Here is a 137,452-nt window from a genome sequence, read left to right on the forward strand (position 1 = left end):
AGTTTTTGTAATCAAACCCATGTAAATAAGACCGTACATATTTAATACAGTGCGTTACCCCTGTACAAATGGAAAAAAAATTAAGTTTAACATTTCTAGACCAATATGGCTGTTAATTTCTGTACAATGCCAACTCACACTACAAGTGGGATACTTTTTTCCAAAGTTGACATCACAGCTAAAGTTTCCAAAAAATTCAAATTATATATATATTTATATAAAAAGATAACCAATAGCAATTCACTAGGCATCAATAGCAGCAACAGCCTTTCCAGCTTCTGCAGTCATTTGAACAAAATTATACACATTAGACTTTCAACTCACTCTTCCTTCCAAAAAAAAAAAAAAAAGTAGAAAAAAAAAATCCCAGAAAAAAACCAGCAAATTCTGCTACTGATGTGGTACCTGGTGCTTTTTATTAGCTTTTTTCAATCATTGTCTGGAAAAAAACCTCTAGAATAACATTATTAAAAACAGCTCCAGTATAGCACAGTCACTACTACATATCATAAGCAGGTACAGGATATCTTACATTCACAGAAGTATCATACAGTACTGTCCTACAGCTATAATACTAGAGGATACAATTAAAAAGGCATTTATTTGACTTGATTCTACTTTCCAGCACACTGTGGGCAAGGAGGTGGTGCGACGCAGCTCTGATATAAAGAATGCACCTTTTGAGATAAAACTCTCTTTAATCCAGTAAGGTTTCTTTTATTCTCGTGGCACGGTTCTAAGTGCTCGTTGCTGTATACAGACATAAGCTGGAAACCGTTTAAAGATCACTCGGCATCATATAAAGATAGCGGGACAGAGGTGAACGGAACAAATTTCGACTATTGATGCAACGAACCTTTCAACTCCTGAGGTGAACGGCTGAGGGGGGAGCGGGTGCAGAGAACACGGGTGGCCAAGTAGCGTTTTCAGACGGTGATCTAAATACAGTATGTCGTCACCCAAAAAGCAGCAGCCAGCAAAAGCACTGCCTTCAGAGGGAAATTCATCATCATCGGCGTTACTCTCTGTGCCGCGTTAGGTTAGGTGTCACACAGCAAAGGTAATTTTGCCAGCTACACGAATCCCTCGGCTTATTACAAGATAGAAGCTTCTTAAGTCACTAAAAACTTAACACACATTACTTGGCCCAGCACCAGCTTCAGATCTGCACGTTCTCATACTCATGGGTTTATAAAAAGATAAATAGCAGCTGAAGATCAGAGCCTGAAGAAAATAAGAGTATTCGTCTTGTCAGCTAGGAACATCCCTCCCCGACCACCTTCTTCCCCGGCATTGCTATTTCTCAATTTATTTTTTCCCCACTTGGAGAAGCATACAGGTGTGCAAGCCACAACACGCGCACACGCGTAGAACGTGCACACACCAAAAGCAGCCTTCATGCTGTTAGAGAAGATAGAAGCCCAAAGAGCCTAGAAGCTCAGCTGGATACGCAGCAGTTCGCATCCCTAACTGCTGATAGCTTCCGTGTCCCTTTACGCTGAGCCCCGCAGGGAGAGAAGACCGTTGCGTCTTGTCCTTCGGGCTACAAATTCATGCTGCTGTAAATCTCACCCGCCCTCCCCTCCTTCCCCCACCTCCACGGAAACGCAGCCTTTAAGATTTTGTTTCTTCGGTTTTGATTGCCTGAGGTTTGATTGGTCCAGTTCTAACAGGTTTTGTTGCGGTGGCAGGCGCAGGGGTAGGCTTTTCCTCAGTTTTGTCCTGGCAGACTCCCGAAGAGTCAGCAATCGCCTCGGCGGGTTTGCTCCCGTTCTCCTCCACTTTCTGCGCTTTGCCTCCTATGGGTTTGCTCTGCTGCTGCTGCTGCTCAGAAAAGAATCTCTGGGTGGACTGAAGTACCTCTGCTCTCTGCTTTGCCTTAAGAAAGGGAGAAAATATGTTCACTGAAGAGAGGGCATTGGAATAAGAGTGACTTCACTAAAGTATTTCCAAAACGAAAGAGGAAGGACTGACCGCAGGGGCCAGACTTTCCTAGAAAGGCAGTCTCCGTCCAGTTGCTCCCCAGGTGTCACCGCATCTGGGTGCTCAGCTCCTCGGTAGCAGTTTAACATCATGCCCAGGTTTCCCTTTGCTCTTCCTAATCCTCACCCCGGGAAACAGGATCAAGGACGACAGTTTCAAGCATTACCCAACATCTTTTTATGCCACGATTATTGCAGAGCTCAGAGAGCAAACACGCCACCTACAGAAGGCTCAGACTGAAGCTTCGCTCCTCAGTGAGAGCCAGACACGACCCGAAGGCCTGCGTGCCTGCACGCTGCCTGCACCCGACACTACCCCAGCTACGCAAGCACTGTCGGCACCGAGGGCCACACTGGCTCTCGTTTCTCCTGCGTCATGATCCGGACTTCTTGAGCGCAAGGGCTGTATCACAGGAGCAGAATGTAGTCTGAGCACCCAGTTTCTGCCCCCCCTCTTGTCCAGACGTCAGAGTCTGCAATGGCAATGCAAGTGAACCCAGTTCAAGGTTGTGTTCTATGTAAGCTGAAGCCTTATCTGCTTCCCACTCAAAGCAGGGGCTCATTCCAAGAAGCACAAACTCCTGCCTGGCTTCCTTCGAATCCCTCCTCTGAATCCTACCTGTAACCTTGTCTTGCACCAGGGAAATTCAGCCTTTGTGCCTGTGTGTTTCAGTTAGTTTTACACTGCACTTGAAATTCGCCAGTGAAGCTTGGGGCAGACCAGGTGCTTCAGACTGAGCACTTGGCCTTCCAAGTCCAAATTCAGTCAAAGCGGGAGTCACATTAAGAGTTCAATCTTTTGGAAGCAGCAGCATCAAGCCCAATGCAGTCAAACACCTTTTTTAAAATTAAAAAGGTCTGTCTTACTCAAGGAATCCCAACTACAATACAGACACTAAGCCTCCATGTACCTCTCCAAGTATTTTATGCTTTTTTTACAGAAAATGAGGCTGGGGGCTGTGTGTGGGTACACGGGAACAACACAACAGGGGAGAGAGACAAAACAGCAAATGCCTGAACAAGAGGTCTTGGCTTTAGTACTGTGTAGTTCCTCCAAGTAACTCAACCAGGAACAGAACAGAAAACAAAGCTATGGACTGTGGTGTGCAGGACTGCAACAACAGTCTCAATTTACTGGAGCCAGATGGACACCTGGAATCTTTTGCACAGATTTCAGCCATCCCCTGAGGTTAAGGCTAGAAGGCTGAATGGCTTGATCACGAGTAACCAAGCGTGACAGAATCACTCACATTCTTCTGAACAGTGTTTGTAAGGAGATTCTGAAACCCAGGACTGCATATTTGTACTTGCTATGACTGGCTAGATTCAATTCATAACACAGACTGAAGACAATACGCTAAGCATCAGCTGGTAAGTCTACAGCTAGCATAAGCTAGTGGTAGAAAACTAAACAGACCAAATATCTAGAACTTAAGGGGTAAACAATTCTGCTACAACCAGAAATCACAAGGAAAAGCACTTTCTTTTGCTCAGTGCATGGGTTATGGTGAATGACGGCAGATGAAGGAGGTGCTCAGTACCACCTATCTGTACAACCAGCTTATTCTGCAGAGAACAGGCTCAGCGTAGAACGATGTCCCTACGCAGATGCCCTGTACTGCAGTCCCTGCCTTGGTAAGAAGAGTTTGCCTTATCCTGAAGGGTCCCAAAGTGCTTTAACACGTTAGAGGACTCTCATCGCTTGCTACTGAAGCGCAGCCATCTCTTCTGGGGAGCGTACCGTGTTACCGCATTCTACCACAAAGAACCATCACAGGCGTTTCAAACCGCTGGGAAATGAATCTCCAGGTTCACCAAGGAGCGAGGCTAGCAGGAACATGAGGGTTCACACTGTGGCTCAGAGCCGGGGAGGAAGATGTGCAATGACAGCTAACAGCCAGGTTTGTAGGCTGCTTGACTCATTCAAAAAGTCCAGGCTCTCGACACCTAGCTGTCAGATTGCCTTCGACAGCAGTGGCAGCTCTACAATCACCGACTGCAAGACCACTTGAGAAAGGAAGCTCCCTACCGATTTTTCGGTCTTGAGTCCTTATAAAAAAAAAAAAAAAGGACTTAGAGAAAGGCTGTGTTCAGCTGTTAAAGACCCAGCTACTGGCTTTGGGTCCAGAGGCATTTTAGTTAAGACGCCATTCTTAACATCTTTCCTGCATTCCTGCCGTGCAAGCTGTCAAGACTGACCTGGTGTTAACAGCGCTGCTGTTCAAATACTAACCTTTTTTTCTCGTTCAACCTTCATCGCTGCCTGGGCCTGATTGCCTCTGGCTCCAGGTACTGATCCACAAAGACCTCTGGCCACATGCGGTAAGTGAGGGTGGCTCATAAGGCCTGTGGTCATCTGAGGCGGCATCTGACTATGCAGTACTATTGGCAGCCTCTGAACAGGCGCTGGGAAGGTGTTAGTATATGGGGCTCTTACCAATGGAGGGAGCGGGTTAGGCTGAGAGAGGATCTAAGTGGAGGAAAAAACAACAAAAAGAGACATTTCACAATTAGAAAAATTGCCAACTAGATTGTATGTTGGCATTACCTTAACGGTGAAAAAAAAATTGCTGCTCTGCTGTCACACTGATGTCAAGAAAATAGGCTTTTATGTTAAAAGGTCACGCGTGAACTGCAGAAAGAGCCATCCGTATAGTGCTGCTGCGTCTGAAAGTAGTACCAACAACTTAAAACCAGCATGTAATAAGGGAAGAGGCCTGTACAAGGCAGTGGAAGAGTCCCTAGTGAAACGCAGCCCTGAAAAGGCTAGTGGCAATCCAAAAATCAAATCTCAAGTCCTGCAGTCAAACACTCTAAATGCTACGAGAAAGAAATACCTTCCATTTCTAGAGAGGCTACACTTCCCTAGCAGCCTGGCTACAGTCACCTTCATAAGCTGTGCTCCCTGGAACGCCAGAAGCAAACCAAACCCTCTGCCATCAGCTCCGCTTTGTATGGACTGTGACCTCCAGAGATCCTTTCCAACCTGAACTGCTCCATCAGTACCTCAGAGCCGCATCTCAGACAAACTACAAATCTGCCTTGTCTTTAAACATTTAAAATACGCACTGGGACCCTTCTGAGACACAAAGCTTCTCCCCTTCCCCAACCAAGGGATGTGTTTTTGCAGGGTGAGGTGCATTACAGCTGCACGGGGAAGCCAGCAGAACAATTGCCCGTTCTATATCATTCACAACTTGTATTAAATTCCTCAGCCTCCACAGAACTCTTCAAAATCAAACACACCACAAAATCCGCACTACTAGTTAGCAAGATCAGGGAGGGGTTTTTTTCTTGAAATCGGTTTTCTCACGCCATGTCATTTTAAGGATTCCAGTTTGTACCTCCCCATGATAAAGCCTGAGGAAACACAGCCGGGTTACCAAGTCAGCAGGGTCATACAGAGAAAGAGATTTGTTTGTAGGAAGCCACCAGTCACCTACCTGTGGTGCAAACTGTGCAGGAAACGGCTGTGTCATCCTCACAGCAGCAGATGCTGACTGAAACTGCTTCTGGTAGACAATGCTGTTCATTTTATTGGACTGATTGTTAGGACTTGTAGAACTGGCCCTAAAGAAAAGAACACCAGTTAGAATCACACTGCCCTCATCCAGAGGATGTTTGTGCCTTGAGTTACAACTTAACTAGAAATTCAGCATTGGATGGGGAAAAATAATCTCTTAGAGAAGCTAGTGTCAGATATCCTTCTGGATCTACCATCAGTTTCAAACGCAAACAAACTCCTAACTTAAGAATACAAAAGAGAAAAGATAATCAGAAATATTTAGGATATGGAAAGATTCCAGGGTAAAGTCCGTATGAAAGTGGCCTTTCCCAAAAGTATTGTTAATGCAAATACTGATAGTAAAAGCGTGTTCCCCTTCCCATCCCTGCTACCTTATGTTCAGTCCTACCCCTTTACACTGTTTGCTCTACCGTGTCAAGTTCAGAGCTTGTCACAACAGGCATTAAGCACGCATGGGAGAAGCTGCAATGTGCAGCTGCTTCCACTCTAACCCTGTTGTCAAATGTTTCAAAGTGTGCTTGAGCAGATTTCAAGAATTCACAGAGAACGGTCTCCCCGTTTCATTTGGTTAAGAATGTACCTCTCCGTTAAAACTTTCAAGAGGTGTTGAATCACCATGAATTAAGTGAAGCCTGCAAGACTGTGTGGGGGAAGGGCACCAAAGAGCCCTTGGAAAAAGAGAAAAGAATGAACAGCCTTCTTTAGGAAATGGAGCTCGATGTGCAGAGTTCTCATGCTGAGTGTGTGGGTGATAGCGCTTACTCAATGTAAAATGAGCAGTGGGGCACCAGCGGCAAAGGAAGCCAGCTAAACTCAACACGCCCCATCATTTTGTAAGCTTTAGAAGTCTCTGTTCAGTTTTCACTTTGAACTCTTGAGATCTATTACGCTTTTGTCGATCTTCCCAGTATCTCTACACTTACAAGCAAAAGCCTATGATAAGCCCTGTTTTGGTTGCTAGGAGAAGAGACATTTTGTGTAGAACCTCTAAGATATACAACATCGAGTCAATTGTCCTAAATGCCGACTAGCTTGCAAATTCAAATGTTTCTTTTTCCTCATCCCTTCACTTTTTTCTTAGGTGAAGTATTGGTGGCATGACTTCAGCACTGCATGCAGGAGGTCAAACTCTCATTTCTACTTCACTAGAAAAGCCTGAACACCATCAGTCTGCAATAGTGAAAACCACCAATTATTATGCACAGGAGCGCAGCTTGCAAGAACAAAACTATCTTGAAGCAAAGTTCCATTTCCAAGTTCTTTCAGCCCACTAACAACTTCACCCACAAGCAGTCCAATAGGTTTACCATGAAGTGCATCTGCATGTGAGCAAGATTCTGTTAATTCTGCCAATTAACCAAGCAAACCTGCAAACAGCTTACTGATTTCCCTTGTGAGCAGCTTATAGACCTTGCACCAATTCTTTATCTCATCTACCCTGCCACTTCTGTGCTTTCCTGGTACAATCCCGGGTCATTTTACGTGACTTGATTAGTTTCATTTAATCAAAAAAATCCCAAATTTTTAATGTTTCATTTCAGAGCTAGATACTTCTGGCCAACTACAGCAGATCTGTTGACCTGACATTCCAGTAGGAATGCTGCTTTTAAGCTGAGATTAAGCATTGTGTTTCATATTAGTAGCCCCTCACCTCGTACCTTTCAGAATTGGCTGCTCATGCATTACTAGGTACATTTTCTAGCTCTGATTTCAAGGAATTTTGAGCTCAAGAGAGATTTACCGGAAGGGACTGGAGGTTGGAGTAGTACTTCTACCAGTAACTGGTGGTGTTCCAGGTTTGACATCAATGCCGCCTCCAAAGGCCTTCAGGTCCATTTCTGATATCTGAAAAACGCAGCAATTGACAAGTTAGTTCTAACTCAAAGAAAAGTTACATTTACTAAGTAACTGTTAGCTTACCTCACATTTTCCTCAATGAAAATAGGTCACTTAAGTGAAGCCAGAGTGTGCCAAGTGAAGGAAGTGAAAGCCAGATTGTGAAACAGTTTCTTATAATTAGGACAACCCCAGCACCATAAGCACCTCTGTGTACAAATTTCCTGCGCTGTGTACAAATTCAGCACTTTCAGCAATGGTATTGGATTTCTAACTTGATCTTCTTGCATAATGAAAGGAGATTCATGACTCATTTCACGTATATGAACCATAACGGCAACAATAAATCAGTTAAAAGTGAGTGGCTGTTCTAAGTTGACTTCCTTCAGCAGGAACATAACGGAACCCTTAACACAGGGCAGGAAAGTCGCCTAAGGCCATCATCCCACTGTAGGTCTTCCTCATTTCTTGTTGAAATGAGCAATCATTTTCCAACCTCAACTGTAGCAAGAAACACGCTGCTTCTTGGAAAATGGGCTCATAAACATTACAAGGGTGAAAATGCGTGGCCAGATCATATGAAGCTAGAAAATAGCATGGTGCTAAAATCACCATATATTCTCTTTGGTGAGTGACAGGATGAAAACTTGATCTAGGTGATCTGTAATTCCAGCTGCCATTACTGTCCAAGACACGGAATTAACTCCTGAGAGAGATTTTTCTAATCACAGTTGTAAGGCCATTGGGACAGCAGGGCCATTTTATACTCAAAAGCATCCTAAAATCTAGGCCACAAGCGGTAAGGATTTCCAGTACAGCTCCAGAGCTAGGTAACTCCCTGCTCTGAGGAAAGACCTTGCTGCACCTGACAGAAAGCTTAGCTGTGTTCATGTCCAGTGTTATCACCCACTGCTCACCTGAAAGTATGCTGCAACTGCGCTGTGCTGCACACTATCCGAAAATCCCCGGTGCCTGTAAATCTGTGATTCCATCTAAGACAAGAGACCTTGTGATTGGAAGCCAGCTCCACACATCCCCTCGTTAGCAATTACCACAGCAGTTCCAGATAAAGGAGATTCCTTCCTAGGTATTCAAGTTTCTTGCACTATTTCAGGATTATCTCCTTACTGGAGCTGTCACTCAAGGAGAGTTGTCTTCAGCTGCGCTATTCAGAAAAGCAGACTCCCAGCAACATTAGTAGATTTTAATTCTGGCTTAAGGTCGCAGCTGATACAGATTTCACCAAGTCCCTAAAACTCCAGTTTGTTGCACTGGAAAGATCGGATCCCTTGACATACACTCTTAGATTCAAGTTTCAGCACAGAACAGAACAGGTTTTAATGTCCACACAAATGTGAGGACAAGGGATAACTTCCCTTCTCAGGAGTCATCTACACAAAGATGCATAAATTTGTCTCTTGCAGTGTTTTTCAGCCTGGCTACCTGACTGGAATTCTCCAGGACGCTCACCAATCTGGAGGACAGGGCAGTATGAGTAAAGATTAGATCTACTCTGAACGGCAGGCATTCCCTATTTGACAGTACAACAGGTATACTGCCGAACAGACACGTACAGCAGGAGGCGGCACTGCAGATGTGGTTGGTGCACTTGGTGGTTTGGAAGCATGTGAGTGAAATCTTACAACTTGTTTCTGGTCTCATACTGGAGCAAAATGTCAACTGCATTCATGACCAGAATCAGAAACCAGGCCTGGCACTGTAATGTTGTTCGCCTGCTGCTCTTCTTTTCTACACAGCTTCTACATGAAATACCCTACTAGTCCATGACTAATCTTCACAGGCTTATCTATCTTCCTCTCCCTACCTTTTAAGGTCAAGGCAGGTTTTCAGATGCAAGAGTCAACACAGGTTGCTGTGCCGGTTCTAAAAAACAGCAAGCAGCTGTGCTTCGTATTCATTTTTGTACTGTAGATGTACCAACATTGTTACCTTTCCAGTTGCAGCAATCATGCTGTGTTGAGTTCCTGCTGGGATTAATCCTCTGAAAGGCTGGGTTACTTGTGCAGGCCTGCTTAGATTTTGAGCCTGCGCTTGTGGTGGTGTGTGCTGTAGTGGTGGTTGCAAAGATTGGGGTAGGGCAATAAGTGGCTGTGCTGTGGATCCAAAGTTGGGCAGAGAAATTTGTGATCCTGGCAAAGGTACCGTCACCTGGAAAAAAAATAAACACAAGATCACCAGTAACATATACACAAGGACCTTTATTTACTTTCTTTACTAGCTCTATAACTTAATCTGCTTTCAAAGTAAATGGCTTAATGAGTTCATACATTTACCCAGACAGCTGCAAGCAAATAACTGAATGTAATTGTTTAGCCTGTCTTCATAATCAGTTCTAATACCATTTGCATTTTTGCTCTTCAGAAACAAAGTTGCATGCTAGCTACTAACTCCATCATTCAACTGACTTCATTGTATAAAGAAGTAAATTTAACTCAACTCAGAAAATAAAACTAGAATGAAACAGCTAGTTAGGTTTTTTTTTTTAAATTAAATTTTTAGTATGTTTTTTAACTTCAAATAATTTTACTCATCATAAGGACACTGCTTGGGATAAAAACTAGATTTCACTTTCCAGGAGTCCCATCAGCCAGCATTTCTAAGCTTAAAAAAGACCCAGAACACCAGAACAGCTGCGGCCAATCCCTTGTTTGGATTAACAGGGAGTGCTGTGGGCTGAAAACACCACAGAATGGTAGTGATAAATGTGAAAATAACCACAGCAGTGACCTGACTGGCAGGAGGTGCTGCATTTCCTAGTCTGACCATCAACCCACAGCTTGCAAAATTGTATTTTGAGTGTGACTAGAAGAATGATATATTTTCCAGATGTGAAAAGACTTACTAAGGTTCTGCTCTGAAGGATAACATAGATTAAAAGTACAGAGGCAGCGAAGCTTGAACACATTAAGAACGCTAACCCTTCTAAAAGGGTCCTTAAAACTTTATGCTATATTTTTAACAGATGAGATCCATTTTTTTAAGACTCTTCTAGACACCAGTCTGGACAACTTTTCATGCGTAAGAAGTAGTCTATTATAATAAACTAGCCCATCATAACAATTAAAAAATTTAACCAGATTATTAAAACCACTAGAGAGCAACCTGTAAATACAATGGAATGCTTGCACAAAGCAAATTAACAGATCTTTCACAAAATAATTCAAAAACTGTCAAATAGCTTGAGTTATTTTACAAGCCTCCTAATATAGGTTACTGTTTGCTGACTTGGTTGTCCTGTTTGTCTGTATAATCATTTATCTGCTGACTTCTCATATGTTTTCTATGTATTTGATATTGCTGACATACATAGCAGCTCTGAGGTTTCATCTCAATGAGATTTGGTGTTAACAATTAGGCTGCACTAAGCACCTGGAGTTTGTCTCTCTCCACCATCACTAACTGATACCCGCCCCCCAGGAAAGGCAGCATATGCTGTGATCAACTAGCAATATCACTGTGCCAACTAAATCTTTGCCTTTCACCGGAAAATGAACTATTTAAGAGAAGGATGCCAGAGACAAACGATCAACATGAACTTGTAGGCCATCCAAATTCTCAGCAGTTCAGTTTTTCAGCGCTGCTGCAGTAGCTCTGCTTTGCTATCGATTTTCAATTGTTGCATCTTAGAAGAATTTAAGATTGTCTCAGCCCTCACCTCCACTCCCACCCCACAAAACACACCAACAACAACACACTTTTAAGAAGAATACAATTTAGGAAATTTACCATGCCATAGTTTACCTGCTGGAGAGCACTGGGAGACTGGGCAGTGTTGTAGAAATTGCTCTGGCCAGGCTGTTGAACTTGTCCAGAGTACAGATTTGAAGCCTGGGTGAGCGTAGCTCTGGCCTAGGAAGAGTTAAAGACACCATTACATTAAGATGTCTTAGAAGAGCGGTTCAGAGACAGCTTGGCATGTTATTCTGTATTTCAACCAGTACAGTAGAAACCACAACAGAGGAAGCTGACAACCTGAAGGTTCCAGCCTGTGACAAAGCTCTCATTTGCAAGCAGTAGAATAGCCCTTTATCACCTACTATAATAGAAATTAAACCTGTAGCTCCAGTTAAGAGACAGAAGTGCAAGGAGCTCTGTAGTTTGGGGAACAATCCTCAATTCAGAATATGCTAACGTACCTTTATGAAATTAAAGAACATTTTCTTCCAAGTGTCATAAGTTTCCTGCCACCTTACTATCATGCAATTATCACAGAGGTGGGCTTACCCCAAGCTGAGCAATGCTTGATTTATTATTGCATTATCTGTATGAAACCATTGCAGAAGTTTTGCATTTTGGAGCATCTCCTACCTGGAGAATGTGTGTATCAATAAGCTGAGAGCCTCCCAGTCCTGAAGCTTGACTAAGTTGATGTTCGTATAAGATAGGAATAGGCTGTGTATTAGAAGTCTGCTGAAACGCCAGGCTTGACTGTGCCTTAGCAAGCTCCTGGTGTTGTACTGCTGGGAAGTTGTGTAAGGCTGTGCCAGACAGAACTACTGGTGATGGCTGAGACAAACCACTTTGCATAAAAGCTTGCTGGGATCTGCAAGAGATTGAAGCATTGTACATAAAAATGCAGGCAGAGCTCAACAATGAGCCACCAAAAATTAAAAACACAAGTTATATTCGTTAAACGGAGCTGAACGGTTAGCTCCATTGAACAGATTTTCACTTGAAAAAGGTGGATTTTTCTATTTACTCTGCACACAACAAAATAAAGGCTACTAAAGGCCACAGGAAAAAGAAGCTTAAAGTACATGTAGCTATTTAGATGTGTGTGCTAAAATAGTTTCTGCATAACTTAAATGTAACATACAGAAGCTACCAGTTCTTAGTTCCTGTGCTATAACGCAGGACAGCAGGGAAGCACCACATGCAAGTAGTTCCACTTAGTCATGAAGCAAACTGCTTTGTTCTCTTGGCTTCACAGATCTCCGTAGTCCAACTTACAACACTTACAAGGTTAAATCACTGGATGCTGACAATTGTAGCTTCCAAATTAATGTTTTGGCTTCAAAATAGCAATACAGACACCACAGCCTTTAATTTTAACTAGATATTCAATTCCCTTGTCACCACTATGGGGAAGTTGCAGTTTGTTTAAAAAACAAAGACCGAAATCAGTTACAGCACAGCACCACAGACAGGCTGCTATAGTCCATCAGGAGTATTTATCCAAACATTTCCATTAAGAGACTGCTGAATAGCCACCTTCAGACTAAAGAACCTGAGCTTTTAAAAAAATGCCCCTCTCAAAGCTCTTCAGCTCAAAGGAGAATTGTTTTGATGTAAAAATACTTTTTACTTTATCCCTTGGTCGGTATGTACCAGCATAGCACTGGTCCTCTTAATCCATTAATGTAGTGGTCGTGTGCTTGCCTGACAGAACACCCAGGTTAGCTTTCTTCTGTACCTTTCCTTAACTGCAAAACATTCTTACAGTTGCAGGGTTTTTTTTGTTGTTTGTTTGTTGGTTTTTTTTAAACCAGTAACCTGCACATCTCAAAGCTTATCCTCCTCTGCACCTTTAAAGATGTGGGAAAAGTATTCATACTCTTACAATAAAATAGCACAACCCAAAACTCCATTAATACTGGGTTTGTGCATGACCAGATCAGCCAGAAGCCTTTATTTAATCTGGACTGCATGCCAGACTGATTGTGCTTCTGCAACTAGCCAACTGTTCACAACAACTTTCGTCAGCTGTGGCAGGACAAGCCATATTTGGTCCAACAAAGTCAGCCAAGCACAAAGTCAGGATACACATGTAGTCAATTAAATCTTCTGTGGCTTCAGCCTCCTACATTGCAACAAGCAGGTTTTCCTACAGCACATGCAAAACCCTGTAATTAAATTTCCAAAGAGACTTTGTCAAAGTGGAACTAACAAAATTTGTCAGAATTACACCACTGTGAATCAGTTTTGAAATAGAATGCAAGGAAGCTTTGGAAAGGCTTACAGTGGAAATTTGTCTGGCTATCAATGCCATTTGAGAGATACACTGGTCTTCCCATTGTCTTTTGCAGTAAACAGGAAGCATTTGTTCTAAAACATATCCTGCTATCCCTATGCCTCTGAAATTAAGTTTCTAGCACCTATGGGGTTCAAACTAGGATTTCGAAGTGTTTCAAGACTCCAGTGTTGGTTTGATTAGAAAATAAATTCCGCCACTCAAAACCCCAAGAAATTTGCATACGCTACCTACCTATAAGGTTGTAAGGAGGAGTTGAACAACTCTTGGGCTTGTGAAACTGCTGGTGCTGCTCCTAAACTCAGCTGGGCTTGATGCTGTCCTTGCAGAGGTGCATAGATGGGGATGGGGATCTGCTGAACTGAAGCAGGCTGCGTAAAAAAGAAACCATTAAATATCCAAGGACAAGAGTAACACAGAAAAGCTACAGTTAAATGCCTACCAGAATTTGCATAACATTATAAAAAGTAAACAAAGAACGTCAACTCCCAAGGCTGCACACAGAGCTGGTATTGCTCCAATTCAGAAAATCACTGTCTAGTTGAATTTTACACTTTTCCTGCAAATAACCAGCAGAATCTGAATGAATCATTTAGATTTGCGTACAAAACAACTGCACAAAACTGCATACAATTTTGTACTACAAAAGTTGAATAGGCCTGCACTAACATGGCTACAAAAATACCTCCTGTGAATACATACTTTTACATCAAGTATATTTGTGAGTGAAAGCTTATTCTCTCAACTTTCATGACAAATGCTTTCATTCTCAGGAACTCTAGAGATCAAACACCACCTGCATGCACCAGAATGAAATAGCAAGGGCAGGTATGACCTCATTTTTGCACAGCCTTTAGTCTCACTCTCCCCTGCCCCTGTTAGCTCACTAGTAGAGCTTTAGAGGGAATATGGACAGGGAGGGGGGAAAGAAAGAAAGAAAGATAAAAAAAAAAAGAAATCCCCAAATACCTGAGAAAGCCCTGGTTGAAAGCCTTGCTGTTGGGCCAGAGAAGGTGGTGCCAAACGTGCATGTTGGGTATTGAACAGATGACTTGTATCCATGTAAAATGCTGGGATCTGAGCTGCAGTACCTCAGGAAGAGCAATACAATTAGTACCCGATTCCAAACATCTCCCTGCTACAAAGGTTTTCATCAAGAGTTGGGGATGCAGCCACTGCCAGTACTTCCCAGTGTGACAGCTACCAGAGAGACTGGGAGAAGAAACAGGACGGAAGAGCCGGGTGCCTAACCAGCTTTGGTATCTTTTCCAATTCATCCCCAGAGTCTCTCAGTTTTGCATATGCATCTTCAGTCCCATGAAATTCTTGGGGGACAAGCAACAGATTCTGGCCAAAACAGGCATTTGGGTGAAGGAAGGGGAAGAAGATGCTATACTATCATGCAATTTAGGTTAACTATACATAGGGTTTTCTTTAAAGAAAAACGCAATGATTCTAAACTATTGTAGCACTTTAAGAAATCAAGACTAAGTCATTCTTGGATTTAAAGTGATTTACAATTCTGCAACAGAAAAATGGTGTATTGAGAGATTCAAACTTACTTTCCTCAATAAACTAACAACACAGAATTATACTTACTGATAGAAACTTGCATACCTAGAGCAAGACACAATTAGTGAATATTTGCTTACAGAATGCTCTCCATCATTCTGTCTTTACTGCAGATAAAACGAGAACTGAATTAAAGTCTCCAGCTTCTAAAAAAGCAGACACATGGCTTCTCAGCCACAAACACTATTACCTGCTGCAGACTGAGACACATAGACCTGGGGACTTTGCTGTTGCTGGGCAATGAGGGATGGCATGCAGCTCATCTGGGAAAAGTGACTGGCAGAAGCCAGGCTGCTCGTCTGCAACTGCTGTGGTTTCACTTTACATATGTTAGGAGGGTCTGAGGTGCTTGCAGTCTTCGTACTCAGTGAAGAGGTTGTGTATGTTCCAGCTCCTAGGACAGAGGCAAGTCATACATCGTGAAACAGCTAAAGATATTTCAAAGCCTCATCTTTCAGCGGTCAATGTTTTGGGACAGCTATGCAAGCACAGCTACAGCTGGTTAAGAACACTGAAACCTAATGCAGCTGTTTCCATCAAGGTAAGATGGACAGGGAAGACAATTCTGTTAATTTCACTATAGGAAGTACTGCAAACATAATACATCTCCTTTCTCAAGTACAGGAGTGTATAAAAATACTGAAGCAGACATCTTAGTTATGTAACAAAATACAGCAATGCACAGTGGTTGTGCCTCTCATGGTTGAGAGGTGGGTTCCAAAGAAAGGTCTTTTTCAAGCACTTCAGCTGAGATTTGGGCATATATTCTGATATTCCAAGGTGTGAAGATTTAATCAGATATAGCACTGTTTATTTGCTGCAAGTAACCAAGGTGGAAACCAGCACTGTTTCTGAAGAGCAGCTGGACATTTGCTCTGCCTAGTGTGAGGGGGGTCTTGGTTTGAGCTCTTGAAGCTTTGACTCCAAAAGCAAGAGCACATATAAAAGTTAAGACTGCACTAGCTGGATATCAGAACTACTATCTGCTCCAAAATCTACTTGCTTGCCTTCATTGAGCTGAACAAAATGAAACCACTAAGGCAGCCAACAGAAGTTCAACTCTTTCAAGTCCATATAAGTAGCGTAGGCAGAGAGATGTCATCTTAATATTCTTTCAACTGACTGAAGTGAAACAGGCGAAGTATCTCCTTGTTAATTCGAAGGTGTTTGGGAAGCTGCTGTTTAGACCTGACATTTCATACTAGCATAAGACTTCTGTTAGCTTTGTATTAAACATAACTCCAAAGGGAATCTAATCTCTTAAAAAACATAACCAAGGAACGATACAACAGGTTACTACAATCTTGACATATCGTACCTGATAGCGAAGTTGTCGGTGTAACTGAGGCCACAGGAATAGGAGGCATTGAAGCACTAGAGAAAGAGCTGTAAGTACCACTGCTTGGCCCAGTGTTGCTGCTGCTGCTGCTACTGCCGCTGCCACCAGCAATGGGAGATGCTGCTGAGGTCACTGGTGAACTCTTCTCCCCCATGTTTGGGGAATTCTCCCATGCTTTGCGTGCAGACTCCATCTATTTAAAAGAAAACAAAATTTCCTCATCTATTAGGAAGTTTCCACTAGTCAGTTTTCCTCTTTTAACAGTTCTTTTTAGTTCAAAAGGCAATTCAGGCTTCATGCGAGCCTCTTTTTTAAAAGTCACCATAATCGTGCAACTCTGTTCATGCAAAAAGCATACAGCCTTAAGTTGGAGCGTCTTATCTGTTCCAACTGCATACGTGCACAGTTCATCATCTTAACATTCAATGCTCAAAAGAGAATTCACTCACGCTAATTTGGCTTGGTTTTGTTTGACATGAAGAGCAAAAGACATGGTGAGCAAAAGAAAGGTAAAAAACCCCCCTAAATATTTCCATGAAGTCCTTTACTTACAAGTTATTTGGGCCATTTAAATGAAACAGCCCCTTGCTTTCTTGGTAAATCATCTACTTTGAGTGACCACCCAAAATACCTAGTGCACACTTCAGTAAACATGAGTAGTCAAGTTTAGATTTCCAAAGCAAGTGCATTCAACTTGTGCAATCACGAGCCGACACAGCTTCTGCACACTGCTTTACATTAATGCTAGAAATGCTTCATGCTCCTCTATTTCTATAATAATTATCAGTTTAAGTCTTGCACAGCAAAGAAGATGAAACTTTATTTTAAATATTGTATACACAATTCTCTTCCACCCAAAGTGGAAAGAACTATTGTTTTACTGCACTCAATAACAATGTAATTATTGCTACATTAGACACGCAGTGCCAAATCTTTGAACTGATACGCTTTTAAGGGACTGTAGAAAAGGAAATATTAATGCTCAGACTACACCCACTAATTTAAAGGCTCACATGCAGCCCATGGATTTCCCTACACCCTTCAGCTGTCCTCAGTTGAAACAAAGACTTTGCTAGCAGAGCTGGATGCCACAGGCTGAAATTGCTCAGCTGGCAGACTGTAAGCTTCTCAAGGCCAGGTGCTGGCTTTAATGATATATATAAAGAGGCAAATACATATTCACCAACAAATCCGACCTCACTCCCTGGATCAACAGAGCCCCCTAACTGGGACTTGCAGTCTCTGAAAGTCATACTTTCAACCTATGCTATTTCACATGAGTTAGGCACAGTCTGGACAGAACAAACACGACTTAGTTATTTGTCTAGATGCTTCAGAACTGATTTAAAGCAAAGCAATAAACAAAGAAGTGGGTATCAGGTGATCAATAGACACCCGCAGAGAAAGTGGAGTTCTGTATTCCTTGAGAGAGTGAAAGGGGAGAAGGGGAACTTTGTTATACATTAAATTGTTTGGAGGTAAGTCACCTATTTTCCTTTTAAAGACCATCTTCCCCAGCAATCTTTCTCAGTTTCCCCTCCACAACGTTTTCCTCCAAACTGGTTCTGATTCTTGCAGACACAGCAAACTTCAAAATTTATTATTAATCTGCTGGAAAGATTTTGCTTAAGGTGGAGCACAGCTAAGACTAGAGGCTCCTTTCTGAATGTCTGAATAGAGCAGGTGTAGAAGCTTCATTCAATGAGTTTCATGATGCCCTGGACAAACTACTGATAGCAAAATAGTCTACATAATGCATTCTGTCATCCAGACGTAACCACTGCCAAGATCCCAGATCATTCCACACCCCTACCAATCTGAAATAAAGGGCATAACAGAGTCCTGAGTTTTCCAACAGCTTTGCTTTTAGAGAGCTCCTTAACACACTCTAACTTCTTAAGCCAGAAAAAACATGCAAAACAGATTGGTACTCCAGGAGCACCTATGCAGCACCACCTACAGACCAAATATGAAAGAGTAAGCGGCTCTAAATTAAGTGAGGCTGGGGAAAGCACTGTTAATTTCACTGCTCACTGAATTATGGGAAAAGGAGGGCACAGGTTGGAGATCATGGTTGCTTGAGGCTTCTCTTCACCGTTGACTCACTGGGGCCTTCACACTGCAATAATGGTCCAGTATATACTACCCAAAAACTTAACTGGAAACAAATACCAATGTGCGTATCTTTAAGTATGCCAAAGTTTAAGTGATCAGAAAAAGAAAGTCAAAAGGTGTCAGATTCTAGACCAGATGCCTACATAGGAATTTTAGATGGAATCTTGGAACATGAAAGACAGCCAAGCAGCTCAGTCTAACATTGCTTTGGATTTTCTTTTGCTCAGCTCCGTACCTACCAATAGCCCTACCAGCTAAGTCCTTAAGAAGATATCTGCCTTAGTAAAGGTGTCTTTAGCAAAGTTACTCCAGGGAAACAAAAGATCTTAACAAGCCTTCCCATATGAGCACCGTACACCTACATCCTGGCAGAATGATACCACGTAGTGGGAGCAATTGTGGCTGAGCTTCCTCACAGGCAGCTTTCTGTGATAGGGGGTGGAGGAAAGAAGAGACGTAAGGGTTATTCCTTTATGGAGGCAGAGCCTGGAGATTCTGTTCTTTTAAGGGAAGGAAAGAAATGCTTTCCCCTCTGCCGCTCTAAAAGTACCTTTTAAAAGAATCAAGGATTACATATAAGACGATGACAAAGAGCAGCTCTGCTCTGTCAGAAGGCCTGTTGTGAAAGTGACAGCCTCAGTGCATGCTTCAAAACAAGCTTGTTGCCTTCAGTATTTGCAAAAAGGAGGTAGAGCTCCAGTGGCTGCAGTAGAGAAATTGGAGACAAAGCTGCTTCCAAATGCCTTTCCATTCAGATTTTGGTCAGTGTTCCTCCAGGTACCCTCAAAACATGGATCTTTCCAAGATCTATCAACCACTGAGAAAGCAATCAAATCACTGACACCAGGAAAAGGAACTGCAGGATGAATGACACAAACATCACCGTTTGCTCTGTAACTGAGCCGTGTCACATTCTTTGCAGCGTCATGATGTAGTAACATTCCTACCTGCATTACATGTGAATCAGATATCCGGCTGCTAAACAATTAGAGACTGCTATTACAGAAAAATGCTTTCAGGCGCCAGAAAGTCAGATTATGGCAATTTATTACACAAGGCTACAACCGAACACCAGATTTTTGTTAAGTTACTTGTCCCTCTCCAGCCCTCTCCCCATTTTTGCTGGTCTATAGTTTTAAAGTGATGTTACGTTTTTTTCCAGGAAATAAAAGTGTTAACAAAAGAATAGCAAAGATTCAACAAGAGATCATTAATAACTATCATCTGTAGAGAACACAAGCAAGCAGCTGTCAAACCACACCAGTGAGACACAGGTCTCACCAGGACTGACAAGCAAGTTTCTCCAAAGTGTTAGTTCTACATCCAATCCCTAGTTTTATTTCTTCTTTTAAAAATTTAGAGAAACTAAGTTCAAGCTTCACTCCTCCTTAATACTAGAAACGGTAACAGTATTTCTACTGGTTCAGTCACCTGCAGTCAAAATCACAAAGCCGATGTAGGACACCAGAAAACGAAACAAAAAAGACCAAAAACTTCTACAGATACAGCAGCAAAGCTAGAGTCCAACTCTATGTTAGTGAGTTATACAAGGCACACAGTCCAAAAAAATCCAACAAAATGGGGAAACACCATTCAAAATATTCTACACACTTGCTCTACACTGGAGAGCAGAAAACAACAGAACATTTATAACACAACAAAACACGTTCGACTAGCTGATCAAACTGCCCTTCATAGACACCAGCACACCACCTACATTTCATTATTTGAAACTTCAGCCATCCAACTCAAAACCGCATTATCACTGCACCAAAATCTTACAGCTAAGAAGAAATCAAGCTCGGCTTACCAAGCAACTCCTTACGGCCTTTAATACCAAACCAGGCAACTTTAAGCTAAACTCTCAAAAGACCTCAGTCAGATTCTGATGGTTTGTCATGAACACTCTGGTACAACGCTAAAATGCTATGATCTTTTTTTTCAGGGCAGTGGGAGCCAAGATTGGTTGAGATGCCAAGTGTTAATGCAAAACGGGGTTAGATTTATAGTTTAAATGCATCCTTTGATAGAGTCTTGTGTTTTAGCCATCCGTTTATATGCAAAAGCAGTTCAGCAGAGGAAACAAAGGAAGGCTCTAAAAAAAAGGTTCACCAGCAAGTTCTCCATTAACTTTTTCCCCTGCATGCAATAAAACGACCCTTAGAGGGATGTGGTACATACCTTGAGGGTGAGGTCGACGGTAGCGGGAGAAACTGGAGTTAGGCTGGAGCTCTGTTGTAGAGTCTCCCTCCTAGGGAGGGGAAGGGTGTGGGGCAGGGGCACCTGAAAGGCAGGCAACACACATCACATTCTAACTAAGTCTACTACAAAAGCCCCAGAAAAGCAAAGCTCAAGCTTTATTAAATGAGCTACAATTTCTTCAAGGCTTGAGCATTTGGCAGGGAGATTTTGATAAAATAAGGTGAAAATTTGGTAGGCGGGGGAAAGGCCATTCAGCGGGTGCCGAGATGCTTCTCACCTCTCTTTAAGAGGCTAAAGACTAAGGTTCTAAAGTGTCCATGTCTTCTGCATAAACAAATACCAATTTTCTGCTTTGGGATTTACTTCAAAGTACCATTTCAATTTACTGATATGCAAAAATTCTTCCCAAGCCAAGTTTGGCCCGTTTGGTACCAATACAGTACATGGGGCTTTGTGACCCTGAGTTCTGAGATGCAGTTTCTGAAAAGAGGAAGCTATAAACCTCCAAAGTTACAGGACCGTGAAACAAACCAAAACAGACTTGCCATCCAATAACTGAATTGAGTTATTTTCTCTTCCAAAAGATGAAACTTGAGGAAATAAACCTGACATAATGCTATTGCTATCTTTGCCTAAGAAAACACTGATGGATTTCCTAGAAGTTTTAAATGAACTGTATCAGAAGAGTGCAGTGGCCAGCCCGTTACTTCTGACCATTTCTTTCTCCGTTCAGAGCACAGCTAAATGGACTTCCACTGGATGAGGTAAGGCTAATCCGAAAGACAGAGACACTGAAGCTTTGAAGCAGGGGATAGCACAGATCCTTGGTGGCCAGGAGCCCTCGTTTTCTGTGTGGCAAATCCAACTCCAACACGCCACACGGAGCATACACTAACATCACTGACACAAAAGGATTCAGTCTTCCACACTAACCACCAAAGGCACAAACCACAACACCACCAGAAAATCCACAGAAGAGTAAGTTCAACCAGTATTGCTTCAAAACTGCATTAAAGGATGCTGCAGTAAGCTGAAAAGCATTTCTTAGATGGAATTCACAAGACATCTTCATAAAAAAAACCCTGAGATCCTACTGTAGGATTCTTTCCTCCCACAATCCACAAGTGACTCAACCCTGAGCTAGTTCTATTTCTGCTACTCAGACAACAAAAATCACAAGATCCAAGTTCCCAACCTGACAGCCCAGCACACTCAAGATAACCCTGACTTCACTACAAGTCACAACCCAGCTGGTCCTCACAATCACTACATTATGCTCACACAGTCAGGATCATTGGCTTTAAGAGGACTGCAAACATCTCAGAGCAACTGAACAACTGCTGTGTGCTTTTCAGAAGCCATTAAACTGCTCCCTCCACATGCAGTTGCTGTGATTTCAGGCTACTGTTCAAAATTGATTTGTTTCTAAAAGCCTTTCTTCAAACTCACCAACAGGGCTTTGCTACTGGTACAAGTCCCAACAGCTGCTGAGAGCATGCTCTCTCCTTATACCTATAGAATTGTCCCTAGACACATCATCTCCACTTTCTGTGCTCTTTAGTTCATCATGGTTGTTCAAAAGACAAGAAAATACCTGAAGAATTACAGAACAGATACTAATCAAACCAACTGTCCTTCAGAGTAAGATTACTGGACAATGCACAGCTAGTTAATATGAAAGAAACCCTAGTGACTTGTTTACTGAAGGCACTATTTTATGCTTTAAAGAAGTGTGAAAATATTTTCTTGTCTTCAAAGTCAAGACTATCACTGCAATAGACTTACGTTCGTCACCAAAGTCTCCTCCATTTTTGTACTGCTAGTGGCCACTGTGTTAGGATGAGAAGAAGGTGTAGTGTAGTCTGTTACAGACTCCTGTGAAGAAAAATAATTCCATTAAAATTTCTCCCTTATCTAAATTAGATTTTACGTTTCTTGGACAGATGTCAGACTTTCTACAGGAGGAGTTCACCAAGCAACAGATTAGAATTTCACACCATTTTTTTCTCAGAAGACATAGCCAGCAATTGTTGCTGATGAATTGCTACTGAGGTCAGAAGAATTGTTGGGACGTTACAGCTTGCTTCATGACCTCACAACGTATATCTGGAGACAAGTCAAAAGTACAGTCTACAAAGCCAGAATATACAGTGATGTACTGCCTGGGCACTAGACACACTCAACTGTGGTGGTGTAAGATCATTTGTCACCCAAGATGCTTTAGCAACCTGTGGGCAGTTTTAGCCTATTTAAAAAGTAAAATATGTTAGCTGAAAGCTTTCCATAGCTTTAAATAAATACAAAAATTTCTTGAGCAAACCTATGACAAGTAAGGCCCTACAGATTAAAAGGAACACATAGTGATGGCTGCAATTCGCAAAACCATTTCCTTTCCTTTAAGTCTTGTCCCTGAAAGTCACAAGACTCAGTTTCTCTGGATAGTGAAGTCTACCTCCCAATTTCTGCACCAGATAGTGATTTAAAGGAAGAAAAGGGCTGAAGTTTCCAGTCTACCCAGAGGCTTTCCTTGAAGTTTATTTGTCACAGTTAAGTGGACCTTAACGTGCTTAATGAACAACGTTCACTTTCATGGACCTAGCTGTAACCAGTGACTGCTGCAGTTGCAGGTATAAGCTGCCCGATGAAAGTTTCTCACCGCTAACACTGCCAGCTCTCTACAGAATGACCTACAACGAACAAAAAAAGGCACCGGTACTTCTGTAAAGTCCTGTTGAGCACTGTTTTTTAGTTCTTGTTGCTGGTATCTACTGAGAGTATTCTGGACAGGCAAACAGGTGTTATCAGAACCTGACCCACAAACTTTGTTAGATAAACAGAGTGACCCTGAATTAGCCAAGATCCACTTTCTAGCAAGCACTGCAAACTCTAAAGTTTTACATGTCTGAAGCCCAAAAAAGGCTTTATCATTTTTACAGAACCAAACACCAAGAACGAACTGAAGGACAAATTAGCAGCAGGACTGTGGATGAGTGCCTGGACTTGCCAACACAAGGATTCTGAAAGCACAAACGACATAATGCTTGTTTAATTGCATCCAACCAGTATGATGGTAAGCTTTTCAAAAAAGGGCACGCTGAATTTACTCCTCGAGCATATGGCAATGTCTCCTAAAAAACACAATTAAAGCATCAACATACTAATTGACAGATAACAAAAGAATCTTCCTTAAACAGATAAGCTCATTTCGGTAAAAGACTAGGACAACAAGCTAAACCATAATGGGGCAAGAGAGGACACAATGTGCACATTGACTTATTTTTGTATTTACAAAGGAAACAGAGAGAACTATTTTCTCCATTCAATTATTTCCTTTACTTGTTAAACTCATGAAATACAAGTTAGATGATGTTTCCCACAATCCGAACTACCAAACTGCAAGTTGCACATTTATATTAGATTCCAACAACCTTAATTTGGGTAGAGCAAGGCAAGCACATAAGGCTGCTTTAATCACAAGGTCCTTCTAAAGAAGTAATTAATTGGCTTCTTGTTTTTTTAAAATGCTTTACTGCATAAGAAAGAGGAAGTTTTTGATATAACATCATTAAAATTCCTTCAAGGTTTGGATGCAAATTTTACAGGGTCTCAGCACTAAAATTGCTTAAAAAAGAAATTAGATCAAGACTATTGGTAGCTTTAGAACTTTGGAAACTTACACCACAAAAATGCTTTTTCACTAGAATTAAAAACAAACCACTGTATCAACTCTGGTGCCCTTACAAGCATACGTGCAACGCTGAACCATCCTACGAAGACAAGTTACATGCTGAACATGCACATAAGACAATGCTTCAGCCATAGGAACACCACTCCGTAAGATCTAAGTTAACCACCATCCTTTATTTACTGGTACATTAAAAGTCTAGGAATCTGTTAGATACGGCTTATCACCATAAACTTTTGTAATTCAATTCTGAATTACAAGTGACTCTTCTGTACAACTGTTTTACTGAAGAAATCAACTGATTACTTTATTATAAACTAATAACAGTAATAATAGCAAGAGCAAAAAGCTGTACAGGCTTTTTCAGAGTTATCTACAAGTTATTTGTACCTGAAGAAAAAGAACAGGCAAACATTTTGTTAACTACTGACTTTGCTCAAATAGAAGAGATCGCAAAACCTGAAGTGATTTCATGAACAAAGGGACAAGGCAGACCCCAGAGCTGACCTTGCTATAAAGGATCAGGGTACTATATGGAATTAATTAGATATTTGATTTGTTCCTGATTTACGTTAATCAGGCAAACCAGAGAGCTTGTAAGATACTCAGAATTTATTCTCAAGTACAGTCTGCGTCCTTTTAGACATCACCTCCGTAAGACACAGCTGTTACCAACTACCTGTGCAAATATTTAATTGCCATGCCCATAACCAGGTATTGATCATTCCTGTGATTTGAAAGCTTCAAAACTTTAGAGATGGCAGGGTGGGGAAAGGCAAAGGGTAAGGTGTTTTACCTGATTCAGAGACTTACACATGAGATTGCCTTTACTCCAAAAATACTGCAAAATCCAAGAGCTGCAGTTGCTTCAGAGCTTTTGTTCTAAACTTAAGCATCTCACCAGAATGAGCTGATTTGTATTTACACAGTTTAAGGTAAAATAGTCCTGTATGATTAAATGCACGTGCTCTTATTAAGATGTTTGGTTTGGGATGGATGGAGTAGTCTTACAAAGCTTCTGCTTCTGAAGGAGGACAGCTGTCTTGACTTTTACAGATATTTATATCACCAAATCCACTAAAGAAAGTGTGCTTTCCTGGAAGCTGAGCAGTCATCTCCAAGAAGGACATTAAAGAGTATCAAAAGAGAAATTGTTTATGTTTGCTAAAAAAAAAAACCAAAACAAAAAACTTCAACATTTGACATAGAAACAACAGATTGAAGATGTCATCACTTCTTCCCTCATTAATGAGCAATGGAAAGAGTACGAAGACAAGAGAAAGCAGTTGCAATACAAATCAGTAGAGGAACTCCAAGGGCTGGAGCAGTATTTGAACCCATTTTAAAAGCTACTTTAAAAACTAGCAAAACTGCTTTATTACTGCAAAATCTAGATGATGCTTATCTTATCCAGTAAATCTGCAGGTTGTTGGTTCAACTTCTGTAGAATTAAATATGAAATCTGACCACCCCTTTCCTAGAAAAAAAAACAAACTTACTGATGCCCTGGGAACTACTTGTGACAAAGGAACTGAAAAGCAAACCTGGAACTGTAGAGATAACGAATATTACAGCGTATTATTTAACGCTTCTATTAGCAACCACTTAATGAGGAAATTTTTGGCAATTTTCATATCCAGCAAAGTGGAAAGCGTCCTTTCACTCTGATCTTCCCTCCAGAAGACAGAAGCTTGGCGCTTTAATACTGTGGTAGTTGAAAGAACCTTGGCAATCCATGTTTAACTAAGGCCAGAAAGGCACAAAATCCAGACTTCCCTTTTGAAGATCTCATACTTTAAAATTAGAATTGTAGAGAGGAAGTTATGCTGATTTTAGTAGAGCTACTCTATATATAGAGTTAGCCTGAAGAAATCAACAAAGATACATTTCCTATTCTGTATGTGGCTTAGAAGAAGCATCTCCTTCTCTTACCTTGAGCTTTGGTCACAGAAGCTTGAAAGACATTAAGAAAGCACATGACAAACATACAAACAGCCTTCTTACCAAATACTTGAGCAAGCTGGTGTTTATGGCTCTACACTTCTGATTCTGCATACCAGAAGGGCACTTTATCTGGTTTTGGTATCAACATAAACTGTTCACACCTACTTACAAGATGGAAACTGCCAGGAAGGCTGAGAAATCTCAGCACTGAATTTTCTTACATATTTGCCATTCCACTCAAAAATCAAGTTTGCAGCTACCACGTCAGACACAAATATCCTCAACACTTGCTCTATAACAACACTTCTTTGAGTTAACATCTTCCGCTTCCATGACACCTTGGCAAAAAACAGCCAAAGTTCTCTTGTGTCATTCCCCCCTCCCCGCCATCCCTCTGCAGGTGACAAAGATAAATTGCGAGTGATCTGCATTTCAGATTCTTCAACTATGAATGTAACTTTTGCAAAGGATCAGCTTTCCGAAGTGGCATCAGAAAATTTTTGCTTAAGACCAGGAAAAGGAAGATTGAGACAGCATGCAACAAACCTGAGTCTAAACTCACCAAACTGCTTTACAAACATACAAGAAGCATTTTTCCTTTACCAAAGCAAGTGTAACAATTAACAAGTAGTTACTCAAACTGCACAGTTTCTTCACATTTGAGAGATAACCACAGCTCTTGCTCAAGACAAAATGCTGCTGCAGTGATGGCAGTCCTCACACAGGTTCTTAGGCAAAAAAGGAGAGCACATCTGGGATGTTTTCCAGCCAGTGCTATCAACGCACCATGGCTAAGAACAATGAATTTTGACAGCAAGGCACCATCTCACTGTTGAGCAGTTATAGAGAAGTCAGTGGAGTTCCACACAGACAACTATGATGAGTCCTCAACAACCTGAACGAGTTCTGCAGGGGTTACATTGACAATATCCAAGCCAACAGAAGCTGACACATAAACCCTTTAGGTAAACTAAAGGAACCTTTAGCATACTCCTAGTTGAGAGATCTCTTTTTTCACAGAACAGCACTTAATTCACAGCTTCAGGTCACCCATGCACCCAACCAACGATCACGTATACTACTTCACTCCAGTTGTCTGCTGGAAGTCAAGCACTCATCTTGCATCTATCACATATATCTGATTTTACAGAATCTGCCTATACCAGGCTCCAGCGCCACTCTCCACAGCAAGGCTCAGGACAGAGTTTTTACATTCATAAGGCAGCAAAAAAGTTTAAAACCTTCCAAGCTGATCTCTGTACAGGGGTATGACAAACAGCACGTCTCCATACCACTTCTGGAGATCTGTTTTAATTCAAACAGTACCGGTATGTTTCATATCTGCTATTCAGTGGGCTCTGCTGTCCAGGTAACTACCACCAGCAGGCAACCAAGTGTCAATTACATCATTGTAATCATATTTTACATATAGTGCTCAGTAATTTGTCCAATATTTTTCTTACCTTTGTGTTTGTTCCAAACTCAGGAGCAGACACAGCTATCATGGTTCCTATTTCCGTGCTCAGTTCACTTGCTGCTTTGGTTTCCTTTGTAGTGACAGGTTCTGGACTTCTGACAGAGGTGGGAGATGGCTTCTCCTGTCCCTCAGGCTCTCCCTGTTGGGCATCCTTCACCTTCCTGTTCTTTAAAGAACGCTCTTTCCCAATAGGACCAGGTTTATACTCTTTGTTTTCTACCGGACTCAGGTCTGGAAGCTAAGTTAGTGTTAACTTGTCAGTTATGTCTTCCCCCCCACGTCCTATCCCACAAGAATATCCTAACATGCTTAAAATAACTTTAAGTCTAACATAGCTTTCCTGAAGCATAAGAATTTTCTAACAGATAAATCATTTGAGACTAAGTTAGCGGTATGTACAAGAAATGCATTCATTTTGAACAGTAGGAATCTAAACCATTGTTTTCAAGTGATACATGTTTTAAGTGAAGTGGTGGAGTTCAACTAAAATAAAATCTAGTTAAAACCTACAGAAGAAAGCCAGCTTGACTCTCCTTACAAGAAAAGCATAAACAAGTATAGAAGTCACAAGACTTCATATACATACAGGTTATTTTAATTTTCAGAGAATCAGGATTTTACAGGGCCCCAGGAAACGAGGACGGAAGCCTCTACCTTCACCTGAAGATATCTCGATGTATGGATGTTGCCCGCATTTTTTTCCTAGGAATTGAGCAGTAAGGGCACATCCAGAAAAAACAAAACACCTATGCGCAAGTGTTGCCTTATGCGCAAGTGTTGCCTTATATTGCAGACACCATGACCGGAATAACTGCTGCAATTCAGTAGTTCCTTTTTGTGCAGCTGAATTAAAGCAGAATAAAGGGCCGCAGGGAACCTGAATGCCCTGCTGTTTAAATAGCTGCATCCTTTCTGGCTCAGACTACTCGGCCCATTTCACTACAGAGCAGCACAAAAATTCCTTAAAGGCAGTCCTTAAAATCCTATTCCTTAAGCTTTGATAGTGGAAAGACAGAAGCTGCTGGTATTGTCTCTATAAATACAAACCAGCTGTTTCAGGAGTAGATGGAAGACTCTTTATAATACAATGCCTTTGGGCTTTGGGGAGGGTGGTTTCCCAAAGGTATTTGGTACCCCTGGGAGGCCAGCAGAGACTGGTTTTCAGAGGGAAGGAAGAAAACAACAGTAGAAGCAGATGCCTGAGCTCTGCAATGCAGCAGTCAGGAACATCAGCGCCACCTCACCCCAAATCTTTCTTTCTCCAACAGTTTACAGAGGCAGAAATTCCTCCAGACACTTTAAGGTCACACTTGGAAAGGTAAATTGCTTTGTTTCAGGTATGGTCCTCTTACATTGCCCATATTAGTTCAACAATACTAACCTCCAATCCTGAACACAAGTTTGTATTCAGGCTTCATAACACACAATATCACCATGGGCGTGGGTGGGTGTGCAGGAATTGTTTGTTTGTTAAAGTTTTTTTTGTCATCAAGACACTTAAAGGATTACAGCCCTCTCATTCAGAAGAGCGCATAAAAATATTAATCTCCAACGAATTTACCATTTAGTCACACAGTTGTATTTCAACAAAATCTACAGGAGTCTTGATAACTAAAACCAAGCAGAAAAAAAAGGAACTTTCTACACAGTATAAAGTACACTCTCCGTACATATACTTATTTAACTTTGGAATTCGGTGATTTCATGGGGGTAGTTTTAGGCATGCTACTAGTATATCTGAGACATGGCTTTTGAATGTCCTCTTACTACAATTCACCAGCATTGATTAGTGCATATTTCTCTGCTTGTACGAGTTTTATATTTTGCACTAAAACCATGAATTGCAGCATACCCACTGAGTGCCTCATGTAGCAGAAGTTAAATTCATTCTACAAGTGACTGCACTTTCAGATTTCAGCTTTTTTTTTTTTTTTTTTTGAAAAAACAACCCCAAACACAACCAACACAAAGAAACACCTGCTCTCCCAGAAGGACAAAAGGACTTTAATTATGGCAGGGGTGCTGCCAAATCTCAGACATCAGAGAGGGACTGAAACAGCTGATTCTGTAAGTAACCAGCTAAGTGTATCTACCATAAGAATCTCTTTCTGGGAGTAAGAAGCTGGTGCTGAGTCCTAGCGATGCACAGATAAGTATGCATTGTAGGTAGAAATAACAGGAAAGTACGTTTCCTTAATGTGAAAGATTACTAAGTGTAATCTAAATGACAGATGGAGAAGGCACTACTTCGTATGAGTGGTAACATGGAAATAAAAGAAGGTGATGATTGAATGGAGCCCCTGAATCTCTGATGGGCAAGCGCTATCTCATTTTTTTTAAAAAATTAGGTAAGTTTGATTACCTATCCAGTCTTCCTAGATTAGTTGCAAAAAAATTAATTATGCAGACATCTGTGCATTTGAATTTGAGACTTCAAATCAGTGGCTTTAACATTCCTCCCTTTCCTCAAAACTCTCTTCCTACAGCTTGATGTATTACTCATCTTGGTAATCTGGCTACAAAACTAAGCAGAGGACCATGCATCATTTAGAGGGGGGGCAAGGGAGGCATGGTGGTGGCAGGAAGAACTGCTGAAACTGGAGATATAGCCAGGGCAGAAACAGAACGCCTGCTTCAAAACAGCTCTCAAAGCCTGAGTGAAGTAAGCTCAAGGAAAAACCCCAAACCAGGAAACAAAACACTACCACATCCAAAAAAGCTATCACAAATCCATAATCCCACCCCTGCCACATCCCTCGTTCCAAACACAGCACCAACGGACAAACTCTGCTGAGCTAGGATGCTATTTACTTACACTTGCTTCTTGAACCGAATTCCTCATCTTCTCTCCAAGAACCAGCTTGATTATTTTAGGAAATATAAAAGGGTAATGCAGTTTTTATAGCTCTAGTCCTAACTGAATGAGTATTCCAATCTATTATCTGTCACCTCCTTTTGGCTGAACTACTTTAAGTTTAAAAGTTTGTACTGAAGATATGACCTTTTACCTTTTGTGCTTTGATGGGTCCAGCCCGAGGCTGTTTCTGTCTTTGCTCTTTTGGTTCTGGTAGCTTGTCAGTGGACTTCTCAGAAAGTACAGGGCCAACTTCATTGTCACTGCCACTGGAAGCTGGGGCTCCAAACTGAATAGTTTCTATACCAAGATCGACTCCACCTTCTTGCCCAGGCTTTGTCCCCTAGTTAAAGGGTAAATATTTAATGCATTTAAAAAGATTTCTAGATCAGTACAATGCCACCGGTTCAGAAAAAGAGCACAGACTATGCTTAGCTGAAAACCACTGAAAGCGTACATTTACTTTCTGCCAGCAAAAGTATTATTTGTGACTGCAACAGATTTGCAAGAGTAAACAATATGTGAATGTATACTTCTTCCTCCTCCAGTTCCTGCTGTTTATACAGCTCAAGAGCAAGAATAAAACAAAGCACTGAAGAAATATGTAAACAAGATCAAGATGCCAAACTGGTAGAGAAGGGGCAAAGGGACAAGCACAGTATCAAAATGTCCAGACTCAGGTTCACAACATTCTCCTGAAAGTTCGAAAATTAACGTTCAATTCAAGAGGAACAATAAGAAATTAAAAAAAGATTTCCAGATCTCCTTATGCAGTTAAAATGATCTCCTAAGAGTTATGTCACAGTCTTAGAGTTTAAAACAATAAAGTCAAGACCAAAAAAGCCCGAGAAAACAAAGCCGCAGGACTACAAACAAAATTTAGGGCTATGCAAATCCCACGGGATAAGCAGAGCTAATATAGTTAGAAAGCATCTACTGCTTTTTGTATCTCTGATTTAAGGGACACAAAAAACATTTGGTTCCTTGGAGACATCCTGCTTCTCTCTACATTACTGAACTGTACACAAGTGTTCACATGCAAACGATGCAATATTTTTACTTAAAAAATGCATTGAATAATAGCTATCAATAGAATCTGTGAATGGCTGAGTTTTTAGAGAGAACGGTTTTCCCACACTGTAATCCTAAAAGCACTAGCCTGTAATCCTCTGTTTCTGTACTGCCCCTTGACTTCACGGAATTCTACTTATACTAGTTTAAGTATGTGCACACATGAATAAATGGATAATCTGTACACAATCCCAATGAGATAAAATTTGGTTAAGTTTCACATACAGTTACTCTTCTTCCCTTCATTCTTACCTCTGGAGATGTAGCTGAACCAAAAGATGTCAAAGGCTTGTTCCAAGCACTGACCGAAGGTGGCTGAGGTGGGCTAATGGGTCCCACTGACAATTAAGAAAACAGAGTTAAACCCCCCCCCCAGTGTTGCTAAATACATTTCATTAAACTTATCAATTGATTGGTAATTAAATTTTAGATGTCTTGATTAAATAAGCTTTGGTTAAGAAATTGTTAACCTATTCAGCAGTTAACAATATGCTACCTATTTAGCTGCTTTCAAGTGGGGCAATCATCCTGTTTGGAAGCATGACAAAGCCCGACAAAACAGATTCTTGAAGGGAGTGACAGCTGCTCATTCATAGCGAATGAACACTATGACAACAAAATAAAATACTGAGTAATATCATACTGCAAATATCTCTTTTCAGAGGTATTCATAGGTTACAATGCTGCAATTTGAAATGCTGCCCTCTATTCCCTGGGAAAACTATACTTGCAGGTAGAAATGAGACATCAGAGAGCTGGCAATCGGCAATCTCTAAGTACAACGGGTACCCCCCACCCCAAGTCCAAAAGCCACCACTTACATTTTTTGGAGATGTCATTTAGAACTGCTGTAGGAGGCACCTTGTTTTCCCATAATTCAGTTCCCAGGCCATTGTGAGCCTGGGTGTTTTGCAGAACTTTGCCTGACACCGCGTATTCTGGGCTGGCTGTCCCTCCTGCAGCCTGGTTTTGCGTCTGAACAGGAGCCTGTGGCTGAGCTGGGGTCTGTGCTGTACAAGGAGGCTGTGCCTGAGCTTGTGCCTGCTGCGCAGCTGCGGCTGCTGCCTGTTGCTGCTGCTTTTTGGCAAATCTGGGTGGGAGCTTGGAATTCTGACCTCGGCCTTTTTCGCTTGATCCTTTTTTGGTCCAAACCTGTAAGCAGAAGCCAATTTTATTCTTACAGCTGATAGTCTGTATGGACACCAATTATACATTGTGTAGCAGCAAAGCCACAAACTGATTAACCCCATCTTAAAGAAGTTTATTTTTTTAGAGGTATTCAACCACAGGAACAATGATTTCTCATCCATTTTTCTCTTGGAATCAACTGATATACAAGCAATAGTATAAGTCTTTATCACTGTATGAAAAATGGTGTTTTCAGTTTGCCAGTTCCACCTGCCTGACAGTGCCCAGTCAAGAAGTGCAGAATCATAGGATGATTAAGTGAAAAGTAATTTAATTTACTAATTCTGAAAAATTTCATATTAATGCAACTGTCTAGTTATAAGGTGAAAATATAGCTTATTTGGAAGGAAGATTCTGCACACTTTACAACATTCCCAGTACTGCAAGGAGCTTTCCCACTATAAATGCTGGTCTTGTACCTGCACTGTTTGTTCCTCCTTCTTTCGGCGCTCTTCATCTTGCAAGCGTTTTTGTTGCTTCTTAGACACCACTTCTGTGAAACCATCATCATTCAAGTTAGATTGGGAGTCTTCAACTACTGTCACTTCAGGGTGATCATCAATGATCACAACACCTATAGAAAAAGGAAAGGTATAAATGCTGCTCTTTTAACAGCTTCAGATGGAACGCACCAAGCCAAGATCTGCTTTAGAGTGGAAGTTATTTTCCCACAGACACAGATGGTGGCTCTGATTAAAGATAAGCTTCTGCTTGACAAGTGCGTCCTTGCTGAGCTTGAAGACAAAGAATTAATCTTTAAGAACTGAAAAACTGGAGATGCCTGTACCAGGCTCTCCAATAATGAATAATGAACAGCCTTCCCGGATATCGGCTGTAAGCTTATCAGTGATATCCACTGCCTTTGCTTATGAAGGTTAAGCAAATTATTACAGCATGGTGGAAAATGGTAAGAATGAGTTAAGATTAGATCATAGAACAAAATTGTTTTTATCTATACAGAAAAACATACAATGAGATTTGCCACCTTTTAGAAGCATACACATTGTTAATTAGATATGACAAAGGTAGCAATACTCAAGTACACAATAATTATGGTGTTTTAAAAAAAAAAATCACCTTTCCTCTTTTCTAAGTTTTCAAACATCTAGCTCTACATGCAGCAAAGCTAGCGGGATTACAAATTCTTGTTAGCATATTATCAATACATACTTGCGTAATTATTAAGATCAAATTGAGACAAGGCATCCACTTTTTCCTTCGGCTTCTTTGGACCAGCCTTAGGTTCTTCTCTCTTTTTGCCACTTGCATCCTTGGCGCTCTTTTGTCCTGCAGCAGTAACACCTCCGTCCTCCTGATGTAAAGAGTTGCTGTTGGTGGGATCAACACCAGGCACAGTCGTTGTCTGCTCTTCAAATGGCCTATATTAGAAAAAATTTGAGAAAATTAATAACCAGCCACAGAACGCTCATGAAGGAGCTAACAGTTTAACGCAGATCCCATTATAGGGTGTAAGTATCTACTGTACAACTTCTTAGTAGGTTCCAGACTTTTACTTCCAGGTCCTCAATGAGAAGAAGCTTAACAGCAAAAGCTGTTCTGGGGAGATATCAAATGCCCTGCTGCCAAAAGCAATCACAGAAAAAAAATGCAAAACCACCATAATTTTAAGGTCACCTCTGGCTTGGTCTATGTAGTTAGAGGTACCAAAACTCAACAAGTATGCAGTTCAGCATACTTCAGCCAGTCAAGTCTTCCATGAAAAAAACCAAACCAACCAAACCAGAAGCTTACAGTATGCAGTGTGAGCAAATATAAACAACGTACAATATACTTGCTCTATAGGCTCACTTGCCAAAAGCTACCTGAAGCCATAAGAATCAGATCTGCAGCATTCTGACTTTGCTGTGGAACCTGGAATACCTAATTTTTGCTTCAACGTCACCTTTAAGTGACTAACCACAGGAATTCTTAATAGTTTTAACTCTGAGCTTAAAGCACTGATCACAAGCTTTTAAGCTGAGGCAAAACCTTAACTTAGAATACAGCAACCTACAAGCACAAGAGGCCTAGAGTACAGAGTAGGCATTCAATGAAGAAATGTCTTGTCCCACCTCCCACTTAACAGACTACTGTGCACTGTGGCTACGAAACAGTGAGCAAATAGTAACATTCAATAATTATCAAGTTTCAATCAAATTTAGCATATAGAGAAAAAAAGTTCAGTCTCAACGGCAAGCATTTCTCAACATGCTTGTCTATGTTAGGTGATTGATCTAAAATGCAATGCAGGTATGTACGTATGAACTGCAAAACCGCTCGCATTAACCTTTCAGCTTGCATCGAAATCTTAAAACACATACTGTGCATACAAGAACACTCTGCTCTTAGCTCCATGGTCCAACTGTCTGTATAGAAACAGAAAAAAAAAGAAAGTACACAGCTGCAGGTGCATGTGCTTGTTTTACTCTTTTCTACCATTCCACAAATCTAAAATAACTACTTATGATTTTGGACCACAACAGAAGACCATGATCATGTATGCCTTCTAGCAGAAGCAGGTACTCACCCTCTTTTTCCACTTCTGGGTGGAGGACCACTCCGCCTTTCACTCCTAGGCCCTGAGAAGTTCCTCCCCGGTTTAGCTGGCCCATTGTTGCCACGTCGATTTTGACGGTCTATTCCAGGCCGCTGACTAGAGAAACTTCTCTTGGCTATTTCCCTTTTTGGAGCTCCAGCGTTTTCTCCTGCCTTTGCAGCCACCTGTGCTGCTACATCTGCTGTTTTCTTCTCATCCCTCTCCCGCCTCTCATTGAAGTCGCTGCTTTCCGAGGCTGTTTCCCACTCTTCATTCGCCTGGTCTGAAGAATTCTGGTTAGACAAGTCTGGTGTCTTACTTCCCGACACATCCAGAGCAGTGTTGGAGGGCTCATTAACTGCATTACTAACTGTGGCACTTGTCGATGAGCTGGTTACCGCCTCGTTTATCTTTGATGCGGCCTCTCTCTCTTTTAGGCGCCTAAAGCGTGGTGGCTTATCTTGCCTTGGAGGCCGAGCAGGCCTTTGTCTTCGGGGCCTCTCTCTATTTGGATCAAACTTTCTCTCAAATTTTGGAGGTCTTTTATCAACTGGTATAGGACCATAGTGTTCATTTCTTCTTGGAGGCTCCCCGTCTTCTGGTTTAATGATCTCTGTTTGCCTAGGATTCCACTGATTGTCTCTGTAGGCTGGTCTCCTTATTGTGGATGGACGTGGAGGACGCCCACCAGGTTCCCTGCCACCACGTCTATACATTCCCCCTCTGCCTCGTCTAGAAGGCTCTCCTTTAGGAAGAAATCCTGGTTTGGGTTTGTTCTCATCATCTCTTATGTAGGTTTTTTCTAGGGATCTGTTGTCTACTCTGATATTGTTTTCAGGTTTGAACGACAGAGGCTTTGGAGGCTTCTTGCCATCAGTTCTCTCTTCTCTTTTTGGGTGCTTGCCTTTGATTAGGCTGTCTTTGTCTGAAAGAAGCGTATCACTTGCACTTTCATGAACTTCACTGTCAGAATCCGTCTCTGAACCATGCTGTCGGCGTCGTTTTGGGATTACTTCAAAGTCAGAACTCTCACTACGAGTTTCGCTCTCTTCTCTTTGCCTAACAGGCCCCGAAGGCACATGGTCTGATCTAGGCTTAGGATCTCTGTAGTGTGGGTAATCTCTATTATGGCCTCTACTGCCCCGACCACGTCCTCCGTAAGAACCCCTGTAGCTACGACCTCTCGAATAATACTCCCCACGACCTCTGCCTCTGTATCCCTGATCTGGGAACCAGTCCCTATCCCTAGCCTCTTTCCAGTATGTCCTAGGTGGTAAGCCAGGCTCTCTTTTCACTGGTCTGGTTTCTAAGCGTGGTTTCTCTACCACCTCCTTGCTAACAGCCTTCTCAGCCTGCTTTTCCTCCTTCACTGCAGTAGCTGGCTGCTGAACGTGTGGCTGCAGTTGTGCTGCCGGTTGAGCAGGTGGCTGCTGCTGTACTGCAGGGGGAAGCTGTGGAGCAGCAGGCTGGGCAGCCGGTAGCTGCTGCTGGACAGGAGGTGTCGGTGGCTGAACCGGAGCTTTAGCTGCAGTCTCGGTTTGACTGCTCTCCTGGCTTGCTGGTGTCGGAGCAGCATCCTGGGTTATCTTCTTAGCCAGAGGAGCGCCGCTGGAGGCAGGTGTCTCTGGCTCAGCCTGAGGCAGTGGCACTTGAGGTGCTTCCTTTTTGTCACTTTTTTCAGACTTGCTAGGTTTTTCACTAGATGTCTTTTCTCCTTCTTTCTCTTTCCTCTGCTCACGCTCTTCTCTCTGTTCACGCTCTTCCTTCATATCCCTAAGCACAGGCTTTTTAATAGGACCTGATCTTCTCACTGGTCTATCACTGCCTTCATCTCTCCTGCCATAACCTGGCCTAGGACCCCATCTTGTTTCAGACTTCGGTTTGAAAGTTTTTTCAGGTTTTGGTCCTTCTGACACTCTATTATTGATCAAAATTTCTTTTTTTGGCTTAATCTCAAGTCTCTCAATTGTCTCCTTTGTCTCAACAGGCCTGTTATTTAATTTAGGGATATTTGCTGCTGTCTCGTTCCTCTGGTCTTCTGATTTTAGAGAGTGACTTGAACCATGGGAAATGCTCCTCTTTAGCGAAGGATGACTTTCCCCCGCAGGCACCAATTCTTCCGGGGAGCTACGGGTAACTTTCTCATTCACTCCTTCAAAATTAACTGCCGTGTTAGGTGTGTCAGTTTGGAGAGGTTGTACATCTTCCAAAGGCCTGCTTGGGAATTTTTGTACCTCTACCTCTCCTGATTCTCTGAAAAAGTCTGTCTTTGGATGAGAGTCCAACTGGTTGTGTTCTACAGGATAAGCAGCAGCAGGGACAGCAACTCGTTCTTGCTCCAAGTGTGCCTCAGACCTAAGCAGCAAGCAATTAAGAATGTTAGGGTAGGGGAAAAAAAAGTTTACTCATAAATATTAACTTAAATCAAATTATTTTCCATTTCTATGAAGGATTAATGTCAGCTCAAGGAAATAACAGGTATTAATTTTCATAGTGGCTGCTAGTTGTAGAGGTCAATTTTATTCTATCCCGATTAAGAGTTCAATGTATGATTAGCTTTAGGAATCTATTTTTGTTAATGATTATACATGCAATTTTAAATGGAGCCTGCAAGTTAGCAGCCTAGAATCACAAGTATTACCAGACAGCAGTACAGCAAAAAGAATTTTTGGGTACTTCAAGATGTAGAGGAAGCCTTCCTGACCATTCATCACGCACCAAAGATTAAAAATGACTGTCTTGTTTTTGTTTTACGCTCCTTGTACTTAACACACCACTTTTGAAACTAATATACATCAGACAGAAATTCTCTGATATGCGGAGGATGGAGAGCAAACGGAGAACAGGAAAACACTGCAGGAGTGTTCTACAAAAGTGAAAATTCAAAATAGTATGGCAATCACCATTCACCAAAATAGGTTAAGGATCCTAAATAAGGGGTAAATTGTCCTTCTACACCCCACTACAGAGAAGGCATGTCTTTTGTTTTCTACAACAGCACCAAGTACACACAACATCTGCCAGCCACAACTCCTTTTAAAGCTTTGTGTGAAGAGCAGCTATAACTCAGTTTAAATTGCATTTTGCAACGTAAGTTACACTGGCAAGCGTGTAAGTATGTATGGCTCAGAGAAGTGACACACAAGAGTAAATAACTCAGGCTTACCTCAAATCGTCAGGCTCTTCTAACACTTTGGGAGGAGAACTAGATTGCTGAGGTTCTGCATGGGGGTACGGGTCTGACCCCCACATCATGCGGGGCTCCGACAACGGAACAGTGTGCTCTCTTGCTGAGCGAGCTATATGTTCAAATGAATCTGAACTAGCTGCTGATCCCTCCATCTGGTCTCTTCTTATCAGTGGTTTGGGAGGCATAATTCCTGTGACAGATTTAAGTTCAACAATTGAAACCAGTTTAATGTTAGCAAAGAAATCTACCTCAAGACAAACAAAGCATATCAGGAGGTACTGAGGAATGCTATTCTCTCTTGTCCTGTCTGCTTTCCTCTGTACTGTCCATTGTTGAAACCAAGTGTCTGTTCACTGACAGCTGATCTCAGAATGACTAAATCATATTCACCACTAGTGCTCTATGTACCAACAAAAAGAAAAGCCATCTGCTTTCACTATAATGGGACAAACCAAGTCATTAGACCTGTAAACTTGTGGATGAAGTTTCTGATGTACAGTCAGTACTGGGACTGGTGCTGTTTAACATCTTTGTCAGCATCATGGACAGTGGGATTGAGTGCACCCTCAGCAAGTCTGCTGATGACACCAAGCTGTATGGTGCGGTCGACATGCTAGAGGGAACGGATGCCATCCAGAGGGACCTGGACAGGTTTGAGAGGTAGGCCCACACGAACCTCAGGAAAATCAACAAGGCCAACTGCAAGGTCCTGCAACTGGGTCACGGCAGTCAATCCCAAGCACAAATACAGGCTGGGCAGAAAATGGATTGAGAGGAGCCCTGAGGAGAAGGACACGGGGGTGTTGGTTGATGAGAAGCTCAACATGAGCCAGCAATGTGCGCTTGCAGCCTAGAAAGCCAATAGCATCCTGGGCTGCATCCCCAGTAGAGCAGCCAGCAGGTTGAGGAAGGGGATTCTGCGCCTCTGCTCCGCCCTGGGGCCCCCAGCACAAGAAGGACATGGACCTGTTGGTCCAGCAGAGGGCCACAAAGATGATCAGAGGGCTGGAGCACCTCTGCTGTGAGGACAGGCTGAGAGTGTTGGGATTGTTCAGCCTGGAGGAGAGAAGGCTCTGGGGAGATCTTACAGCAGTCTTTCAATACTTAAAAGGGGGCCTACAGGAAAGATGGGGAGGGACTCTGGATCAGGGAGTGGAGCGATAGGATGAGGGGTAATGGTTTTAAACTGAAAGAGGGGAGATTTAGATTAGATATTAGGAAGAAATTCTTTCCTGTGAGGGTGGTGAGGCACTGGAACAGGTTGCCCAGAGAAGCTGTGGCTGCCCCATCCCTGGAGGTGTTCAAGGTCAGGCTGGATGGGGCTTTGAGCAGCCTGGTCTGGTGGGAGGTGTCCCTGCCCAGGGCAGGGGGGTTGGAACTAGATGATCTTTAAGGTCCCTTCCAACCCAAACCATTCTATGATCTAAATGGCAAAAGGCAAGATAAGCGTACACACAGGTGGTTTGTAGGTTTTTTTTTGTAATTTATTAAGGACACTGGGTCTTCTTTTTTTGGCAAGATTTTAAAGAAATTCTAGTTTTCACCATCTTTTCTTAGCCTGCCATTTCCTCTGTTCATTCCTTGCAATCATTCAGGATATCCATTACCTTGCTCATTGGCTGGATAAGTATCTCCATTACATTACATGCCAGACTTGTATTATTTATGCACGATAGCTTTCCTAACTGCAAGTCAGATGGCCATTCCACAAATTAAAAAGGACTTTTTAGTGCCAAGAATCTGAAAACACAAATTTAGTAAGACTCTAGAGGAGCTAATACATAATAAGCAAAATTTTATGGTTGTTTTTTTTTAATAATAAGGAATGTAGTATCAAGTGCTAACATGTAATGAAACACAAATGGTAAATAGAGTGGTGTTCTCACTTCAACATAACCTATGTCAGCTTTAATATCTGTACCAAAGTAAGGCTTATGCTGACATTCTGAGTACATCCCTTAACTGTCACTATCACTAACATGCCTGCAATACAGGAGAAAACTGCAATTTTACTTTAGTCAAGTTTTTTTACTTTACTTACATAGTCAAAACTATGCTTTCGCACATAACTATAATTTTCTCAGTATTACTAAAATCTGTTTTGTCTCAAACAACAAAATAACGTAGTTTTCTTTTTTAAAAAAACCCACTCATTTGCTGTATGCGGTTAGGGAAAGACTTCTATTTCAAACCCAAGAAAGTTCAACAGTCAAAAAGTGCTGCCAGATTTTACCTGGATGAATAGGAGGCATATCCATTGCAGGTCTTCCTGACATCATTCGTGGGTCCATGTAAGACTGCATCATAAGCCACCGTGGATCAAAGCCCATCGAAGCTAAATGCTGAGGATGTGGCTGCATGGGCTGGTAAAGGGGCCTATGCTGGGGAGGCGGGACAGGGCCACTAGAAGGCTGTGAGGGAGCAGACTGTGGAAGGACACCTTGCTGCTGTTGCTGCCACTGCTGCTGTTTCATTTGCTCCTGCGTAACAGAAAACAATATTACAAGACTTTTTATTAAGATGAAGACTTGAGTAGAATTCAAATAACCCTTGGAAACAACAAGTACGGTTATCTGGATGCTAAGCATTCTGAAAATTTATTCCAAACGTGCATCAGGATGAACTAGGAGAACGGGGGAAAAACCGACTGGACAATTTAGAATAGCTAGTTTTGCTGCTATTCAGCTGAGACGATGAACAAACTATACTTCGTGCATGTCATTAATGCAAAGTGCTCTTCAGACCACAGGACCCAAGTCCAAATTACATTTGTCAATGTCACATCCTTTAAGGAAAAGCTGCAGAAACAAGGATCATCAAATCCCGCGTTCCACAGCTAACCACCACAGGGCAATGTTCTACTTCAGCAACTGATGCAAAACCGGACAGTTTTAAAAGCCTCTCTTGCCTTCTGCTCACTTATATACTTTGCAAGTGACAAGTATTATTTCATGCAGAGCAACTCCTGACAATACCATAGATGTTATAGAAGCTAGAAAGCAACAACTTAAGCTTTTTGAAACTTCTTGGTCATGTTCCTCTTCAGAATAACACAGAAGACATAATTCTTTTAATGAACTTCTGTCTTTTAATGAACTGGTTAATTACCTGCTGCCTCTGAAATCTTGGTGGTAATGATTTCTGGAACTGTTTAGAATAGCCCGAGGAAACAGCAGGACGAGGCTGAGATCCTGAATCTGGCTCACTCTCATGAGTGACCTGTGAAATCTCTTTCTCATTCCGACCACTATCTTGTCGGGTAAAGAGTGCTTGATCTTCTGAAAAAAAAAAACAAACACACATGCGGGAGACAAGAGTGAATCTTAAAACTATGACAGTTTCACCAGAATGTCAGATAAAGGATGTTCTAAAATGTAAACAGTCTGCCTTCTCTACCCTCACAGTCTTCATTTCCATAACCAATAAAGACAAGAAAAGTGAAGAACAACCCCTCAAAATAAAACAATTGTTGTTAATACATCTCTCAGTGTCCCTTTTAAACTCAAATACACTGGGTAATCAACACTGGCATTTAGGTTGTTAACTATTAAGTGATTTAATAAGTGCTGTATCAATGCTACCATATTACATTTGAATTAACTGTTTTAGTGAATGAAGGTTTGGTTTTACAATTGCTTTTATCCATCAAAAGGATAACATAACTTTATTGAGTACAGTCTAACAGTTCTCTTGTGGCATTCGAGTTGCACTACAACAAACGAACCAAGTTTAAATGTGCGCTCTTTGTGTCTACTTCTCTAGGCTTGCTGAAAGAACCAAATAGCTGAAATAATTTATGTTGCTTTTTAGCAACATGAGTTGCTGATCCTCCTTTAGCAAGAAAAGAAAGCCTGCTTTTCTTTACAGATTCTTCAGAGTCCCGCCTGAATCACAAAGCCCAATTTTTACTTGAACATTTTGATGGGTTGGGCAAACAGGTCTAGCTCAAAGGACAGTTAGCAGCTGTAATGTGTTAGGAAAATAAATGTGCTAGATGCACTAGGTTAATGAGGTATGCAAATTAGCCTCATAGATTACAACTAGGCTCTGTGGCTCAGCTTTAAGACACACAACTCCTACTTATGTGCAAAATTACCTTTTTCTTCCTTGTTATTCCTGGTTTCTGTTTCTTGTTTTTCTACTACAGGTGTTGCCACAGGTTCTACAGGCTCAGGAACCTCATGTGCTGGTTTCTCCTCTTCCTTCTCTTTCTCAATCTCCTTCTCTTCTTTTTCCATCTCTTTTTCTTTCTCTTTCTCCCTTTCTTGCTCTTTTGCCTTCTCAAGTTTTTCTTTTTCTTCTTTTTCCTTCTCCCTTTCCCTCTCTTTTTCCTTTTCTTTCTCCCTCTCCTTCTCTTTTTCTCTTTCTCGCTCCCTCTCCCGCTCCCTCTCCTTTTCCCTCTCCCGCTCCCTTTCTCTCTCCCTTTCCCTCTCCCTCTCTCTCTCCCTTTCCCTCTCACGCTCTTTCAGAGGGTCTTCCCGGGAGGGTTTTGTCACACAGCCGAATTTTTCATTTAACCGTTTTAGCTTTTCGGCACAAGCTGCTTTTCGCTGTTCTTCCATTCTTCTTTCTTCCTCTTCTCGACGCTTACGGGCTCGCTCAACTGCAGCTGATATCTCTGACTGCTGTCTTCTCCTCTGTTTCCAAATTTCATCTTCATCTGGTACTGGTTTAGGGGGAAAGGGACCCTGCCTTCCAGGTCCTAACTGGCGATCAGGAGGAGGAGGGTGCTGCAATATTAAAATCAGTTAAGTCAACTTGAGCATGTATTATATAAAAAGCTAGCTGTAATATTACATTTAACTATTTGTCAACACATGTATGTGCATGGCACCTTTAAAAAGCAAGATTTTGAAGAAAAAACAAGCCCCCACCTTCCTGCTCCAGTTCAGACTCACACAACCTGAGCTCAGAAAGGAGAGGTAAAGACTCAGTTGGGTTCATGTCACTCCTCCTCCCCATCATGAAGGCAAAGTGACAACAAAGATGACAAACATCTTTTAGATTTGGTTGCAGGCTGCCCTAACCCACAAAGACTCAGGGCAGATCTCAGACAAAAGTCTCCCAAGGAGCCAGAACAATTCAAGGTAGCTCAGGATAAGAGAGACTTTAATAAGGATTGTTGAAAATTGTTCAGAAGCTCCTATGTACACACTTCATCTCCCCATCTGCCTCAGCAGCCAGCCCCCTCCAGCACTGCTCCTGCACCCCTGTCCTCTCTAGTTCCCAAACGGGTCCGGATAACAAAGCTCTTAAAGTTCTCATGCATTTCATACACCACTTACAAGATGGGTCTGCTTTACACAATTAGCAGCACAGCTGTGTTGGGGTCCCATTCTTACTGGCCCCAGGCACTAAGATCATTTTACTTGTCAAAAAAAAAAAAAAGACTTATCCATATGTGAAGCATATTTTTACTTCTCTTAGTCTAAATCCCTCCACCACAGCATTAAAGAATTCAACTCAAGGAAATAAGGACAATACTAATCTTTCTTACCGGTGGCAAAATAGATTTGGGATGAAGAGCTGGACCACCTCTTTCATGTATAGAAGGCTGTGGACCCCGATCCTATTGAATCAGACACAGTACCAGGGTTAAGCTCCTAACAACAGTCAAGCTGACAAATTTTAGCTTTACTGTTTTCTACTGCATTAAGATACCACACCTAGTGAACTATCTGCATACGATACAAATTTGCATACAAAACAATGGCAAGAATGTTTCCACTTCATGTAATGACAGATAAATTTATTAAACATTCACAGATCCAAATTTCAGTGTTCATGCTACTGCACTGTTTTGCCTTAGATTCAATGTAGCATCAAACCCTGAAAGATAACATGATCTTTACATATAAAGTGCAAGTAAAAACAATTAAAAATCTCAGATCTTCATTATTACTGGTGTCAAGAGAAAACACTTCTGGGAAATTTTCAGATAAAGTCAACAGTAGCTCTTTCTGGGAGTTGGGGGAGCGGCAACATAGAGCTGAAGCAGGCATAAGCTGAAGTGTGTGCCAATCTTCCTCTACTGGAGAATAAACCGAAAACCAAAATGGCTGAGCTGATGAATTCTATGTGGTCTGTATAAAATTCATTTGCCTGAGACATCAGAAGTGAGCTGACACATTACTGTTAAGTCGCACTGAAGAAAATTGGTCACACCACCATAAAAAAAAAATCCCCACACCCAGGAAAAATGCGTGGGCCAACTGGGCACTATTTACTCTGTGCCACTGTAAAACATGACGGACTCCAGAACCACTTCATTCACTGTTACAGGGATGGACAGGCAAGAGTATCGAGTTAAAACTTGTCAGTTGAGTCACAGTATCTGACACAAGAGTTCTCACTCCCTCACAACTGTGGATTAAAACACACCAGATAAAGTCATGCTATTTTTATTTCGTGACCAGAAGCAGCTAGGTTGACTAAGCAGCACCCGATCGGTTACCACAGCTCAGATAAGCAGTAGCTAATGCTTTCACTCATGTTCATAACCTTAATTGACCTGACAATTTGGAAAGACACCTGAGTGGGACATCTCCTCACAAGGCTGTTGCCAGAAGAGCTAAAGAGAAGAACACACAGACCTGATCAAGTTGAGAGCTTTTGCCGTAAGATCCTTTGGCTGCTGCTGTGGAAACCGTGGTGGCAGACTTAGCACTTGTCTGTTCTTCTGCTTCCTTCTGGCCATCAGGACTCTGGGAATCTTTTGATGGTGTTTGTTCATCACTTTGTACAAAGAAGAAAAACAGAAGGTGTACTCCACACAGGTATTTAGCCATTTGTCTTCCATCCTCAATGTTTCTTATCAAGAGTGACATTTCCTCACAGCAAGGATCATTTCTATTACATACCCATCTGACTAGAGTCTGCAGGTAGTTATGCAATTTAATACAGTGTTAAATTGCTGGAATAAATGTTAATGGAATGAATACTTGCACTCGTTTCATTCAACCTTCCCAAACGCTAAGCTTGTTAAGTGGCATTTACACCCAACTGGCAACACCAACTCACCCACTTTCCTTCTCTTTTTGACTACTTCCTTGCTCATCATCATCACTGAAATTCAACTGCTCCGTGTAATCCACTTCACTCTGAGCACCTGACACATAAGCAAATATTCAATTAATCTTTCAGAAGATTCAATGTACAAACAACAGAAACCATTAATCTGATGTTCTTACCTGCCCAGCCTTCATCAGCCTCAGCATCTAGATTATCAAATTTATCAAGTTCTTTAAGTTCACTAGCACTAAGAATGGATGGGCGCTCAATAGGTTCTGAACACCATGAAGGTGGTCCTCTTCCCCTTGGTCCTCTAAAAAAGAGAAACAAAGGTCACCATCACTATTTATCCAGCAACATGACTAGATAAAAGGTCAACTTGTATGACAATTATTTGAAGTATACGGTCCTGTTCTCTCAAATACAGTATAAATATGAACTATCATCCACATGTACAACTACTGTCGTTCAAATAATTGCTGATACACCACCAGATGTTTCTTTACGGAAGATTAGATTCTATAGCCTGGCTTGCACGCTTCACAAACAAGCCAAATGTCCATTGACAGTAGTAAACCACACGGCTTGTAGCTTTCAAACAACACACTGCATAGATCCAGCATCCTTATCACTAATTTATCCACCTCGGAGATATTTCTTAATACTTTTCATGCTTTCCCACTGTCAAACGTTCTGCACCTTCTCCATACTCCTATATTCAGTTCTCCCAGACATTCCTCTCAGCCTGTCTCTCCTCTTCCTGATCCCAATGACAGATCACCTGTCAAAGTTTGCACCCTACTGCCTATAGAGTCCTCTATTTCCTCATGCGTGTGCACAGCTGCCCTCAACTATGGAGAAATGCACAGGAAGGAGGAAAACTAATTTTATGAGGCATTACAGTTCTACTTTAATTGGACAGCAAGTAGAGTTGAGAACCAGGAATTAACTACTTTCACTACAACAATGGAAGAGTCCTTTTACAGGCAAAATACTGGTTGAAGTTTCAAAGGTGTCTCCAAGTGACTCCTCTTCCCAATCAAAAACCCTGTAACATGCAGAATTCCGTCAAGTTTTGCAGCTGAGCTGTCAGACACAAACCACTCCATGGCACTGCTCCATACAAGCCAAACTCGTGCGACTAACCAGTGGCAGTTCTTATGCGTATAATCGTAATCAAGATAATCAGTGCCAATGGTTTTTTTTTCATTGAGGCACAGAGTTCATACATACACAACATTAACACTCGTAAGGTTTCTTACCTGCTAGGCTCAGAATTGGGAAACCTTGTTGGACCTTGCATGGAAGGAGGATATGCCATTCTAGGGTACTGATTAAACATCTAAGAAAGATTTTTTTAAAAAAAAAAGGGGCCATTTGTTAAAAAATATCATTGCATTAAGCATATTGAGATCATCAAAGGAATCACAATGGAAGTAAAGCAAGACTTATCACTCAAGACAGTTTGCTACCTAATGACAAGTGTGCAACTTCAAGCCACCAAGGTGGAGGAATTACAAGCGCTAATCAACTCCTGACAAGTCCAAACTCAGTGTAGCAGGACCAGCAACACATAGCCATATCCTTTGAGGAGCTGGTTGTGATCCCACCCTTCTAACAGAGCAGCTAAGCATTCTATGGAGGGAGGAGAAAGGGGCATACGGAAATCACACTAGCCATTAATCAGTCCCTCCCGCTTAAAAACTGCTCATGTAACCATCACTTACATAAGGTGGCATCATTGCCCTGTACTGAGATGAGATAGGTGGTTGCTGCTGGCCATTCAGCTTGGGCTGAGGGACCTGTGGTAACCGCACATCCCTCTTCTCGGGTACCTTCTGGCTGTCATTTTGTTCTGCTGGTGTAGCATTACCATCTTCCTGCCCAAGAGTCTTAGCTTCTTGATCAGTTGGAGAATTGGGAGAGTTGCTTTTATTACCACCGTCTCTCCAGCTAGTAGCATCTGCATGGACAGAATCAGTACGAGAAAAAACAAGAACAGACTTTATATTACTGATTTAGAGACAGGTATGATGAAAAACACATTCTTCCTACCCGGTTTTCAGTGACACAGCAATCCGTGCAGACAGATATTCATGTTTGGTACTGAAACGAGCAATGGCCACTTGAGAAAATTAGGGCTCTTTTCTAATCCTCTTCAGCTAATCCCTATATCCAGCTCTAGTTGTCCTACCCTACCTTCCAAAACACAATGCAGTTTGGGAAGGATAGTGATAATAGTAGAGGAAAGAAAACAGCTTTAGCTGTGGTAAGTGGGCCACCGTTGACTCAATGTGAAGATGCTGTCAAGGGACATATCAAGCTTCTTAAGCAGCAAAGCCCTAACACAAAACTCTCAAGCAGCTCAAAATGGCATATACCTGTGCATCGTATTTCTTAGTGAAGACAGGTATTCAGAGTCTGGCTTGCATCTCTATCTCATAACGATAGAATAGAAGTGATGAGGGCTGTACTTCCGGGTGTGAATGTCTAAAAGTCCAAGAAAACGTCTACATCTGGGTGTGAATGTCTAAGTCAGGAACAGTAAGGGATTTTTATGACCTATCACTCGTGCCAGGCAGTCCATTCTTTTAGGAGTTTCTGCCTACAAAGCATGGGTTCATACAAAAAGAAATAGTGAGTAAACTTAGCACTGTTCAGATCCATGGGGACCAACAACAATTCACAGACCCACACTGTAAATAATGCTCTTGTAGGGGCACAAACCCTTTAAGCAGTGCTAAACTACACTCCTAGATACCCATTACACTTCATTTAGCTTTCTGCTGTCAGACCTAAAAGAAGAGCTTAATATAGCACGTACAGTACTGACCAAAACTACAACAGCCTGCAGGAGGCTGGAACACACATAGCTAGCTATTTTCCTAATTTGGTGTTAGACATCTCTCAAATTTCTTGAAAACTTATTCTTCACATCAAAACTAGTGAGGACTCGAACAAGCACATTGCCTTGGTCTGCAGGACCCGCCTGAAACAAATCCATGAAAAACAAGGCCTGTAACACAGAAAGGAGCTAACGATGCCCTGAGAGCCCAAGCCTTCTAACAGCAGTGCGCACCTTGTCTACCACTGCCACAAGACAGTGCCACCTGCAGTGCAGGAAAGGGTCTCTGGTCCACCAAACCTCATCAAACCCAAATTTTTTGAGAAAGAAAGGAATCCTGTTTTTCACTGGCAACAGGTAGAATCCCAAATCCCTCCCCATTAAAAGGATCTGGGGAAGCAACACATTTCTTCATAGTGACATGTAAAATCAGCAGTGTTACAGTTGTTTTTGCTAGATCTAATCCCCCACAGCTGAAATAGAGCCAGCTAGTCAGAGCCCCTCAGCCATGAGCTAAAGATGCCTCAACCTTCCAAATCACAATCCACCCTTTTGGTACCCTGTAGATTACACTTCCTATTCAGGATTTTTCAGGCTACTCTCTTATGAGTACTAACCATTTGGGGACAACCCTAATGACGATTTATATAATTAGTTAATATCATACATATTTTAGCTGTTGTGACATCTAGCAGCTGGAAGTAAGAAAATTCCAGTATTGTGCAACTAACAAATGCTCCTCAGAGCAGGAGTGGAGTACTGACCAGGCTGGGAAAATGGAAAGCGAACTGCAGGATAGGATTAAATACCCTATTTTCTACACAACAGGAACACAGGACAGCAGAAGAAAGCACCAAAAATCTGTTTATACAGTGTAGGAGTGCATTGATTAAAACAAGCAATTAATCAATTTATTTTGTACTGGGTGCAAGTAATCTTGTAATAAATGAGTTCCACGCAAGCCCATGCAATTCCAGAAAAACGTGTAGTATATACTTACTTTGTGGTCGCAAGTTGGGTCCTGATCCATGGAGCTCTTCAGGCGAATCTTTCTCTTTGCCTGACTTGTCCTGATCCCCAGCTGCCGGCAGACTGGGAAACTCTTGCTGGAAATAACTATTTACTGGAATAGCTGGACCTACACAGTAAGATATTCAGAAAGTCACAGCTGTAGTCAGTTCAGAAAGTAATAAACACCTGGTCATCCTTAAAAAGTGAAAGTTAAAGCCACATCAATTTACTGGTAACACAATTCACATAAGCATTCACATTTGTTGAATTTACTAGGCCAACTGTCACACCTGTTGGGGCTGAGAAAAACTCAGAAGCACCAGAGAGCAATAATGGGCAACAGAACAAGACTTAACACAGGGAGTGCCTGAAGTTCCTCAGCTCTGTTAACACTTTCTTTTTCCCTCCTCCTTCCAGACAAAGATTTCCCTCATTTTATTCTACAACTATAGTCAACCCAAGAATGGGCAGCTATGTTATTGTAAAGCCCTTAAGATTAAATTATTGTTCTAATAACAATTCTTCAGGACTTTAAAAGGCCATAGCTTTTACATTATGAGAAAAGTATCATAACTATAGCATTCTTTGATTTCTAAAATCCTTGACATTGTAACTCTGGATTGGAATTTAAGACTTCTGTTGCACATGGTAGTGAAGCCAAAAATATAAACTGTCCTCCTCTTTGGCAGGTTTTGTTAGCATCTATTTTGAATCCATTTCCCCACCATACACATAATGGATATTGACCTACTAAGTCAATAGCATTCTAGTACCAAGTCACTGATAATCTAACTGAGGGAAGATTTCTATTCCAACAGCCTGAGTAACACCCTGTTCACATATCATCTTTACTGCTGGCTACTAAAAGAGACATCATATTAGGCTACACAGACTATAGGGCAAACTCACAAAAAGGATCTGAATATATACCATCCAAAACCCCCCAGCTACATTGTATTATTTTTTTTTAGCTAACAGCTAGAAAAGCTTCTGTTCTCTCTAATCTGTGAAAGAAACCTTCATAACAATAAAATGCAGGGACCCTGATTTTTTTAAGATTAAAAGAGAAGTACAGGGTAAATTCCTTACTCTTTGTACTTTGTAAAGGCATGACAGCAAATACCACCATTTATCCCTGTGCCTACAGATTGCCTTGAAATCTTTCAGTCTTCATTCAAACTTAACCTACTACAGATAACATTAACTTTTTTTCTGTTAATGGACATTGGACTCTTGACATTCCCAAGCAGCTACATCCAACGACTTGTTTAAGGGGACTGAAAACTGCAGTCACACTAACCGGATGCCTGCTAGGCAAGGGAGCCTCTTCAGAGGTCCCACAGCATGCAACATTCATTAGTTTTATGAATCTTGAAAAATGTCTTCTGCTCAAGACTACACAGTAACTATGTTTTAATTGCAAAATAATAGCATCTTCAGTGATCAGCTTGACAGCGCCTACGCTATCAACCTGAAATAGCCAGTCAGCCAACAGTTCAGAAAGAAGTTAAAGAATTCATAGATGTTATGGTAGCAATCAACCCCAACTTTTAACCAATGCATGAGCTGAAAAATACATGCTGCCACTACATTTTGTAAGTCTTTCCTTTCTACGTGACCACCAACAGCATCAGAAAAGCATTTCGTCTTGCCTCACTCAACTGAAGTCTTAAAAGAGCTTGACATGGCCAGCTGAAAAACTGCTGGAACGCATACAAGGCATCTGAAAAACTGCAAGTTCCACCAGGCAACCAGAGATCAAGAAAGCACAAGCACAACAGGTGCATCCCGAGCTTCAAACTGAGGAGGACAGCAAGCAGCTGATGCCAATTCACATTCTGTATTTCTTCTTGAAACAGCAAACCCACTACTGCATTAATTGAACAAAATGAGGGTGCCATCTGGGCTTGGCACACAAGCTACCATGGTAACTACAAAATAATTAGCTAAACACATTTTTGAAGCCACTGAGCCGAATCACTATTTCCTGTGTCACAGAGACGATATTATCAGCTTATGTAGAAAGGCTGGTATGCAGATCACCGCATCAGTGTTAATTCCTTTTTTTATTCTACAAAACTCCTGCAAAAGCTTAAAGGAGAGTTCCTGTATTTGACAACAAAGGAAACGTTGAACATTAGAGATGAGAACAAGAAGTGGAGAATCTAGAATTGCCACTTCTAATACTTACTGCAAAAAAATGGGCAGTTAAGATATGCAACGTTAACAAATTCCATATAATGGCTTAGAAGTTACCCTCATGCAATTCAGATTTTACTATTCTAAGATCTCTATCCAGAAGAGAGCTTACTTCAACTTGGAAGCCACAGAAAGCTTGCAAGTCTCAAATTTAAAGAATAAAACATGTTGTAGGTTATTTTTCATAATGGAGACACAGAAATTCTAAGTAACCTCTCACTCTACAAGCAATTAAAACAAAAAATCTGTTAAAGATTTACCTCATCTTAAATGTGTAACGAAAATACTCAAGCTGAGGTTCACGCTAGTGGAAATAGTTCTCCATCCTTTCATACAATTACGTTAAAAAACCCCAAACACACCTTTAATGCTTTTCCCATAAAAAATCCCTCCTTGAACACTATCACTTTGAAAACAAAATAACCAAGGAATCTATATAACAAAGGGAAAGTTATTGCTGTAGCAGATGTTTAAATAGAAGCAAGACTACACGCACTTTGCACACAATGCTCCAAAATTTTGATTAGAATGACCAGTAACTGTTTATGGTTCTCCTTTCCATGCCAAAATTGTATGCATTGTAACTACTGACTGAGACTTTCCCTCCTCACCACAGCAATGTTCAAGACCTTCTGTGGAAAATGACCTGTGAATCCTGGTGGACAAGCTGACCATCAGCCAGCAATGTGCCCTTGTGGCCAAGATGACCAATGATATCCCAGGGCGCATAAAAAAAAGAGTGTGGCCAGCAGGTAGAGGGAGATTATCCTCCCCCGGTCAGGCTGCATCTGGGGTGCTGGGTCAAGCTCTGGGCTCCCCAGTTCGAGACAGACAAGGAACTACTGGAGATAGTCCAGTGGAAGGCTACAAAAATGATCAGGGAACTGGAGGATCTCTTATGAGGAAAGACTGAAAGACCTGGGTCTGTTCAGTGTGGAGAAGACTGAGAAGGCATCTCATCAACGCTTATAAATATCTAAAGGGCAGGTGTCAAGAGGACAGGGCCAGACTCTTTTCGGTGGTACACAGTGACAGCACAAGGGATAATGGGCACAAACTGGAACACAAGAAATTCCATACTAATATGAGGAAAAACTTCTTTGAGAGTGACAGAGCACTGGCACAGGCTGCCCAGAGAGGTTGTGGAGTCTCCTTCACTAGAGATACCCAAAACCCATGTAGATGCAATCCTGTGTAACCTGCTCTAGGTGAACTTGCTTTAGCAGGGCGGGTTGGACTAGATGATCTCTAGAGGTCTCTTACAACCACTGCCGTTTTGTGATTCTATAATCTTATGCTGTCACCACCATTTCCCTGTCAATACAAAAGAGATGACTACGCCAGCCCTTTAAAAGGCAGTCAGACCTGCTGCTAAATCAGGCTAGAGCTCACTGGAGTGACAGGGGACCTGCTCACCTTCCAGCCGAGTCAGTTACTTCCACAGCATTCGTAGTCCCAACTGGCCTGGTCAAGACTCAAATGGTTGCTGAGTCTGCAGGGTCTCTCACAGCAGCATTCAAAGCCTGCCAGGCCAGTCAAGAACCCCTCCAGCTTGAACATCACTTACCATCTTGTCCACCTGGTTTGGTGTTGGCCCATGATTTGGCAACAGGAGCTGCTTCTGGAGGAGCTGGAACAGCAGGTTTTGGCTGTGTCTGCGGCACGTCTGGCTGTCTGGAATTAGAGGAAAAGCACTTGTGAACATAAGAGGGTGAGCACAAAATAAGATCTTCAGGATTACTACTGCAAACAAGTCAATGAAATGAGGTATCTATACAGCTGAAGAACCAATAACTACTTCTCTGCAGAAGAAAAACTTTCTTACACAAAAGGAGCTGTTATAGTTACAGTTAAAAATGGGAATGAATTAGCTAATTCTTTGAAAAGTAGATTTGCAAAGTGGAGAGGAATGAATGAAAATGGGTGGGCAGAAAATGCTGTCAGGCATGAACAGAATTATAACTTTTGAAGTAGTGTATTGGACAATCAAAAACCCAATCATTCTACAACCACATAAGGGAAGAAGTTTGGAGTAATGTTCTCTTGCCTCAGGAGTTAAGAGAGGAAAGCATTTAAAGACCACCATGAACTGAGAGAAAGAAGCAAATATATGTCAGAAATTACAAAGTAAAAGGAACTGATAAGGAAAGCTAAAGACATGAAAAAATTTATGGGTACCATGAATCGGAGCCCAGAAGTCAAGTCTATAAGAACAAAGTCTCAAATTCACCATTTTAAGAGGCAAGCATAGGCACTCATTTTGTCCAATATAAAACCCAGGCATATTCTTGAAGATCTTTCCTATCTACAGCTTCAGTGATGTTGTTTACCTTCTTGCAAAAATAACTATTTCTGAAATCTGCATATTCCACAAGACTCCAAAGCATTAGCATCTACAAGTCAAGATCTCCAGCTCATTGGTAGTAATTTTTGATAAAACAGGAATTCTGGGGCAAATCCAGTAGTCCAGAATCACTTCATTATACTAGTAAAGAGATAACTAGTGTAATATCATGTCAGTTAACTTAAACTAAACAATTGTAAATGCTTTAAATAGATCCTAAAGTTCTGAGGACTGCCACCAAGAAGTCAGTTCCATTTGGGTTCTGCAGTGATCAACCCAAAGCACCATATGGTAGTCTCAGAACTGATGTAAACATCACAAAAATGGGGAGAAACACACTGGCTTCTCACAAGGATAACTGAATGCAATTTCCATTTGTTCCCACAGACCACTGGAATTAAAAGACAAGAACAAACTCATCTTTTTTGTTTGCACTTAGCTTATTTTCTTACAGCTGCACATTTCCTAAGCAGACTTTGAGGTAGTTGTAACTTACGTAGCTGTACTTCGTCACACAAGCTAAACAAGGAACAAGACTGTTAAGAGTCTAATCCTTACATTTCTTGCAGTTCTACTCTGTTTGAAAGCCAAGCCCATTTAGAATTTGAGTTATCCAAACACTGTCCTACAGCTGTGGGTATTGACCAGGGAAAGAACTCAGCTTGGTGCTAGCTGAATTAACCAAATCAATATACGACAGGCTGCACTATCCAGGAAGAAGGGACTGAGGCAATACCCATAGAAAAAGTGACAACTTGGGAAAGCAGCAGCAGAAAAAAAAAATGTTCGTAATTACAGGGAACAGCTCACTCATGCGAACTCCAATGCAGTGATACAAGAGAAAAAGAATTAAACTAAAGCAAGCTGATATTAAGATGTTACCTTTATCCACAACACTTGCAAGAGGAATACCAAAACACTTTACACGTTGAAATATTGGAGAAATATAGCAGTATTTACACAGAAATGGTCTGAAGACTTAAGCAAACACATTAGATGGTCTGAATTTAGGAGAATTTGCTCATGACCTGGGCATACATACCTGTTCCTGGGAATGAATCCCTCCTCCAACCCTAGTTTTACTTTTCTGTGGTCTTTGAGGTGTTTATCAGAATAATGCATGTGAAAATACAAAGGGAAACACCTTCCAGTTGGAGATAAGGGACAGCTATTTATTTATTTTTCAATGCAACATGAACTACTGGAATATACTTCCAACACATGCAGCAGGCTATGGAAAGGCAGACTAAGACACGATAAAGCGTATTTTAGCCAAACAAGCTACTGGCTCAATGGAGATTTAACTAGACAAAGTGTAAGTGATCTTGAAGTACAGGAAGATGTTCTTAAAGTACCATACAAAACACTGGGCACAAAATTACAAATTTGAAGTTTCATAAGCTTAAAATAAAAAGCTAAACACAACACTATACTCCTGAAATCTAACAGCTTTTCAGAGAGATATCAAAAATTGGCATTTCAATGTAGGAAAGTATACAAGGAGAAATAAAGCGACACTGCGCAGGGGCAGAAAGCCTTTAATCCTCTTTTGCTTTCACAAGTGCTAGTGACATACAATCAGTGCCTCTATCTTCAAGTGTTTTCCAGAACAATTTATATGTCAAAGAATAAATACTTAAAACCCACTTCTACTTTCTTAGTGAGAATCATACCCTATTTTAAGCTTACATGGCAAAAGATTTGCTTTAAAATACTTTCTAGTTAGATATCGAAAAGTTTTAAGTCTCTATTTTCTTTAGCTGACAAGTTACCTATACAAGTGTGAAACAAACTTAGCAGATGAAACTGTACTGAGCATGGGAAATTACATTATACACAGTATACAGCAGTGCACAAACATCAGCATCACTTATATTTCGTTTGTATCACATATTGGGGGAGTGTGAAATAGTGTGAAGTTTAAGACAGAAAGTTTTTGCAAGTTTACAGAATTTATGGCATACTAACCAAACAAATTAAAGTGCAAATATTAGGAACCATTAGGAAAATAAAGCAGACATTCAAATACATACGTACAAACCAAGAATTTTTGAGCTTTCTCTGCCATACATCAGCATGATCACACTAAATTAAACAGATTTTTGCATACTCTCAGAAACTTGGAAGTTATTATTTAATTTAGATGCTGTGTACCTAAGGGTTCCTCCTAGAGTTTCAAGAGAATTTTAAGGTGATTACGCTGATCTTACAAAAACACGCTACAGTGTTTCTTTTAAGCAGCCATCAAAACTTACACAAAGGTAGCCATGTCAGGTGGCTAAAGGAAACACTCATCTCCTCCTATGGAATTTCAAACTGTACTGCTTTTAACTTGAGTGAGGGGGTGGTGGGTTTTTTTTGGTTAGTTGTTTTTGGTTTTGTTTTCTTGGTGTTTTTGTTTGTTGGTTTTTTTTTTTTTGTTTGTTTGTTTTTTCCTAACTATCCCCCTAATAGCAAGATTCTTCCTCACAAAAATTAATAGTGGTACTATTTCCTCTCTGGTAGCTATCTTGAGGGCAGTCAAGTCTAGCTACTTTCTTCCCAGGCCCTGCCCACCCCTAGTTTTGGGACAACTTGAGAGAAATGGCACCGGAAAATAACCCAGACCTCAGTGGTCACTTACTTTTCTTCTTCGTGCTGTTCTTGTTTTGAAGCCCATCCTGTGCCGTCTTTAGGCACGATGTTCACATTAGGGTCATTGCCTTTGTTCTCTGCTTTGAGACTGGGGAGGTTAGCTGGGGGAGGCATCCTCCTTGAAATAGCAACTTTTCCAAGACTCTGTAATCCATGGCGTGCGGCAACTGCATGCCAAAACAGAAAGTGAGAGTTAACAATGCTGTTTAGCAGGTAGTGTTCATGCAAAGCTACATAAATGTAGCTTTACAAACGCTTTGTAAGTCTTTTGCAAAAAACTCAGAAAAAATTGAGAGTGTAAGAATTAGAAATGCAAAATTCTTCATAACTTAAAAAAAAAGGGAATTATAAATATTTGGTTGGGTAGAACTTGAGCACTTTTTGAATAGTGAGTCACTATGGTTAGCCTATTCCAGAGATTACAAAGGATATATAGCCCCACCTTTATACACAATGCTCAGTGACAGAAAGCTAGAGGAGCCATTTAAAACATGATGTTGATGTCTTAATATTCTTTAACACGTTATCATGCATCATTCTCATGCTCCTTTGGGAGTTTAATGTACTTGCTAAGTTCAGGAATACCTATATGGGTACAGCCCGTTTCTTTTTTGCTGCCAGTTTCAGTTGGCAGGTGCTACTCTGGCAAAAACATCCCTACAAACAGCATTTACTCCAGACCACAAGCATGAAAAAAGCAGTATGAAGCTAACACACTACACTGGACATTTAACCTATCAACTAATCAATTCAGGTGAACAAGTACAAGATACTATCCTAGGCATGTCGTATCATTACAAACATCTCAGTTTTAATCTTTAAAAATAGTATTGTTTGAATACACTTCCCCTCTTTCACCCCGAAGTTAGGCAAGTATGTCAACTCAAATTCAAAGCCTTAAGAGTGTCGTTCCCCCGTGGTTCTCAATCAAATCAGTCACGAAAAAGCAGGGCCACAGTGGCCTCACTTGAAAGGTTAGTGTAAGTTTCACCCACAGTTTGCAAACCAGACAAAGCACCTGATCTGAAAGTGAGCCCTGCCTTCTTGTTAAGCAAACACCTCCAGTACCACAAATGTTTTCTGAAATATGGTAAAAAGCACAGCTGGAGAATGGCATGTCACATGCTGATAAGGAATGGAGACTGCAACTATAAACCAGTTTTTATTTACCTATATTCTACTTCCTGCTAGACTGCAAATGCTGTCTCCCTGAACTGATACTCTTGTTTACAGCTAACTAGAAACTATTATCAACATTGCTTTCCAGAATTCTTCAACTTAACTGTCGTATCAAGCATTTAAAAAAAAAAATTAAAAAAATCTCTCATATACTTCGCACTCCTAATTAGTACTACAGTAATGATGAAACAGAATGCAAAACAGAATTCAGTTTACTCACCTGTGGTTTTCTGAGTTTCCAGTGACTTTCCTTTGTAAGTATTAAACAGACTGAGTGTGGCATACTTCGTTTTTCCATCCTTTGCTTTTGTACTCTGGCCTGACTTTTCCGACATTTCGATGGAAACTCATCGAGTCTGGTACCTCCTGCTCACCCCTTAAAATTTGCCTGAAAAGAAAAACAACAGAAAAGTAAAACAAATTGAACATAAGCCAACACTTAAGACAGAGTTCATAGGACAAAAGTGGACAGCATATTTAACACCATTAGCACTGTTTCATTTAAGCATGCTGGAGACACCATGGAACACATTAACTTCAGAAATCCCTAGCCTTATGTAACACTTGCCATTTTCAAGTATTTCCATCTCTACAATTTGGATGTCACAAAATCAAGAGAGTCAGCATTTAATTAATATCAAACCCTGTAAGAGTGGTAAATATTATCCATGATTTCACTAAAAAAAACAAACACACAACGTTTCCACCAGCAGCGAGCTCCCCACTGGGGAAGCTCAATGACTTCACCCACTCCCAAAGCCAAGTGCTGAGATACCATTAACTGTGGTAAAGCACTTCTGGAATTTGGGTTGGTTTTTTCCCAATTAAAATAATCATGAACTCAGCAACTAAAGAAATTAAATACACCGAGTCAGAAGTTTGCTTTATCAAAATTAGGGACACAGTATGTTCAGACAGGGAGGGTGAGAATTCCTTAAACCAGAGTTACACTGTTTCTTGCAGTAGTGAACTACAGGGCTGTTACAGCAGGTAACCTCTCTCCCCCAGAATAGCAAGCCTTGAGAAAAAGAACCCAGTACAATACTCAAAACCCCTGCCATCCTCCTTACAGTAACAATTTTGAATATATTTCCATACCAATTCCAGAATAGTTATATATGCTCAAATACTCTTGTGTTTCTTTCTAAAAGCACAAAGCAAAAAGCAAGCCGTCACACTCAAACCCTTTGGTGGCCAGCAAACTCCCTGGTCAAACTCAGAGCCTCAGAAGATCTTCAAAACAAACTTGTTTCACATGCAAGGCACTTGTGTATTTAGAAGAGTCTGTCTGGACAAGCAGTCTAAAAAATAAAGCACGCACTTGGTTCATGACAGACATTGGTTAACGTCAAAAGATCAGGGAAGTTTCATTTACATAAGGATGATCAACATTCCCACCCTCCTCTGCCTTCTACCTCAATTTACAAGCCATGATTGAAAAGATTATGAAAGGAAGATGGCAAATAACCTTGGGATGGTCTAGCTTTAGCAAGATTTGGGCCAGATGCTATTCTATTACAATCCATGCAGACTGTTGCAAAGGGGACAGTCTTCAGCTTCATACAGAGCCACATACACGGCTAAGAAATACATCCTTCCCTCTCACAGTTGAGAAAGCAACTAGCAGGTTTGTTTTTTTTCAGGTTGGTCAGCATTTGGCAATTTCAACAGCACGTGCTACACCAACAGCCATTCCTCATGTCATACAAAAAAAATTAAATACAGGATGGAAGCAACGTGAACCCAGTCCACCAAGCATAACCAGAACACAGACCTCTGATACAGCTGCCAGGCCATCCCTTATCTATCACAAAACCCAAATATTGAGGCTGCAAGGTTTCACTGGAAGCCACAGCCCACTACCCAAATATCATTACAGGCACAGGGAAGAAAAAAACCAAACAAACAAACCAGCCTGATATCCAAATTTAGACGAGTTTATCTTTGGAGCTATCAATCAGTGAAGCAGATTTCAAGCAACCATTCTGTGTTCAGGCTATCCCAATACTTATTTGCAATTCAACAACTTGTCAAGCTTTGCCCATTATTATTATTCATGGCCACACAACCACTTTCAGCTAGTCTAGGGACCTGAATCCAGGCAGACTAGTTTATCAAGCTGGAGTCTAAACCAGACTTTAGGCCCTGCATTAGCCTTTTCTTCTCTGAGGAAACTCAGTTTATCATAAGGTCTTCAGTAAGATGTCTGTGAAAGAACCTGGCAGATTTTTTCCCTTCAGTTCTCCTGTCACTCTGCTTCTAGACTTGCATTTATGCTAAAGAGTCCACCACAGTCATCCTGGAGCATCAGAGCAGAAGGTACCGGGCAGATAATTAGCAGGAGCACATGGGTGGCAAACAAGCTTTCAGGTGTGCATATAACCATATCAAGTAATACACTGTAATTACTTGATACTTAGCTACGCTCACACACTCTTTCAAGTGAGAGCAACTCATACACAGCTTTAATTTTCAGCCTGAGACTCATCCCAGGCCCAGATTTTGTAGACAAGAAGTAGCTTCACAATGGTGAATAATCTAGAAGTTGGCAAACAAAAAAAAAAAAAAAAGGAAAAAAAAAAGAAGGTGACTCAAGTAATTTCTTGTCTTCCCCCCCCCCCCTTCACAAAAGCAGTGAAGCCCTAACAGATGCAGGCAGAGCAGAAAGCAGTTTGAGGATGATTTAAGACAATGGTGAGTTTTTGTCATAATTTCCAAAGCCTGTACCTCTGCTAGCGATCAAACGTTGAAAATCTTAATCATAACTCTCCTCTTTACAGAAAAAGATAGAATCCATTCGTGGAGAAATCTTAATTATAACAACTGTTCTTTCTAGAACATTTAATAGCTTAAAGAACAGGAAGCGGTGATCATGTTCCCCACTAATGCTTTTTTACATCAAATTTACAAAAAACGGTCTGCTTGTTACAGCTGAGTTCTCTGTCTCTTAGAGTATTAAAATTCATACTGTTTGACAAGTTTTTCCAAAGTTACACTACAAAGAAAAAGAAGCGGAATATTTTAAACTGATTAAAACCGCACATTCCTGAATAATCTGACTCGCAGAAATCAAGCACTGCAAACAGTGCTCTTTTACATTAGGTCAATCAATATATTCATACAACTAAGTTTAGACCTAATACTGGTTGCCAAAGAAGATAGACTTGCAAAATTAGACTTTAGACCAGGTACTCAAGCCAGGGGTGACAAATCCTCCCTTTGAAGAGCCCATGTGGCCCTCCACAAACATACCTGCCAGGTCACATATTAAACAAGCACCCAGTGCCATGTAACAACAGTTATAAAGAGATAATTGCATGGTTTTGAGCCATATGAAATGTATCCAGCTCCAAGACCTTTGCCTTTTCACTAAACTTTAGTTGTATGTGCTACAGCCCTATAGCAGAGCACTGGAATCACTGCCTCTGTAGCATCACCTACAAAGTATTTTAACACAGGACATGTTTAATTTGTGCATACACAGTAGGTTGGCAAGTAGTACACTCACCAAGTGACTCCCAATTTACCCTAATATTTATATCTTTTGTTATTATCAGTAAGGTAGCTGTTAGTCTGAACTCTATTAGTCAAATCCTTAAAAGCGAAGCACTGCTGTCCGCTAGGTCTAGACTCACTCTCATATGAGTTGAGAACATGAGACGGTCATATACCTCTGAATAGCAGCAACATATAAAAGATGTCAGAACTACTTACCAAAATTAAGTAACTGCCATGACAGTGAACAGAAGGACAGGCAACAGCACAAGCAGCAACAGCAGCTGGCAAGGTTCACTGCACTATTAAGAATTTTAAGCAAGTCAGCAGTTCATTTTGAATGACTACAGTTACTATTACACATAATTACAGAAGGTACAATGTTGCCAATATTCTGGAGCAAAGATTACCTTTCAGCCGCTCTGTAATGTTATCAAGTTAACTGACCTTCACCAAGGCCTTAAGATTTTAAGTTTAAAATTATTAATGTAATTTCTGTACCAGATTATTTTTTCAGACTGTAACTGGTTGGTTTTTTTAGATCCTGCAACAAACTCAGAAGCATGTGTACAGAAATTAGCACAGTAAGTAGCTGCCACAAATTCTAGATATCCTGGTCTCTGTTAAGGAACATTTACTTGTACCCTCTTAAGATACTTACAGTTGGTAGAAGAGCAAACAAAATGCAGTATATTCCAGACTGTAGAATCATATTTTTTAAAAAATAATAAAAAACTAGCAAACAAAAACCCCATACATGCCACACAGACCTTTTCCACTAAGTTCCTAGCTCTTCTGATGATTTCAGAATTCCCCAAAATGCCTTGTTTAGAATTTAATGATACTAGTTCATATGTCTATAAACTGCACAGTGCCCCATTAGGACCAATTGCAGACTAGAAAAGATCTTACCTCAACTTTGGAAAAAAGTTCTTACGTGATTAAACAAGGAAGAAAGCATTACATATTTTGAGGTCACTTTTGAGGACCGGAACGGTAAGAAGTTTAAAACATATAACAACTTAACTCAGCAATTCTTGTCTGGTTTCCTTCCTTCTCTACCACCACATCCATTTCAGTATTTTGTAGTTTTATTATACATATGAAAAAACAGTCCTACATACATGCAGCAACAGAACAGCACTCTATGTAAGCTACAATATTCTGCTGTCTTGGTGAAGAAGCACAGACAGGCATGGAAAGGGGAAGAGAGCTGTGTAAAGGTTCAGGTAGAAAATCAGCTTTTTTATCCACAGTTTTTGGCAGGGGCAGCTAAGCTCGTACTATTGCCATGTGAAGTAACTGCATTCTCTATGTTATGGTCTTCCATTTAATATGTTTCTGTGTATGTTTGAGGCACAGTATACACCATTCCACACCTTTGGGTGAAAGATTACTATTCCCTGTATTTTTCAGACATCCCATTCTAGCTGATGTAAGCACAGACACCTGCGTGACAAACTCCCTAGATCTGTATTTTATACACTGTATTTTTAAACCTCTAGACAAAAGAAGCTTCCAATTTTTACACAAGTCTAACATGTAAAGAGACTTCTTCAGCAATATTACAGTTATCTTTTACGCAGTCCTGTCTTCTTAAATCCCACATCCCACCCCTATTTAGCCTACAAGCACACAATCAGTGAGGACAGGTAACCTGTACATTAGCTTCCCAGGACTTTGAAGTCTTAAAAACATTAAGTAAATACTAGAATAATCCCCCCATTCCCTATTCAACACAGCTAGGATACCTAGTCCCTGCCACCTCCACACAAAGCACTGTATTTTCGCTAAATATGGAGAAGGATGAGCTGGAATGACTTAAGTATGTACACCATTCAAGACTCCAACCTGCTGAAGATTTCCTAGAACCTTCAACTCACAGTGCCTCAAATGCCCATCTGTGAAGTGGGAAACATCATAAAAAGCACTATATGAAAGTTTATTCATAACTGCGACACATTAGCACCTTTCTCAAAACAGAAAACAAGAAACAAATCCAGAAAGACTTTTCATACACAATTTTAAGCACACTAAAGAAAATGGTTAAGGGTCAAAAATCATCCTATACAAATTTGTTATTTGTATCCAGCCATAACCCCACTTTTTGTAGAATAGCTTTGTTTCTGGCACACTGAAGAATGTGTTGCTGTTGAGTTCTGGAACTAAATAATACAACTTAAAAAAAAAGAAGTTTTTTTGCCACATGCTCAATTGGTGTTAGAGGAAGATGTTCCCAAATTCAGTGTTATCAATTTCAAAATACCATTGCGCACAAACACCCAGATAAATAACACGGCATTAAAAATTTCAGCTAGAAAGGAGAGGTTTCATTTCAACTGTAAGTCTGGCATATTCAGATTCTAGAGCTTCACTGAAGAAGTTTCCTCTTAACTGTAAAACCTAAGCATAATCTGCAGCTAGATATTAAATTCTGAAAAACAACCGTGTGATCTTCAGAAAAGAGACTAATTTAGATCTCTTACAGAAATATAAAGGCAGCTTAAAGCAGAGAAACTCAGGATGCCAGACTCAATGTACTTGGAACCCAAAAAAGTCTGTCTCATGCTTTATTTGTAACCCATTATCAAGGAACCCTGCTATTTTAAATGAACACTCAAAAATATTGTGTAATTACTAAATACATGGTTTTGCACAGAGAAGCTTGCACACAAATAACGAATGGAATTACAATTAAACATACCGACTTCACTTCTCTGACACAGGTGTTTACAAACAATACACACTAACAATCTCTTATTGATGACCTTATATTTACAACTTTCTAGTGCTCAAAGCATCATTCTAGGACTGAGGCTTTCAGGCCTAATATTTATTAAAAAACAAACAAACAAGTAAACCACCTAACATTTTGGACATTTATCCCACTACTAAGAATTCTTAATAGCTTCAGCACTAGTCAGCTTAACATGACATGAAAACAAGCTTCAAAAACCTCCAGCAATGCTTAATTAGCAAAAGTCTCTGACAAATCAAAGTATCTAAAAAAGCCTCTAAGGCCAGGATTTCTGCACCCCCAAGCAATCTGCAGCAGGGTTCACCGTCAAGTAGGTTGTTGCTAAGGAAGCTGAAAATTGCAGTAAAGACTTTGGGGACTTCTGAGCTTCTTTCTTGCATCTCAGACAGCTCTATGACCTACAAGAATAGAAGCTCTCCAGATCTGCAGAGTTCTGGGTAGACGTCACTACAACTCATTCTTGAGCAAAATCTATACCAAGTTTTATTTCCTTAGAAAGTCAGGCTAATACATATTTCCATCTCTATTTTTCTTCCCCATCTCTAGATTTTGGGTGCAGTGGTTTTCAGCAGAGCTTGAAAGAGGGTACACAATGAGGGTACACAATGTAAAGATTGCATTGATTCTATAAATTCTTTGAAGGTAGGTGGCAGAGTAGGAAAAGAAAACTCTTAATCACCATCTCTTTTGCACCCATCACCTCAGAAGAAAAACCGTAGCGCAGCCTGATCCCTGAGGTACAAGACAATCTATAGAGGAGTATTGTTAATGGCCACCAAACGGAAAATCAAAACGAGTTTTGCTCCTTAGAACCAAAGCACGCTGTCATGAGACAAAGCTGTAGGAAAGCAGGCTTTGCTAGTTCTATCATTCTTCAAATTACTCCCCTTTTAAAGCTTAAGAAAGTCTTTCCAAAACACTACCAAAACTAGATATGTCAGGTGGAAAACATCATGACAGAAGAAAGCCATTTTAGGACATTATCCCACAGACGCATCTTACAAAAACGCAGTCTCTGAATGCCAGAAATGAGCATCCACAAATAAGTCTGCATCAGTTCTAAGAGACCTCTAACAGCAGCCTAAATAGAGCTACTAAGCTAAGCAATGAAAAACAATCAAAATTAGCCACCCACAAAAAGTCTACACAGAAACTAACTGTACCACAAAGCATATGTTAGTTTAAACTAGCAATTGATAGAGCAAGCAAATCTTTCGCTGCCTTAGAAAGACTGGAAGGCAGCTTGTTGAACTGTCTTCTGTGAGAAATCCAAATCACCTAGAATACAGCAACAACCTAGAACAGGACAACCAGCAACAAACCTCAACATCTCAGGGAACTTTTATTAGGAGACTCTCAAGTCTAACAAGGCACTAATAGCAGCGATTAACACTTTTAAAATAAACTTTTAGGACATCCTGCAGCAGAAAAATATTAGCATGGACTAAAACAATCTGTCAGTTCTGTTATTTTTTTTTCCAGGGCATTCTTGAGAACAAAAGGAAAAATGAGTTAAGAGCAGCTGGCTGGAGTAAAAAACCACAGATAAAAGGACAGTAACCATGTAAACCTCAAATTTGTCTCTATCCACAATTTGGATATATATTTAACTAAATGTGCATGAACATTTCACTTAACATGCGCAGAAATCATATCCCTGTGGAACAGCCCTGCCAAAAGAAGCTTGATCCATAGGATCAATCATGATCAGCGTGTCTTTTTAAATGTGCCCATATAACAAGGGATCAAAAAGCCACAGAGATGATGAACTCACACTGGCGATAAGTGTCAAAAATGCACTAAGTACTTTCATGTGTCACACAGCTTCTTTCTTTTAGCTAGGATAATTTCTGATACCTGTACTGCTTATGAAATCTCCTCCTTCTGAAGTGACCTCAGGTAACAGAGAGATTATGGTACCCCTCTCAGAGACAGAATTATGCCAGTACAGCTAGTTAAGAACTCTGGGAAAAGAAAGGACAGTTTTCATTTTGTTTAATTTTTTTTTGCATGTTTACATTTAGACTATCAAATAAAGCATTCAATATTTTGTCAAACATTATCTAAATATTATCTAAGGCAATACCCTTACCCAGGGATCCAACACTTTCAGTGTTTATATATGTCTCTTTCTTCCATGTTTCACACCAGTGACCCAGTTTTGGTCTCCTATTTTCTACTGGATAATAGAAGCTGTTCATCAACACAACACTTATACTTTTGCCTTTTACAAGGAAGAAAGGAGATAACTTAGAGAAACTCAAACATATATACAGCTATTCTTATGAACAAAATTCTGAAATTAGTAAGCACCTCCCTAAAATTTTTATTCAGTTCTCAACTATTGTACATGTAGAAGACCTAAAACCTCTTGTCTACTTTAGCTTTATAATTAAAATTTTAAGTACTCTTATGGCTGTAGATTTTTCCACATTTGAGATATAAACCCAGTTCTATCACTAGAAGCGATTAAAAACTAAAATGTACAAAGTGCTATCAATAAAACATTTAAGATAAGTAGCATGAGACTGGCTATAGAAGGCATGTTACAAATCATCAAAAAGCCATGTTTTTGAGATGTACAAAGGTAGCAGGTTTTAAAGGCTGATAGCTCCTAAAAGATGACCAAATAAGGACTACCTTTTTTTTTTTTTAAAAATACTTTCTTGTCATCCTTGCAAAGAGAAGGCTGGGTACTGAAGTAAAGCAAATTCTCTTGAAAATAAAAGTAAGATTCTCTCCAAATCCCCAAACAGAATTATTTTGGCTGTGAGAACATCCAATGCAGATCTTTAAATCCTTATCACATCACGCAGAATGAAGGTAATAAAGAAGTGGATCAAATGAAAAAAAAAAAGAAAAAGAAAAAAATCTCTTTTCCTATGGAAAAAGCTGGAAGGACAAAGCACTGGCATCACCTCTCTCACCGGAAAAGGCTGATGAACAGAAATTAAATTTCAGTTTAGATTTTAGACTAAAGCCACAATGCTTTCAATCTAGGCATCTATCTCCTGCTACAGTCAATGGGAATGAAGCTCCTGCCAGCTATTAGAAGTTTCCAGCCCGTGACTCAAGTTAGCAGTCACTAGCAACTTCTTATGGGTAGTTTCACTGCTACCAGAGTCTCACCAAGAACGAGCAACATATTTAACTTTTACTTTGTAGCTACTAGGATACAAATAGACTCACTGGGGCTTCCCAGACAATAAACAATATTTGTAAGGAGGCAGCACACCACCACAGAAAAAGGAACATAAGCCACAGAAAAAGGAACATTAAGAAAGTAACAGAGGCACCTCCCATGCAACAGGCAGTGAATGATGTCCAAGTGCAGACACCTCCTAACCAGCATCAGATGAGCAGGTGACTGAGAGGCAGCTCAGGACCAACTGGCAACCAACCCCTGCCCTTTGTCCCAGCAGGGAAAAACATTTCCTCAGACTACTGTTCCTGGGTCTTTACATTATGGTTTTCACTCTTTATAATAAATTTACATCCTCTGTAAAGGAAAGACAATAGCATTGTATTTTAAAGGTAAGCTTACAGTTAAAGTAGAAATCAATTTTTATACAAGTATCTTGATAGTAATTTTTATACAAGAAACTTGGTATCAAGAATCAAACAAGGTCAAATTAAGAAACTCCCTTCAACGTATTTTATATCTTCGACCTAAATACACATGATAAAGTGCCAAAGCTCCCCTCTCTTGCTTGTCACATTAAACACTATTTCCAGAATTTCAGAAGAAAACAACAGTATAACGTAATTCCTTGAATTACCTGAAGTTACGTAACAGAACAGGGTACACGCATCACCAGAGAGTTTTAACAAAAAAGCCTCTACTATTGCCTACAGCTTCCTAGTCTGGAGCATCATTAGACTTATCACTGCACCTTCACATTTCACCACAAAGCCACACATACTCTCCCCCTGAATGCCTAAAGTACAGTTAAGTAATTTCAAGAGTAACTATCCAGCTTATACCAAATTAAATACACAAGCACTCTAAAACCCATCCTGCTTAGAATATTTATATCAAAGTTCTGAAATGAAAATCCAACATCTTTATGTCCAGCAGCAGAACCTTTAGGCACGTAAGACTCCTACAGAAATCTCCTATACTTACTCTAGCATTCAGGTACCTTCAAGAAGTGAAATACTCAGCCTTAAGTCTCTTATCTTCTGTGTAGACAAAAAAATTCATCACGAGCTTAAAATATCTAGACAGAATTTGGCTTCTGAGTTTAGAAAATTTACTTTTATCATTTTTTCAAACTTCTTTGCAACATGGGGGATAGTTCTTTAGTTTAAGATATGATGAAATTTGCAAACATCCAAATAATAAAGAGAACCACCTAAAGGTTGAAGTTGTACACATCACAGGCACCATAAAATTATGAGAATGACAAACGCCGTATGTGCCACTAGATCAAATGCACACTGGGTTCAGCATTCACCTCTACTAGAATGATCTTGGCACAAATGCACCAACTTCAACACTGATCCAGCCTATCTTGCTTCTGTCCTTACAGTCACGGTTTTGGAAGGTTGCATTTGTCCCAGATAGCTTCCCACTGATCACTGAAGTAAATGTAGACTCATGCTTAAAGAAATAGTTCTCTGTATGTCTGTTGGCAAACTCAAATAGTAATGACTGACAGGCTAGTGGAATGAGCTTACAATTCTTTTCAGAGCAGTTCTCAGTTTAGGTTGAGGTACAACAAAACAGCAATGCAAAACAAATCTTGTTTCTCAAGGACTACAATCTATATTATATGAGAACACAGTTACTAAACTGAAATTTCACCAGTGGGGTATAGTGACCACGTAAAAGATACTGCAGCCGCCTTCACTGGTATTACAAGCATCTACCTCATTTACTCATTTGTTCTACATAAACTGGACTAGTGGAAAGAAACTTAATACCACCGCTGCAGCTCAAATAAAAATGACAAAGATTAATAACTACTAACTGCACTATATTAGAAGCATTCCTTTGAGTACCAGTCCATTTTCAAGTTATCAAAGTACATTTAAACAGCTTCTTTGCCAGAAAGAATTTTTCAAAATATTCCAGTAGAGATTGACAGTGTGTGCCACACAAGTCAGAACTAGCACACCATAAAGCTAATGCAGTAACACAACACAGCTATTCTTGCTGTGTTCTGATAATCGTCAAACATAAATTACAATAATTTAGACGTTTTGCAAGATTACTGAGTACATTTCAACTAAAAATGTATTCATTTCTGAAAACGTAAGATCCAAAACTTCTTTGTAACTTACTTTTAAGGCAGGCTATTTTATTCCTTCTTAGCCTGACAATTTCTTAACAAGTCTTTATTTCTTTGTCACTAAGCATTAGGGCAAATTTTTTGCAAGGCAGATTTTAAATTTTCCAGTTACATGCAGTTGGTTAAGAAACTTTTTAAAACTGTAAATTTTTAATTGTGGCAGGAGTTTTGAAGTGCTGGAAGGAAGCCAGGACCAGGGAAAAAAAAAAAAAAGAGAACAGTTTCTATACAATTAAGGACAGCATCATAATGAGATGCCTTCTCATTACTTCTGGGAACAGAACAATGCAAGTGCTTTCACCCAATTAGCTTTTCAACTTGCAGATGCCAAATGAGATATTTATTTTCAAGATTTGCAAAAGCATTTATTAAAGAAATTTCCATTATTTAGAAGAATGAGAAAATTTCAAAGCTCTCAAAACTGAATCGCTGCCTATATGAGAAAAAGATAAGGGAATAAATTAAGGCAAATTCTTGCAGAAACAAGCCACATACCTGCTATCAAAGTACAGTATTCAAATAGTAGGTTGGGAGGCAGCACTTTTCCCCGAATATAGAAAACTAACGTGACCTGTCTTACTTATCAAAATTCTTTTTTAACTGAAAAAATTACAACTACTCACTCGGCTTCTTAGAAACTAATTTAGGTCAGTTTATCCAGACCACAGCCACTCTCTGTAAAGGCATCTGGTACTGCTTAAGATCACAAACGGTTCTTAAAAAAAATTACAGACACACTTAACATGCTGTCACAAGTACCACTTTGTTCTTGCTCAACTGCATCACGCCATCCAGCAGAAGCCTGTAAAGGCAAAAATACTAGCATACACATTGTCCCCCCACACACAGAAAGCAACATGGGGAGTCTCATTCTTAGCAGCATCCTGAGTAGCAGTTCCTCTGTCAGGCTGAGAACAGGGGAGCAAAAGAGAAGTCCACAGTGGGGCTGCAAAAGAAGCCACACAACAGATGACATGCAGATGTTCCCATGTCTGTTCAAATGAGTGCTGAAAATATCCAAATGGTCGGCACTTCTCTGCATTTGCTACGTTTAGATTTAATTGCACAAAAAGAATAATCAGAACTGGCGATGATGGTGGGTTTGAGGATCCATTTGCAAGAATAAAGGAAGCAGAACTGCTTGCACCCTACAGCAAAAAAGGTATGTGCAAGAAATCTCCACATATTACTGGATTTTCTCTTATTTCTAAACATAACAGAATAACAGCAATTTGCGGTTCCCTTATGGCTGTGCTTCAGCAGATCTGACTCCAGCTGCAGGCTGAACAGTGCTCAGGATCTGTTCTTCTGCGGGCGGCTGTCTGAGATAAGTTACCAGAAACAACAGCTGAGCTGAACAAGAGTTCACTCCTTAAATCTGCCACAGCGTTTGGTGCAGAACACTTCTTTTTAGGAAGCTGACGAAAGATAATCAATAGGTACATGAAAATAGACCAGATTCCCAACAGACGAACAGCAGAAGTTGCAGTCATTTAAAATCACCCAGCTCTCCACTGTTTCATTTTTTCCTTTCGTTTTAATACTCTCACTGCAAAAGCCCTTGCGCTTTATTACAAACTCTGAAACAATGTCATTTAAATTGATGGCATATTTCCAACTCTCCCCACCCACTCCATGTTGAACCGGACAGTGGAAGAGGGCAGGACAGTTTAAGAGACAAATGTAAAGCCATTCCTTGCTGTGAATAACTGGAAGAATCTTTTTAAGTACTTCCATTTCCTGCTCCTTTACCACAGTTTCCAAGCGCCACTGTAATAATGAACATTTCTTGACAGAGGAAGTGACACTTAAGTTTCAGCGTTCTTCCCCAAGGAACCACAATTCACTTTGGGCAGTGGATTTCTTTCCACATCATACCTTTCTGCATCTTTAAAGTACTCCTGACCTCAGCTGCAAATAAGTAGAGGTTTTTGTGCAAACTTGCTTTTCCAAAGCTCCTATTCATAGATCAGTCCTTAAGTAACATAGTTACACCTAAGGTTTTTGACTTCAGAAATCAGTTAGATATTCCTTTGAAATAATGTTCAGGCAAGCTCTTCTTTTCATGAGCTCTTTCAGAATATTTCGGAAGCACAAAAGAACCACTCTAGGGCCATCCTTCAGGATTTCCATTCCTATTAAGAACACATGTGCCAAAATGAATTCCCTCTTCACTAGCTATTTTTCACAACTTTTTTCTGTTCACCTTCTCAAGGTACTTTTGTTATTGAAGGGTCCAACCCGAAGACGGAAGCACAGTCCCCAACAGTAGGAATCTACAGAACAAACAATTTTATACAGAGTTCTGTACAACCGCAGCACAATAAAAAACCTGTTCAAAACCAGTAACTCTAATCAGTTATGTAATGACTTAAGCTACTTGTCACCACTTTCAAAACTTCCCACCTTGCACAATACCCAAATTCTGTGTTACCTTTAACTCCTAATATATTCCTAACCTGATTCATGTCCATCAAAAATAATCATAATTTCTCCTCCGTATTAAGACATATTACGGCATATTTGCTTTTAAGGATATCAAGATACTACCACTGTGATACTGAGTGCGAGGGTTGCCAAATGTACCAGCTTATAATACACCATTGACAGCATCAATAAAAAAACTTCACTCCTGTGCATACAAAGGTGGTAGAATTTGCTCCTTGATCTGGTCCAGCTTGGAGAGAGCTCATGGCTGCCCACAAACAGTCTCTTCTACCTGCTGCCTGTTATCCTCTGGATCTCTGGTTACATGTTCTTTTTCCCCTCTGACTCACTAGTTTGCTGGGGCAGAGACAGTCTCCTTCACTGAAAGAATGCTCAGCATGTAAGAGATGCAGCTGCGAAAACCACAGTGACAACAGTTCTGGACAACACTTTAATTACAGTAGGGGGCAACCTCAGGCCTCTGCTTTAAACTGGATTCATTCATATTTTGGTTAAAAAAAAAAAAAAAGATTAGCAGCTAAATTAGAAAAGCCTTACCAGCATACCCAGCTTTATGTATCTGCCTTTCAGATTTACAGACCCCATTTTCCATGGAAGTTAACTTGCAGCTGCAAAATGGCTACAGATGGAGTTTAACATCTTCAGTTGCTCTTGGTTCTCTGTTTATTTTGCTTAGAAGAAAAATAATCCCATGTGTCCTTAATACTCTGCTTTCAAGATGCAGTAGGTAAATAATGAAGAAGGCTCAATATATTACCAAAATACTTATCAAGAGACTTTTCTTTATCCAAAGCTAAGTGCATACTACAAAGCTCTGTCCATAGCGATAGCTTGATCTGTGGCACGAAAAACATCTCCTAACCAAAGCGACTCCAGCAAATTAACCAAGTAGCTACACCGCAAGCCAAAGACCAATTTTTCATACTAGAATGCATCTTTCCTACAGACTACTTACACACATTGTCAAGAGAAAATGTTATCCTTCCTCCTCACTAGAACACCTTTGCTGTGCACCTACATATACACCTAGATACACCTGTACAGGAAGCACAAACTATCCTAAACACTATTATAAAACAAGCCCTGTGAACATGGCAATTTATTTTTTACAAAATGAAAAAACATCAATGCACTCATCTAAAGACAGCGAGGTCCTTCAGTGGAACATATGGTTATTTTGAAATATTTAAGTCCTAAAGTATATGAAGTCTTAAATTGGGAGAAAATCATTGGCTTCTCAAACAAAATTAGGTTGTTCCTGCACTTCCACCTTAGCTGAAGATTCAAATTAGCAAATAAGGTTTCTTGAGGCAGGAATAATTTAAGCCCTTACTCCTGCAAATACAATTTAAGGCTGCAGTCATAATTTTAAAGTATAAATTAAAATTTACAAGCACTAAAATCTAGGAATACTAAGGTCACATGCTTACAAAATATTAATTTTAAAACAAGCAGTAGCTGCTTCCATGATTTAATGAGGACAGCCTGAAAACGGTTTGCTCTTCTAAGCAAAGTCTGATGTGTTAGCTTAAGAAAGCGGTGCAGCAAAAAACAGGCAACCTAGACACTGATGGTTTTACTATGAAAAATGTTTTGGTACCTCTGAGCACGATGAGCTACATCTTCTATCCCAAATAACTAAAAACTGAGTAAAAACACCATTTCACATAGGAGTCAGTTGTACAGTGATTTAAAGAGGTATTTAATAGATGCCTCTTCTCTCAGTCACTAGGCACTGGGTGATGCCACAGTTCTTCAGGCACTACTTCTGCATTTGATGTACCTGAATATAAAATGCAGTAAATCCTGTCTCTGGTGTTGTAAGCCCCTGAAAGAGTAGCACACATTATTTTCAAATACATATAAGTTAAAATTTATTATCATTACACTTCGGATTGAAGATATATAATGTTGATTCTGCACTATAATTTTACTGTTAACCAAGACAGTGTCAAATACATAAAAACAAAACAATGTGAATGATACACAGCTTCTCCCTTTAATACGTGTTTGCAATCTGTAAGAGTAGTTCGTTAGCATTTAGTTAGAATGTTATGTAATGGCTAAGGTATTTGTAATAAAAACAGTCTATTTCTGTTAGCCTGTTCTTCATAGACATAAAAGCTGTCTTCATCTGATTTTTATTAGGACTTCATCTTCCTCTGCTCTTTATGCATTTTTTTAAGACTTCTGTCCACTCCGTTTTCATTTCACCAACACGCATGCATTATTATTTCCTCCCACCTCCTCACACAAATCTCAGCTTTTATTTTTACACCTGCTTTCACCCATGAGAAGTTTCTATGGGGTTTTATAAAACCCAGACCCGAAAAAAAAATAAATAATGAGGGCATGAAGTTGAGCGAAGAAAAAAATTTCCTACAGAAGATGAACAACTGGTTCTACCAGTAAAACACCACTGGCAGTCCCATCATTACAAGCCCAACATCCATCCCCAACTAGTGGAAAGGTGGTGCATTTTCAGGGTGGAGCTTTTTTTTCCCCTCAAACCCTCCATTACTGTATACAGCCTCTGAAGATGTTCCACTCTTCCTTCAACAGAAAGAGGAGGAATACTTTTTCTTTGCTCACATCTCCAATACGCCACACGATGGTTTATCCTCAGCAAGATCACACTACAAAAGGGTTTAATCATTCTGCAAAAGCTACCTTTTTCTTTCTATCTGCACATCTAAGCCTCTTATCCATGCCACCCTTATATGATATTTAGACTACATTTTCTATGCTCTCCCCACTTTTACATCACTTCCGTTTGTTAGCCTGGAAAATATTCTGGAATAAAGGGCTTGCACTTTTAGTAACCTAGGACACCTGGCCAACATTAGCCCCATGTAACATACTCACTGCCTTGACTTACATTCTTTCTCCTTATCGACACACAGCATTTACTCAGACAGAACAAAACCTACATGAGAGCTCCCTTCTGAACTGCATAATCTTTTCCTTGCTCTTTGTGGCCCATTTCACTTTCCCTAGTAGACTTCAGGATGTGGGGAAACAGGACCTACAGAAAATGCATACCATAAACCTGTACCACTGAACAAGGATTCCAGCAACCAAGTTAAAGCTGTAGAATGATGTAACTATTTTTACAGACTGCTCTACAAAAAGCTAGGGTTCCTGTTATGAAGTCTAAATGAGTAAAGAAATTATAAATTGCTACTGAACTGCAAAGAGACAGAATATTTCTATTAGCAAAACTCAAAGAAATGGCTGTGTATTGATTTATATATATTTCATAAGCAATTATTATGTCCAAAACAATATAATTTACGCAGGAAACACATATACACTAAGGCAGACTTCTAAGTAACAGAGACACTCACAGACCACAAGCCTAGTCTCTGCATACAAGCACTGGCCTATACCAGTTCTCAGTTCAATTTAAACAGCCACCTCTTAAGCACACACCTCCAAGAAAGCGATCATACTCCTCACTCACTAAGCGCAATATTCTGAGGGACAAACTGCCTTTTCATTAAACATTCACTAAGTTCAAAGAATTCCCAAAACTTTGAGATTCCTTAGACCCAAGGAGACTCTAGCAGAGTTGCACTAAAAGACCCCAAGAGTAACTCTGAAAAAAAATTCTCTAGACTATGTAATTCAAAGGAAATTTACAGCCATTCAGCTCCTAGCAGTGAGTATTAAACGGTAATCCTTTTGTTTCTCAATGATGGACAAATGAGATCATGTCCTGTTTCCTCCTCCTTTCAAAAGGAGTTTCTTGTCTAAGCAGAGCTCTTAAGACTAGACAATAAGTAGGCCTGACACCTCACTGCAGAAGAAATAAAGCTATTAAAAATTAGAGTCCTGTTCCTTCTGTGGGAAATAACGCTAATTTCTACTAATGCACCTATCTGACCCCAGTAATCAAAGAGCACCATGTAAAAATAGTCCCTCCTCAATTATACAGAGTTCAAGACCTTTCACAAAGGAACAAACTTAGAAAATACACACGTAAGACACAAAAAGGAAATAAAGAAAAACCAAAATGTTCCATTCAAAGCCCAGCACCATGCTCTCATGCATGCTCCCCTTCCCCATAAAAGGGGCCTGAACCAGAAACTATCTGGGCCATTTTTAGCCCCAAAATTTTCAATCCCTGCATGCCTAGGTGATGGCTCCCATCCTGCCCCCTGCATTATGCCCACTGCAGACTGGCTGCCTGAATTTTAGCCGTGTCATCTAACCATGCTCACACAATCCTTTAAGCGCTATCGATAAGAACACCCATGACTATTCTCACCCCATCCCTACAAATCTTGCCCTTAGGAGCAGAAATAACACCTTCCTGAACGGTTCTTCACTCAGTTCTACACCAAATAACCTAGGAACAGCCTTTTACTGTACATCTCAAGAACTGTGGATGAATATTTCAGAGTTAGAAAACCAAAGCGCTGTGCCCTGCATGTGCCTCCAGCATCCCATAAGAAAAGGCTCCCCTCCCCCCGCGTTTCTGGAGGAAGAATCACAGCCACAAAGTGAGCGCAAACGCACGAAGGGGACGGCGCGTTTCTCGAGTAATCTCCCGAGAGAGAGAGAGACCGGGAGCCGTTAAAAAAGAAAGGCGGGGGTGGAGAATGGAGGGCAGGAGGGAGGGCGGGACAAAAAAAAGCAACGCACCCGCAAAAGCGGTCCTCAGCCGCCCCCACCACAGCAGTACCCTCCCGCCACCCCCGGGCGAGGCCCGGCGCTGGGCCCGGCGCGGGGCGCGGCCGGCCCCAGGCGGCGATGCGGTGCGGCGCGGCCCAGCGGCGCGGGGCAGCCCGGCCCGCCCGCCCGCCGCGGGCCCAGCGCCGCGCCACCTCCCTCCGCCCGGCCGCGGCGGGCAGCCGGCCCCCGGGGGCACCCCGTCCCCGTCGGCTGCGGGGCCACCACCGCTAGGCCGGGCGGAAGCCGCCCCCGCCCGGGGCCATGCGGCGCAGGCCGCTCGCCCGCTCCTCCCGGCGCCGGTCCGCTCCGCAGGCCGGCGGGGGAAAACTGCGGGAGGCGGCGGCGCCGCCACCACTTACCTGGCGCGCAGGGCGGCGGGCCGGCGCTCCGGCCTCCCCGGAGGCTCCCGGACTCGGCGAGGCCGCTGCCGCTCCCGGCGCCGCGACGCCGCGCCTCACACAGCCGCTCTCCACACAGGGGCCAAGATGGCGGGCGGCCAAGCCGGCGCCAACGACGTCTGACCTCACCGCGCCGCGCGCGCGCGCGCACACGCACCCGCCTCGCCGCCGGCTCCGCCCCCCGCGCCGCCGCTCACGTGGCCACGCCGTGCCGCAGTCGCGCGGGCGGGCGGGCGGGTGCGCGGCGCCCCCGGAGCGCCCCCTGGCGGCGCGGGAACGCGGGCGGCGGCCCCCCCGTCCTCGTCTCCGTCCCCGTCCCCACGCGTGGGGACCGGCAGCGCCCCGCGCCCGCCGCCGAGCGGGAGCTCTGTCGCCGGGGAGGGTGGGGGGACGGACGGCTGGGGGACACGGTTTCCCTCCGGCCGCAGCGCCCGCCCGCGGGGTTTGCAGCCAAAGCCCCGGGTTGGAGGTACCTGCGGGTGCGTGGGGAGGCGCTGCCTTCTCCCCCTGGGCTTCAGGGTCCCCCGGGGGGACGCTCGCCCACCTGGATTTGTCACTGCAGATGTTATTTCTTAGGACAGGGTCTCCCCCCGCCACGGCTCAGGGCGCTGGGTGCACTTGACCCCTCCCCCGTTAATAAACCGTTAATAAACCTATCAGAGAAGCCCAAATCCGTGAGGTTTATTTTGCGGCTCCCTCCCTCGTGTCCCAAAAGTTGCCAGATAAAGACAAAGATCTCGACAGTTAGTGTTTCTGAAAAAAAATCTTGAGCTGTTGTGGGTCTTGATGAAATCTTACAGAGCAAGATCTGGGTTGGGGGGGCGACTGGTTGTGTCACACCAGCCCATCCCAAAATGGCTCTTCCCAAAAGCCCTCTGGAGATCCAGCCTGGTGCTAGCGCAACACGGACACAGATTGCGGTAGGTTTGGGGGAAAAGCTCTGTACGGCCCTTGGTGGGTGCGAAGCATTGGCAGGACGAGACCAGACACCAGACAGCACCAGGCTCCGGGCTCCTGCCAGCGCTGGGCCAGCTCCAGCCCCACTGAGGGCACTCAGCACCATCCCCAGCTCACCCAGGACCGGGTCTCACCAGGTTTCTCCTACAGACGGGGACCTGCCCGGAGGCTCCAGCCTGGCTGGGGGTATTTAGAAAGGAGGAAACCTGCTGTGAGAGCCACTGGCAGGGCCAGGAGGCACATCCAACGCCAGCCGGAGGAGCCGCTGGAGGAGTCATCCACAACCCGAGTTCTCAAGGGCTTCAGCGTCCGCTGCCACTGAGTCAGGATGGCGTCTCTGGCCCCGCTCCACTTCCCCCGTCCCACCAGCCGGTACTGGTAGGGGGTACAGGGGCCAAAGAAGATGGCCAGGGCCAGCCGGGGGTCCGTCAGGAGCAGCCTCAGCACATTGGGCTTTATGCCAGCGCACAAAGCAATTTCGTCGATGTAGCTGATGAAACTAATCTTCAAGTTCTCCCTCTCGGATGGATTCCTGCAATGGGATGTAAAAGAGACGAAATAGCATCATCCCATCTTGGTTCCCAGCTCCATGTAAAGCAGAAGTTCTGGGCGCAGACGTTGGTTGAGCCCCAATCTCCATGGCTGAGCTCCCTCAGCCCCAAATAAACCTAAAGGCACCGAAAGACCCTCGGTGGGGTTGGTCCCAGCAGTTTCCTGGGACAGGGAATAGGCAGAAGCTTGTTTTGTCTCTGCAACCCAGTTGTGGCCTCAAAAATTATTCTAGCATTATACCGCCATCATTGTAATGCTACAAATACCCACGCTGTGTCCTTCCCCGAGGTTCACGGGTGTCGATTTGGCCGATTTTGAGAGGGAGAGGGGTGGACATTCACAGATAAGACTGCCAAGGGGACTGGGAAAAACTGGGAGATGCAGAAAGCTTCCCATGCTGGGAGGGACCTCTAGGATTTTTCCACTTGAGGCCTCATCTTCCTCGCAGGAGGGAGGACTTGTGCTGAATCTGCTTCTGCAAATTCAGGACAGCCTCGAGTTTAGCTCCGTTTCACCTCAGACTCCTATATTTCTGTGTAACAGCATCATGTCTACAATCGCCGGGGTTCCTGGTGACAATCCCCATGGCTCTGTTTTGTCCCACATTTTCACCAGTGTCCTATAAGCCAGCTCCGCCTTGCTGGCAGACCTAACCCAGCTTGCACCCCACCTGGCCATAGGTCCCCTCCTTCATCCCAAGGCAGTACATCCACCATCACCTGTCCCACAGCCTTGAGGACACGTCTCCACCTCCTGTAAAATCCCAGTGCCGACAAGGCAGGAAGTTAGCTCCCACATACCCAACAGACAAATTACAGCCTTGACTTGACCTGTCAAAAACTGCCACCAAACGGTCCCCCACCTGCATCGCCTGGCTCCAGTGGAGTTTCTAGATGGGGCTTGGCCCTGACCCCAGCGCTCCTCGCTGCCTGGATTTGGGAGGCAGAAGCCACGAGATGGCACCCTTAGTCTGGAGGAAACCAAACCTCCACCTTGACATGCTGGGAATAAGGACATGGCTTGAAGGCCTGGTCGAGGGGACCTGCAGGTCCTGGATTTTGCCATAAACTGCCTCCAGAGCCTTCTGCCCTTGGTGTCTTGGTCCGTCATCGATAAAGGAGCCACAACAGCATTTCCCCACCTTGCTATGGGTGGCAAAGGAGTAAATGCATCCAAGAAGAATTGGCTGTCCTAGGTGGGTCCCTCCCACGACCACCATAGGGTCCCCCTTTCCCTGGGGTTATCCTGGCACACGGCACACATCACACCCCCAGCACAGGAGCATCACACACCTTTTGACCGGCGGCTTCTTCTTCAAAACATCAGCCATCATCCTGCTGGTGGGAGGGAGCTTGTTCCATCCTGAGAAGAACAGAGAAACCAGAGACCTCCAGCAGCACCTCAAGCTGAAAAGTTCACCCTCTTCCCATGCTGCCAGCCCCTTTACCAAGAGTGTTTGTGCTTGATGTTTACAGCAGTGTGCATGGAGCAGCAGGGATATGAGGATGCAGCTGGGGAGCAGAGGCTACAGTGCTAACTAATGCCAGTGGCCACCATGGGCACGGTGGCAGGAGCTGAAATATGCCCTGGGTTCTGTGGACAGCAAGTCAGGCTGCTCGAAACCTCCCACCCCAGCAGATCCCCCCATCCCTGCACCACGTCTCCCACCTGCAAAGATCCCCGTCACCCAGCGAGCCTGCATTTCTGTTCCCACCATCAGAGAGCCGGTGAGTTGGACTAAGCCAATGATGGCCAGCGTTGGCTTTTCCAGCTGGGGAGGGAAGATGCTTTTATAGAGGGAGCGGTTATCATCGAAGAGGCTGCGAACCGACTCTTCAAGGAAGGGAAACGAGAAGATGTAGCCCGTGGCGAAGAGCACCACGTCGATGTTTTCTTCAATTGTCCCGTCTTCAAAAACAGCAGAGTTTTCGGTGAACTCCTTCACATTTGGCTTCAACACAATGGTCCCAGAGAGGAGACAAAACGGCAGCTCTTCATTGATAATTACCTTAAAGTATGAGCTTGCAGGTGAAAAAGAGGACAGCAATGTTAGCATCCGGGAGAAACCCAAAACATCTTCCATGGCCGGAGTTCCCCTCCAATGCTTTTCTATTCCACAAACAACCCCTGAAATTAAAAAGCAAGCATTTCATGCCATTAAACCCCCCCGATCGACCAACAAAATAGTCAGAAAAAACACCTTTTGGTGGAAGCCAAGCCATAGTTTTCATGGTTAAACCATGAATTGAACTTCCGAAATCTCATCCTCCTTGTGAGGGCTGACGGGAGAAGCCAGTCGAGAAAGTGGTTGAAGCGGGTGGTGCTGACCATATCGAAGGGAAAGCCGTGGTCCGAGACCCGGCTGAACACCCATGTGCTGCTCCTGGTGCTGAGGAACACCTGGGGGAGAAGGCAGGTCTCAGCTTCCTGCCATCTCTTTGCCTTTTTTGCCTGGAATGGCAAATCCCATCTCCTGCACTTGGGAGCTCAGGGAGTTATCCCGAGGGAAGGAGATGGCATCAGGATGAACCAAACAGCTCATGGTAGCTTCTGCAAAGTTCCCACAGCTGCTGATGGCCACTCCTCAAGTGACCCAAACTCTCCAGGACTTGCAGAGCTTCTTCAGTTGCCCTCAATTTGAAGTGCTATTAATTGAGAAACCCGGCGGGCAAAGCTGCCTGCGCATACCCCGAGCCACTGGCTCTCCTGGTCCCTGGCTGGGCTCGGCACAGCCATGGATCTGTACCTTCGCAGCCACATGGCTCAGCTCCACGGAGAGGTCGCCGCCGGTGTTGCCAATGCCAACCACGAGGACCCGCTTTCCCCGGAAAGCCTCCACGTCTTTGTATTCCCGGCTGTGGAGGTACTGGCCTTTGAAGCGCGTGTCAATGCCTAGGTAGAGAGCAAGGAGCATCTCCTACTGCCAGCTCCAATTTCTTACCCCAGCCTCGTGTCCAGACCCCCTGCAGCCCCCGACTCCCCACCTCCCACCTCTGCTTGCAGCTGAGAAGCCCGTTGGAGGTCTTGGCTCCCTGGGTGATGCCACCTTCCTGCACCTCCTCGGCTCGGTCCTGCTTTGCAAATTCTCATGCAAGAGCCCGGCTGCATCTTTATGAGGTATTTTTCCCATTCGCAGGAATGCCCTTCATCATTCCCATAGGGAGAGGGTCCCACCTGTCCCAGTGGGAGGGCTTTGTGGAGCAGAGGAAAATGCAGCCGAGGGACCCATGGGTGCTGGGTGAAACCCAGCAGCCCCAGCCCACCCCGCTGCTGAGGCAGGGCTTACCTGGGAAAGAAGCTAATGGTAAGTAGGGCTCCTGGTAATGGCCGGTGCAAACCATGACGGCATCGAAGACGTGCGACTCTCGGACGCTGTCGGTCTCGGTGACCACCTCCCACTGGCCCGAGGTGGCGAAATCTGGGCGCCTCCTCACGCTGAGAGCTGTCGTCTTGCAACAAAGCCCAACAAAACAGCAGCTGGGGACTGCACCACGTTTTGGAGAGGACCTGCTTGCCAATGGCTGCTGGGGGCAGGCTGGGTCCCTGGGGAGCTGCATGTCACCTCTGAAGCTGTTAAATCCCACCCTGCACCTTTCCCCTGGTGATGGCATTGAGGGGGGGATGCACCAGGCAGCCCATCTTTAAGCAGCCTAATTAAAAACATGGAGCCAAAAAGGCTGCACTCAGGATGCGAAAGGCACTTGTCCTTGCGGGATCGCACCTGGTATTGTCCCGTCCCACCTGGGTGATGCCCTGGTATCTGCAGCCACTGATGGCTCTTCTCCCCACAGTGTTTGGGGTCCCCGCTCACCTTGAAGCGTATGTGCCGCAGGAGGTTGAAGTGCCGGGCGTACATCCGAAAGTACTCCAGGAGGAGGCCATGTGGTAGGTAATTGGGAAAATCCTCTGGGCAGGGGAAGTCGCTGAAGCAGGACATCTCCTTGGAGGTGTTGGTGATGACCGAGCGGTAGACGCTGACCCTCCCACTGTCCATGGAGTCCTGTGTGAAGCCAGCAATGCTGTTTGCAGGTGCGCAGGGCAGGACTTTCTCCCCCCAGAGTATTTGAGTATTTTTCCTCTTTGCATTCGGGTACAAGGAATAAACCAGGACTAGCACCTGCTGACCATGGCTTCTGTTCCCTCCATCTCCTCCTTTACCTCGGAGTCAGGGGGAGCCCTGTGCCCGGGACAGGGATGGTCCTTGAGGGCATGGCCACCCTTTCCTCTGTGCTGCAGGCAAAGGGCATCCAAGGGAGGGGGCAAACCCAGGGACAATCCTCCCACTGACCGTGTAGCGCCAGATCCCCCCGATGTCCTCGCTCCTCTCAAAGCAGGTGGGCTCCAGCCCCTCGTCCAGGCAGCACTTGATGGACACCAACCCGCCGACCCCGGCCCCGATAACAGCCACGCGCCGCACCATGCTGTCCCACAGCAGGCAACGGGCCGGCGTGTGAGCAACTGGAAATAAAACAGCCCAGGAATTAGCAGAAACACCAATCCCTTTTTCCCATCCCCAGCAAAACACCCCTGCTCTTCTCGGGCTGCGGGTGTCCACGTAGGAAAACTGTCCTTGCAGAAAGCCATCCTGACTGGAGCGTTATGGATGGACACTGCTCATTACCCTTCCCGCTGTGTTAATCCCACATGGAATGCCCAGTGATTCCCCTCCTGCAGGCATGGCAAAAGGAGGCACTCTTAAACCTCGCTGCGCTGCTGCTTCTATTTTTTCCCTTTCCTGGCCCAAACCAGGGTGTGCAAAGAAGGGGAAGGGGCTCGCAGCTCTATCTGCTTCTGCCCGCACAAAGTGAGCCCCCTGAAACCTTTTCAAGAAACAATTTCAGCTAAGCTGGCTCGTTTTCACACTTTCCTTTTTAATTTCCCATTAAAGGGCATTCTCTCGAAAACAAAAAGGGTTTTTTTGGTTTTTTTTTAAAAAAAAAAAAGGGATGCCTGACTGAGCAGGGGCACGGCACAGCGATTCAGAAGTTAGACAGCACCGTGAAAGTGCAGCTGGGATTACAGAATATACAAAAGGTAAGAAACCCAGGAAACGCAGGGTATAAATGAGAGGAACTTGAAGGCTCAGGGTGTGTAAACTGAGCTGCACCGAGCTTCACTGGAAAGCCAGAAAAAAAAAAAAAAAAGGAAAAAATGAACCCACGTGAACTTTGATTAGATAACAAACACTCCTACTGCAGAGTCTGAAGAAAGAGTCATTTATAACTTTTTTTTCTACCCATTTTTGTGTCCAAAAAATATGTTAACATAAACAGGAATGGGAGGAAACTGCAGAAAGCCAGGGAAAAATGAGGGAGGAGCAAAACCCCCCCCTCTGCGTCTGAAAGCCCAGCCTGAGCCGCTCCTGGATCTGCAGGAACAGGACAGGACATACCGACACTCACCCGCCCCCCGGTTTCCGGAGCCTCCCTTGGCTTTGGGAAAGGGTACGCAACGTGCCCGGGGTGCTAAAGTCACCCTGCTTTTTTCCAGCGTTGCCTACAGATGGCTTCACTCCGGAGGGTCCCCGTGATACCCCCTCTCCCCCTGCCAGCAGCGAGGCGAAGCTGGGGGCAAATGCCGAAACCCCCGAAAGCCGGCTGCTCGCTTTTAAAGTCTGCCAAAACCCAGCTGGAGAGAAGAGAGGAGCAAACCTTGGCCCGGGGCAAGCGCTGTGCCTTCGCTGCTCAGGCTTCGGCCGAACTTTGCTTCGAGTTTCTCTTGCAGCAGATTTTAAGGAAAGGCTGAAGTCCGGGCTGCTCGCCGCAGCTCTTGCACCACCGACCTTTACACCCGTGCTCCCCTGCTCTGCTTTGTTTAAATGCCCTGGCAGAAAGTTCTCCACCTCCCCGCGGCGGTGCTGGGTGGAAATCCGGACTGAAATCCCGAGGGGGTTTCCCACGCTGCAGCTCGCCACTGCCCCGGCCCCAGCTTAGAGTTGTCCTGATCCGTCCCCCCGTGCGCTGCCTGCTCTGGGTGGGCGCTCACTTGGCATCCCTGGGAAATCAGTAAAACACGCTCCCTTTGCCTGCATGCCAGCAGACGGCACGGAGAGGGGACACGGTGCATGGGGAAGCCTAATTTTTGGTGGTCAATGGAAGCCCTCAGCAGCCCTGGGCTTGTGGGATGCCCACGGCGCCTGCTGGCACAGCCCCAGCCCGGGCACAGGACCGCACAAGGAGACGACGAGGCAGCAGCCTGCAGCACGCTCCCGCCACGGCCAAGGAAAAATTTATTGATGGAAAGTCCATCCACACACAAAGCAAAGCCCCGGGATCACCTGATGGTGGGGAGCGCAGGGAAGCAGGGCCAGGATTATGCAGCCCCAGGTGGCACCAGCCCCGGTCTCAGTGGTGACAAACAACCGCAGCCAGGGTCCCTTCCCTGGAGAGATGCACCAATTCAACCCAAACTGGGATTTTTGCCTCTTAGGGCTTAAGGTCAGAAGACGGGAGAGCCCAACCTGCGTACTCAGCCCAGATAACCCCTTGCTGGACTGAAGACCCCAGTTCCCAGCTGATTCAGGAGAGGACTGGTGCCCCGTGCTCCTTTCTGGCTGTGATGCCCAAAGACATTTTTTGCTGGTCTGGCCCCTGGTGGCTCCTGGCCAGCATGGTTTGGGCACGGCCAGTCCCTGCAGCCCTCCTCTGCTCATGGCAGGGGAGCAGCAGAGGAGCAATAAATGATGGGGGGAGGCTGCCATCCCCGGCTAACCAGGTCTGCAAAGCTGTGCTCGGGGGGCGAGCTGGAGCAGAGAGAGGTTTGTGCTGCTGGTTAAAGTTTTAAATTCATTGCAATCTGATGAAATCCCTTTCCCCCGTCCCGCGGCACCCTGTGGAACTGTGTGACCTGAGATAAGGACAAGGAAAAAAAACCCTAAACAGGCTTCAAAATCTACTGGAAACCAAAAACCAAAGCAGCCAGGAGCAGGAGGAAACCCATCACAGTCAGGAGAGAAGGGCAGGGGCTGGAGAAGCCGTCAGGGACTCGCATTCTCGTGGGCGTCAGGGTCCAGTCCCACTGGGTGAGGACGGCCTGGCGTGCCCCCTCCCAGCCCCCAGGACCCCCCAGTCAGTAACTCGTAGGGAGTGCAGGGGCCAAAGAAAATGCTGAGGGCCGGCCGGGGGTCTCTGCAGAGCAGCCCCAGCAGGCTGGGCTTGGCGCCATGAAGGAGGCGAGCTTGTCCATGCAGACCAGGCAACCAGTTTTGAGGACTTCATCAAAGGACAGACGGAACCTTAAGGAATTGAAGAAGAAAAAGAGGTGGGGGGAGGACTGGTGACAACAGGGATGAGGCGAACTGGAGGTCAGATGCTCTGCATCTGCATTGTGACTGCATCCAGATGCAACTGGGTTCCTCTTAGGAGAGGACTGGGCGTACATGCAGTGGGAACCTGGGTCTGTCTTGGCCCAAATCCTGCCTGTGACACGGCACGTGTAAAGCGATGCTGGCTCTGGTACACATCTCTCACGTGCATCCGTCGGTCTTTCACTTCATCACCCACAACTTGCATCTTCCCCCCCTCCCCCTCCACCTTAGTGGGCCTTTTCTAAAAGACTTTGTCAAACCACTGGTGTTTTTTTTTAAAAAAAACTATTTTTCCCTTTGCTCTCTGCAGAAGTCATGTGCAGCGTGAGAAAGGCAGCAACCTCTAGTTTCCCCTCACATTCATTTCCACCAAATATTGCAAAAATGCCTGGCGAATTGGAAAATTGCGCCCAGTTCGCTTTGTCTGCAGAATTCATGGCTTCACATCCCATCTTCAGTGGGCTGAAAAAAGCCATGGCTGTTCAGCTTTGTATTGCACCGCAATTTTTCTGCGCAATTCTGCATTTCCCTCTTTTATACCTTTTCTGCTATAGCCATCTAGGGGGACCAGGGATTAATATATCGCCCAGTTTCCTTGATTTATCTCATTCATTTCCTAATAATTCTTAGCCCCTGATTCGACCCTTTGCCTGCCCATGAACTATGTGCCGATGTGCTGAGACACTGATTCACAGTGATTCGGATCCCTGTGCTGAGAGGTGAGACAATTTGTATGTACACCTTGGGTTTTCTCCCCCCACCCCGCCCCCAACCTTGCTGAATTACTTTGCATTTATTACCATTAATTTCTCTGCCATTTTATCTCTCAAGTCCCTGGGGACTCTGTCACGCTTCCCCAGCTCCCAAGCAAGCTTTAGTCTCAACTACCCTGAATTAATTTGTTCCTGTCATCAACAGGCAAAACATCAGCATCGAATCAAAGGTGACGTTGGCTCAGCGCAAGCAAATAAAGGGGTGGCTGGATCTGGGCATCCCCCCTGACCCCGCTGCCTCCGCTGTACGTGCAGAGAGCAGCCACAGATTGTCAGCCTGTGTGTTGCTGCCCCCCTGCCCCGAATTCCAGGGGCTTTTCAATCCACTGAAAAAAAAACTTTGGGGCTCTGGGGAATGGCTTACCATCGCACTTGGTTTTTCTTCTTCTCATTGACTTCCTTCTCCGTGACAGACTGAGGAGGCAACCGGCACAAGCCTAGAAGAGAGAAGGCAGCATCCTGTGGAGTTTAACTCCTTGGGGGGGAGACACCTGAGAACTCATTCAGTGATGCAAAACGTGGGAAGCCCTTCTCCAGGAGGGCAGGAAAACCTCATTGCTTGGATTTAGCTTGGTGGCGGCAATTCCGCCAGAGACCAGCCCTCCGCTGCGGTACAAATTCACCTGCACTTTTTCCTGCTCTTACAAATTTGTGCTGTCAGGGCACAGGCAGATGATGAGGGGTGAGATGGGCTGTTCAAGCCCCAGAGAGGATCATCCCAAAGGGAAACCCGGGAGTTCCCCCACCTCTGTGGAAGAGCCTTGATGCAGCACTCCACACCAGCCCAGTTTTTATTTAAAAAAAAACAAAAACAAACCCAAACCAACAACAAAAAACACAAGTAGATTTCTTTCCTCACCCCAATAGTTACAGATAATTTATCTTGTGGGGCAACAGGACTCTTGTACTCTGGTAGTCATGGTGGACAAACCACCCTGTCCCCTAAAGACCAGTGAATTCTGCCAGGTTGGATCCACCACCGTATTTTAAAGACGACTTTTATCTGCGCATCCAGGTTTACATATCCATCTCTGCTCTCTGACTTCTAAAATATTTGAGAGAGAAAATAGTGTCTTGAATAAACTAGTTCAAGATGGTGGTTTGGAGGCTCAGGTGCACGAGCACACATCAGCTGAGTCACAGTAAGTCTCAGCTTGCAGCAGGTGGGGTACAAAGCATTAGCTTAAAAGCATCAGCTTAACGGGGAAAAAAAAGTGATTTAAGGTAGATGTCATGAACTTGCACATAGTTTGGACCAATCACGCGCTCATGTTGCTGTAGCTCAGCTGAAGTGAAATAACTTGGGAAGTCGGAGCCCTAGAAATGCTCACTTGTCCACTTTGAAGTGAGCTTCGGGGTCCCCAAGGACTGAAATCCCTCTTGGGGCATGGAGAGGACAAGACATGCCCAGTTTGAACTGTTTTGGTACATGGGAGAGCTCACGGTAGCTCTCCTACCTTTGAAGACACGGGTCACCCGGCGTGCTTGCATCTCCGTCACAGGCATGATGGCTCCGAATGGCTTGATCAGCCCAAGGATGGCCAGGGTGGGCCTCGGCAGGTGGGTTGGGAACATGTATTTGTAGAGGGACGTGTGCTTGTTTTCCACTTTGACAACTGCTTCTTCTAGGAACAGGAAGGAGATGTTGTAGCCTGTGCAGTAGACGATGATATCGGTGGATTCCTCCTCAGGGCAATTGTGGAAGACAACAGAGTTGTCCTTGAACTCCTTCACGCCTGGCTTTATGGTGATCCTCCCTGTCAGGATGTAGCTTGGAAGGTCATTGTTCAGCACAGGCTCGCGCACCAAGCAGCTGTGGAGAGTCGAGGGGCTCTGAGCGTTGGAGACCACGAACAAGCCCAGCTGGTGCCCCTGCTCCTCCTCCCCAGGATCTCCAGCCCCATGACCTGCTGGTGTCATTTGCTCCAAACAGCCCTACCTCCTCTCTCTCCCAACACTGACATATCGCTGTCCCACAGCCTGTGCGACTGGTGGGCATCTCCTGCCTGCTTCCTCCATTTGCTCAATTACTCTTTAAACCATCTCTTTTCAGAGCTGATCCATGCTTTAAGCCTCCCCCCCTCCTCTTTTCCCAGGAAGCCTCATGAGGAAAAATCCTCTGATCCTTTCCAGGCTTTTCCAGCATGCTCCATCTCGCACCACCTGAGGGGGCTACAGGTTATCTTCTCCCACCGGGCTACAAACTCCCCGCTGGAGATGACCCCATTCTGGGTGCTGTTTGCTGCATTGATTGGTGTTTGTTGCTGGAGATCTCCCCCCTGCCCGCAGCACAAGCCCTGTGACACCGCACGGGATGGGAGCCACCAAGGAGTACCTCTTCTCTGGTTGGAGGCCATAGTTTTCATGCTTGAACCACTGGTTCACCCTGTAGTTAATTAACCCCCGTGAAAGGGGTCCAGGGAGGCTGTTTCTGATCAAACTTATAAGGCGAGTGTTGAAAACCGTGTCCCATGGGTAACCGTGGTCAAACACGCGGCTGAGCACTCAGGGGCCTCGGCCAGTGCAAACTGTCACCTGGGAGAGAGCAGGGAATCAACGAGTTGGGCGATGAATTTGATGCTTTGCCTTTATACAGTAACCCCAGAGGCACGCGGTGCAGACATCTACACAATGAAAAAGCAGCAGCAGCACCTTTAAGATCTCCTGGCAGCTGGAGATGGAGGTGGAAGAGGAGAGAAGAGAACAACTAGCTTTCTTTCAGGGTAGGTTTTTGACCAAGAAACACAGGTTCAGAAACACTGTTTGTACCCCACGCAGGGTGATCACTGGAGTAGGGTCAGTTTAGATGAGACATTAGGAAGAAGTTCTTTACACTGAGGGTGGTGAGACACTGGCCCAGGTTGCCCAGAGAGGTGGTGGAGGCCCCATCCCTGGAGACATTCAAGGCCAGGCTTGATGAGGCTCTGAGCAACCTGATCTAGTTGAAGATGTCCCTGCACACTGCAGGGGTGTTGGACTAGATGGCCTTTAGAGGTCCCTTCCAACCCAACACAGTCTATCATTCTATGATCCCAGCTTGCTCTCCCTATGGTGATGGCAAACCGAGCTATTGCCCCCAGCATCACCCTCTCAGCACCCCTGGGGTGGCTGGGTGGTGGTACCTTCATGGCTACATGGCTGGCCTCCACCGCGATGTCCACTCCCAAGTTGCCCATGCTGACTACAAGGACATGCTTCCCCTGAAACATGTCGGGAAGCTTGTACTGCCGGCTGTGGAAGTACTGGCCTTGAAACTTCTCAATGCCTTGGGGAAAAAAGAAACAAAACTTTTAATTACTTGAGCATTTGTGGGGGCTTTTTTGGGAGAATTGGCATAGAAACAATCCAGATATCAAGGGCAAGGAAGTGCAATCAGTGGCCACTAGGGACTTAGGGAGGTCCAGCCCTCCATCCCACGCACACAGATTTGGTGTTTCCTCTCCAAAATGGGGTTTCAGACGTGCTTGCATGGCAGTGAGCAGGGACACATGTGCTGGGTGGGACTTGGATGATGGTTACGTGCAAGAGCTGTGCTGGTACAGTCTGAGGATTCAGCCTCTACAAGATGGGGATGCGGAGGTTCAGAAAAGCCTGCAGACCTCCTGTCCTACAAGCAGCTTCAGAAGCCCTTGATAACACTGATGACAAGGCAATCCTCTCTATGCTGAGAACTGGGGAGACTCATCACAGCTGTGATGAATACATCCCTCTCAAAGATGACGGAGCTTCAGTGAGAGGACCTTGTCTCCTCCCACATACTGTGCGGGCAGCTTCTCTGAGGTTAAACCATCCTACCTGGGAAGTTTGCTCCGCAAAAACAAGGCTGCTGAAGCAGGAGGAGCTATTGCTGTTCACACCAGGAGGTTTGAAAATCAGAAGCAAGAAAAGGAAGGAAGCATTTTCCCTGAGGAGCCACTAATCCTTCTTCTCCCCCCAGCCCCTGGAAGCAGGTAACTGCAGGCAGCCTCGTACCGTACCAGGAAAACGGTGCAGGGGGAGGGACGGCTCGGAGAAATTGCCGCTGCAAACCCTAACAGCATCGAAGACGTGCGATGTCTGCTTCCCATCTGCCTCTAACCACATCCCACCGGCCCATGGTGGCAAAGCCGGGGCGTTTTCGGATGCTGACAACAGTGGTCTGAAACATGGGAGCCAAGCGGAGTGACTGGCGGTGCCCGGCACGCACAGGAAGCAGGGCAGTGCCAGGGTGCCCATCACTCACCCCAAACCTGGTGTGGTCCCAGAGGCCGAAGTGCTCGACATAGTGCCGGAGGTAGTCCAGGAGCCGGGCGTTGGGCAGGAACACCGGGGAATCCTCAGGGTAGGGGAAGTCAGAGAACACCGACATCTCCTTTGAGGTGTTGCTGATGACTGAGGGGTAGAGGCTTGGCCTGCCAGCCTCCATGTGCTCCTGGCATCACAGGGTACATCAGCCCTGCACCCCAGGGTGGGGACTGTCCCCCGCCGCTCCCCTTCCCCTGGTCTCAGGGAGCGCATCTGGGAGAGCTCAGCATCCAGCAAGTTCTTGCGTCCCTTCCCCAACCCACCAGTTTGACCCACTCCCCATCCTGCAAAGCCGCAGCTCCCACGGGAAGGGGAGACGGGCACCGCCAGCTCACCGTGTAGCGCCGGAGCACCCCCGATGTCCCGGCTCTGCTTGAAGCAGGTGGGCTTCAGCCCTTCATCCAGGCAGCACTTGGTGGTGGTCAGCCCACTGACGCCCACACCCACCACCACCACTCTCATCCCTGCTGTCTCCGCCGGGGACCTGGGCTGCGAACGGGGCTTAACCTGGGAGAAACCCCACAGACAGTCACCACAGTCTCAGGGAGCAGCTGCCGGCACATCCTCTATAGGGGATTTGTCTGTATGCCACCCCCAAACCTTGCATTCCCTTTACCGCATTCTGGGCTCTTAATTTGCGAGTTAGATTAAATTACTGTAAATATTAATTTTCTCTATTTTTTTTTTTTTAATTAAATTAAATCCATCCACTTTCACAGCGTGCTCGCCAGGCTGCTTTCAAAAACCCTGCAGTTGCCCTGGAAACTCGCTTTGAAAGCAGGGAGTTAAGCCACACATCGCTGACAGTTTTTATTTACAAGCTGTGTTTAAACTATCCCTCCGTATCAGTCTTGCAAATAGTTGTATTTTGCCTTTGGAGATCTGCCCCTGGCTTTCTTTGAAAGACACTCACTGGGACTATTCAGCCTCTGCCTTGCTGACTGGGTCCCGTCCCCTGTCCCTGGGGAAGATGACATGGCCACCGACGCCGATGGAGCGGCTGCAGGTATAGCACACCTCAGCTTTAGGGATGCTTTTGCGTCTGTTTGCCAAAGCCGCCCTGCTGGGGAGATCTAGCCTGGACAGACAGACTTGCAGGGCTGCAAACGGCTCGGCCCCAGGGCTCAAAATGCAGCAGCCCCCGGGTAAATATCCAGCTCTATGAAGACCCGAACCCTTCTAGATACTGCTGGGTGATGAAATAAGGGATGGTGGCTACATGCCGTCGCTTGGGCTGGACATTGCTGGAGCAGGGGCCATGACACAGGTGCCCCGGGGGGCTGTTGCCACCCTGGTTTCACCCCAGCGCCGGTGGGGACCACCCTGCCCAGCTGAGTTATTCAGCCGGCGTAGCGGGACGGCACCACGGCTGGGTGGCACCAGCCCCTCTATCCCAAGAAGCGCTTTCAGCTTCCACCAGATGCAGGGGATGGTGTATTCACCAGGAAAAAAAAAAAAAAACAAACCAAAAAGGAGACTTCAGTAGAAAAATCGGGTCGGGCACAGTTTTTTCTATAAAACACCAAATTCCCCCTGAACAATTTCAATTTTCAGTAGGAAGGCAGCACCTAATGAATACCCTGCTTTCCAAGGCTGGAATGAAAATTGGACTTTTTCCTTTTTAAAGGAAGAAAGCGCCAGCATAAGCTGCTCATTGTTTCACTGTTTTGGGTGAGTGGTTTTTGTTTTGGTTTGGTTTTTTTTGCATGGTGGGAGTTAACTTATATCACAAATACCTCCCACCTACGGATGCTATTTAATTCCCTACCTTTTTCAGAGAAGCCAGAAATAACATCCAGGAGACACTGTCTCAGCTACCCCGTGCCTGCTTCTGCCACAGCTTCCACATTGTCCCTGCAAGTATTCTCAAGCCATGGGCAGGGGAGGGATGGAAAGGCTTCGTAGCCCCCTCCAGAGACATGGACCTCCCGGCCTCGGCCGCCCATGCTCCGTCTCACCGTCGCTGTGGGGAGAGTCCCTCCTGCTCCGGATTTATAGGCGAGACTCAGCGCTTTGGCAGAGGCAGGGGAGGATGCGTGGCTTCCCAGACCCCCCTACCCACCACCCCTCAAAAACCCAGCACGGCCACGCCACTCCCAGGGCGGTTGCACAACCCAAGTTTGCAATGGGAGGAGAGGCTGGAGTCACTGGCTGCCATGCAGAGCGAGCTGGACGGTCCAGGTGATGGTCCCCTAAAGGAGAGATGGAGTGGGATGGGATAAGACCAGAGCGGTCCAGACGTGTCCCCTGCAAAGAGGGCTCTGTGTGTGGGTGGGTAGGAGGGTGGCTTCAGCTGCGGGATGTTTTCACTTGCTTCTTGGCTGCCGACCAAAAGGGAGCCAAAGCGGCCGACAGGCAGCAGGGTTTCAGCAGGACTTTGGACCCAGGGCACCTTCCCAAAAAGAAAAAAAAAGAAAACCAAAACCAAAAAAAAAAAACAGAGCTGGTTTTGCAGTCACTGGTCACGGAGGCTGGGAGGCTGTCATGCCATCAGCCACACGTGCAGCCACCTGCACTGGTGGCGGGCGGGAAGCTCCCCGCGCAAACTGGGAGAGCGTGAAATGGCCACAAACACCAGCACAGCAAGGCCCTAAACATGAAGAAAGTGGAAACGCTAGCTGAAATATCAATGCAGGGCATAGCACCTATCCAGGTATCTCCCCAGGGTAAGCGATCTCAAATTTGCTCTCAGCTCTTTAAGCTGTTTGACTAACCAAGGGAGGGGGAGCAAAACCCATCCGAGGTCTGCAGACCAGAGGGTGGTAAATAAAACAGCTCCACCCGACAGAGACACCTGCTCAGAGCCTGTGTTCAAAGCTCCAGAGGCGCGAGATGGGCTGGTAGCTGGGACTTGAAACTAGAAGTGGAAATAGGACGCGCATTGGTAACGAGGAAGGTAGGCAGCCATAGGAAAAGCCTGCTGAGCTTTGTGGAGGATCCAGGCACTTGAACGAAATATATTCGGTTCGTGGAGGGACAGGACTCACCACCCCAGTGCTGGGGCACTGTCAGGAGCATGGCAGCTTGGGCTGTCACCCATCTGCAGCACCCACGAGGGGACATCAGCCTTTTTGGGCTTCCCCTGCCTCAGGATTTCCCACTGCTTCTGCCCCAATGCCCGGTTCCTGGGTTTGTCCCCATCGAGGTCTGGGACCGGCTGTGCCAGCCGCACTCCGGTACAGCTCTGCAAGCGGCAGCCGAGAACGACACGCTCGCAGGGGCGCTGGGGTCTGCGAAATCAAATTTCAGATCAAAATTCAGATTTTCCTCTCCCAGGCCTAGTGGGACGCAGTTGCCGAGGTGAATGGGCAACAAGCCTCACGCATCTTTGACGCTGTTGGGGTTTGCACGGGCTGCATCTCACAGCCCTCCCTCCCACCAGAGGCACAAAGCTTTGCACCTGCAAAGACGCTTGCCAGCAGTCAGCTAAAAAACATAGGAAATCCATGAAGACAAATATTTTGTTCTTTATCTGCTCCTGCTTTTCCGCGTTTCCCAGCAGGCATCCAAGTGACTCGCAGTTAGAGGGTCACTGTGGCAGCTTCCCAGTGTGATAGTGCTTTTTGCGAGGGCAGTTCAGGGAAGCTTTCTAAAAGAATAAGTTGTATTTTGGCACAGATGAGCTACTGGCATGGAAATGGAGCCAGATGCCTTTGCTGCAGCTGCTTATAGCAGTGGCGGCTCTGACTATCCCTGATGAGGAATCTGGTCTGGAGGTGCAGGAGAAGATGTAGCGAGTGGTACCACATGAGTCTAGGTTAGAAACGCCTCAAAAGCCCCAGCACCCTGGGATTAAAACTCACACTCCTGTGAGTGTGATCCTGTGATCTGCCACAGGGTTGGAAGGGACCTCTGGAGATCATCCAGTCCAACCCCCTGCCAGAGCAGGGTCACCCAGAGCAGGTGGCACAGGAACGCGTCCAGGCGGGTTTGGAATGTCTCCAGAGACGGAGACTCCACCACCTCTCTGGGCAGCCTGTGCCAGGGCTCTGCCACCCTCAAAGGAAAGAAGTTCCTCCTCACGTTGAGATGGAACTTCCTATGGTCAAGTTTGTGCCCGTTATCCCTTGTCCTGTCCCTGGGCACCACTGAGAAGAGCCTGGCCCCATCCTCCTGACACCCACCCTTTCAGTGTTTGTAAGTGTTGGTAAGATCCCCCCTCAGTTGTCTCTTTTCCAGACTGAGAAGACCCAAATCCCTCGGGCCCTTCTTCATGAGAGAGGTGTTCCAGGTCTGCAGTGTACCGCTCCACAAGTACCCCTGGGATGGTCTGGGTCAGGTATGCAGAACAAAGTCTTAGTGGAGATGGACAGTATGATAGCAGGGAGGTAATTACAGTAATTATGCACATGCACACCCATGCCCAGGGCGCTGAAAAGCCCTTGGAAACACACAGGGAAATTTTGGTTGCTTTACTCACCTCTGCTGCTGGCATGACAGAAGAGGGCATCCTGGTCCCTGTGCTCTGCCATCCCCTGCCGGCAGGGACACCCGGGACCCATCTCTACAGGCATAGTCTGTGCAGAGCAGAGAGGAACAAGCACATCACGAGGGTTTATTACATTCTCAAGGCTAAAAAAACAACACCTTCATGGCCTGGTGTTCAAGCAGAGCATCCACTGGTAGCCTTGGGTAAGTGCCCCCAAAATTTTTGTCCTTGTGAAGACAGGAGCAGACACAGCCACAGAGGTCCCCGTCCCCCTTTCTGAGCCAGCAGGATCTGCTGCCACCCTGTCGGGAAGGAAAGGGGGGACCCCGCCATCACACACACAAACTGCTGGGGAAAATGGGCTTTCTCTGGGGGACGGGGAGGGCACAAAATTTGGGGAACTATTTTACCACCTTCCCTCTGCCCAGCCCAGGACACCGAGCGGCTGGGTTTATCCACATCCTCATATGCTGGGTCACAAGCCTCCTTAGATACTGGGGGTGTATCGGTCATGAGGGACCATGGGGAGGGCCAGGAGCAGCAAATAACTGGTGGTGGCTCAGGAGGAGCACTGGGAATGGGGATGCTCATGCACCTGCCCGCCGGTGAGTCCCTTCTCCCCTTGAGGAGCAAAGTTCCCTGGCACTGTGACACAAGCCGGGGCTCTGCAACGGGCCTTTTATCCTTAAAATAGAAGGAAGGAGAAACTTGATGTATCCATTTAGCCTTAATCAGCTGGGAAAGTCACCTTCTCTGCAAAACTCCGGCGCCAGTTTTATCATCTCTGTTTTAAATAACACTTTAAGCCAAGGAGGGGCAAATCAATGTACAGACAAGTCTTAGCACAGCCCGCTTTGCTGTTTTCTAGGCTTGTGTCAGCAGCTTTTGGCGTGTGTCAGGGTGAAGGGGGACAGGAAGAAGAGAAAAAAGCGGAGTTTCTTGTTAAGCCAGTCTCTAAGCAAAGCAGGGTGCTCACCATCAAGCAGCCGTTGACACCACACACACTCAGGAGCTGACAGGAAGCTCGGGGGCTCATCCGTGAAACACTTAATTTTCCCCTCTCCGGTATTATTGCTGTCCCCCCTTAACTGACGAGAAGTCTTTAATCACCATTTCTTTACTGCACAGAGAGGTGAGGCTGCCCCGATGGCGGCTGTTGCCTCCTACTGCTTCCCACAATGCTGTGGGATATGGCCATCCATGGGTGAAGAGACCCTGCAAGCAGCTGCTGGTGGGAAAATAAATTCCCTTTCCCCCCCCCTCCGCCAAATCCAGAGCCTGGATTTTGGCTCTGAAAAAAATTGCTTATGCTTTGGCCCCAACGCCAAAAGGACAATTTCCTGCTTAAAACAACGACGACAAAACTGCCACCCCAAGCATCAGGGGCCATTTTCCTACTGACTTTACTATTTCCAGCACATAGAGGACACTGAAGCACTGCAGCCAGCAGCAGCAAACACTGGCAAGGCACTTTATTTCTTTGTAATTCAATATCTTAAACTCTTCCTGAAACCTCAGAGGAGGCATCACTGTTCAGGAGACCCAGAGGATGTGGAGGAACAGACACGGGCTGTAGCAGGTTCGGTGGGAGAGGAATTTGCTTGCTGGGCAAGGAGGTGTCTGCATAGAAGGCACAAGTGCTGTAGTCCGAACATACTTGGCAGAGTTTAGCCTGATTTAGTAATAAGTCACTGTGTTTTCCAAGCGCGTAACCTGCAGAATTTGTCAAGAAGCACCTGCTTGTTAAACCTGTTGCCTCCTATTGCATTAAAGAAGCCGTAAGAGCTGCAGTTTTAAAGTTCTTGGGTTTTGGAGGTTTTAAGATGTACATTTAAGAGATTCCCCAGATGATGACTCAGAAATCTTCCCAAGAACAACCCTGATGGACAAATACACCCTCCTTTGCTCACCATACCTTCCTACCAAGACTCAAAGCGGATAAACATGTACAGTCCAAGCTCCGTGGGAGACATACCCAAATAACACGCGGCACTAGGAAGAGCTTCAGACCCTCCTCATTGCTTCTGAGCCAAACCTCAGGGGTTTGGGGTCTCTCTCGTTTATTTCACAGGTAATAAAACATAACTACTGAAGAGACCGTCAGAGCAAGCAGGCATTACAGTTAAGGTAACCCGTAAGCAAATAATCATAAGGAAGAACTGCCTGGAAAGCACATGGTTGAGACACGCACACCCCGACCAGAAGGCGCCTTCCCACCACCACCAGGTGAAGTCAGGCATCAGCCTTTGAGTGTTTGCAAAAATTCAGTTGGCGCATTTGACCCCTTTCTGTAAATATTGACGGCACTTCCAGGCCAGGCAGTTTAAATGCTTTCAGTTCCTGCCCTCTCTAGCGGAGGTGTTGCCTATGGCTGACATTCCTGTCCCCCGGCACAGGGATGGAGCAGCACTACTCATTCAGGCAGAGGCATGCTCCTGCATCACCCCAGCCCCCTACCTAGGAGCACTTTTGTGCTTTTACTCCAGAAATTAGGGTTTTTTTTAAAAGGACAAAATCCCCAACACTAAGTAAGGTGCCATTTTTAGACCACTCAGAAGTACCTTGCTGAAGAGCCAGCACAAGCACTGTGGAGCTGCATTAGTTCACATCAGCTGGCAAATCATCTTCCATCTCTGATAGCCTCACCAGAACCCAGGAGACAGGATGGGAAGGGACCTGAGGAACATCCAAGCCATCTTCTCCTTCAAAAGCAGCTCTAACTGACCTTTACCACCTTGTTTCCTTCAGCTGTTCTAAAAACCTCTGGTGATGGAGACTCCAGCACCTCCCACACAACTTCGTGTTTGCTTTTGGAGTGGCTGTCAAGTTTTCTCTTATCTCCATACCAGGGACAAGCTCGTAGCTGACATTTGGAGATAATTGAGGACATTTTTCAGCACCACTCCTCCATCAGTTTAAATGGGAACTTTCCAGATTAAATTGATAGAGGATCTCTGACTGGCTCTTGTCTTGGCTTGCTAATTGGTCTGAGAGGCTGCTAAGCACTCACAGGTGGTCCTGGGGCCTTGGGGTGGCTCAGCACCACTGCCTGGTGTTTCCAATTTATATTCTGGAGCTGATTTTGTATGAGGAAATTCTTCTGCAGGGGTCAGAGTATTGGATTATTTCTCTGAGAGCTTCAGCCAGCTGATGAGATCAGGGTTAGGAGGAGTTGGACCACGGTGGCCAAGGCAGCCAGACAGCAAATAAGCAAATGGGCTGAAGGTATGAGAGGGTGGGTGGCAGGAGGAGAAACAACAGCACAGAGAGGTGCATCAAGGAGACGTGATGCTGCTGGGGGAGCTTGTGAGCCAAGATCTGCCCCTTTTGTCCCCCCAGCTGGAAGGGGAAGGAACATGTTGACCTTGGGAGGTGGAAAGAGGTTGGGACCTCCAGTTTAACCTATACAACACAGAATGGGAACAGGAGTGGTGACAAGTGGAATAACCTGGCAATAGCTGCTCCTAATGAATATCTTGATCTGAATCAGACCTGGGACAGGCAAATCCTAAGACCAGCCACCCCCTACCTGCCTTTTCTAAAGCAATACCGGCTCCCCAGTGCTTCCTCCTGGCAGCCCAGTCCTCACCCCTGCTGAAGGACTCCCGTGGTTTTGTTCAGGTTGCAAAATATGTAATCAGTTCCACAGTATAACAACAGCAAAACCTTTTTTGTCTGGAAGGATTAGTGTCCAGAGAGTAAATAATGAGTTGGGGTCAGGACTGGAGAAAAGACTTCTCTCCTGTCCTGTCTTCCCAGGGATCAACTCCTCTGTTCCCTGCGCTCAGAAATACCTGTAGTGTGGGACCAGGCCATATTTACCTGCTTGTAACATGTCAATGAGAAAACACAACAAATTTCATGATAGACCCTCTGCTCTGGAGGGGTCCACCTTCTCCTTGGCCTCTGGGCAGAGCCCCACCTCCATGTCCAACCCCAAATTCCCTGGACCAAATGCCAAAATGGTCTTCCCTTCGCATCCCTTGGGGGTCTCGTGGAAATATCGGCCTTTGAACATCTCGACATCTGCAAGGAGAAGAGATGGATGGAGCATCCAGGACTCCAGGAGCCTTGAACTGTAATATTCAGCAGGACTTTGGGTACAAACTAAAACCCTAAGGTGCTGGGACCCAGACTTGAGTGGTGGTGACATTGCAGGTTGTATATATTTGGCTGGGGAACAGAGGAAAGGTGGGTGAAGCCAGGGCGGAGCTTAGGGGTCCATTCTGTTGCTTGCTTCAGGACCAGTGCATCACAGATTAGCCTTCGCCTGAGCTCAGACGCTTCATGAGAAACACATCTATCCATCCTTGAAAAAAAAGGTGATATGATACTGCTTTGGTAAAGAATACAGCAAATGTAAGCTTTCAGGAAAGCACGTAAATGGCCTGTAGAAACTATTGAAACATTGCCTTGCTGCTGCTGAGACGGCAGAAATGGGAGACGCTGTTTGCTAAGTATTGCAAAAGAGCCACCTTATTTTTTGGCAGACATTTAAAGATGGCTACAGGAAGCGAGCTGGGAACGTGGGCTCCTCCCTGACAACGCTCCCGCAAAAACGCAGCATCACACGGTGATGAGACCAGCTCGGAAACACCTCACTCCCCACTGCCTTCCTCTCCTCCAGATGAAGACCCCAAGCTCAGAAACCATCTCCCACGCCATGCACAGCACTCGCACAGCACTGCTGCTGCCAAATGGCAGGGACGCGCATGGAAAAAAAGCTGGGATTACCAACAGCCTTTTTTGCAGTAAACCCAGATGGCAACCCCTGCCCTGCACAACGGGTGGGATTTTGCCAGCATCTCCGACAATGGGCTGCGGCAGGGATTTAGCTGGTGGGCAAGCTGGGAAGCAGCTAGAACGGTCTCGTTTCACGGCTGCCCCTTCAGGACAGGTGGGCTTTTCTGGAGAAGCGTGCAAGCAGCGTAGTAACCCATCTGGGGACCACGGGTCTGCATCGCCCACCTCCTGCACTGGCTCCCAGTAACAGCTGCACAGTCTCCAGGAATATTGTCAGGTCTGGGCTTTACCAATGAAACCAGAAACACAAGCGCAAACAGCTGGGATATATTTTATTTTTTTCAAAGGTCTAAGCCTCGTTTTGTGAGGCGTAAGGGAGGAATAATCCGGCAGTGGTGAAACATCCATCTCGTGCCGCGTGGCATCGGTGTCAACAGCCAAGAACAGCTGCCGTAGCCCGGCTGCAGCCCCGTGGCGCTGGATGCAGCACCCAGGTGTTGGAAGGGGACACTGTCCAAACATTTGGGCTGTTCCTCTGCTTTTCCCCACACCATACGGGATGGTCTCTTTCCAACCCTCATAGCGAACCTCCATTTGCTTCCAGCCAAGGACAGGCTGAAGGCTTTGGTTTCGGTCCCTCCAGTGGGGTGTAGGCTGGGACCCAGCCACAAGCAGCCCTGGCTGGCTGTGGACAGGCCAGCTGCCTCCGCGGGTTCCACCTTACAGCTACTTGGCTGGTATTATTCTGGAAATAACTTGCCCATCTGGTACATATGCAGCTTGTTAACCCTGCTCCTAGACACATGCCTGTAGCAGCACTCTATAAACAGCTCCTACCTCGGATGGACTCCAGCAGGACATATGGATGTATATGGCAACAACACCCCAACCATCACAGCATCAAAAAAGGCCAGTTCCTTCTTCTCACTAGTTTTGGCAGCAACAGCCCACTGGCGAGTGGTTGAGAAGTCCTGGAATTTATTTTTTGTATCCTGCTGACTGTGATCATAAAGGAAACCACAGAAAATGCATCAATACATGGGTCCTGCATGATGCCAATGTGAAACAGGCAGATCTGGGTGCTCCGTTGTGCTTCCCATCCTCACTTGCCTTAAAATAGCGAAGCCAGCTGTGAGTAATCGGTCATCTCAGGCCCTCCTGGCTTGTCCCCCTTGAATTGGTGGGGGTTTTCTGGGAAACAAGCATTTACTGACCCACATTAGGGACAGAGCGCCCAGCCCCAATGGGGAGCAGGCACCCCGTGGCGCCGATGCTGTTGCCTCCCACCATTTCAGCGAGCTCTGGGACAGGGGAGCCATCAGGACCACCTGGTGAACTGGTCTTTGGTAGGCGGAACACTTGCTCCAGCAAAACAAAAATAATGGTCATGGTATTTGGTCTGTCTTCACCCAGCAGCTGGCCTTGGTGTTGGCATCCCTAAGGCACCCAGCAGTAACAGCATCATGAAATGCTGGCTGAAATTCTGGCTTTTTGGAGCAAGGCGGTAATGGGTGAAAGTATCAGGAGCGGTTACTGCTTATGGATGTGTAAAATTAATTGTTTGAACAGCAGAGGAAGGTGGAAGCTGGCGTAAAAGGAAACATGGGACGCATCTCTGCTCTGCAAAGGACTGCCCCGCGGGGCCCTCGTTTGGAGGGACACTGTGGGGTTTGGGGGTTTGACCCCAGGGTGGGTTTGCACACGTGAGAACAGCCGCAGAACAGAGGAATTAATAAGTTAATAAATAGCAGCCGGGTATAGCTTCCCCGTGACCCAGCGGCCAGCAGTAACGCCTGGTAACCTGCGCAGGGAAGAGCAGCGCAGCCACCATGCTCTCAGTGGCACAGACACAGCGCAGGCCGTGACCTCATATCTGATAATGATGAGGTCCTTCTACCCATTTTGCAGATGTATGCCAGCCCCAGAGAGCCCTTGTGACAGCCTGGCCCGTGTCCCTTTATTGACCGCAGCTGAGGAAGGGGGCTGCCCTGCCAGCGCCCAATGAACCCTCCTCATTCCTTCCCTGGCATCCTCTCCGCTCACCTGGTTGGCAGCCCAACACCTCCCCAGTGCATCCCACAGCTCCCAGGACCTCTTCTCTCCGCTGTCCTTTCTTTCGCAGAGCCTTGTACCTTGGCTTTCCAAAGGCAAGGGCTCCTGGCACCCATGGCATTCAGCTGGGGTCCTGCCAGCACCCTGCAGCTCAGCATGAGGCAAGCAGTGACGTCCCCCACCCCCACAGGCTGTGTCCTATCCAGTTAACGAGGCTGCCATCATCAGCTAGAAAGAAATATCACACTGATAAACCACACGCAGCTCATTAATTGCAAGTGAAATTTAAAAAAAGCAACTGATGAGATGATGACACTGTATTTTTCTTTGCGTTTGTTTCCGAGATAGTCAGTACATCTGAGCTCTCAAGTTGCAAACACAGGCGTAGGAAAGGATCGCTTCCCACCACGGCTACGCATCGTTTGGATTGGAAGAAATGGGGGGCAAACCCCTTCCTCTCCTGGCAGGAGGAAGCACCATTAGCAGAGACACCGAAAAGGGAACGGCAGGCATTCCATAGTTGCATTCTCAGGGCTAGAGCCCACAGTGACAATACTATTTTGCTTTTACACGATGCCTTTCCCAAAACCATGGAGCATTTTGCAAAGCTATGTTATTGCCGCATGGAGGAGAAAAGCCGAGATGCCCCCAGCTGCCCCTGGGCAGAGAGCTTCTTGAAGTACACCAAAATTATGCTGTGGGCTTGTTCCACCTGCAGCAGATGGACACAAAAGAAAAAAGCCGACAAGATCCAGCCACATCAGGAGTTCGGCAGCTCACCGGGATGGGTCCAGCTCCTCCCCACTTGCTCAAGTGAGGGTGAACCTTGGAGTCTTTGCCCTCCCCAGGAGAGGTAATTGGGCAGGTGGCACATCCCCATCACACCTGGACAAACCTTAGGAGTGGCCACAGAGACAAGGCACAGGGGCCCATCCAAGCTGTCACTGCGGGGGTGGTGATGCCTGATAGGAAGCAGAGTGGCTCTGAGGGAGATGTCTCCAAGGATGCTCTTGCCATGGCCGCCGCAGTGCTGCGTTACAGAGCCCCGGCTGGGCCAGGCATTTTGTCTGGGAGACACAGTTCATCTCAGCTTTTGGATGCTCACATGCTTCAGTGAAGTCCAGACATTGTTCTGAGAGCTGGGGGGTCATTTATCGTTTAAAGTTATTTTTCAAAAGGGCCAATTCAGGCAAGATGGTTTTAGCCAGAGCATAGGCTCTACACCAAAACTTTTCTCAAAAAGCCAAACACGTTGCCTCTGGTTTTCCACCAGAAAAAGAGACAGTAGACAGGGAGCTATTTAAAGACGTGTAGAAACGCACCACTAGTCGAATGCCACCACTAGTCGAACCAACTTTACCTACTGGGGCTGGTGTTTACACTCTTCCACAGCCCCAGCTGAGAAACCTCTCAAATTTACCAGGCATGGAGAGTGCACTTTATTTATCAATGCCATTTTTTAGGGATCTCTTGATGAATTATTTTCAGGGTAATGAGCAGCACACGTTGCCCAGCGGGAGAAAGCATCCCACGCACGCACACTGCGCTCCTGCATCCCTCCCCATCCTTGCCCCATCCCCCTGGCGTCCCCTAGCAATAAAGGGCAGTGAGGAGGAGGAGAAGCGGGAGGAAGAGCACCCCCAGCACGGCCAGGCAGGGGAAGGCGGTGGGGTCGGCGGGGGTGACGCGCGTCCGTGTGGCCTGAAGAGTTCGGTCCCACTGGGTGAGGATGGCCTTTCTGGCCCCGCTCCACTTCCCCGGGCCCACCAGCCGAAACTGGTAGGGGCTGCAGGGGCCGAAGATGACCTTTAGGGCCAGCTGTGGGTCTGTCAGCAGGAGCTTCAGCATGTTGGGCTTCACGCCGATGGCAGAGGCCAACTCATCCATGTAGGAGATATAATCCGTCTGCAGCGTGGTGCTGTTCCTGTACCTTCAGGGGAGAGAGGAGGAGGGGGGAAAAAAGAGGGGCTGCTTTAGGTTTTCCCCCCTTTATTTGCTTATTTATTTAAGCACAGTGAAGGCAGAGTCTGTCCTCTGCCGTTGGTCCACCAAATCTGGGGACCAGAGCTGTCTGGGGGCCACAGCTGCAGGGGACATGCATCACTGCTACTGCTAGTGGAGGAAGCTGGCTCACGAGAAAATGTCGCGTTTTGAAACTTCCTACGATGCAATGGTTTTCCAAAAACAAAAAGAAAACATCGCTTGGGCCAGGTCCATCTTTCACTGATGATATTCATATTTTTAAATCATCGCTTCACCAGCATATCAGACAGACCCAGAGGGCAGGGAAAGCAAAGCACGGACTTCATGAAGCAAAAAAGTGTCACTTTGAAGAATAATGATGGAAATGTTCTATTTCTGTTGGGGCCTCACCCTGATAATGTGTGAACAAGAAGTGCTTTTTTGGTCTGATAACGCTCAGTGATGACAAATGAGCCTTTTCAGACAGGAAATCTTTCCATCATGAATTTTCCACCTAAACGTGCCTGATTTAGGCCTCCACCGTGCATTCAGCTCACCTGGGGCCGAGGCAATGGCAGGGCTCTTCTGCCAGCACAGGAGTCCCATGAGCTGCACTTACCACTTGAGCTTTTTCCCCATCTTGTCATCAATGTCATCCATCATCTCACTGACCGGGGGGAGCGTGCACTGCCCTGGAAAGAAGACGAAGAGCATCAGCAAAGGGAGATGATGCCCAGGAGATCCCTCCTGCAGCAGGTGGAGTTTGCAGGGATGAGATGAGTCCTTGGGTGCCTCTCTTCCCTTTGGTATCAAAGTCTGGGCTTGGGTGTGGATGTGACAACACTGGTTCCCCTGTCCTTAAAGTTGTGTAGTGATGCCCAAGAGGCTCTTCTCCCCCTTGCAGTCCCACCACAGGGACCTCATTGCTATCTGCCGCGGGTTGAAAAGTGACCTTCTCCCACAGTGCAAGGCACTTTGTCACATGGAGAACCCATTACTATTACTGGTAATAATACCATTACTGGTATTTCTGGCCAAATCCCGTTGTGTTCCTCAGCACTCAGGCACTGCCCTGATTTTCAGTTTCAGCCTGCACATTGCTGCTGGGAAAGGCTACTTCCTATGAACAGAAAATAGCCCTTCACCCAACACTTGCCCAACCACCTACCCTGAAACACCTTGACTGCCCAGCGGCACTGGAGGTCTGCTGTTGGGATGATGGGTCCAAGGGACTGGACCAGCCCAATGACTGCAATGGTTGGCTTCTCGAGCCGAGGAGGGAGAATGCCTTTGTAGAGGGTGACCTGATTGTCCCTGCATTTGATGATGGAATCATCCTCCATGAAAGGATAGGAGTAACTGTAACCAGTGGCAAAGACAACCACATCGACGTCATCCTGCACAGTCCCATCTTGAAACAAGACGGATGTCTCTCTGAACTCCTTCACATTTGGCTTCATCACCACCACGCCGCAGGCAATGCGGCTCGGGAGGTCGTCGTTGAACACTGGCTCCTTACGGGAGGTTCTGCAAGGGCAAATATAGTGGGGCTGTCACAGAGGCAGCTTCTGCTGCTGGCCCAGGGTAGGCACTGTCCAGCCCCATCCAAAACCAGCACCCCGGGAGGTTTGGGGGTGGATGGCCCCGTGTGTACCTGTCCAGTGGCATGAGGCCGAAGTTCTCGTGCTTGAAGAACCGGTTCATGCCTCTCACGTACAGCCAGTCACTGATCGCCCTTGGAAGGATGTTCCCCAGCCAGGTCCGGAAACGAGTGATGACCAGCATGTCCCAGGGGTAGCCGTTGTCCCAGACACGACTCATCACCCAGGACCCGCTTCGGGAGCTCAGGTAGACCTGGGGGGACAGCAAGGAAGGCGTGTGCTGCCCCCATGATGGCTGCAAGCCCCCAGGGCTGTCTCACGTAGGCAGTGGCAAGTGCTTGAGCAGATGGGGAACCCCCCTTCCCCAGTGGCTCTGGTGTAGGCCCTTGTACCTGTGACGCCACGGTGCTGAGCTCCACGGCAATGTCACAGCCAGAGTTGCCCAAGCCTATCACCAGCACCTTCTTCCCTCTGAACTTCTCTGGCTCCTTGTACTCTCGGCTGTGGAAGTAGCAGCCTTTAAACTTCTGTATTCCTGAGAAGAGAACAGAAAGGGTCATACTTCCCCCCAGGAATGAAAAGGAGAGGCTCCGCTGGCCTTGGGACCTCCCCTTCCCGCAGATGCTGCTGGAGCATCTGTTTGACCGTTCGTCACAGGATGCCTCCTGTACACAGAGGGATGCTGCAAACCCATAGTCGGATGGGATTTGTTTCTGGCTTCATTCAATATTTAAAGAGAAAGAGTGTGCAAGCACAGAATACCTTTGCATGGTATTTCTGTACCCCAAAAAGGTACTACTGCAACCCCAACATTGCCCCAAGGCACCTGGACGGCCACACACCATCCCCTTAGTGTGGCTTTACATCCTTGTGGTAGTGAGCCGCCGGGAAGCAGCATTCATTTTTAGAAGAGAAGATGGCAAAGGACCTGAGGGGAGTTCTCAAGACCCATCGATGCCTCAAGCCCGTGTCCTCCAAACAGACCCCCAGCACCAACTATTTCTTGCTAGAGAGAAAGGTTTTCCCATTAAAGTGTCTGTACACAGAGAGGCAAAGGCTGTCAGGTAACGTGCAGGACATTTGTACTAGAAGTCATGTGAAAATGACAAAAAAAAAAAGTGTTTTACAAAGTCCTTTTATGAAAAATCTTCTGTTAAAGGAAACAGCCTAAAATAGGTTGGGTTTTTTTTGTTTTTTTTTTTTCCTGGGAAAGATTAGCATTTTCCCTGCTTTGATATAGTCTGGATGCTGAGTCTTTTTTTTTTTCTTTAAAAAAAAAAAAGTTTTGATTTGTTGAACAGACCCCCATCCCCCAAAATATTGCTCCCCTTTTAACACCAAAAAGGCATCTTTTTGTAGGGAAGAACCTTGTGATGGAAGGTATTTGCCTGGCTGTGTCCCAGCGGATGAATTCCACACCTACGGCTTACCTGGGAATTGAGCCAGGGGGAGGTTTGGGTAGACATGATGCCCAGAGCAAACCATAACAGCATCAAAAACCGCCGTCTCTTCCTTCCCATCTCTCCGGGTCACCACCTCCCATTGCCCCGTCACAGAAAAGTCTGGGCGTTTTTTAACCTTGGTGACCAGGGTCTTAAAGGAAACAAAAGAAAAATCCATGGGTGTCCGCGTAACGGAACGAGAGGTTTGGGGAGTCAGTGGGATTCAGAGGCCCGAGGGAACCCAGGGATGTTTGTTTGCCCCTGCAATTTCACACCGGCAGCTCTGGGAAGTGCACAAAGATGGGACCTCACAAGACCTGCTTAACAAAACCATGAGGTTTTTCCCCCCCCGCCCCGGAATATTTTCTCCCAGGATTTTCCTCGCGGCAGGGAGACCCAGGTACGGAGGCAATATCCCTCCTTCACAGGTCCCCCTGCTACTCACTCCCCCTTCTCCATGCCAGGCTTTTTACCTTGAACCGTATGTGCCGGAGCAGGTCGAAGTGCTCGGCGTACTTGCAGATGTAGTGCTGGAGCCTGGCATTGTGCATGTAGTTGGGGTGGTCGTCAGGGAAGGGGAAGTCGGAGTAACACATCATCTCTTTGCAGGAGTTGGTGAAGACGGTGCGGTAGATGCTGGCTCTGCCTTCCTCTGCCTGGTCCTGGAGGGAGAGGAGTGCAGACATGTCCCATTAGGGAGGACATGGCCCCCTGCCTGTCCTGGAGCCCTGCACTGGTTCCTCCAGATACCATCACCCCCAGGCCTCTACCTGCAGGGCTGGAGGCAGAGAAAAACAGCAAAGCCATCAAGTGCAATAATCAAATAACCCCTGATGAGCACAGAAGTGTCCTAACAGGCCAGGAGGAGGGTTTGCATCACCCTATGCATTTAGGAGCCGGTTACACGTGCATCTGCCAGGGAAAGTGGAAACCTCAGGGGAAGGGAGCACTGTGGAAGGACCATGCCAGAGCCTCTCCACTGCACACGCAGAAAGCATCAGGAAGTCTGGCGTGACATAGCTACACTCATGCACGTGGACACGTGCAAAATATCACAGGAGACAAGTAACGTGGGACCTCCCAGTGCCCAGATTCCTCCTGGTCTGCCTGTAAATCTTCCAAAATGCCTCAGGCGTGCCTGGACATTACTCCTTTGTGCACGTGGTCTTGGCAATTGCACAAGCAAAAGGCAGAAGCCCAGCTGGGCACGTTTGCTTTGGCGCAGTGTCTTGGCTACCCATGCTTTGTGCAACCGTGGGGCAGGTCTGGCCTCGGACGTGGCTGGAGGCTTGTCCCTACCACCCAGCAATGCCCGTGCCAGCTGGCCAGAGTCCCGCTGACATCTAGCAGGGCAGGACATGAGGGATCTGCCAAAATCCCCAAGAACACCATGCATACAGTGGGGCCTGGGCTGGCTTGGTCCCGTCCTGCCCAAAACGGCCAGCCCCACACATCACCCTGTCCCCATCATGGGGACACCTGCTATGTCTGCCTTGACACTTGGCACTTAACAGCATGAAACACAGGTTTCCCTTCCCTGGTGGCTTTGATGCTAGGACAGAGCTGGGAAAAAATGCAACGGGGGTTCTGCATTGGAAAATTCATATTTGAGTTGGCCAAAAAATTACCAACTTATAATAAAAGAAAAAAAAAATGACCAAAAGCCCAAATTGGAAATAACAGAGAAGGAGACAAAGTGGTTTTGACTTTTCTCCTCAGTGGTGATATTCTGTTCTGAAATTCTCCGTTACAAATATCAAAAAGTATTGCCAAACTTTCTGGAGGAATTCGCTGGACCCCTCCCCAGAAAAGACCGAAAACATGTGGTCCTTGTTTTAGATGAGTCGAACGTTTCAGATCACCCACGACAAGTTTTCTGCCCTCCCCTCTGCTCCAGGGTTTAACTCACACGGGCTCAATTCCTTTCCCTACCGGCACCCTGAGCCGCTCCTGCAACCACGATTCCACCCCAAATCAATCCCTTGTCCCCAGCCTGCCAGCGGGTGGGCACGTGGCACGAGGGGGCTCTGGGTCTCACCTTCTAAGTATTCATTTGGGTTCCTTTTTGGCTCCATGGTGCACGGACACTATGTAAAAGCTACATGGAGAACTAGCCGGAGTGTCCCCGAGGCGGGGTGACAGCTGGCTGCCCCACAGGGAGGCTCTTGCGGGGCCTGAAGATCTGCATTTCAGAGCCGTCCCTATCTCCATGGGCTTTGAAGGGAATGGGGTCATGTCCTCGGAGCAGCCCCGGGGGGGTTTGCAGCCCCTTAGCTGGGGAGAAGCTGGCAGCTCCCCCCATCCCCAAAGGCGAGGGGCTGGCAGTTCAGAGGGGACTTGGCTCAGCAAGCCAAGGGAGGGCCAGGCTGTCCCCAGGGTGAGGGAGGGGGCCTGGGGACCTCTATTGGACCAGCCAAGCCCTCCCACGTGCACCCATCAGAGCAGAGCAAGAGGGTGCAGGCACATGGGATTCAGCCCCCCAGCCCTGAGGACAAAAAGTTTCCCCAGCCAGCTCTGAAACCAGGCAGCCAAAGCCACTCACCGTGTAGTACCAGAGTCCCCCGACGTTCTCGCTCTGCTCGAAGCAGGTGGGCTCCAGCCCCTCTTCCAGGCAGCACTTGGTGGCCGCCAGCCCACTGACGCCCGCGCCCACCACCGCCACACGCCGCACCATGCTGTCCTGCCTGGGGGAGAATGTGGCTGTGGTGGAGCCGAGACCGGGCGGACACGCTCCCCCAGGTGGGTCCGCAGCCCCCGGCAATGCCCCGGGGAATCAGGGTACCTCCTCCCCAGCACAACTGCCCCAGCTCCTTAAACAAGCCCGAGGGGTTTTGTCGCCCATCCTTGCTCACCTGCTTCCCGTGCAGCCCCCAGGTAGGAGTTTTGGGCAGGGTGGAAGAGGTTTCCTGCGTAGCCAGGGGCTCCCTGAGGGAGAGGAACGGCAGCTGAGGAGGAGCTCCCCCGAAAGAGTCAAGCTCTTTTATGCAGCATCGCACGGGAGGCAGGGCCAGAGCCGAGGGGCTGTTTCCATGAGCGACTTGCGCTTGTTTGGACTTTAGCAAGCCCGGAGCTGTAACGTGAGGAGGAGCTGTGGGCGCAGAGCTCCTAAATTAGGAAATAAAGCATTGGACTGAAATGATTGTGAGATAGAGGCCAGGGTCACCGAGCAGCGGCAGCCACCTCCAGCCCGTGGGGCGAGCACTCTCAGGTGCCTGCACTGTGCCCCCCCACTCCAAAATGGTATGACAGTGCCCGTGTCATCAAGAAAAGCAGGTAGGACCAGGCTGCCCAACTCACCCCATCCTTCCACCCCAGCGCTGCAGTTATTCCCCTGCAAAGAGGGCAACTGGCAGTGGCGCCACGGGGACAAGGCACCCTGGCATCGGGCAGGTTCCTGTCCAAAATTTCTGACCGCTTTACCCACTTCTAATAAGTGGGGCAAGAGTGTTCCAGAGGACATCCGTGGGGAAGGACAAAGAGCAGGCAAGTGTGGAGGAGTCCGTTGGCAAATCCCAATCCATCTCGGCGCTCTTCATCTAAGTCTCTTTGTGTGAGTTCATCCATCAAACCCCTGCCTCCAGACGGGTCCCGGGGGAGAACCGTTCAGCTGGGAGTACGCCCGCTTGAAAGCTGCTGGCGCCTCTAAAGCTGCCTAAGCTGGGCTGTTCATTCATCCTAAACTGACTTGAAATAAAATAAAGCAGAGGATGCCAGAAAAATGATTGAACAATCAAAGTGAAAAAGAATGAAAGCGTTAATTTTGCCACTCCCTGCCAAATTGGTTGGGCTTTCCAAGGGAATAGCTTTGGAGACATGGTTAAGTTGACTTAATACAAACGAACTGCCAAGCTGGCTTTATGGATTCCCAGACTAGAGGAGGTGCGGATCCTCTCCTGCAGGACACAACCTGGAGGAGTAGGAGGAGGAGGAGACTTCTCTGAATTAAAACACTTGTCAGAAAATGCCACCCAGGAGCACTGCACGGCAAGAGCACGTGCCTGCTCCTGGCCCTGGCATAGGGTAGGAAAGGTCAATCCAAGGCAGGAGGAGGGGAACAAAGGTAGAGTCAATCATTTACCTGGAGTGACACAGCTGTTAAACATCCAAAAGGGGAAAAGGCCATGGACATCTTAACTAATTATATCCCAGCTGCCATTTTCCTCAAAAGGAAAAAAAAAAAATAATTTTTTGATTCCCCCCCCCCACTCAAAAAAGGGAAGAACTGCAGGTGTGAATAGGCAAGGAAAAGGAGAAAGTTTGGGTGTTTTCCCCCCTGGAAAAAATCAAAATCAAAAGCTTCAACATTTCTAATGGCACTAGAAGTAGTTCTGCCCAACATCTGCAAACTCCTGTTTGACTCTTTATCATGTGTTATGGGAAAGTGAGAGCAGAAGAGGGCTCCTAACATCCAAAAGAGCACGAACAGTCAGGAAAAAGCAGTGGCACCTGCAAAAACCTGCCACCTTCCAGCTCGAAGCTGCCTCACACCGGTGGCACGGCTGAGGCTGGAGATGGCTTCCTGCGATGCTCAGAGGGGGTAACAGCACGGCAATGGGAATCCTACGGGGGACAACCTGCGGGGACAGGAGCTGCGATCCCAGCCCCACGCACAGCTGGTGAGATTGCAGCTGTTTGTCCTGGCTGCCATCAGGGCGCCGGCACCAAGAGACACACGTGTATTCATTAACCAAGGGCAGTGGTGGGTAGGGGTCACTGGCCACCACAGCCAGTCCCCACGCAGCCACCCTCAACTCTCCCACTGGTAGAGGCGGCAAAGCAAAAGGTGAAAAATCCTCCATTTCTGACCCCTTTGCTCTGAAGGCTCCCCGAGACAGCAGCCGGAAGGACGCTCGGCACAGACCCCGGCTGCAAGGCTGGACGGCAGCTTGCCCACGAGCCACACGGCTCCTGCTTCAGACAGACCGGGCTCTGTGGCACTGGATGCAGCACAACCCCCACGGCAAGAGCCAGATGCTTCCCCACGGAGCATTTCAGCCGGGAAGAGGAAGATCCCTTAAGTGTATGGAGGGGGAATAAACCCCAGCGCAGCACCTTGATGGCAACAGTCAGGCCAGGGCCAGCTGGGCACCCGCCAGGAGCAGCCTTCAGCCCCACAGGGGTGGGACATCCCCGGGGACTCCTCTGATCTCTGTCGGAGCATGCTGCCCAGCATGACCACAGAGCCACAGCTGGGCTCCCGACTCCATTAGCAGCCAGGGATGAACCAAACTTGCCGGAGGCGCCGCTGGCCCGGCTGGGGAGTGTCGGAGCCCCACGCCCCACGGGCGCCCACGACTCCCCTGGGGCCAGCGATCCTCCTCTCCCCCCGCATCCCTCGGGCTCTGCTCAACCCTTTGATGCGCAGCTTACATTGTTCAACCATCTTTGAAGTGTGAAATGAGAAACACCCCGCGCTGGGCCGGGCAGAGCCCTCCGGAGCAGCCAGCAGCACTGCGGCAGCCGCGGGACAATAAATCAGCAGCCGGAGCTACAAAAAGCCAGGCAGTAAACAAGAGCATGCACATCCCATTTGCTCTCCACTAATTGTGTCGGAGCGCTTCCCAGGCTGGTTCTTGTTTTTTCTTGAACACAGCTAAAGATACATTTTTCATTTGCTTTTCCCCACCCTTCTTCCTCATTTTTGTTTGCGAGCAAAATCCTTCCAGGAAATGGCTGCAGGACTCTTCCCATTAGATTCGGGGCTGAGGGATGGAGCACCCCAAGGGAGGCACAGCATCAACACCTTGTGATGGGGGAGCAAATGCAACAGGGTCTTCTTACTCTCCTTAACCCTCCTGTCGGTCCTGAAAATTGGTTTTGCTGTTCCTTAGGGAGTTGTTGTGATCCACAGCCTTTCAGGCATCGCTTGCCTTCAGCTTCACGGCTCGCTCACCACAGTCACCTTTCCAGACAAGGACAAACCAACCGAAAACTCACGATGTCTCCCCATGAAATCTTTTTTTTTTTTTTTTTTTTTTTTTTTTTAAGGTACAGAAGTTGGCAGCAGGATAACACAACTCATTGCATTTATTTCAAAGACATCTCTCCTCTAAACCCTTTCCCCCTACCACCCAGCCTTGGAGCTTGGTGTCCTGCAGACCTACAGCCCATCTCCATGCCTTCTCTGGGATTCATCCTCAGGCAGAGCCTCTCTCTGTCCTCCCTCCTTTTTTTTCCCCTGCCCATGTGCTGTTTTCCAGTGGTGCTGTCTGGGGACATGCAGGATCCTTAGAGCACCCAGAAACTCCTGAGAGCATCAGGTAACACCCCACAGAAAGCCACCGCCACGCCCATTGCAGCATAAGCCACTCAAAGGTACCTGGCTTTCGGGATATCACACGGGATTGTCCTTTTCTTGGGCAATCACCTGGAACGCAGGTGCCCAGGTGTTTACCCAGCTTCTGCTCCATTCCAAGCCTTACACAACCTCGCGGGAGCAGAGGCCCACAAGGACACATGTGCCAAATGCCTCCACCACAACCCAGGCGAAGCGTCGCTCCAGCTGGTGCTACGCAGCTCTTGCCATGCAGAGGGGCACTGCCACACTCGCAGCAATTGCTGCAGCTCATCTGGGGCCAGAGCTGCTACAGACATGGACAACCCATGGGGTCTGCTCCCAAATATGGGAATCATAGAATGGTTTGGGTTGGAAGGGGACCTTAAAGATCACCCAGTTCCAACCCCCTGCCCTGGGCAGGGACACCTCCCACCAGACCAGGCTGCTCAAAGCCCCATCCAGCCTGGCCTTGAACGCCTCCAGGGATGGGGCAGCCACAACCTCCCTGGGCAACCTGTTCCAGTGCCTCACCACCCTCACAGGAAAGAATTTCTTCCTGATATCCAATCTAAATCTCCCCTCCTTCAGTTTAAAACCATTACCCCTCATCCTATCATTACACCCCCTGATCCAGAGTCCCTCCCCATCTCTCCTGTAGCCCCCTTTAGGGACTGGAAGGGGCTCTAAGGTCTCCCTGGAGCCTTCTCTTCTCCAGGCTGAACACCCCCAACTCTCTCAGCCTGTCCTCACAGCAGAGGGGCCCCAGCCCTCTGATCACCTTCGTGGCCTCCTCTGAACCTGTTCCAACAGGTCCATGTCCTTCTTGTGCTGAGGACTCCAGAGCTGGACACAGTACTCCCAAGGGTTTTCTTTCCCCTCAAGAAAAATCCCTGCTCCGGCTGCTTCTCCTACCCCTGCCCTGCTAGTATTTTGGCAGGGACCTCCCTAGGGTCCCTGGCTGGAGGATGGCTGTCTTCCATCACAAATGTGCAAGCCTTGCTTGGAGCCCCAAGTCTTGGTGAGGTCCCAGACTGGGATTGCAAGTTTTCAGCTGTTTTTCTGCACACCCCCACCAGAGGAGGAACAACACAGCCTTTGTTCAGCAAACAGGACACCAGCAGCTCAAATCTTAGCACAAAACTGCTCCGGAGTGCTTTGTGACCACACCTGCCTGGAACAGGTTTTGTGGATTTAACGATCATGTAACTCCTGCTAATTAACTGGGCTTTCCCTTTTGTCCTCGAGTGAGAGGTACCCAGCAGAAGGTATTGAGTTTAACCACCCTGGAGCAGGAATGCGACGACTACCAGGAGAGAAAGCCTCCACGGGCAAACACAAGACCATACTTCATGCCTTCGAGCCCCCATGGCATGGAAGAGTTGACTTGCAAGTTGCCATCTACAGGGTGAACCACCGCATTTTTCTTAGGTGCCTCATGGAAAGACAAGGATCCCCTCCTTGCTTCAGTGGAGATATTTACCAGAGGTTTAGGATGTTCTGTGGGATGAAGGCTGCAAAACAAGGAAGGTTAATCAAGCCCAGCACCTCCAGTGCTGCATTTCCACCTGGGCAGTTCTTGTCCCATCTCCTCCAGTGAGGATCACAAGATTCAGGGTGCAGGTTGGAGTTTGCGAGCCCTGCCCATGATGCTGCCATGGCTGAGGGCTGGCAGGATGCTCAGGAGCCAGAGGAGATGGGTTCTTAAAGGCTGCACATCTTCACCGCTAGCCTGGCTGCTTCCTCCAAGGTGAAGCAGGAGCAAAATGTCCACCCAGGTCCTCATGCATGGCACAAGCTCCTTTTTCTTTTTGCAGGCCAGTGCTGTTCCCCACGAGCAGGGAATCAAGTTACCTCATTTCAGTTTTAGTGCTCGTAATTGCCGGTTACAAGAAACCCACCTAAAGAAGACAATGTCCCTTCTCTCTGAAAGGCTGCTCCAGCCCCGAGGAGGTGCTCAGGGGAAGGTCATTGACTGCAGCAGCCCAGCTCCACAGCACCCACCCGAGCTGCAGAGGGGGAGGATTTTTACTGACTTCTCCTCCCTGTGCACAGATTTGTTGTGGACACGGTCATTCATGAGGGACGCCAAGGGAGAAGTCACGCAAACCCTCCTAGAAGCGTCCAGCTTGCAGCGGCCCACCAGCAGGGCGGGAAGGAGAGCAGAGGGATGAGGGTGGGATCGCATCCCAGTTCCCCGCAACCTGGGGACAGACTGAGTGCGGAGGTCCCAACTCACCATCGGGAACCCTAGAGGGGTGTTCCCCACCGTGAGAGCTCCTGACCGAGCTGGGGAAAACACTTCGCAGCCTCAAGAGCTGCTTGGAGCAGGAGCCAGGGAAAGCAGGCTGCCTTAAAAACCAAACCACAAGTCTTAATCTCGGCCCGGCAGGTAATTAGAGCTTTGTTTGCAGGTGGTTTTGAACTCAAAAAGGGGAAGGAGAGAGCTTCAAACCATGGAAAACAGCTCTGGGGTGAGGCAGCCTGCTGCCTCAAGCTTCAGGGGCTAAGCTGTTAAATAAAGAATATCAGTTTTCTTTACAATGTAGATTTCTAGCCTATGGTAAAGAGGAAGGAAAAAAAAAAGGAAAAAAAAAGAGAAACGTCACCCTCCTACAACTTAAATAAAAGCCTGAAGTTCATCTCTAGCTCCCTCCTGTGACTCCTGTACACAGGCTGCTCTAAGCCTGGCTTGAATAAAGCCTTACTAAGCAGTATCCTACTGTAACTGTGGGAATATTTATAGCTCCCAGTCATATACTGGAAATAATTAATACACTTATAAACTAAAACGCATCCAGATGCTTAAACGGGCACTGGCATCGCATACACGATCCAGTTTGTCTGATTTCTGTGCCAGGCAACCTGGGAAAAACTCTGATTCGAGAGGTGAAGTCCTGATGCCTTTTCCATTCAAAGTCGGGGTCTATCACACAAAAGCCCGCCTTGCATCCCAGTTTTCACATCCACACTCGCATTCCATCTGGCTCTGCCCTTTCAGGATGCCAAACCACCACTGCCCCAGGGAAGGCACCCCGAGGAGCTGCCCCAGCCTGAATTCTAGCCTATATTTTATTTGCCCTGTAGGTTGCTTTCTCTACATTGTATTTGGTCACGTACTCCTGTGACTCTGTGAGCTGTGTTATGTATTTATATGTTTTATAACTTCCTCATATTACACATTCAAAAGCAATATCCCTACCGCTAAGATGTCTTTATGTTTGTATCGCTTATTCTGCTCACCTTTGCACCCACAACCCGTCTACACTTCCCATGCCCCATTCCCAGAAAGTCATCGCGATTAGATTGAAGTGAAAGCACCAAATTCCTCATGGTACAAAGCAAAAGGCTTTGACCAGCAAGGCGTCCAACACAGCCCCCTTGTTCTTTGGCACCTGCACTTCAATGTGGCTATGTTCTTCTGCCCTCTTTTTCTTGATACCAGCCCCAATCCTCACAAAATAATTTGAATGTCTGAGGTGTGTAAGAATAAGGGAGAGTCTCTCAAATGTAGAGGAAAAGGAGAAGGAGAAGATGGGGAGCGACTCTTTATCAGGGAACGGAGTGATAGGACGAGGAGTAACGGTTTTAAACTGGAAGAGGGTAGATTTAGATTGGATATCAGGAAGCAATTCTTTCCTGTGAGGGTGGTGAGGCACTGGAACAGGTTGCCCAGAGAAGCTGTGGCTGCTCCATCCCTGGAGGTGTTCAAGGCCAGGCTGGACGGGGCTTGGAGCAGCCTGGTCTGGTGGGAGGTGTCCCTGCCCAGGGCAGGGGGTTGGAACTGGGTGATCTTTAAGGTCCCTTCCAACCGGAACCATTCTATGATTCTATGACTCTCTACTGCGCATCTACTGAGTAGGAGCTGGCAGCTTTTGCGTGGAGAGGACTTGTGGCAGACCTCCATGCACTCCTAAGCCCCTTGCAGTCTAGGAAGCTGGAGAAGAAAACCATCTCCACATGGCTGTTCATCACTGGGGCTGTTCCCCTGTGGCTTTCTGCCCCAGGAGCTCCCCTGTACCCAGATGGATGAGCAATTCTGTTGGCTAACCCCATCCCCAAACCCTGGATTAGCATGGAAGGAAATCAGTACCACTAATGTCCTTTCCCATTGTTTTCTTGCCATTGCTCCGCCTGTTGTGCAACGCTTGCAGAAATAACCTCGGAACAGTCTCTGGCCTTTTAGCTGTAGGGATATTGCTAAATCATATTATTCTTGCTGTCATACTAGAAAAAGAATTATCCACTTCAATACAACCATTAACCATAATTAGTGCTCAGCTGCACAGACAATCTGGAACAGGGGGATCTGATCTGCTACCAGTCAATAAATCTCTCCAAGTGCACAGGGAGCAGTCAGCAAAGTCAGCAATCGCTCATTTCTGCTCCTGTAACTACTTTTAAATGCCCCAGCAAACAAGCTTGCAAAGAATATTTTCCCCATTTTTTTGTACCGGCTTCTGCATCAGTTTCTGTTCACAGCCAATGTCTCCTGCCCTTTGGGTTTCCCTGGATCACCAGCCAGGCCCGTAGGAAGCCCTGACAAGATGCAACCGTAAGATATTTAGGTATGCGGGGCAGAAAAGTCCCCAGTCCCATACCAGGCTGCTCCTGGACTAAACACTACCTGCTGGGCAGGTGTAACATGAGGCCCGACACACGGAGTTTGTGCTGGTGGTCACCAGGCTGCTGCAGCATCTTCTGCTCCTGGGGCTGCTGTCTTCCCAGCAGACTCTTTATAATCCCTGGTTCCTCAGCATTTGGCCAAAAAAAACCCCCAAAATTAAAAAAAAGTATATCGAAAAGCCCCATCTGAAGCCTTTCACGACATTACAAGACATTGCTCATGCTGCTGGCTCCGAGCACTTGGATCTCCCATGGAGCCTGCTGCTCCCAGCCCTGCAGGTTGGCTACATGACAACACTATCTCCTCCCGCAAGGTGACAGGGCTGTACTCTGCAGGGGTTTTAAGGAGATGATGTTGCCTCTAGGCTCAAGTTCATATGCATTAAGATATCCAGTAACTTACCTGTTGAATTTTTAAGTCTGCCCTTGGACTCTGAAAGAGCCTGGAGCCCCCCACAAGCGATGCAGGAGTTGCTATTTATGGCTCGCTCTTCTCACGCCTGCTCTGCCTGGGTCAGTCCAGGGACAAGAAACAGGACAGCAAGGTTTGCTGGTTGCTTTCCCGGCTCTTCGTTGTGTCTGCAGGCACTCGGGCTCAGCCAGGACAGCCCTGGAGCCCACAGCCCACCCTAGCAGGAATCTTCACAGTACCATCCAGTCTGAATTTAATTAAAATCCCAGCTCACTTCCCCTGGCTTGGGGAAGCATCCTACCTACAGAGAGAGAAAAAAAAAGAAAAAGAACGTAATACCATTAGGAAGGGTGCCAAAACCAGACCCTTTCCTACTCAAAATTCAATACAGACAAAGTCTTGCAAAAATGCTTAGGAAAAGAGTGAATGCTTGAGGCTGAGCTTAAATAGGACTCCTGTGCCCACGGCTGTGGGTGTGTGGGTGGGGGTCCCAGGTGAAGCTACTTGGGCCAGTTAAAGCCCATTAGTGCCCTCAGGGCCCCAAGACTGAAGCTAACGAGGCCAATTCCTCCCTTGGGCTTAATCTTGGTGCAGGTTAAACAGCAGGTGAGAAGGATTTTGGTGAAATAAATCCAGCTCCTGTCCAAAATAGCCCAGATGCAGCAACAGATGCTTACAGCAGGAAGGGTTAACAGCCCCAGACTGGTTTCAGCGTGGATACGGCCAGTTCTCTGGCCCCAGGCTCGCAGGGCACAGTGGTCCAGGGCATGTCTAGGCTCTCCAGTGCCCACAGCTATGATGCTGAGCGAGCCCAGAGCTGTGGGGTCCAGACTGTGGGGAAGCCTGACAGCTCTGCCCCAAATCCCACCCCACGGGCACCAAGCACGGGTGGGTGGAAAGTGCATGGATGGTATCCCTGCCTTTCCCCTCCTTCTTTCACCTGCAGGCACTGAGCACCCTGCTCCCCGCTTGGTGCCACGGTCTGGGTACCAGCTCCTCTGGCAGCGCCCACAACCAGACCCCCACCGGTACATCAGCATCCCGCTCCAACACACGTGGGGGCATCCGATGGTACCCAACTCATAGAATCATAGAATGGTTCAGGTTGGAAGGGACCTTACAGGTCATTTAGTTCCAACACCTCCCACCAGATCAGGCTGCTCAAAGCCCCATCCAGCCTGGCCTTGAACACCTCCAGGGATGGGCATCTGCTACCTGAAATAAAAGCCCCCGAAACTAAAAGTAGTTTAGAGAGGAGGTATTGTTTTATTCGACATTGGGTGCTAGGGGGAAAAACCCCCAAATCTAGCACACTGTACCGGGGATATTCACCCATAATTTATACACAAAATATTCACATAATTCCGCCTACCTAATACATAACTCTTCCTAGGGTTACATGTTCATTAGGATGACCGAATAGTCTTTTTGCACATGCGTATCAAATTTTGCTGTGTCGGCAAAACACTTCTGCGCAAGAGTGAGTGTCTCAGTGGTCGTTTGGGTAAGGAGACCCTTCCTCACATTATCCTTTTAAGGTATTGACTCATCTCAGGACAGTAAAAGTTTGCTGTCAGTTTGCCAACTTCTTGAAGATAATAAGGATGTTCTTTGAAGTAGCCGTAACTCTGTCCTAATTGGTATAGGAGTACATACTTGATGTATAGAAGAACTTTGAAGTGATTAACTGCTTCTGGTTGTCCCTCGTTATCACTACCTGTAACATGAGCTCAGTGACTAACTTTTTTACACCGTAAGAAAGTCAGTAATTTGCTATTTTCTCACACAGTAAGAAGGTTAGTAAGAAACAATTATTTTAGAAACAAAGCAGAGGCCTGTCTTTGGTAACACATCCACAGCTTCCCTGGGCAACCTGTTCCAGTGCCTCACCACCCTCACAGGAAAGAATTTCTTCCTAATATCCAATCTAAATCTCCCCTCCTTCAGTTTAAAACCGTTACCCCTCGTCCTATTGCTCCGCTCCCTGATCCAGAGTCCTTCCCCATCCTTCCTGTAGCCCCCTTCAGGTACTGGAAGGGGCTCTAAGGTCTCCCTGGAGCCTTCTCTTCTCCAGGCTGAATATCCCCAACTCTCTCAGCCTGTCCTCACAGCAGAGGGGCTCCAGCCCTCTGAGCATCTTCATGGCCTCCTCTGGACCCGTTCCAACACAGTTTGCTCTTCAGCCTCCCCTGGCTCCGGGGCTGAGCCCCGCGGGGACCGGGCTGGAACCGGTGGCGTCGCGGCAGACGCGGGCTCTCAGGTCCCCCTGTGGGACGCGGGGGGCCCGCTCCGCCACCCCGGGATGGGGATTTTAACGAAGGTGGCCGTGGTCCAGCATGGAGCCGCCGTGCCCGGGCTTGTGCCGAAGCACCGTCCCGCTCCCAGCCTGGCTGCGCACCTGAGCCCCTCATCCCCTAAACTGGGGGGCAACCCCACATCCCCCTGGGTGGCGGCATCACTCCAATCCCGCCACCTTCACAGAAGCAGAGCGAAAGCGCTGAGATTTAAGCCCCTGTTTAAGCGCAGGGATGCTCTTTATAATTAACCGCCAATGCCGCAGCAACAGGGCTCTGCTTCGCCTCTGCTGTTGGGAACAGCCTGTGCAAAACCTCGCAGCCCTGGCTTGGAGCAGCCCTCCAGCTTACCTGCTGCCCTGGGGCTGTGAAGACGTCCCATCAGCCACCCACTCTTACCTGCTCCCCCCCTCGCAGCCTTGGCCTTCAAAAACCTACCCACATAGGTTTGGCAATGCTCCGGCTCATGCTTCGGGGACGTGGGATGGCAGCTGCTCTGCTGCACATCACCCGCTCCCACCCAGAAAACTCCTTCTAAAGTCAGGTCCTCACCTCCGAAAGACGATGGTGTCTCTGGACAGTGGCTCATTGTTCCCTCTTCGTAATATGATGAATGCAGGTTTGTAAAAACACCGCAGTCCTTGTAGAGTAGCTCCATCCCACCCCAGGAAAAAACGCCTCGTCGGCTCAAACTGCCTGTAAAGTCCTGAGTTTTTGCTCCAGCAGAGGGTGTCTCTTTCCCTTGCACCAGGCTATGATTTTGCAGCCCTGGTCAGCCACTGAAGGCATTGCCAGGCTCAGCCTTTCCCGGAAAACACTCGGGGGCGCATCAGCAAGGATTTGTCACGGTGCCTGGCACCTGGGGACAAAGAGACAAAAAGATGGCACTGCCCTGCCAGCCCTCACCCTCGGGGCTGCTTGGATGCACACAAGCTCCAAGGCGGGGGAAGAAATCTCAAAGAGATGTTTCTGGGCTGATTAAAGCTAATTAGCTCAAATGATGCCTCTGAAGGGAAATGTTTCTTATTTTGGTTCCCGCTGACTTGGCCCAAGCCTGGTTTTCATAAGGCCAGTAACTGCAAACAGATAGGGCCCTTTCATTGGAAACAGGCAGCGCAGGATATAATTAAAGAAGTATGCACTGGCATCTCAAAGAACCGTTTTCAATTACTGCTATTTCAAGAGGATTAAGGGGAAATATTTTAAACAAGACCACTGCAAAAATAGATTTTGTTTGTCATTAGCTTTGAAATAATATTTGACTTAAGGGCTGAAATTTCCATATGCCCGATCTGTCTCTGGCGGCACTTTCCCCAAGGGCTGGGAAGAGGCTGATTCATAGATGCATGGGAGCTGGGAGCACGACTCCCTGTGTACGGCCCTATTTCCAGATGGGAAATATCCTCCTTTTTTCCTGGCCAGTTTTCTCTCTGTGCCAGCCTGGAAGTGATGCATGGGGGAGCCTCAGACATGAGGAACACGCTGCAAGGGACTTGTTTGGTTACCAGACTGCACCTGGGGACACATTGCCACATCCTTTGGATGGGAATACTCTCCCGTGGACAGAGTGATGGCTCTGTTGGTCCATGTGCTTTCCTTGGCCAGGACAGCCATACCTCTGACCCTTGCGATTTGCTGCTGTATCTCTGCACAGCATGAGCCCATGGGTGTGAATTCAGGCTGGTCTGTTTTGCCAGTGGCCACACAGGTGGCCTGGAACGTGCTGTTTTGCCACAGTCACCGCAATAGTAAAAAGATGCTGGCTCCAGCCTCCCTGCATCTCTGCCTCTCCCTGCTGAGGCTGTACCTTCGGAAAGGGGATGAAGCTCTAGCTAATCACAGGAGTGGAGCAGCATCTGTGACCCTTGCCTGGGAGCCCTTCTTGGGGCTGCAGGTATAGAGCTTCTGCACAAGACTAGAAATGGAGCCAGAAAGGGTAAGACAAGTTTGCTCTATTTTCCCTCCCCACCGTTCCCAGTGTGCGGACAGGACACAGCCTGGGGTGTATGAAACCCATGGTCATGTGGGGCAGAAGTGAGTGGCAGTCATACTGTGAGCACTGTAACGTACCCAAGTAGGACGGGAACCACCTCACCCAACCACAGACACCTCAGTGTTGGCATTTGTTGAACACTTGGAACACCTGAGATACCTATAATAGAACTGACAATCGGGAGAAGTCGGTGACTATCCATATGAAAGGATCCCAGACTCATACCTGCAGGTTCAACACTTAATTATCAGGCAACTCAAGTGCAATGAGGGTCTCCAAGCTTCCTTTGGCATGTGCAAAGTGGGTACGTTCTTCTTCCCTTTGCAGGGCTTGACTTCCCAGAGGAAAGGGCTGTTTCTCACAGCACCTGGGACAGTCAGGGTCCTGGTTCCCATGGGGCTCCTAAAGGCCTGTGTGAAGTCAACAGCATGGGAAGGGCCCAGCAACAGAGCGGTGAGGAGGGCTCTCCACTGACATTTGCCCAGGGAGCTTATGAGACTCAAGCAACAGAAACACTGGTCCTAGCAGGATCATGAGAAATCATTTCTCTGTGCTATTTACAGCAACCGAGGACATATTTTTCCTTTTGGAAACACCACAAGGAGGATGTTTCTCATGGCTGTTGAGAAAGAGGGGTCCACCTTGGGGAATAGCTTGGGTTGGGGTGCGTAAGCTTGGGGCAGCAAGGCAACAGATCAAAGACAGCCTAGGACACCAAAACCAGAGTTTGGCCACTTCCATGTCAAAGTGCAGAGCTGTTGGCACCAGCTCAGACTCTTATACGTGAGAGGAGCATCAACAGGCTGCAGAGATGTCTAATGAGCAGAGGCACCAACAGAGGGCTCCTCTCCCTGTGCATGGGCCAGAGGCATTTCCAAATGCATGGCAGCTGCGTCCAGGGCACACATGACAGCTTCCCTGTCCCACAAAGCAACCGTTGGGCAATGAAAAGGCTGTAAAGGGTGGGTTACCTTCCATGCCGATGAAGATACATAACCCAAAGTGCTTCGTATCTCCAGAACTGCAGGCTTTAGGCAGCATAAGAGGCTCAGAGGGCTCCATCTCGGCCACAAAGGCTCCAAATACACTGCAAGAACTAGTGGAAGAGAGAAAATAACACACCAAACAAGATTAGGTCAAATAAGTAAGCCTAGACCCCTGCAGAATTCACACTGTTAGCAGCTCTTGGATCGCTGTTGGGCTAAAAGCACCTGGGAGGAGCCCACCAGCCCCAGGAAGCAGGGACCAGGAGATGCACCTTCTGCTGTGAGCTTAGAGCGAAAGCATAGCTACAAAGACCTGCAAAACTAACGTCACCCGGAAGCCAGATAGCAGGGAGAGGAGGGCATAGGCAGGAGGGCATATGTCTGCAAAGATGGGGAAAGAAAATGGCTAGTTCAAGGAAAGAGGAGCGTGGGCATAAGGCTGAAGAAATGCCTCCTTTCCACCTGCAGTATTCCAGTCCCTGTAAAATCCAAGTCATCGTTAGTGCAATCAGTTCTCCTGTAGGTAATCCAGCATCTTCTCGTGGAACCCCTGATGCCACTTCCAGTGGTCTCAGGTCAGCCCTGTGCCCATGCCGACAGGCAGCACAGCCCAGAGAAGGGCCCACAGCAGGATGGCAGCCAGTGGCCTCCTACACGCACCTTCCCCCTTCACTGCTGGATGCCACACCACACCGTCGGACCCTCCTGACAGCTGGTTTCCAGCACAGCAACAAGCTTCAGATTGTGGGGCTATGGTTTCCACTTCTGCTGCCCCCTCCCCGGCATGCAGGGTCCCGGTCCCATCTCTTCCATCCTCAACCTACTCCCCAACTCCTCTCCAAAGAGCTGTTTGACTTTTCTTCTCCCATCTCTCCCACGCACCTCCAGCCATTTCCGCTTCTCCCATCCAGCCTTTTGCCATCTCTCCTGGGGTAAGGCAGAGCTGGGGCTGCAGGACCAGCCTCGAGTGCCCCAGGTCCATGCATGGGCACCGGCACACGATCCTGCATCAAATCCCACTGGCAGAGGAGGGGAGGACATGGCTGGGCAGGAGATGTGCTACCCTCCCTCCCCCCTGCCCACTTTCCTCCCCTCTCCTACCACAGCCACCCTGGCCCCTCTGCATCACTGCCAGGCATTGATCATCCTATGGATGTGCTCTGTGCTAGCCCTGGCATAGGCCAGTCAGTCCTGGTGCTTGATAACCACTTATAAGACCACAAAACACCACCGCGATCCCTGTCAGCACCGATTCCTCCCACCGCAGGGCCGGGTGGCCTCTCTCAAGACTCCTGCGCGCCCTCCAGGAAATATCCCGCGGAGGACAAAATTAGATGTCAAAGAGCAAAAGGATTTCAGCTCTGGCTGAGCTCTGGCAGGTGCCCAAAGCTGGGAAGGAGAAAAGTGTTATGAAAACACTCATCAGAAGGTGGTGAGAAATTAGACGTAGGTCACTTGAACTCCAGCCCTGAGAAAAGGGGTCAAGTCCACAGGGTAAAGCCCAGCTGGATGGGAAGAAGCCAGCAGAGTTTTTTTGGAGAAAGAACTGCTTGCTTTGTTAATTTGATGACATCCCTTAGGCTGGGTTTTTCCTCCACTTGGGATTACAGGTCTGGCCCCACTTGCTCGCTCCCGCTCGGTGGGGGTCGGTGGTGCCTATCCTTGCCAACGCCACGGAGCGGCTCGTGCCTCGTGTGTGATGCTTAGATTTTGGGCACAGGCCACCCAGCTGGCAGCACTGTTGGGTGATTTTACTAGACAAAACACAAGAGCCGCTTGCCTGTAGGACACAAACAGGTTGGGCATTAATGACATGGTCCAGCCCAGGAGATTGGGACTGTAGGTCTGGTCTAAGCAAGCAGCAGTATGACGTGAGTCTCCTTTTAATACATAGTTTTGGGATTGTGGGCTGCTATTTGACAGCCTTTCATGGGTGCCAAACTTCCACTTTCAAAAGCAATTGATTTTTGAGCACATTGTCTCAAAGGGACTTTGTCTCCCAAGAGAAACTTCCTATTGAAAACAGCCTCCTAAAGCTCTTGGGGCACTTCAAGATGTTTTGCTTTTATATTATCATTTTTAAAGAGCCATTAAAGGAGGATGTGAGGCAACAGATGGGACCCCATGAACAAATTAAGTTATCAGCGGTCCTTGTGTTTATTTTTTTTTTTCCTGTGGAAAAAAGTCCTTTTTCACTTTCAAGCATTTAGAGTGACTGCACGCACCAACAGAGCTCACAAAATATTTCCATTACCTGGTCGTGCATATTTTGGACATGCTACTGAGTGGATTAACTGATGGGTTGACCTCCTGAGCTCTTCCAATAATGTTGCGAGTGTTTTTTGAGACAAGCACAGCATCGCTGGAGATGAGAGAGAAGTATTTGTTGGTTTTGATGGCTTGCACGTGTGAGTGTTCACTTTGAAACTGTGGACTTTTGGGGACAGGATAGGTTGACTTCTAATAGTATGCTGCTTTCTACCCTGAGGAAGTGTTTGGACTGGTCCCGAACACAGCCCTGGAGACTCTCCAAAGACAGCATTTCCTCACGCATCCCCCAGGAGGTCGCTCCATCCAGGTCCTTGCAGCGCTGATTGGCAGCCAAGTTTATTCTCCCTCTACTTCCAGCTCCAGCCTACCCTGGAAAGGCCAGCATCCTTGTGAGAGCTACTTCTTGGGAGATTTATAGCGGGGCTCAGCGGCCGTACACAGTTCAGGGTTTACACAAACGCCGGGCAACGTCCCAGCGCTGGGTGCTGACTCAGGCGCCCGCCCATGCGATGCTCCCACGTCACCGCTTCAAAACGGGCCTCGCAGAGCAACCGTGCTGACATTTCACACTGTCACAGAACGTAACAGCCACCAGAGCGGCCAAATCACGGGGCTTCACGTCTTGGAGAATAGGCATTTTAAATCTTCCCCTCCCCAGCCCCTGACCTCAAGCAAACACAACGTAATTGGGCTGTCCCAGTTGGCGACGGGTTTGATTCATTTTCTGGTGGGGAGATCTTTCTGGCTGGTTGGACAAAGAGGCTCCACGGTCCTGGGTCAGTTTCCAGTGCTTGCAGAAGGACCAGCTTACAAGAGCCCCCACTGCACACCCCTGGGACTGCCGGGCATTGCTGGCCCCTGGGACACGGTCATGGGTGGTGGTGAGTTGAAGGGCTGATGCAGAATAATGGTCTCATCTGCGCTTTGGGGGAAAAAAATATTGTCCACTGCAAGAAAAAGCAAAGTGTGGGAAGTGAGGGAGATTCCCAAAAAGAGGGAGAAGCACACCCTTGCTGCGGCTGCTGAAGGAGGGAGCAACAAGGAGGAGATGCTGTAAATCCTCCCCTTTACAGAGACACCTGCTGCAGCTCCATGGGTGGATTCACGACTTCCAGCCTAGGCGCTGATGTTACAGATCACGTTCCAGCAGCCTGGGATGCTAAAATATGGCACAGAAAGGCTTTTTTTTTTTTTTTCTCCTTACCCTAGATGTCAAGAAGCTTCATTATTTCTTAGCCATGATGGTACATGGTATTTAATTTTGTACCTCACTGGGAGTTTTTGGAGCCGCCCGGTTCTCATAAGCCCTCCCTGTGCATCTGTATCTCTATTCCCCTCCTGGGAAGTGCCCCCCACCTCTTTCCTGTAGAAGTGGAAGCTGCAAATGCCATAGCACTATCTGGCTGGAGCAGAAAAATAGTCCTTTCTGCAGCAATTCGGTTGATGCCCCAACTCCCCACCCCGCACCTGAACAGAGCCTCCCGTCTCTGCTCTTCCCGGCCATATCTCCGTTCCTGGAAATTCAAGGCACAGCCAAAAAGCTGTAGACCTGTTTATGACTTGTAAAAACATGATAAACGGCTGCTCAGAAAACATCTCCTCTGTGCTGCTCCTCATATGCTCCTTGCCTGCATTTTAATAAGCTAATGTTTGGGAATAGTTAAGTAGCTGTCTTGAGTTGTTTAACTCGATAGCCACAGATATTTCATTGAGCTGACGCGGGATTTATGCCTCAATAATGTAATAATGTTTGGTAAGCATGGTGGTTTGGGGGAGATTTATGTCCCATCAGCAATCCGAGAGGGATTTATAGGGCCCGTCAGAGGTAGGGTTACAGGAGGTGCCATCTGAGAGACACCGAGAGCCTTGTGTCTTACTGGTGGAGGTTGATTCCTTGGAGAGACCAAGTCCTGGAGCAACCAAGTCCTGGCTACAGCCTGCTGAGATATTTCCCTGCTGATGTTTTTCATTAATAAAACTAAACACAAGGGCTAAGGGAGCTGCCTGGTGGTGGAAAGCATTTTGTAACGTACTTTCCTTCTTCCAGCTCTGTGATGGGCAAGGAAGGGTGGTGGGGAACCCACCGCAACCCAGCCCCCAGGAGGGAGGCCATGCCCATCACCTGGCTCATGTTCTGTCTAGGAAGAGGCCAGGGGTGACCACGCTGGTGCTGCGTCGTCCTTTGGAGCTGCCCCTCAAAAGGTTAGAACCGGCCGACAACAAGAGCCTTGGGGCAGCAGCAGGATGCCTGGAGCAGGGATGAAGCCCAGTAAGGCTACAGGACATCCATTTCCAAGAGACGGAGAAGGACCATCTCTCCCAGTCACTCTCCAAAACATTTTGCTACACTGCCATTTAATTGCAAACCATATGAGTTGGGGACAAGCTGCATTACAGACAAACGTAAATTCAGTGTCGCAGGTGACTTTCCAGAGCAGTCCTGGTATGACAGAGCTCCCACGTCTGGGCTTTCCCAATGAACACTGGCTAGGAAACAAACCCTCATGTCCAGCAAGTTCAGACCTTTTTCTCTGCTGGGACAGCCTCCTTAACTGTTTTTTGACTGCTAGAGTTTTCACCGCTGTCTTTGCCATTTTCCTGTCAGGGGTTTCCTGCCAGAAATCAAGCCAAAGAAATCCTTTAAAGGACAAGGGGGGAAAAAAAAAGACATTTTTGTCCTTTGTTTAGGAGAGCTGACAAAGTCTGTGTAAACTTCTCAAAGTGTGGTAGACCTGTGAGAATCTTAGTTGCATGCCAGGACATGATCTCTGGAGCATCGCTTTTCCTTGAGTGCCAACAGCCAATGTGCTTCCCAAGGCAAATTTCTTTGGGTTGAAATTGTTCCCTCCTGGGTCTCAGACTAAACATACATCATCAGCAAGATTCATATTATTAAAATAACTGTAATCAAGTGATCAGTTTTGCAAGAAGCAGGTGCTGGAGGGAGAAAGAAGGTTCCAGAGCAGAGCATTGGACCTGCTGAGCTGAAGGACCATGGTGCTGGGAGCTGCATCATCTTTGCTTTCCAGCTCTCACGGTGACAAAATAAAGCAGGTCAGGTTTGATGAGAACTATACTAGCTTTAGATGTTTCTTCACTCCTGGCAGTTATTAGGACAAGTTTGTTCTTTACTTCTGCAAACAATGGCACAATCTCCTGTAACGAAGCTGTGTCTGGCAGCACCATGACTTGGTCAGCCTCATCAAGAGGAGACCAGGACATGCTTCAGCTGCTCTGTTCAGCAGCCCTCTGGCTTGAGGGTACCATTTACTAATTGCAGAATTGTCCATGTATCCAAATATCCTTCAACCAGACCCTCCCCTAAGCTGCCAGAGCTCAGCTGGAAGGAAAGAACCCCATTCTATGGTCGGAGATATCCCTAAAACATCTGGATGGATACATCCAACCCTGAGATGTTGAGATAGAGTAAAGCAACTTACATCTCCTAGGAATGACCAAAAAAAAAAATATGAAAGGGAAAGGGCATCAAAATGTTAAAAATCTCCTTTCTTGCTGGCTAGTTTTTGATCAACTGCTCTGAGCAGGCTCTGGCACCAGAAGGAGCTGGCGCTCCCTGGGTTCGCAAGGCAGCACACCACGCTTTGAAAAAGCTCATTGCTTTTGCCGCTAACGTGGGAATTGCTATTAATCACCAAGCGTACGTGTCCCCGTTACTCATTCATAACGAGACACGGATGACCGCGCTGCCATCCCAGCCAGCAGGCCAGCGTCTTCAAGCAGTGTTTGGTTAATGACCCATACCTTGAAGGTACCCCAGGAAAAACAAGCACAAGCAGAGTCACCCAGTGTCAAATAAACCATGAATGTTAGATTTCATTAAAACAGTGACGTCTGAGTACATAAGAGTTTTGGAGGGGTTTTTACATGTTAAGTCTTCTCTTGAAAGGTTTTGGATTTGTTTGTTCAGTCTAGTTTTCGGCCAGGAAAAACAATTTTTTTTTTCTTTTTTAAACAAGTCCCTCCAACCCTTTTTTTTTTTTTTTAACTAGGAAAGGTGAGCAAAAAGCATGGAGAGAAAGAAGCTTTTCAGCCACGCTAACACAAACTCATCCTTCCTCCCTTCCAGAAAATGACCATTTGGGACAAAAGCCCCCATTGAACCAGCCGGGCACAGGAACAGAAAGGCTCATCCCAGCTCTCTCCAGTGGGGTCCCCTAGCCCTTGCATGGGTCCAGCCCCAACACACACACAGCAGACCCTCTCTCCAAGCCCTGCTCACACTCACTCCATCTCTCCCAAGGACCTACCTCCTCTCCATCCCTTCGTCTTTCTTTTCCTTTCTTCCTTTTGTTGCCCCAGTGGAGCTGTGATACCTATTAGGGTTTGATGAAAAAAAAAAAAGGGCATATGGGGTGGGCAGATGGGAGAGCAGAGCCTGGACCTTCAGAGGGCAACCACAGGCCTATCAACCACAGCTGTGACGTCCAAGTTGGAGGCAACATCACAACTCCATTGCAAACTGTCCCCCATGCAGCAACACGAGGAGCACGGCTAAGGGATGCCCACAACAGCCAGTGTCCTTCATCAAGGTCACTGAGGAACAAGTCTCCAAACACATCCTTTTGAGCACCTTCCCACTGCCATTGAGCACATGCTTCTCCCTGCTGGTTTCGACAAAGACAACACATGCAACACAATTAGCTTGAGGTTACACACATGCAGCAGAGCCACCTCCTCAAAGGAAGGGCTGAAGATTGACCACAGCAGTGAAGGTGCTTCCAGGGCTCCCATCCAGCGGACGGAGAGCAAATGTCCTGGCACCCTTAGTGGTTCATGATGTGTTTGTTTAATTAGGGAAAATAATACCTTTGCTGATTTTTCTATTCTAATCCTGTTCCGTTCTCGGTAACGGCTCTTATTGTAATCAACAGTATCGTAGCCCAGACTCGAAGGCTAATGACTGTTGATGGGAAATATTTTGTTTCATAACATTGGCTGCAGCCAGCGGAGCACATGAGAACATTTTTTCATGAACATGGAAGATGCTATTTTTAACCATTCTCCCCCATATTTATGGTGCTTGGAGGAAAGATGCGCCAGTTTAAACACATTGCAGCAATATGCACCACTTAACCCCGGCTGTGCCATGGAGAGGGGGTGTGCAAAAGTCCCAGTCTGGTGGCTGGGTGGTGGGATTATCACGCTTGCTGTAGGATGGTTTCCTCACCGTCCATCCATCTACAGCTTTACAGCACCCAACACCAAGACTATTACCACCAGGACCCGACAGTGTGCTCTGTGCGTTGTCACCCAGCCCAAAAACGCACCTTTTGGTGCTGTCTCTGGGCCAGCAGCAGGGAGGGACCAGGGTCCATTTGTGCCAAGTGCTGCAGACATCCAGAGAGGGACATAAGAGCTTGGGCAGAGCAAGAGGTGGTTGATGAAGATGGTCACCAGATGGGTGCAAGTCACATTTCTCCCTTTGATGGCATCCTTCAACCCCTGCTGAGAGGGTCCTTCCCCTCGAGCAGGGAGCATCCCCTGTGCCCACTGTTTTTCCCATCTTTAACGCCCTGCTTAGCATCATGGCTTCCATTCCTCAGTGCAGCACAGATCCACCAAAAAAGCAGACCTGCCGAGGCTGGAGAGGCTCTGATGTGAGCCTCCAGGTAGACCTAAGATCTCCCAACCAGGGCACCAGAGATGTCGTAAACCCAACACCACTAGTACAGACAGAAGTGGTGTTTAAGCGCATAGTTGGTTGAAATCACGTTCCTCCGTGTCCAACAAAAATACGTTCTTAATAGTCATGGAGCTAAGTGGAGTCACCCAGAATTATGATTTCCTTTCAACAGATATTTCATCTTCGGGCTGTCACTTTCACTCAAGCCATGATTAAAACAATAAACCCCGGAGAAGCCACCCTGCTCCCCGTCAACAGCTGCTTCTCCTCCACACGCTGCAATGGGAGCCATTCATCACCAAAAAGAGGGAGGGGAAATTAAAGACAGATTATTATTATTTATTATTCAGAGCTGCCATATTTGGCCAGCAAGCTCTCCTTGGTAAAGCGAGGGTGGCCACAGCTGCCGCCTCGCAGATGTCAACCGAGGAGGGGGAAGTCGCCCTGGTGTTAGGGATGAGTTACTGCTGCATGTGCTCAGCACCTCTACTACCTTCATCTTTCTTCTCATGCAACAGGCAAGTCATTTTATTGGAAGATTCCCCTTATTTACCTTTGAAAAACCTTCTCAGACATCTGCGTTCCATCAGTGAAACCCCACCTTGACAAACAGAAAAAAAATTTCAAGTATCAGGCATTGCCAAAATAATCAATAAGTGCATCACTGTGAATCCCAACCCTGCTCCCTGTGATCTCGGGCAGCTCATTCTCACGGGCTTCTGCTCTTCCTGCCCAGTGTCTCAACCTGGATGGCATCATGGGGCCCCACACAGCCTTAAATGAGCTGGCTGATGGGGAAGGAGCAGGCACCCGGGTTGTCCTCTGAACCTGCAACGCGGTTTAGTCTGCACATGCAATTATTGGAGAGATGATGGGCAAGACCCAGCCACCTGGGCTGACCAGAGGGCTCCTTGCACAGTTGAAGGAGACATCTGAGCTAGCCCAAGGCAGAGATGCTACAGAAAACAGCGTGCATCCTCCCAAGCTCAGGACACGAAGCATCCCGCTCGGACATTTCACTTGGAACACAAAGACAGGCATTGCAGAAATGCAACAGTTTTCTTGGAGTTTGTTTTCCAAAGGCTCAACATGTTCCACTCCAGTAAGGCTGGAAAAATCTATCGTGTCAGTACTCCTGCCATGCCTGCGCATATTTGCATTTTCCTTACAGTATTTTTAGAGATTTCCACTCCTCGGCCTGATTTGGGATGAAGTCAAATATGCAAAATCTTGGAAGCTGCCGCAGGAAACGAAACTCCATTTTTCAACCAGCTTTAGATACAGCCTTCGGCCATGGTAATAAATTTTCTGCCAGCCTGGAAAGCTGCACTTGCCTCCCAGATAAGGGACCAACATGGTCCAGAAGGTCCATTTGTCCCCCAGCCAGCCCAGGGAGGTGCTGCTGTCCCACCCCTCTGAGGATGGGATGAAATTTCCCACAAGGGGCTGCTTCTCTGACAGGAGGCAACAGCAAGAGAGGGTGCGTGGCAGAGCTCCCTGGCTCCTTGTCCCATCCAGCCCTCCCGAGCCAGAGGAGCAGAGAGCTCGGCTATCTCTCCATGCCTCGTCAGCTCTCCTCCAAGACAGCCCCATTCCCCGAGGGTTCCGTATCTACAAGACTCATGTCTTATTGCTGAGGCAGGGGAGGAAATGATGGGGCTGGTTTGGAAGAAGCTCAGTTCCCAGCTCTACAGAATGACAAGCCTTGGTTTGACCCACATGTCCACTGAAGACTCACCAGCACAACTCCTCCAGAAACCATTCCTACTGGCACTGCTACAACCACGGGCAGTTTTGTGGCAAAGCTTTTTGAGGCAAAGCACCTGCTGTGGGTGTCAACTCCTTCCACTGCAGCATGGACTTGGTTTTTCCTCCTGGTCAAACACACACCTTTCTGGTCCACCCCAAGCAGCACTTCCCAGGCTCTTCACCTGAGCTCGCTTTCCTGTGGAGAAGGACACCCTTAGTTGTCTTCACCCCCCATAGCAGGGGATGAAGCACACTCTGGACACGCGTTTGTTTTTCCACTAACCACAGAGGGCCTTTCATAGAGCTACATCCCATCAGATTAATCCTGCCTTCGTCTCTAGTTTGTCCATAGTCCACGTTTTACCAGGCGAGTCCCAAATCTGCACAATTGCTGGAAGGAGAGCCACCATGTTGCCCAGAGAGGTGGTGGAGGCCCCATCCCTGGAGACACTGATGAGGCTCTGAGCAACCTGATCTAGTTGGAGATGTCCCTGCTCACTGCAGGGGGGTAGGACTAGATGACCGTTAAAGGTCCCTTCCAACCCAACACATTCTATGATTCTATGTTATCTCAGCAGTGTTATGAGGACCCACCTCAGAAGCACAGTGTGACCTTTCCTGTGCAGGGACAAGCTGTGCTGAGAACACCCACCATGGCAACCCTACAGTGGGAGGAGGGAGCCATGGGAAACCCACACATCCCACGCTCACCTCAGGGAAAGCTCACCACCTCCTCCGTTCGTTGGGGTTGGCCAAGTAGGAGCTCTCATCTCCTTCGCACGCAGCTGCTTGTTGGGCAAGTGAGACTGGTCTCACTGCCCAGCCCCAGGGCAGCCCAGCCCCCAAAATGGGGTGCTTTGTGGTGTCCTGACATGTGTTTATAACGTGGCTAAATTTAGCACCTCCCATTCGCAAGGAGGGCTCCACCCGGCCCTGTGCTGAAACCACCTCTGGGCTGGAAAACAGCAGCTGTGAGACAACATCTGGCATCGCTCGGACAGGCAGAGGCAGGAAGCGAAGGAAAACAGCGTCTGTCCGAGGCTGCCGAGGGACTCCAGCTAGACAGAGCGCAGAATTTGGCCAAGGCGCTGGAAAGAGTAACTCTAATCTTAAAAAAAAGTTATTAAGAAAAAAAAAAAGACGAGACATTGCAAGATGCTGGTTGCCGTTTGTCATCCTTCAGCCTGCTGTTAACTCCCGCCATGCCTCTCCCTGCAGTGACACAGAGATGTCAACCCCCCCTGCCTTAGAGTCATTTGGGCTTCATCCTCACATCTGGAGACCTCAGGGCCCCATCCCAATGTTGTCTCCAGAACCCCAGCACGTGGGCTGGGATGCTACAGGGGAGCAGAGGGCAAGGTCCAGCCATCTCCTGGCCCCACCGTGATAGAGGACAATCCCTTACTTTTCAACTTCATTTAAAAATCAACACCTAGCTCTTAGATGATGCAACAACCTTGCCTAGGGCTCCCCCCTGCTGATGGCACGCTGGTCCCAGTAGCCCCACCGATGCCCTCCTGCCCCACAGCAGGCACCACAGGCTGTGCAAAAAGGGTTTGGGCACAGCTTATGGACCCCAACAGCCCCCCAAAAGTGATTGCTGGCCTTCCTTCCCTCCCAGAGACTTTTTGGTTTTTTTGGTAAGACCTAACTTCTGAATGGCCTCAGGTGCACACCACATCCCTTAACCACCTGCTGGTAGGACACGCAGGTGCTCCAGGCTTGTGAAAGCAGCTGGGTTTTCCCCCACTCCTCTATTCTTCTGAATTTTGTTGTTTCATGTGATTTCATCACATTTGTTGAGCAGGAAGAATCACACACGATAGCCCAGTTGAGGCCCGCTTGGCTGGAAGGGAAGCTTTTGGTGCTAAGCCCCAAATCCAGGCTGCAGAGACCCAACCAAGCCACTGGGCAGCTGCTTCCACTCCCCCAGGACCTTGCTGCGGGGGCAGAAGCAGGGAAGGATGAGCAGGAAAGCCCCCACGAGCAAACCCCCAGGCACGGAGACACCTGGGGGCTTTCCACAAACAGGGCGATGTGGGCAAGGAGCAGCAGTTGCCCAAGGCACTGCGATGGTTTCAGAGCCAGAGATGCATTTTAAGAGCAATAGGGACATTTCCACGGGTGACTTTTGGACTACAGGGGTCCAAGTCACTCAATCCCCTTTGAAAAGCTTTGCCCCAAAGCCTCAGGTGTATGGAGCTTACAAATTAAAGTGCAGATGGAGATTACAAATTAAAGTGCAGATGGAGATTATTTAGGATAACATGCTCATTTTGTTAAGTAATTGCCAGCAAAAGAAGGCAGAGAGCCCAGGGAGCACTGGCCTGGTGTCAGAGTGCCCAGCCCTGGCCGCAGGCTCCGATTTCTTCCTCTTCCTCCCCAGAGCTGTTGCTTGCACAACTGCAGATGAAAGGCTGAGCAGCCTCCTGGACAGACAGCATGGGCCAAAAACCTATTCGGCACATTTATTGTTTTCCTACAGTCACAGAGCTTCATAGCTAACACAACTTCTCTTCATTTCACTGATGTTTTAAGCATCTTCCCCTTTCCCACCAGCATGGGGCAGAGAGGGAGGACAGGGCTGCGGGCCAGCCTTGGATAAAGCAACAAACTCCCCAAAACCTCAAGGCCAGCTCCAACCCTCTCTGAAGCTGGAAAGTTTACACTCGCCCTTCTTGCAGCCCTCCAACGCCTCTGCACTTCCAGCCTCCCAGTCCCACCATTCCACCCCATCCAACCCTACTGCGGGATGGGTTTAGGCAATGCAGGTTTTCTGTGGGTGAGGAAGCCCTCATTTGAGTTTAGGGTCACATTTTGGGCAGGGATTTTTTTTTTTTTTGTAAGCGCCCAGGGCAGCTGGGCACAGCTTCATCTGCTTTGCAAGTCTCAGTCATGTCTGAGCCACAACCAGCCTCTCCTTCCTTACTGGGATCAAGAAGAAAACCCTCCATAGGAACAGCCAAGGCGTCTTTCCAGGATGGATGGTGAGCCTGGCAGACAGCCGCAGGGATTAGCTGCACCACTTTGAAATATTCCTGGAAGCAGCAAGGGGTGCTGCAGAGAAAGCCAAGAGGGTGAAGGGCCACCATGGCTTCACCTGGCAGCCCTGGATCCTTCCAGCACACTGCAAAGGACAAGCTGGAAGTCATGCCAAAGTTTGGGGAAAGATGGAATCCAGGCACACATGTTGCTCAAGGTGGGCTCCTGGGAGAGGCTCTGTGCTGGACATGGCCATAGGAGTAGTGCTGGCAGGACTTCAGCTCCTGGCTTTCCAGGACAGCCCATCCAGGTGGGTGCAAGAAGCAGCAGCAGCCACCGGTCAGAGAGCTGGACCCAGAAGGGACCAGCCATGCTGCTGAGAAGGAAGGTTTCCAGCAGCATGGTGCAATTCGGGACTAGCACCTCTCCTTCGGCATCACTCCAGCTGCTGGGGGTTCAGGCTCCCCGAGTGGAAAGCAAACCACCCCCAGAACAGGACCAAGGGCTTACCCTAACGCGAGTCTCTCTTTCAGCATTCCCACAGCTGATGGGTTCTCACTGGAAGGAAACCTCAATCAAGAAGCTCCATCTTTAGCCCCTGCATCCACATATTTGTCATGAAGACCTTCCAGCTGAAAACTAATCTAACATCTGTTACCATCAGAGTAAGCGGGGCTGGATCTGCTCCTCCTCATCCCAAAGAGAGGTTGTGATGAAGATAAGCAGTGTCACGCCTTGTCAGCATGTGGTAAACTGGAGCTATGACTATTCTAGAGAGATGAAGCCCAAGTGAACTAGGTGCCTACTCCCATGGCGGAGAATACTATATAGGTGTAACTTATGGTCAGATGTTCTGCAGAAGCAACATGCAGAAACCTCGCTGCACAGTGGCAGCTGCATGCTGCTTCTGACATAGATTTTATTGGTTCTGTTGGGAAATCGAGGCCAAACTGGGAGCTGGAGCTCCATGGGGTGATAACTCCCAGGGCCTTGGTGACTGGCAACCATCAGGTGACGAGCCACAGCACAGCAGTGCCAAGTGGGGAGATGGACACCTGCCCAAAGTGAGCTCAGATGAGCTGGCTGCAGGTCCAGATGGACATCTGAGGCTTGTTTCAACTCAGTCCAACCCACTCCAGTCTCAAAATCAACTTGGAAGCTATGCTATTTGCAAGCCTACATCTTTTGGCAACCACGACGTAATAACTAAGAGGCTGATATTATTATTATTTCAGCTTCAGAGGGGTGAATAATCAGCTCTGCAAGGAAAGCAGCTTGGCTGACTACTGCTGAGGGCTTTGCAGAGATGCCCCTCTCC

General features: G+C 46.2%; 4 protein-coding genes across 8 annotated transcripts; all 4 read right to left on the bottom strand.

Annotated features, from left to right (window-relative positions):
* Nucleotides 1-394: 394 nt before the first annotated feature.
* PRRC2C (proline rich coiled-coil 2C) lies at nucleotides 395-76,927 on the bottom strand. 3 transcript variants are annotated; one of them, XM_063344935.1, is made up of 35 exons: nucleotides 76,764-76,927; nucleotides 57,953-58,120; nucleotides 56,543-56,720; nucleotides 53,143-53,249; nucleotides 49,366-49,503; nucleotides 47,248-47,483; nucleotides 46,783-46,862; nucleotides 45,700-45,833; nucleotides 45,530-45,617; nucleotides 45,103-45,244; nucleotides 44,007-44,078; nucleotides 42,606-43,239; nucleotides 41,618-41,787; nucleotides 40,743-40,989; nucleotides 38,486-38,699; nucleotides 35,311-37,674; nucleotides 33,954-34,162; nucleotides 33,203-33,357; nucleotides 32,417-32,747; nucleotides 31,848-31,933; nucleotides 30,679-30,867; nucleotides 27,657-27,908; nucleotides 22,350-22,439; nucleotides 20,544-20,645; nucleotides 16,227-16,440; nucleotides 15,099-15,302; nucleotides 14,306-14,418; nucleotides 13,571-13,707; nucleotides 11,674-11,908; nucleotides 11,107-11,214; nucleotides 9,295-9,513; nucleotides 7,250-7,353; nucleotides 5,426-5,552; nucleotides 4,216-4,452; nucleotides 395-1,878 (listed from the first exon to the last, which is right to left on the bottom strand). In XM_063344935.1, the coding sequence occupies exons 2-35, from the start codon at nucleotides 58,065-58,067 to the stop codon at nucleotides 1,615-1,617; spliced, it is 8,295 nt and encodes a 2,764-aa protein (XP_063201005.1). In that variant the 5' UTR covers nucleotides 58,068-58,120; nucleotides 76,764-76,927; the 3' UTR covers nucleotides 395-1,614. The 3 variants fall into 3 exon arrangements, with proteins under 3 accessions (XP_063201005.1, XP_063201004.1, XP_063201006.1); XM_063344934.1 differs by lacking the exon at nucleotides 4,216-4,452 and adding an exon at nucleotides 8,262-8,336 and having other exon boundaries at nucleotides 11,092-11,214; nucleotides 14,306-14,427; XM_063344936.1 differs by lacking the exon at nucleotides 4,216-4,452 and having other exon boundaries at nucleotides 76,764-76,926.
* Nucleotides 76,928-77,464: 537 nt separating this feature from the next.
* Nucleotides 77,465-84,204, bottom strand: LOC134519607 (dimethylaniline monooxygenase [N-oxide-forming] 4-like). 3 transcript variants are annotated; one of them, XM_063344020.1, is made up of 9 exons: nucleotides 83,963-84,204; nucleotides 82,600-82,769; nucleotides 82,123-82,311; nucleotides 81,598-81,760; nucleotides 81,058-81,203; nucleotides 80,512-80,711; nucleotides 79,980-80,332; nucleotides 79,604-79,673; nucleotides 77,465-78,291 (listed from the first exon to the last, which is right to left on the bottom strand). In XM_063344020.1, exons 2-9 carry the CDS (start codon nucleotides 82,729-82,731, stop codon nucleotides 77,904-77,906), a joined length of 1,641 nt encoding a protein of 546 aa, XP_063200090.1. In that variant the 5' UTR covers nucleotides 82,732-82,769; nucleotides 83,963-84,204; the 3' UTR covers nucleotides 77,465-77,903. The 3 variants fall into 3 exon arrangements, with proteins under 3 accessions (XP_063200090.1, XP_063200091.1, XP_063200092.1); XM_063344021.1 differs by lacking the exon at nucleotides 83,963-84,204 and adding an exon at nucleotides 83,714-83,893; XM_063344022.1 differs by lacking the exon at nucleotides 83,963-84,204 and adding an exon at nucleotides 82,429-82,488 and having other exon boundaries at nucleotides 82,600-82,664.
* Nucleotides 84,205-85,202: 998 nt separating this feature from the next.
* LOC134519636 (flavin-containing monooxygenase 1-like) lies at nucleotides 85,203-91,136 on the bottom strand. Its single transcript, XM_063344063.1, is given in 12 exon segments — nucleotides 85,203-85,385; nucleotides 85,387-85,475; nucleotides 85,478-85,545; nucleotides 86,755-86,827; nucleotides 87,848-88,203; nucleotides 88,726-88,925; nucleotides 89,513-89,655; nucleotides 90,368-90,465; nucleotides 90,467-90,528; nucleotides 90,613-90,801; nucleotides 91,010-91,024; nucleotides 91,026-91,136. Coding segments are annotated over 12 exon segments (1,587 nt in total).
* Nucleotides 91,137-102,250: 11,114 nt separating this feature from the next.
* LOC134519917 (flavin-containing monooxygenase 3-like) lies at nucleotides 102,251-109,812 on the bottom strand. The gene is made up of 9 exons (XM_063344702.1): nucleotides 109,756-109,812; nucleotides 109,446-109,587; nucleotides 107,377-107,565; nucleotides 106,892-107,054; nucleotides 105,854-105,996; nucleotides 105,515-105,714; nucleotides 105,029-105,387; nucleotides 104,480-104,552; nucleotides 102,251-103,828 (listed from the first exon to the last, which is right to left on the bottom strand). Exons 2-9 carry the CDS (start codon nucleotides 109,575-109,577, stop codon nucleotides 103,489-103,491), a joined length of 1,599 nt encoding a protein of 532 aa, XP_063200772.1. The 5' UTR covers nucleotides 109,578-109,587; nucleotides 109,756-109,812; the 3' UTR covers nucleotides 102,251-103,488.
* Between the last annotated feature and the right edge of the window lie 27,640 nt (nucleotides 109,813-137,452).

Source organism: Chroicocephalus ridibundus, chromosome 8, assembly GCF_963924245.1.
Source record: "Chroicocephalus ridibundus chromosome 8, bChrRid1.1, whole genome shotgun sequence".
Lineage (NCBI taxonomy): Eukaryota > Metazoa > Chordata > Aves > Charadriiformes > Laridae > Chroicocephalus > Chroicocephalus ridibundus.

What these genes read in the sequence shown, in the direction of transcription:
- LOC134519917 (XM_063344702.1), bottom strand. Translation starts at nt 109,577, where the DNA reads ATGGTGCGGCGTGTGGCGGTGGTGGGCGCGGGCGTCAGTGGGCTGGCG. An exon ending in GGGGACTCTGGTACTACACG is followed by an intron (nt 107,566 to 109,445) that starts GTGAGTGGCTTT and finishes CTCTCCCTCCAG; the next exon opens with GACCAGGCAGAGGAAGGCAG. An exon ending in ATGGGGAAAAAGCTCAAGTG is followed by an intron (nt 103,829 to 104,479) that starts GTAAGTGCAGCT and finishes TCTCCCCTGAAG; the next exon opens with GTACAGGAACAGCACCACGC.
- PRRC2C (XM_063344935.1), bottom strand. Translation starts at nt 58,067, where the DNA reads ATGTCGGAAAAGTCAGGCCAGAGTACAAAAGCAAAGGATGGAAAAACG. An exon ending in AAATGACATCTCCAAAAAAT is followed by an intron (nt 31,934 to 32,416) that starts GTAAGTGGTGGC and finishes CTTAATTGTCAG; the next exon opens with TGGGACCCATTAGCCCACCT. An exon ending in GACCCATCAAAGCACAAAAG is followed by an intron (nt 27,909 to 30,678) that starts GTAAAAGGTCAT and finishes ACACTAACTTAG; the next exon opens with CTTCCAGACCTGAGTCCGGT.
- LOC134519607 (XM_063344020.1), bottom strand. Translation starts at nt 82,731, where the DNA reads ATGGTGCGGCGCGTGGCTGTTATCGGGGCCGGGGTCGGCGGGTTGGTG. An exon ending in TGAGCCATGTGGCTGCGAAG is followed by an intron (nt 80,712 to 81,057) that starts GTACAGATCCAT and finishes CTTCTCCCCCAG; the next exon opens with GTGTTCCTCAGCACCAGGAG. An exon ending in AAGAAGCCGCCGGTCAAAAG is followed by an intron (nt 78,292 to 79,603) that starts GTGTGTGATGCT and finishes ATCCCATTGCAG; the next exon opens with GAATCCATCCGAGAGGGAGA.